The sequence below is a fragment of the Rhodofomes roseus genome (genome assembly GCF_022264815.1).
Source record: "Rhodofomes roseus strain CIRM-BRFM 1785 chromosome Unknown C8Q71scaffold_37, whole genome shotgun sequence".
Lineage (NCBI taxonomy): Eukaryota > Fungi > Basidiomycota > Agaricomycetes > Polyporales > Fomitopsidaceae > Rhodofomes > Rhodofomes roseus.
In genome coordinates this window covers 59,684-173,441 of record NW_025952993.1, presented here as the reverse complement: position 1 = coordinate 173,441, position 113,758 = coordinate 59,684, and the positions used below count along the sequence as shown (strand labels likewise).

The window sequence follows — 113,758 nt, the reverse complement described above, 5'->3', positions numbered from 1 at the left end:
AGACCATGTAAGAACACGGTTCGTCTACACGGTGTCAATATCAACAACATACAGTACAGCACTTACCAATTTGTAGACAGTATTGGTGTCATGCTCGACGATGTTGAGCACTAGACACCGCGTCGTCAAGCATTGCGTGACGTGTCACCAGTGTTGAAGAAAGAGGTTTTAGGCTTAGTAAGCCCAGTGGCAGTGAAGGACTAATGAGTGAGTGAACAGACCAGTCCCAAAGGGAAGATCCTATGCTGGCAGGCAGAGGAGAGGACGAAGGATCGTTATATTTACAGGGCAAACCAGCCCAGTATATATACACATTTGATACAGGTCACATGCTGTATCAGTGGTTCATCAGTAAGCACTAAGTCCGAGGTTTTGGGGATATGAGTAAGCTGGTAAGCAGCATGAGTAAGCCAAAACTCGGAGTTTGATGTGGAGAGATATATGAAACGTGATGGAACATCAGGAATAATATGAGACATGATGGAACATCAAAGAGTGATATAGTACGTGATGGGACATCAAGGAATGATATGGAACGTCATGGAACATCAAGGAATGTCGTGGAATATCATGGAATGATCCGGACTAAAGTCACATGACGTAATCTAGGCAAAGTCCATCAAAGAACGTATGTAATCTGACATCGCAGAACATAAGTCCATATCCGTACATAACTGATAAGATAAGAACACTGAAAACTCGGAAGTTCAACACTCCCACTTGTTCAAGATGTCGAGTATCTCATCATGCCAACCGAAGACCTGAATTTCTCGATTCCGCTGAAGGGAACATTCTTGGTCAAGGCATCAGCAAGTTGGTCTTCACTTGCGACAAAATAGATGTCCATCTCCCCACGTTCGTAGAACTCTCGAATGTAGTGATACCGGATTTCTATGTGCTTGGTGCGGCGATCCACGGCGGGGTTCACTGCAAGGAAAATGTTGCCTTGGTTGTCAAGACAAAGTGGAGTTGGATGAGACATGTTGTCTCCCAGTTCTTCTCCAAAATGACGCAGCCAAGCCATCTGACGACAGCAGTCGGAGCTGGCCTTATACTCTGCTTCGGTTGAAGACAAAGATACCGTTGGTTGGCGTCTTGACACCCAAGAAACGACACAATTGGCCATGAGGAAAACAAAGCCAGATGTAGAGTGCCTATCATCACGGTCTTCAGCCCAGTCTGAGTCTGAGTAGGCGATCAGACCAGAGTTTGAGCCTCCATCGTAGCAAAGTGCAAGTTCCTTTGTCCCTTGAAGATATCTCAGGACATAGTACGCAAACTTCATATGCTCTTTAGACGGATTTGAAGAAAACTTCGCCAGACGCGTGACCGCGAACGAGATGTCTGGGCGAGTACCAAGCATAGCATACATGATGCTGCCAATGATGCTCTGGTAACGGGTTCGGAAAATTTCAGATGCAGTGTCGGTGTTCTTCTCTAATACTGCTCCAGCGGGAAGAGGTGTCCTTGCAGACTTGCAGTTGGACATTTGGAACCTCTCCAAAACAGACTGAATATAGTCTTCCTGGTCAACGAAGATACGACGTGCAAGACGTTCTCGACGAATGTGTAGACCAAGGAAACGCTGGACAGCTCCCAGATCAGTCATCTGGTATTCCAAAGACAGTCTCTGCTTGATGTTGTCGATGAACAATTTCGAGTCGCCCATGAGGAGCAAGTCGTCGACATACAAAATGATTAAGCAGGTGTGTCCTTCAGATTCACGAGAGAAGACATAAATTCCGGCATCCGAATACGTCCGTTTAAACCCTAAGTCGAGGAGAGACTTGTGGATCTTAGCGTTCCATTGACGAGACGCTTGCTTCAAGCCATAAATGGCCTTCTTGAGCAGACAGACCCAGTTCTCCTTCCCAGGTACAGCCCATCCTTCGGGCTGTTCCATGTAGATTTCCTCGTCAAGGTCACCGTTAAGGAATGCCGTCTTGACATCCATAGACTCAATCTCCCAATCTTCAAGTGCTGCATGCGCCAATAGATAGCGTACGGATTCAAACCGTGCAACAGGAGAAAAAGTCTCGGTATAGTCTTGACCCCATACTTGGGTAAATCCCTTTGCAACAACACGCGCTTTGTAGCGACCATCGTGTTTAATCGCATAAACCCACCGGCACTTGATAACCTTTCGGTTTTTAGGCCGTGGAACTAGAACCCAAGTCTTGTTGTCCATAAGCGACTTGTATTCAGAACCTTCAGATGCATGCCATTTAGCCTTGTCTTGAGACTCCATAGCTTCCCTGTGACTCTGGGGAACGCCATGGTTTGCTTCTGCTAGCATCCGCACAAACATGAGAGTTTCAGCCTCAGATTGTTGACGGCCTTGAGCATCGGTACGACGATCAATATTCGCAGGTGGCTCGTCACCATAGGCATTGTCCTTGTTCCTCTTAGGATTTTGTCCAGCACCTTGACGACGTGGACGTTCGTACTGAGGTTGTGGAGGAGGTACAGGATCAGGTTGCGGTTGTGGAATGTCTCCCACTGGCTCTGGATGGTCTTCAGGTTCAGGTTCATGTTCCGGGATAGGAACGGGAATAGGTAAATCCTCAGAATCAGAATCCTCCGAGTTCGCATCCTCAGGAGGTTCATCAAACGGCTTATCCAGGGATTTCGGATTATTGCCTAAATCTTTACGTGCAGGAAATGTCTCTTCATCGAAGGTCACATCACGAGACACAACAATACTTCGAGTGGCCGGGTTCCAGAAACGATACCCTTTGGAACCTAACTCATAGCCAACAAAGATCATCTCGACAGCCTTCTTGTCGAGCTTCCCAGCTCTTTGTTCCTTCTGCACATGCACATATGCCTTGCACCCAAATACCCTAAAATACGAAATGTCCGGGACTGTGCTATCCCAGAGGGTAATGGGGCATTGCCAGTTAAGGCGTCGCATTGGTTGCCGATTATAAATGTGAACCGCAGCGTCAACAGCCAATTGCCAGAAACCATGGCTTAGTCCAGCATGATGAAGCATAGACATAGCCTTCTCGACAATGGTCCGATTCCAGCGCTCAGCTCTCCCGTTCTGTTGAGGAGAGTATGGCATCGTCTTCTGATGTTCAATGCCAAATTTGCGCAAATGTTCGGTAAATTCTGCAGAGGTATATTCTCCCCCTCGATCCGAGCGTACAGCTTTGATTTTCTCGTCAGTCTGGTTCTCAGCCCATGCCTTGAAATCATCGAACGCTTGGGTCGAATCATTCTTATGTTTGAGGAAATAGGCGCGGCCAAGACCGGAGTAGTCGTCGAGAAAGCTGATGAAGTAGCGCCATCCACCAATAGCGGTGGTACGCATAGGACCATCTTCGTCGGTATGAACAATTTCAAGAGGTTTTGAAGCTCTCTTGTCCGACGCGGGAAATGGAGCACGATGAGACTTGCCCCATTGACAACCTGCACAAGGAGACTTGTCCTTGTCACCGATAGAATCCACACCCTTGGTGTGCTTGGGTAGTTGACGGATAACTTCTTCAGATGAATGTCCGAAGCGTTGATGCCAAAGGCGAAAATTTGACTTGTCCGCAGACTTAGCCAATTGCGGTTTCATAATTTCCATGTGCAACATATAGAGATTGTTGAAGGGCGTGTGATGTGCCTCCATGATCTTGTTACCACGGATTCGGTCAGAACCATGCAAAATAGGTTGGTCAAAAATGACCATATGGCCTCCACCTTGAACAAGGGTGAAACCTGAACGTTCAATAACTCCAGTTGAAAATAGGCGACTAGACGCGGCAGGGATATATGCGACATTGGTGATAGTCGACACAATATGTTTCCCTTCAACATGCACAACGCCTTTGATAGTGCCTTCACCGTAAGCTGCAATCTTACTCTTGCCGGCTGTGCTAAAAATCATGGGCTCCTCGTAAGGAGTGTAATCCCAAAAATCAGCCATGTCATTGGTGATCGTCGTGGATGCACCAGAATCCATAATCCAATCAGTCGTTCTTCCTGACGCGGTGTTAGCCGCAGTATACCAAGAAGCAGTCATAGTATTCGCAGACGACGAGGAGGATTCTACAGTTACAACATTCGAAGAGTCCGACGCAGATGCAGTGTTAGAAGTACCAGAACTAGATTGACCATTTCCTCCGCTCTTTCCCTTTCCTTTGCCCTTGCCCTTGCCCTTGTTGTTCTTCCCCTTTCCGCCACCTTTATTCTGAGGGCGGAGATGCGGGTACTTGGTCCAACAATTCTCGCTACCATGGGCCCCACCGCAGTGATCGCAGGGGTCCTTGGATTTATGCTTGACCTGGGACGTCTTAGACGCAGACTGTCCCATACCGGACCGGCGAAGTGATTCCTCGGCGAGAATTTTGCTCTGGACCGAGTCGACCTTTAGATCTTTGAGGGTCTGCGTCGCCAAGAGCGCAGAGATCATCGACTGGTATGACTCTGGCAGCTTCGACAGAAGGAGAAGAGCCTGAGTCGAGTCACCGAGCGTAATTCCGCCACCACTAATCTCCTTAAGCCGGGTAACCAGCTTGTTGATCTGATCCTGCATTGGCTTGGAGTCAGACATTTCCGGAGATTTGATTAACGACTGGAAGAGAGACCAGACGTATGCCGTGTCGGGGGTGCCAAAAGCGGTTTTGAGCGAGTTCCACATGTCCTTCGCATCCTTGAGATCACCGGTGTCTTTCTCGAGCAGATGATGCATTGAGCGATCGGTTCTCATAAATAGAACACCCTGGGCACGGGCATTCTGAGTGGCAAAGTCCGCTGCGGGTGTGCCAGTTGCAGTAACGGCGGGCCAGGCTTGGATAAAAACCAAATAGCCGCGCATGGCGGCTGACCAATCAGCATATTGGGACGCTGAGGAAAGCTTGGGGACATTGTCAGGCTTGACGTCACCCATGGTTGCGGATAGGAGGATAAATTCGTCTTGTGAGACGGATGGTAGTTCTGGGGTAAAAACTTCGAAGGGTAATTCCTCGAAGAATGGAGATTGAGGTCTCGACTCAGGGAGCGGGACTAGGTGTTCAGGATATGGAGGTAACTCCGAAAATTCACTAGCAAATAGGAAATTCTCCTGCCAAGGAGCGACCGATATTCCAGTTGAAAATCCTTCTGGAACTGGACCTAGAGGTTGATCGTAGCGATGTGGACAACTAGCGTCGTCGCAGTTAATCCACTGATCTTCTTCGACGTCGAAATGATAATCGAAGTTCTCCTCGTAGTCGTAGAGATGATGATGGTCGGTGCAATCGTACGGTGGAATTACTCCGTTCGATGCTTCACTATTTGAGTCTCGGTCAAATGTCTCTTCTTGAGACGAAGCCACAGTGTGATGCTTAAATTCTAGGGACGAAGATATACAGAAAAAATGCGACTACAATCGCTTATCTACCCAGTACAAGTAGTTGTTCTTGTACAAGTCCCCTACGTCCTTGATAATGCGGCCGAAATTCTGGCTAAGATTTATGAAGGAAATCTTCGCAATCAGCTCGCAGACAGAACAGATGTCGTTCAATTCGACTGCAGACCACGTGGTTCCTTCCTCCTCGATATTCGTCAGCACCCAGTTGAAACGCCTGCCAAAATCGTCCAAGTTATCCAACAAGGGAAGACGGGCGTAGAGGCGGTTACGGTGGCGATAGAGGGGCTGAAGGCGCTTCTGGACGGCAAGGAGACGCTTGCACAGGATCTCGACTTTGTCAGCGGTTGACTTCTTGCGGAAGTCGGACAGGAAGATAGGCTTTAGAGCCGTAGGAACGATGGGAGTTTCTCCGCTAAGACGCTCAATGAGCGAAGCCTTGGTCTCGGCAGCAGCGGCGCTAGCGGCACGAGCAGCAGCGAGTTCGGCTCGGCGAGTCTCGGCGAGAGCTTCGGCAACGTCCGCTTTCTTCTGCAAATACAAGAGGTGCTGCTCCGGCGAGGTGCGGCAGGACTCCTTGGGAGGAATGGACGTGTCTACGCGGCCAGAGGCTTGGCGGCGGCGACGAGGGGTAGGAGCGAGGATGATGTCGATCTGGCGACGGACGGGTAGATGACCGTACAAATGCCGATGACGTACGGCGATGACGTTAGAGTCGTCTTCGTCAACGTTGTTTCTCTCACGACGAGACGGATGATAAATTTCGTAATTGCCTTTTCGGGCTGCCCTAGAGATGCGCTCAGACAAGGCCTTCGGCACTATGTCACGCAGCGACTTAAAAATAGTCCAACAAAGGACAAAAATTGCCAACTCACTCTTTCAAGAGTTGGGCTTTGGAGCGCGCAAAGAGGGGTGCAGGTGATTAAAGAATCAGAGCGCAGGGCTCATAACCTGTTGAAGAAAGAGGTTTTAGGCTTAGTAAGCCCAGTGGCAGTGAAGGACTAATGAGTGAGTGAACAGACCAGTCCCAAAGGGAAGATCCTATGCTGGCAGGCAGAGGAGAGGACGAAGGATCGTTATATTTACAGGGCAAACCAGCCCAGTATATATACACATTTGATACAGGTCACATGCTGTATCAGTGGTTCATCAGTAAGCACTAAGTCCGAGGTTTTGGGGATATGAGTAAGCTGGTAAGCAGCATGAGTAAGCCAAAACTCGGAGTTTGATGTGGAGAGATATATGAAACGTGATGGAACATCAGGAATAATATGAGACATGATGGAACATCAAAGAGTGATATAGTACGTGATGGGACATCAAGGAATGATATGGAACGTCATGGAACATCAAGGAATGTCGTGGAATATCATGGAATGATCCGGACTAAAGTCACATGACGTAATCTAGGCAAAGTCCATCAAAGAACGTATGTAATCTGACATCGCAGAACATAAGTCCATATCCGTACATAACTGATAAGATAAGAACACTGAAAACTCGGAAGTTCAACAACCAGGCAGTGGGACGAGACCATGATGTCGCCTGCCTCCCCCTCTCGCCTTTTGTACTCGAGGCGGAACGGGACCCGGGCCCAGTCTGCATCGGGTTCGCAGCCAGCTCACGGCCCGTGACCAATGCCGCGCTTGCTGCAGGGGCGTAGCTGATGGGGAGCGCGGTGGTCCGTCCTACGTGAAAGGCGGCATGTTCCGTCGAATGGAAACAGCCCATCGCGTAGTCCTCCTCGTCAAGCGAGTCACCAGGAGTCACCCTAGTCTTGCGAAGCGGCGGATGCACGAGCGCCGCCGCTCGATCACCCAGCGATCCGGCACCAGGGTCTTCGTTTCAGGGCAAGTGGCGTTTCCGCACACTGGGCTGAGCCTTGGGAACCGTTCCTACGCTTCGTTTCAGCGGCCCGTCTCGTCGTGCGAGTACAATCCAACCCAGGTGCCGCTGTGACTTCAAGGGCTCGTCATCGAGGGCTCGCTTGGGACTGCAAATTTGTGTCAGCCCAACGCGACCAGTTCGAGTACGTGAACCTCCACCCTCCCACTGTGCAGGGAGTTCTGCTCTGTGAATCCAAGATGGATTCCGACTGGTGTCGTCGCGCTCGGCGCAGCATTTGCTTGTGCAGGCACAATCATATCCGGCTTCCGTCTGGACTGTCCCATTGAACAGCCCGCGACAGCGTCGAGGCGGATTGGAACGCGGCCTCTGCTTGCTTGAGCCGATGACTGGTTGATGGGTCTACGGCAGTTGTTCCGTGGCTTGGCTAGTGCACCACCGTGGTGTTGCATCTTCCTGTATCGCCGAGACAGATGAGCGCAGGGCCAGGGCGGATGTTTGCACTGCCGTAACCGGAACTCACCAGATCTGTCTGTGCGGCATGCCATACGCGGCGGGCCGTACCCTTCGCCAATGACTGTGAGAGCCGACCCGAGCTAAGTATCATAGTTGAGTCTCAAATCGTAGTAACACGCAATGAGCAGATGCGTGCGGCGCTGCTCTCCACAGCCGCTGGCATGGCTCACGGATGAGCCTTGCATTCTCGACATCGCACAGGCATCAATGTCCCGGCGTAATTTTACTTACGTCCGGTCCGTATTCACCATGTATGAACTCGGAATCGAGCGCGTAACTGTGGGAGACGGAATATTGAGGGTCAGCTCCCCCTGAGGCAAAGGTGTCACTCGACTGCGAAGCCGCGCCGTCCCCATCTCCAGCGCCAGCGGTCTTCGTCGAGCCAACGATGTTCGTGGTGACCCTGGCCCTGGGTCCGCTTATAGGATGCGCCCGAGGGTTAGAGGTTCTGAGCATCACCGCTGATTGCAAGCTTCCCCTGTCGCCAAAATTGATCTGAGCATAGTGACAGGATGTACTTCTGTACTGCCGAACTCACCGCTTCTGTGCTTGCGGCACGCTGAACACCGTTTCGCCGGCGGTGACCCTGCTATCAGGTGCAGGATGGTCTGTTGGTCGTGTCCGCCCGCGCATGATCACGATACCTGTTCCTGAGACGTTCGCTCCGCCAGCGAGAATGGTAGCATTAATTGCTGTCAATATTAGTATTTGTGCTGCTCGTAGGATAGCCTTCGTTCCCGATAGCTCGTTTTCCGACACTGTAATATCATCAACAATGCGTTACTCGCATACTCAGTGTATGGCGGCCAGACCTGGTATTTACTCGTGTGCCACGTGCACTTCTACGGACTGCCGCTGGTGCGTGAAGGTATGCCGTTGAGCTTATGGTCATTGGTGAGTTGAAACCCGCGGGGAGCAGACCTGCGTATCAGACAGCGACAGCATTACACGCCGTCGCGCAGCACAGATGCCATGCTCGCTGTTGCGGCAATGTCGGCTCGCGTGAGCAAAGAACACGGTTGGTAATACCGAAGCATTTTGACAGTGTCAGTATTACCCGAGCAAGTCCCACCCTTGCTCAAACCTTCCTGTGTCACCGAGACGAATGAGCATACAGTCAAAGCGGACATATTTACTGCCGAGACGCACCGGATCTGTGACCTGTCTCAGCAGCGCCGGGCCGTATGCTTCGCCTGCAAGCCTGTAATTCTACCCTGACCTGATCGTGTCTCTGTTGAACTAGGAAGGCGCCTACCGGGCTGCCGGGTTCAATCACAGGCCGGACCGGTTCTATGGGAAGCTCCGGGTCCGTGATGTCATCTATGATGTCATCTGTGTGTTATCACATGGCTACGCCACTTACCTTGTATGTCGTGGGAACGTACTATACAGTAGCTTAGATAAGCGGTCTCCTCATGTATATAAGGACCCCAGTAGCGTAGCTCAATCCCCAGTACCTTCAGTCGAAGTACTTGCGTGTGCATCAAGCATCAGCAACCTTGCAGGTAAGTTGTGAGGGCGCACCACTGCGTGGAGCTGCCTGCTCAACAGGTTATGAGCCCTGGTCACTGCCTGAGTACTGCGCCTCACTGGCTGCGTCTCAGTGTGCGCACCAGCTTACCTGTGGCTTCGCCTTAGTGGCTTGAAGCCAGGGGGGGACTATGCGCGTACATCGCTGCAGGTCTTAGCGCAACTCTGTTGCTGCTATCCCCAGCACATGCACCATAGCGGTGGTTGCGCCTCTAAGGCTGCACTTGTCATTGAGTAGAGGGCTGACGACATTGTTGTCAGTATTCCCCATTTACCGAGTTTATCACTTCAAACCCTCTACCAATGGCCTCCAACACCCTCTTCACCGCTGTCCCCATCCTTGATGGCTCCAACTACCGCGCCTGGGCTGAATCCATGTCAGCCTTCCTCATGGCGCAGGAGGTCTGGATCATTGTCAATTCGACCTGGCCACAGCCTACTCTGGACACAGAGAATCCCTCAGTCTACTACGAGTGGCTGCAGCGTGATCAGAAGGCACAGGGGTCGATTCGTCTTCGCCTGACGTCGTCCGTCAAGGCGGCTGTCAAGAACAAGACGACCAGCAAGGCCCTCTGGGACGAGCTGAAGGCGCTTTATGACAAGCAGACCCCCTCCGGTGTTTACAAGGAGTTTAGGACAGCGATCAATGCTCGGATCCCTCCGAACGAGCACCCAAACCCGACGTTCGCTAACATCGCAGCTGCGTTTGACAAGCTTGCGGGCGAAGGGATCGACATCCCCGCTCCACTGCGGGCGATGATAGCGCTCAATGCGCTGCCCTCCCGGTACGACACCGTCGTCACCACGATCCTCCAAGCCAAAGAGCTTACGGAGATGAAGATCGACTACGTCCGGGAGTCTGTCGTCATTGCCTACGAGCAAGGCGGCAAGCAGGCGTCATCTTCGCAGAGCGCAAAGAAGATCTCCGCCGTTAAGCGTAAGCACGGCGAACCAAACTTCAACCAGCAGCAGCAGCGCCAGGATGGCAGCAGCAGCGGCGGTGCGAAGGAAGGTCAAGGCAAGGGCAAAGGCAAGCAGCGCGGTAAACGCAGCGGCAAGCAAGTTAAGTCCCGCGCCAACCAAGGAGATCATACGGACCATGCGCATCTCGCCTCGCAGGCGTCGATAGCGGGTCCTACCACCTCCAAAGTCGTCGAGATAGCGCCTTCGGGCAGCAAGTCTCACACCGTCACCACCCGTCCCGCCAAAACCGGCCACAGCAAGAATGCTCACCGGTGGCTCAAGAGTGCCCTTGAGCTCGCCAAAGACATCGACGTCTCTGGCACCTCACAGCGTCTCACGACGTTGTCTGAGGTCGTTGACAATTCCGCTCGGATTGAGGAGTACCTCTCCGACTCGGAGTCAGAGTCTCGGGCGTCCAAACGCTCTCGTCATGGTTCTGAAGTAGGCCATGCGATCGACGCGATCATGGACGGGACGTACAACTCGTACGACGAGGACGAAGGTCCTACGACTCAGGATCCACTTGATTGGGGATCAGACGGTCAGTATGACATCGACGACGAGCTGGCTAACGCCGCCGGCTTAGGAGAGGACTTTGATGCTGGGTCAGTCCTTTCAGCTTCTATTCCCAAGCGACCTACTAACCCTGCGCTTCATACAGCCGCATGTAGTAGTAGACGCACTAGGTCTACTTTAAAGAGACGTAGTATTCGCAGTCATAGTCGCAGTGTAACGAATGAATATATCAGTAGTTCGTTGCACAAATCAGTTGGTTGTCGGCATTCGCGCGATTTCGCTGCGTGCACCAAATGTAAGGGAAAAGCTAAGGCTTGGCATGAACCAGAGCCGGTTGAGTCGTCAGACTCCTGGATGTTGGACTCTGGAGCATCATTACATTTTTCCAACAATTTAGATGATTTTGCTGAGATTGAGGACCTCAGTGAGCCAATCGTCTTGTCGACCGCAAACGGCTCTGCCGTATGCACAAAGCGTGGGACAGTCTTCTTGAACTTTGAGAATGACGATGGTAGTCATACGACAACCAGATTGTTTCCCGTTTATTACTTCCAAGGTCTTCATCAACGTCTCCTATCCATGGGAACGTTCCTCCGTGAAGGAATGACAGTGCGCGGTGGTGCGCAGCACGTCGACCTCTATGAACAAGGAGTGCGTGAACCACTATATGTGTTCAAGCCGCGGCACCCTGGTTCAACGATATTCGAAATACAGTCCTTGCCTTCACAGGACGCAATGAATATCCATCAGACAGTTTATTCTGTCGATTACCACACTATGCATCGCCGCCTAGGACATCCTTCTAAGGACGTACTACGGCAAGCACAGAAACACACCGAGGGTTTCCCACCTTCGATAGAGTTCCCTAGGGAGGATCCTATATGCCCAGGATGTGCGGAAGGGAAAATGCATAACAAAGCATTTCCGCCATCTACGTTGAGAGCGACAGAGCCCTTCGAGCTCATTCACTCTGATGTGAAGTCGTTTCCCATCGACTCCTACCATAAGTATAGGTACTACATCCTGTACTATGACGACTACGCTTCCAATGCATGGACAGTGAATCTGCGCAACAAGAGTGCTGCGATCACGGCCACGCGCCAATTCTTAGCCATGGCCAAAAACCAGTACGGCAAGAAGGTTAAGAAGTGGATGTCAGATGCTGGGGGAGAATACAAGTCTGAAGCGTTCGACAAAATGCTGAAAGACGAGGGTATCCAGATCCTGCAAAGTTCGCCGCACACTCCTCAGGAGAATGGCAGAGCGGAGCGACTCAACAGGACGATAATGGACAAAGCTGAGGCCATGCGCCATGAAGCATGTCTACCTGAATCCTGGTGGGAATTTGCGGTTGAGCACGCTGTTCATCTCTATAACAGGACACCTGTCCGACGTCTCAAATGGCGTACCCCCTATGAGATGTTAAATGGCGAGGCTCCCAGCATCAAGCACCTAAGAATATTTGGGTGTGGCGCATATGTATTCATACCGAAAGACGTGCGTCAGAATACACTATCTCGGAAATCTGAGTTAATGGTGTACCTCGGGGTTGCCCCTGGTGGGCATGGGGCGCGATTCATGCGCAGCCCTAATAATGTGCTTTACACCTCATCGAACGCTCTGTTTGATGAACTCATGTTCCCAAAATGCCCGGACATGAAACGGCGAGGCAACACTAGGTTGCAATCTGCACCTAGACCTGACCAAGCGGGTCGCCAACCCACTTCTCAGGAGAATTATGATGACGATGACAACGATCATCCCTCTCATCACCTTCCAAAGGGAGCGGACAATGAGCGTGACGATGCTCAGGAGCAGCCTAGGGCGCCCAGTCCAGTTCCGCCGCCTCAACCTCCGGAAGAGCCAGCGCGCGATGATGCGCCGCGGCGCTCATGGAGAGAGCGGAAGCCAGTAACCCGCCCAGGGAATGTCTATGGGGAGAAACGGACCCCCGTAGAAATATACAAAGAGATCGAAAAGAAGGGGCAATGGAGAAAGATTGTCGGAGAAGAGCCGGGTAGCTCCCGCTCTCAACCACAGTCAAGGCAGCAACCGGTTCCCGGACCTAGTTCTGCGCCTGATCCACAGCCAGACCAACCTTCTGGATCCTCCTCGGGCTCTGACGACGACGAAGTCGAAGAGTTACTCATGGCACAACTATGCCGGGAAGGGGGAGTAGGATTGGTTAACATGCTGCTTGCAAAAGCGCTACCACTAGTTGACCAAGATTCTCCGAAGTCCAGCGTACGCGAATGGACATTCTGTGATATCTCGAAGCTACCTAAAGAGGAGCAAGAGAAGTGGAAAGCTGCGTGTCGCGAAGAGTTAGAGGCTCTGCGCAAGCGTGGTGTTTATGAGTTGGTTGACCGTCCTAAGGGACGTAGGGTTACCAAAAACCGCTGGGTCTTCGACGTCAAAACTGACGGTCGAAAGAAGGCTAGACTAGTCGCAAAAGGCTACTCCCAGATTGAAGGCCTCGATTACGATCAGGTTTTCTCTCCAGTCGTTCGCTTTGAGACCGTGCGCCTTATACTCGCGCTAGCTGCGCTCGAGGGCATGCACATCTCCGGACTCGATGTCCGTAATGCGTACCTCTATGGTAAACTCGACGAGGAGATTTACATGGAGCAGCCTGAAGGCTTTAAAGTCAAAGGCCAAGAGCACAGAGTCCTCCGGCTATTGCGTGCTCTCTATGGACTCAAACAGGCAGGGTTAGCGTGGTGGCGCACCCTTAATGAGTCTCTCAAGGAACTCGGCTTTACACGCCTTGTATCCGACGCCGGAATTTTCATCTATAAGACGAAAGACGGACGTTTCGTCCTAGTCATAGTCTATGTGGATGATGCCCTATTTTGTGGCAAAGACAAGGCCCTTGTAGCCAAACTCAAGAACCGCTTCATGAAGAAGTGGGAGTGTCGCGACCTAGGCGACGTCAAGGAGTTCCTGCGTATGCGCATTACTCGGAAAGGCGACGAGATTCATCTCGACCAAACTGCCTACCTTGAGACTGTGCTGCAGCGCTGTGGCATGCAGAATGCAAAATCTGCGCCTACTCCACTCCCTGCGGGTTACAAACCTGAGCCGCACACTGGCCCGGTTGATCCTGCGCTTCGAAGCCGGTATCAGACCGTCATCGGCTCCTTGCTATATATCATGCTCGGAACTCGACCTGACATCTGCTTTGCCGTGACTAAACTTGCGCAACAAGCTGCGAATCCGTCACAGGACCACTTGGATAAAGCGCTATATATCTGCCGCTACCTCGTGGGTACCAAGTCCTATGCGCTTGTATACAGCGGCAAATCTGGACAAGGTGTCTCGGCATGCACAGACTCTGACTGGGCCAATGACCCAGAGATGAGACGGTCTCAGAGTGGCTACTTTATGAAGTTGGCGAACGGAGTGTTCAGTTGGCTGTCTCGACGGCAAAAGACGGTTGCACTGTCTTCAACTGAGGCTGAATACATGTCACTCAGTGACTGTAGCCGCCAAGTCGTCTGGGTTAAGATGCTCCTCAAGGAGATCGGTTACCTACTTGGCGCACTCCCTATCTGCTCGGATAACCAAGGAGCAATATTCATCGGCTCCAACCCTGTAACTGAGAGGCGGTCGAAGCACATCGACATACGCTACCATTACATCAGGGAACTGATTGAGGAGAAGCAAGTCGAGCTCTTCTACATCAGTACGGATGAAAATCCAGCAGACCTGTTCACCAAGAACTTAGGCCGTGTCAAATTCCTTAAGTTTAGAGGAATGCTCGGACTTAGATTCTATGAATCGTCCTAGAGCACCATTGGCAGCGTTATGCGCCTAGTACGCTTATGTGAGTCTACGACGCACTAAGCGAGGGGGAGTGTTGAACTAGGAAGGCGCCTACCGGGCTGCCGGGTTCAATCACAGGCCGGACCGGTTCTATGGGAAGCTCCGGGTCCGTGATGTCATCTATGATGTCATCTGTGTGTTATCACATGGCTACGCCACTTACCTTGTATGTCGTGGGAACGTACTATACAGTAGCTTAGATAAGCGGTCTCCTCATGTATATAAGGACCCCAGTAGCGTAGCTCAATCCCCAGTACCTTCAGTCGAAGTACTTGCGTGTGCATCAAGCATCAGCAACCTTGCAGGTAAGTTGTGAGGGCGCACCACTGCGTGGAGCTGCCTGCTCAACAGTCTCGAGCCGCAAGAACATGAGACGAGTAGATGAATATGACGCTGCCCGGCCACAGCGTCACTGTGCATCACACTCCGAACGTCGCGAGGCTGGCGGTGACCTCAATGGGACCCGAGTCGTTCTGTTCAGCAGGCCTCCCAATCGCGCGGGACAGTTAGCTGTGCTGCTGCTCCGCTGAGCCGCGCGCGTCAAGTATGTGTTCAGCATGCAATAGCTCGGAATTGACTGAGATCCCATGTGTGGTAGACTGTTCAACGGACAATGTCCCGCTGAAATCTGACACGAAGCCACGCCGGCCCCATCTCCCGTACAAGTCGTCTTCCTTGATACGAGCCGACAGTGTTTGACGCAGCGCTAGCCGCGAGCCTTCTCGCCGCACGAGACCACGGGATAAGCAGTCTCTGCCGTCCCGGGTGTGCGAATGACAAACGGCGGCGAGGCCAGATCGCGCGAACGACAAGCACAGCTGCTAGTATGCAGCGTCGGCGCATCAGCCAGGGTCATGCCCGGGCAGGTTGGACCCTTGCTCGAGATGCCCCTGAACCGCGTCTGACTACCTTCGCCTCGCTGTATGCGCCGTGGACACTCGCACACACCGACGCGGGACAAATGAGCGTTTAAAATGACACTCGGTCTGCCCGTCTACTCCCCAAGTCCATTCGTTTCCTGGCTATCGTCTCGTCATGGCTCGACACCTCGTTCTCGTGTGCCCAATCGATCCTGCTCTTCGTAAGCCCCGCTACTCGTCCTCGCTAGCAAAGCGGAGGGGCCTCTTGCGCTCCGTCCTCACCGAGGGACTGCGTAAGTACTGAACTGTTTGCCCTGCCACTCACTTGACTAACCATGGATTTCTAGGCGAAATAACCAAAAATCCTGCCGTGCGGATGCGCTACAACGAACACGACTTCTGGTCGAACGTCGTGCGCCGGCTCGGCTACAAGCTCGTCGGCTGGCCCGAGTCGATCCCGTTCACGAACCTCAGCAATCTCAAGGGTGGGCGGCGCCCGATCGAGGAGCTACTACACCTCTGGAACAACGGCACGCTCACCTTCGTTCCCATCAACTCGCCGGCCGAGATCGCGACGCTGAGGCCACGGACCGTTCGAAAGCGGGCAGCCCGCTGTGACCTCAAGAGCCACCGGAAGCACTTGACGGCCTCTGGCAAGCCGCGCTGTTGCCATCACCGAGGCGCAATCACGCCGCTGACGGTTGGCGAAGACATCGACCAGCAGCTGGACGCGGAGATCGAGGCGGGCTTGGAGGCGGGAGGCAGGCGGTTGGCGTGCGGCGAGTTGGCGGAGGACCCGATTGAGGATGCTTGAATGTAGATGCCGTTGCCGCTTAGATCACAATATCATTTGTCGAGGTTGCGGAAGGTCGAGGATGGCAGCAGAGCGGTGTCGCCGGTCGCGCTAGTGCACTTCAAGGCCATGGTCGCGTCGTAAGTCGTACCGGAGCGCTCATCGCAGCGGCGCCACTTGGGCGCCTGCACTTGCCCAATCCGGCCAGGTCAATGCTCCTCCTCCGCCGTCTGCGCTATCTCTACACTTTCTCTTACCCATCATCGTACATCGACTTGCCCTTCGAGTGTACGCCATGCAAGAGACCGATGTCTTGCTGTTGTAAGGTTTTCTGACATCAATCATCCGACTGTAAGTACTAGACTGATACATGGATGAAAGTGGCAAATATCTAGATTCGGTTCAGGTTGATATCAGGCTTTCTGACTGGAATGGTGCTCAAGACGGCTCATTGTCCCTGAAGTGCACAGGATATAGGTCCGATCAAGACCATTATGTAACAAAGTCTTGGCATACAGTGTGTAGAATATGTATACTCTGGAGACATGGTCTATATGGGACAGGCTATGCTCTGGACAGTATTGGCTGTCTGGAGTATAACCTGTCTTGTATAGGACAAGTCTCCGATGCTGGACAGCTACGGAATTGAGGAGACAGACCCAAGGAACGTGTTCAAGCGAGCAGATCTGAGATTAAGATGAGCCACAGAAACTAGCGACAGAAGCCTGAGATTTGTCAGAAACATCCTCGGAGTTTGGCAGACTCCGAGACATGATATATTGACTGAGTTTGAAATCTTTTAGTCAATCGGCAGATGAGTATCTTGAGCTGACGCCACACAAGTTCTGAGCAACAATCGCCCACTGGATAGCTCCTTTCTCATACACTGCTCACCAACGTCTCAGCAACCTCATTCCTCAGTGCACAGACAACTCATTCACGACCACCTCTATCTAGCTTGAAAACCGTCCAGAGCATGTTGTGTGGAGGTTGGACTGCCATAGTACGTGCATAGGTACACCGCTCTCCACGATTTGTAGCTTGCACATGCACTGACTTATGCAATGAAGCCTACCAGATCGGCTGAACAGCTTGTGGTCCGCCCCGGAAGCACTGTTTGATGTTCATGTCACGCCTGCACGGACTGCCTGAGACGGCCTGACACCACACGGCACACCTCTCGTACACTCCGAGTCGCTAGAGCACGGACAGCACACTTGTCAGTACAGTATCCACGTACTAGCGGCAGGTGATGCTCGTCATAGGCCACCGTCAACCTTCACGGCGTGAACACCTTGCCACTTCGACGTTCACGTCGTGCCTGCACCGACTGTCTGGGATGACCTGACACCACATGGCGCGCCTCTCGCTGCCCTCGCTACATTGTCTGGTATCGGCTCGCGAACTCGCAGATGCGGACGCCGGACACGCTTCGCGTTCTGGGAGCACGCGGTCAGGTGGCAATGTGCTTCGACTACCACCTTCGCTGTTGCGCACCCCAATTTCGTACATGCCCATGCCGCGGGCGAAGCATCGTGACCGGACGCGCTTCGCGTGCTGAAGACGGCTTGCCACCCATGCTGTTGCGGATCCCAGCCTCGGGACTACGCGTGGAGCTCAACGGACACGTGAAGGTGCCAGAGTCTCGCCTCAGTGCACCACCACTGGACTCGCAAAGATCAACGCCGGACGCGCGCTGCGCAAACGCACTCTGCGCGGTGGACACGTCGGCCGGGTTCGATACGCCGGCGGTCATGAATGCCATCGCGCATTCCTGCGTCTGTCTGGTATCCATTTGTGAAGGCCGAGCGTACTGTGGACGCACCTGACGTGCTGCGATGCGGAGGGCGGTCAGGCACGCCGAGCCTCACAGAGCTCAGCCGCAATCCGAGGTCACTCGTCCCCTGGCACGCAGCTCGGCGCAACAGTGCAGAGTCCGAGGGCAGACTCGAGGTATTGGTCTCTGCTGAGCTGCTGGAGAGAGAGGAGGCGAAGCCGGGATGCGTCGGTTGGTGCGCGTCGCTGTGGGTTCGCTCCGCGAACGGAAGTAGTCAGCAATAGTGCGACTTGGAGAATCGCGCCGTCTGCAGGCAGCTCCTCCCGGTACGACATCGGCTGGCCAGGAGTACAGTACCGGCGCGACAGCACTGTCGCGCGTCCCGGATTCGCCGCGCACTAGCCGCGCGCAAACATCGACACGGGCGGCGGCACCGCACGGTCGCGTCTCCGAGTCCGTGGAGGCGCATCGAAGTACGTGAGGCGGATGCACAGTACGCTCAGTGCTGGCCGCGGCGTGGGTTAGCGCACGGACATGGACGCTGTACGGATGCGTCTTGGGGCACAAAGGTTGCTCACGGACAGGCGTGACACGTGCGGCCCGTCGTGACGTGCGGACATGGCCGAGGGACGAGGACGGGAATGGGATCGTGCAAACGAGTGCGTTGGCGTCCGGCAGGCGGGCGAGCTCTCTGCAAAGGCGCAGCACGAGGACGGTGGGGACAACGTGTGCACATTGCAAACAGATGTGGGCGCACGAAGACAGCAAATATGCGACAGGACGAGGGAGGATGAGGCGGATGGGGCGAGGGCAGAATCTACGACTCAGTCTAAGGAGACCAGAAGACTCGGGGCGAGCGCGAGGCGAGAGCAGCGGAGGGTGTACCAGATGTGTTCGCGCGGACAGCACGAGGGCGGAGGACGAGTGCGGTAGTAGCTTGTGTACTGTACAGTAGGATGCGGGACGGACGTACCTTGCGTGCAGTTGCGGCAAGTCAAAGTCCGAGACGAACCGCAGTGCACGTGCCAGACTCTCTCGCGTGCCCCCGCGTCGCGGAAGTGCGAGTTCCTCTGTGTCGTGAGCATGAGCCCCTGTGAGTCCTATACGCCGTGAAACTGGGCCTATCTCTTGGATTTCGCTCGGACAGTCTGCGCACGCTGCACTTGCTGTGGGCCGTCGACGACGTCGTGGAGCCCGTTGGCGCCCATGACGCACGCCCCGCTTGCGATCGGGCGCTGACAGCAAGCATGTTCGCTCGCGTTCGAACGACCTCATCCACGCATTCGCGGGCTCCCTATGCTAGAGACACTCTGGTCGGTGGCTTGGAGCCTCTGCCCGCGATGAGAGCGGTCGTGACGTCAGGTTCACTGGCAGTGCCCCACGCCCTTCGACCTTAAAAAGTCTGGCCTTCCAAGTCGTTTCGCAAATCTACTCCAGGTACTCCGGCGACTTCCAAGTTAACGACTGTCATCTCCAGTAATCTCGCGACTATGGCGATGGTGAGCCCCCGGTGTATGCTCCAAGTACGTAGAAGAAGCTAATGAGTCGACATGTAGGCTATTCAGATGTGAGTGACCATGTACAAGGTCGTGTTCAGTGAGGCTGAAAGAGGTCCCAAAGTGCGACTTTCCTACACCAATGGTACCCTTGACTTGCCTCTTGCTGAGGAGTTCGTGATGCATATTTCGACAGGTGGTATGGACAAAATTCCGTGCCGACCAAGACCTCGGATCCACTGCGAATCGGGATCCTCTCGTCCGCGATGATCAACGCGGCAGGCATTATCCGCCCGGCCCAGACCCACGGCGAGGTCGTGCTCTCCGCCATCGCCTCGCGCGACCTCAAGACTGCGCAATCGCAGGCGAAGAAGTACAACATCGCGCACGCGTTTGGGTCGTACGACGAGCTGCTCGACAGCCCGCTCGTCGACTTCGTCTACATCTCGCTCCCGAACGGGCAGCACGGCGAGTGGGCGATCAAGGCGCTCGAGAAGGGCAAGCACGTCCTCCTCGAGAAGGCCTTCACCGCGAACGAGGCGGAGGCACGGCGCGTCGTCGAGACCGCGCAGCGCACGGGCAAGGTCGTCATGGAGGCGTTCCACTGGCAGTGCCACCCCGCCGCGCACGCGTTCAAGGACGTCGTGTCAAAGGTGCGTCCGCCCTCCCTCTGCTCTCCCTCATGCTCACCGGCCCGCAGCACGGCAAGATCCTGCGGACTCACGCGATCATGACTTCGCCCGTCGGCTCGATCCCCGCGTCCGACATCCGCTGGCAGTTCGACCTCGCGGGCGGCGCGCTGATGGACATGACGTACGTCCTTTCGAGCACGCGCTTCGCGCTCGACGCGGGTGCGCCCGTGCGCGTCAATTCCGCACATGCACGGCCGTCGCCTTGGGATGCGCGTGTCGACGAGGCGATGGACGCGACGCTCGTGTACCGCAAGGGCTCCGCAGAGGGCGCGGAGGGCGAGTACGACGTGGAGGCGACGGTGTACGCGGACATGCGCCGCGCGAACGTCGCCGGCCTCGTCCCGCGCGTGTGGGAACTCCCCACCATCGAGGTCGAGACGGAGCGCGCGGTCGTGACGCTGTACAACTTCATGATGCCCCACGTACGTCCCCCGCTCGTCCGAGGTGGTCCCGGCGCTGACGGCTATGGCACGGGCAGCTGTACCACTACATTGCGATAAAGGACAAGGCGACGGGCGAGACGCGCTACGAGAAGCACTACAAGTACTCCGGGAAGACGGGCGCGCACGGTGAGGAGTACTGGAGCACGTACCGCTGGCAGCTCGAGGTCTTCGTCGACAGGCTCCGCGGGCGCAAGCCTGCGCACTGGGTCACGAACCAGAGCTCTATCGACCAGGTGCGCATTTTTCTAGCCTGTGTTTCTGCGGACGATGGCGGACTGACGATTGTGGCGACTGTAGATGAAGTCGATCGATATGGTGTATCAGGCGGCGGGGCTGCCTCTGCGGCCCGCGACGAGGGATGTGGTCAAGCAGTGATGATGTCGATTCTGAAAATACAAAGTAACGTACATGTACGATTAGTTGTCAATAGTTACAGCTTCACTGCCTACGTGGTCGCGTTGACCGGGGCGAAGCCATCCTGTAAAAGCAGTAGACCTATAGCATACACTTGTAGTAGTGGATACCGCAGTAGCTGAGTACCTCGCGGCGCCGTTGATATCCAATGCATTCAGCGATGATTGACTCTCCTCTGCACCCTAAGCCTTCAATCCATTGTGTACGCCGGAGGTAGGTCGACAAGACTTCGCCGTGAGTCGAAGTCCGGGTTGAAGCGTAGACCAGAGTCGACGTGCCGGGTGAAAGACGTCCGGAAATCTAGTGAGCTTATGTCTGTCTGGAAGCTAGGCGGAGGGGAGACGGAGGCACGTCGTCCATGCGGAGCGGGAGCTCTCCCTACGCTGCGCAGCGGGCCCCGCGAATCGTCCACTTGGGTAGTGAGCACTGTGGCATCCGCGTCATAATCATCGACTTCGGTGTCATGATCCTCAGGAGCGACACTGACTCGGACGCCTTCGAGCTCCTCTTCTATATCGTTCTCCGTAACGGGAGACGGGGCCCGATTCGTATCCGCTAGTAGTGATCGAGCCTTGGTATACGGCACTGCGTGTACCCGTCAAATCAGGACCACGCGCAAAGCGAAAAGACTGTCACGCACCGATTCTGTACGGTACAAACACGCCCGAGTCATCCGCTGCATCTCCGAGCACTGCTCGTTTCCGTCTCCGGCGCCAGCACCACAGCGAGAATCCGAGGACTAGGATGCATAGACTTCCCAGTGCGAGTGCGGCTGCTATCCGGAGAGTGTTGCGATTTGGCGTGGCGGGCTTTGGTTCGATTGAGGTGCCTGACTGCGACGGTGCAAAAGTGGTGCGGGTACCGGTAGAGCTGGACGTCTGTCTTGACAGCGGCGAGGAGACGGTTGGTATAGTTACACTGCGGACGTGAAACCGTAATCATTATCAGCTCGTGGCGAGTAGATTTCTATATTACGTACCGTTGCAGCGAGGTGGCTGTTATCACCTCTCCAGACGCGGACACAGTCTCGGTAACGCTGGAGAAGACTTTTGCGGTACTATACACGGTATGACCGCTGAGGTAAGAATCGTACACCACGACGGATTCGTTGATTATTGTCTCGACACTGGCCGACTGGGCGCTGGAGGAAGCTTGAGAAGGCGCGGAGGGAACACGGGCGAAGGAGGTAGTGCTGGTAGCGGAGAGAGTACCAGCTGTGGAGGCAGTGCCGGTGATGGGACCAGCGTTGTCAACGTTGGTAGGAGACTTGGAAACACTGGTGGCTGAGGTAGTGCTGATGACAGAGGAAGCGCGGGATAGAGACTCTGCGGGTGTGTCGGCGGCGGAGAGGCGAGCTTGTTGCCCGGAGGCAGCAGCAGCAACCTCAGAGGAAGTCGCACAGGCTGGAGAGGACCGTGCTACTGGCGATTTGCGACGAGCCAGACAAATGGGTAGCAGCAACAATAGAGCTGCTACTGTGACTAAGAACGGAGTTCGTCGCAGGAGCTGCTGAGACAGCATTCGCCATTGCAATGTGCTCGTCCCGTTACCACAATGAGGCTGCCAGTGGACGGTCAGAATTTGAGGATCAAGGTACGCTGGTCGATGAAATACCTGCTGCAGACTACTATGTACCAAAGTGCGGGACAACGTGTGGCTTGTAGTAGACCACTGGCAGTCACATGCACGTGTGCAAGAATTCGGAGGCGTATCTTGCTGGCATGAGGGGCGGGCGGCGACCACAGAGGACAACGACAAAAGATAGTTGAAGCCGCAAGAGGTCAATGGCGCGACTTTAATCTCTGATCAACACCGGTGAGCTCAGCTTGTTGTCATCATACAGCGTCTCAGCCGTCGCATGGTGGTCGCAGTATACCAGTGGCCTGCGTATGGGAACAGTGGGCACGCGAAGATAATATCCCTCCACGGTGTGCTTCCATTCCAGATGCAAGTGGCCGTTGCATTTTTTCTCTTTCATGTGGCCTGCCAAGGCCGAAAACACAAGACTCACGGTGGAGCTCCGGATGATGACTCTTGAGGACACTAATAATCTGCCAGTCGCGCAATGGAAGACTATTCACTTGGGAACAAGGAGGTGGATGAGTGCTGACTGTGCCGGAGTACAGTTCAAGAGGGACTTACCGGTACTGGCGCAATTCACATAACGCAATGACAGTGCACCTTCATTGGTGCTTGCCGGAGGTAAGTGTCCGCCTCGGTCAGATCCTACATGTGTCCTGCCAATACCGCCTGAGGGACGCATGCTGGGATCGTCGAAGCGTCGATAAGAGTGGCAAAGTGGTGTCCTCTGCTGCGATTAATGCCGCAAAATGAAGTGAAACGGTGTCCTAGTCTTCCATTCATCTCCGAGGCAGGCTCGTCGCGCGATAGCACTCGATTCGTGTACCATATTACCACGGATAACTGTTGTCAATAGTGATCACTGCCTCGACGTAACGCCAAAGGATATGCCAAGTTGTATATGCAATCATCGACATACTACTTACTGTATGAAGTTTGCGGGTACGTCGTCGGTAGCAGTGAACACGATTATTCCGGCCGCCGCCGCAGTCATGCTGCGACTGCCAGTGAGTGGAGGTTTGTACCAAGGAAATACAGGATTTCTACGGATATGTCGATTTCGGTTCGGATTGTGGAGGAGGCTAGCGCAGACGGGCAGTGCAATGAATCTCTGGTACATTCCTGTTCAGTTCCTGTTGAAACTGTGACGTTGCCAAAGGAAGGCCTGCGACCAGCGGACCGGGATCACAGGCATAGGCAGGGTGGCTGAGATCTGATATCGCTGCCCGATACGATGAGGGCTTGTCCACGTGATTCACTGTCCGGTCGCGTCCTTGAATTTGAATTTGAAAGGCCTTGAGTCAAAGCTTCACTAATGGCTTCACTCCTTGAAGTCTTTCGACGAGGAGACTTCCATCATACATTTCACTCCGCTGGAGCGATGCTCAATCCTCCGCATGATGACCTTCCTGGTCGGTTCTCAACGGCTAAGAAAGTGAAGGTGAGGGACCAAGGCTGGTCACGGCTCTTAGGGCCTAGATCAGGGGCCGCCCAAGTTCCACAGTGACACAGGACGGTGACTGGACCCCCGCGAATAGTGAGTATGCTTGAGTTATGCCTCTTATCATAACGTGAGCTTGGTGAGCTTGTGCTGTGCTTTAGGTTGTGGACGAGGACTGTGGAACATCCATCTCGCGTCCATCTCGACCCTACACAAAGGCGGCAGCAGCGTCACGTCATAACTGCCCATCTCTCCATGCCTCGCATATGAACGCACTTCGCTTCCATTTTCAGCTGTTCCTGAGGTATATTTCGTTGCCTCATTGATCACTACGTCGCTGGTAAGTAAGCCTTGCTGACAGAATATACGCGTGGATCGTCTTGAGCTGACCAGCCCAAAACAGGTACTACAAGCCGCGCATTGTAGGATTTGTCTCCGCTTCTACAGTTCCTAGATGCGTTCAGAGACGTTTGACATACCGTGGAAACCGTTTACTGCGCACTGAGCGTGCTTCTCCACTCCACTGAGTCTTCTTTCTCCGATGAAGATAGACTTTCACCTATCCCGTTGGCTGGAACATAGGTACACTGACATCGCGGGAGCAGGGGTGCCCTCACCCTCCGTCCACGCTCTCCCGCATCCGCTTCTCCTCCTCCTGCCGGCTCGGCAGTGATGCAAACACCTAATCATGTCCGAGTCGAAATCCTTTAACGCGAGTTTTATAAGATCATGTCGCACGAAGCGCCGGTACACGAGAAGTAATCTGGTGAGTTTCCAATTGCCTCCGCATCTTAGGCGTCACTGATGAACTGGGATGAGCCTCTCTTTCCCTCAGAATCTACGTGCATCCGCGATTCATAGGACACGAATTCACGTCAGACATCAATAGTTCCTAGGCCTGCGTGCTTGTGCCATGAGGGTGATCGTCATCGAGCGAGGCCTTGACGGGATGCTACGCCGAGCGTCACAACGCCAACACGTCAAAGCGCTCACTTATCTGGCGGTTCACGCGACTCATCAACTCCAACAGCGTACTTCTATCTTGTTCAGCCAGGGAATAGCATTGGGGAATGGAAGAGTGCAATGGGAACCCTATTCGACAACCATAAAGGTAGGCACTCGAGTCGCATGTCGGCAGGCAGTCCTGTACCGCACTGACTACCATGAGCGCAACGGCGTACCTCAAGCGACTTGTTCGCAAGCTGGAAGTCAAGCAAGTTGAGTCAGACGGAGAGTTGTCGTATTCCGAAGGGTTTTTGAAGGTGATTACAATACCCCCAGTTGTGAATGCATCTGACGCTCCTTCTCGATCACAGAATGAGGATCTCTATCCTGTCCCGCCCGAGCGACGAACTTGGGCCATGTTGAACTATGTTTCATTGTAAGCCTGCCTTCTCTGCTCGCGATACATTGCTTAATCTTTGTATTCAGCTGGGTCACTGACGGTTTCAATATGAATACGTATGTAGCGTAACCCGAAGCCGTGACCCAACTCACCATAAGCCCAGATGGGAGATTGCTGCTTCCATGATCGACTCCGGTCTATCTTGGTGGCAGGCCTGGCTTTGCGTTTGGTTGGGATTCGGCGTGGCTGCACCATTTGTTGTGCTCAACGCTCGTCCGGGGGCGATCTTCCATATCACCTTCCCCGTGGTTTCTCGCGCTAGCTTCGGTATCTGGGGGAGCCTCTGGTGCGTCTTCAACCGAGCGGCGATGGCGTGGTGAGTTTTCCAACACATCACACTCGCGGATAGGCACTGACGACTGTCATGCCTGCAGCATTTGGTATGGCGTACAGGCAAGCCTGGGTGGATCGTGCGTGCTCGTCATGTTGCGAGCGATTTGGCCGAGCATCGAAAACATCCGTACGCAATCCTATCACCATTCTTGTCCGCGTCCTGTCTCAACGACTCGCAGCGAATTCGATGCCGGCCTCGTCTGGCACGAACACGCGGGACTTCATGTGTTTCTTCCTCTTCTGGCTCATCTCCCTGCCGGCGATCTGGCTGCCCCTCCACAAAGTCCGGCATCTCTTCACCGTCAAGGCCATCATCGTCCCGATTGCTGCCGTTACCTTCTTCATATGGTGTATCGTCAAGGCGCATGGCGTCGGCCCGATCGTGCGGCAGCCGGGAACACTGCACGGCTCGACTCTGGCGTGGACGATGATCTCGAGCATGATGTCGTGCATTAGTAATATGTCGACGCTCATAACGTATGCATGGTCCCCCGCTTTCTCAGTTATATGGGAAGATGCTCATGTGTATCTATTCAGGAATGCCCCGGATTTTGCGTCGAGGGCACGAAGGCCGCGGGATGCTTTGTGGCCCCAGCTCATATCCATTCCCATCGGCTTTGGTATTGTCTGTTTCCTCGGCCTCATCGTCAGCTCGTCGTCTCAGACGATATACGGTGAAGCCATCTGGTCGCCAGTGACTTTACTTGGAATGTTCCTCGATAATGATCCGTCACATGCAACTCGGTTTGCGGTACGTTGTGTTCGCCGCCTGCCCTCCGCGTCGTCTAACAATGACTTCGGTATAGGTATGGTTCATCTCCGCTGCGTTCATTATCGCACAGGTTCGGGTTGTCATCGTGTCGGAGTGTACAAGCCTGATGCTTCTTATCTGTATTCCGATCCATCTTTTAGCTTGGGTGAGTGTCGATGAATTCTATGAGCCACATTACAGTGCTCATGTAAGAATTCAGCACAAACATCGCCGCGAACTCGATTAGCGCTGGCTGTGATTTGACCGCCCTGTTTCCGCGCTTCATCGTAAGTAGCTTACCTTTTGCGTTGACCATAACTTCTGAACCTGTGTGCAGAATATCCGTCGCGGAGGCTACATCGCTGCGATAGTCGGATTGTGCATGCTCCCATGGAACCTTCTGAAGAGTAGCAGCAACTTCACCACGTATCTTTCCGCGTACTCCGTGTTCCTGAGCTCAATCGCAGGAGTGATGGTGAGTACTGGTCTTCTTTCGCGCGTTGTGCGGCTTTCTCAACTCGCGCTTAGGTCACAGATTACTACCTTATACATAAGGGGCACTACCGTATCAACGACCTCTACCGCACCGATAAAGGTGGCTGGTACAGTTACACGTATGGGATCAACCTACGGTGAGCATCGGACAACCTCTCGATCTGCTCCTTGTGGTGCTGACTTCACCGCACAGAGCATACGCTGCGTATGTCTCGGGCATAGTCATCAATGTCGTAGGTTTTGCTGGCGCCAGTACGTTGTCTTGAGCTTCGCTCTGTCTTCATACTCACGCTGTCATTCTGCAGCTGGCCGACCAGTGCCGAAGGCCGCCATCCATATCTATGACCTATCGTTCTTCACCGGTTTCGCTGTATCGGCGACTATCTATTGGGTACTCAATCGAATCTTCCCCGCGGCCGGTGCGGCGAAGACATTCCAGGAAGTCGACCATTCGGGTATGATAGCCCGCATCGAGGGCATACACGAGCCCGAGGAGCCGGAGAAGACGCAAAGTGCGGATGAAACGGAGAGCGATTCGAAGGATGGCATCTCGGAGATCGTTCTAGCAGTCTGAAGACACATTCGCTTAGAAGAGTCCACGTAACCTTGGCCGAGTACTGTGAGATTCCAATCATGAGTGTCAATGTACAAGTTCCTGCTAATGCTTCACTCGAACTACAGAGAGCCCGTGTTACAGAGTATTCCGTGAATAGAATGGCAGTCATTGCGGACACAGATGCAGGCGCATGCGGCGACAAGGAAACTTCTTCCACTTGCCACGAGCATCATGAACATGGGATACGAAGTACGTCCTCGAGCCGCTACGTGGATACACGGCTCTGGTGCTCGCGTACAACTTGAAGGTAGGCTACGCCGGGCTCTATTTAGAACTTCTGTTGCCGTTTGTATACACTGACTCAGGTCAAGCTCACGGTAAACAGGGCGTCGCGTCTCACTCACTCCCTCCCAGGACTTTGCGGCAAATACCCCGCGAAGTGATAGAACAGATCATTGCCGATCTGTGAGGCTACTGTGGAACCCTGCTGAACTGCGCCTTGACCCACAGCTCATGGTATCCACGAGCCAGAACAGTCATGTATACGGCGATCTACCTACGGGACCGTACAGCACATGACGTTTCTCGGAGACTCCAATTCAACGTTGAGACGCAAGTTCTACTCTGGCGCACGGAGGAACTGGAGTTCGATGAATGGGTGCGCCGACCTTATGTGGATGAGGCGCTGGTGACGCTCGCAGGCGTTGCTCTTCCGCCCCTCCGCTCGTCGGTACTGGGCAGAAATGTTGCTGCAGTGGCCTGCATCCCTCTCAACATGTCCGGGTTGTTGTCCAGGAGGTTGTAGCCGCCAAGCTTCAAGACTCTAGTCTTGACTCGATGTGCGTTACGCACCCTCCACGACTTCATTCGCTTCGTTTCCGCGTTTCTACAGCTAGTGACTACTGGTACGTGTCAGCGAACGTGATATTGGTATACCAAACTGACCTACTCCGGATACTCGCAGGGTGAAGCAAGTCTAAAGGCGACGAGGACGTGAGGCTTGGGATGAGTCAGCGTCAGAGGGGGTTACACCAGTGTCACGATGCAATTGACAGCGGCACACATCTTCCTTTGTCGCGCTGTTTTGATTTCTGGAGAGCTGCCTTGCAGTACGAGCGCTGCATCACCCTGCCTGGCACCGTGACGGTGGATCGGCGCGCAGCACGTCTCAACCCTGTTACAGATCGACAATCAAGTCGTCAGCTCAGATACTTACTGCAACGTGAACAGCCGAGTTTTATTGAAGTTGATGGGTAGCTGAACGCATGTTAGAGTGTACCTGTTCAAGAAGTCGACTGCCAACCAGTGAGAGCCTAGAGGACATGGGTCGCAGAACGGTCGACGACATACGCGATCACGTGCACGTGTGCGCCAGCGCATCGACTCCGAACTCGAACTTTCTTTCACAGCGAAACTCGTCAACTCTGGACTCCACCCGTACATCGAGTAAGTATGTAGCGTTTGCATCGACTCCAACTACAGTAACGTTTGGTCTTATTCTCCCTCACTAGACAGCAGCGTTGCCTTGACAATGAGTTCGTCGTCGTCTGGTGCAGACACAAAAACCTCACAATCCAGCCGGAAACGACCTCGCACAGAGCCTGACTCTGTCGATGATGCGAACGAATCGTTCCGCCGCGACGAAACGTACTGGTATGACGATGGCAACATTATTTTCGTCGCGCAGAACGTCGGCTTCCGCGTCTACAAGGGCATACTCGCAGCCAAGTGTGAAGTCTTCCGCAATATGTTCAGTCTACCTCAGCCTGCCCAAGACTCAGGACCGGGCGGGTCGCGTGACACCGTCTTGTATGGTTGCCCGGTCGTCCACGTCACCGATACGGCGGGCGAGTTTCGCATGCTACTCGACAGCCTGCTCAACGGCATGGAGTAAGTGCAATTAAGTATTCAGGTTGCTATGTACTGATGCCGTGGTTTCTTGCCACCGCGTCCTCAGGATTATACGAGGCGGAGGATGCCGCTTCGACGATGTTGCAAACGCCGTCCGAGTCGCACACAAGTATGATGTCAGGCAGCTTTACGCGGACTCTATGAAGAGATTGCAAGAATGCTACCCAACTAAGCTCAATGATTGGGACGACCTCGGAAGCTTCTCGCCACTGCGGTTTGGTTCCACGGACGACGAGGACGAGGTGGACGCCCGTGGGACGCAAGCAATCGTCGCTGTCACATTGGCGCGCCTTACCGAGACACATTCGCTGCTGCCAGCAGCGCTGTACGAGTGCTGCCAGCTAGACAGCAGAGTGTTAATCAAGGGTCGCATCCGCCCAGATGGGACGGCGATTACCTTGAGCCCGGAGGACCTCGCGCAGTGCATTGACGCGAAGGCAAATCTTTGCTCTCGTGTTTCGGAGGTTGACTATCAGCTTTTTGATATCACTCCCTCCGCAGCGTCCGCAGCGTCCCATCCCAGATGTGACGACATATTTAAACAAGTATGTGACCGAGCTTTCGTCGAGGTCAACGGGGCCCGTGGCAGATGTGATGTGTTGCGGCGACGGAAATCTATGATTACTCAGCTAGTCCACGACATGGGGCTCTGCAGATTGTGTCTTATGCTCCTCCGCGGAAGAAGTGCTCGTTTGCGCGGGGAGTCCTGGGGGCTGCTGCCAAAACTAGTTGGAGTAGATGACTTGCCGAACTGGGGTGAGGGCCATTGAGAAAAGTCGTGTAAAGGTTAGTCTCACCGTAGTCACTGCTGCTCTGTATCTCTCACAAGTTGGGCTTTATTCAGGATGCTGTAACTAGAGATGAGTGACTGTGGCGTGCGTGGCTTAGGCCGCTAGGTGGAAACGCGCCGGAAATACTAGTCAATGATTCTATGCGGTCTTTGCGATATCGTTATACCCTCACCAACAGCTTCGATGCTTATGTATCATTGGTACAGAGATGGTTATGATAAGGTCACCTGAATACGCTGTCCGCCGCATGCAGTCAGTAATCGACCTGGACGCAGCCAAGACGCGGCAAATGCGATGGACATTGGGCGAACGCGCGCTGCACTTGTATGGCACGTGACCGCGTGTTCATGGCGACCTCGCGCGACGGGTGCGATGTCTTGCTTGCAGCTTGTCTCCAGCCTCTGTTGCTGCCGCCCACTCCCTGGTCAGAACTCGAATCCAGTCCTCATAATTTTTGTCCTTCCTTTTACACACCCTCCTTCAGGTCGCCTCAAAAGATCCCATCTCCGTATCGGCTCCACTGGCTTTGGACTGCACTATCTATTCCGGTATCTCTGACGGATTTCATCCTCGACCATCATGTTCTCGTTCGCGGCTGCGGCTCTCCTCGTCTTCGTGGCCTGTCTAACAACGGCTTCAGCGAGTATCTACGTGAGCGAACATGTCATATAGCGCTCGGGGCATACTGCCAACGACTCAGTTCTATGCTACCTAGGTCAACAACCCTACATCGACCGCAGTATGCTACGGCGGGCAGCCATGCACTGTGACGTGGTTGGACGACGGTCAGACACCGCTGTTGAGCGAGATTGGGGCATGTTATGTGGGATTGTACAACGGCAACAGGGTACGTGCTCTTTCCTCTGCACTCGGATCAGGGAGAACTCTCTGTTCGAAATGCGACCGTGTATGTCAATGCTACGCCCTGGGGGAATGCCGTTGGGCCTTCGTCTCCGTTGGTCTGGACTGAAAGGACGAAGGAAACGCTGCGGATGTGCGGATGCACTGCCATCTCTGATGGTTGTACGCAGCGGCGATGGACGGCGCGGTGACCGATGAGCTTCCCATCGCATAACTGCACGGTTCCATGATAGATCTCGGATGGCCCATCGTGCTGAGAACGGCCTAACGTGTGCGCAGAAACGTTCTCTAAAGCACCCCAGAACCCTGTGATGTATGCCGTGTTCCAACTTCCCCTGTACTGTGATGTTAGGTACAAACGCGGTCTCCGAATGGTCGAATCGCGGCTCTGTTCGGTTAGTGGTGGATATGAACCTGCCGGCGTCATGGCGCGATGTTATCATCCTTCAGACAAGGCTCTATAGATATGGATATAGCTGCCCTAGGCACGTTAAAGTGCCAACCCGAGCGTTCGAACTTTCCGTGATGCTCTCACAATAACCGCATCTGTACTCATATTGTACGACTTTCTAGGACCTCATTCAGCAAATAGACCCCGTGAATGTCGCTAGCCAGCACTCGTTCACGTTCACAGTGAGTGACACCCGATACCTCTACTTGCGCGACGATTGATTGAGCTACGCATACACAGCCTGATGCCACTGCTGGGCCTGACTCTAGCAGCTAGTACGTCATAATCGTCCCTTATGAGCGTGACGCGGACTGGACTCAAATGTGCTTGCATAGCTATGTCAACTTCACGTCAGTAGAGCTCATGGTCAATTCCACATCACACTATGCCCAATACTCGGCAGACTTCACGTAGGCCTACTTATCATTGTGCCTTTCGCCTATCTAACCACCGTCTTCTGTAGCCTCGCGAACATGAGTGGAGACCTCGCATCGCCCGTTGCAAGCGATACCGCTGCCATCGCGGTGCCCTCGAGCATCCTCAGCCTGTCATCCAATCCTATCGGGTCGACATCGACGATCACATACTCGTATACTGGGTCGTACAGCAGCCTCGCTGTGCCCTCAATATCCACGAGCACCGGAGCAACCTCGCGACTGTCCACTTCGCGTACGCCGAGCTCGACGTCCGCATCATCATCCTCAAGCGCAACCTCCGCGTCGTCCGCAGCATCATTGCGACACGTACCCTCCTGCGGCGTCTCCGCAGCGTTTGCGCTTGCGGCGAGCGTGCTTCTCTCCGTTATCTATATCTAGCACGGGCGTGCTGGGGTTTTGTTTTGTCCCTTGGCGGCTCCACGCGACACACCCTGCTATGCTGCGCTCCCGTTCCCTTTGCTCCGTCGGCCGACCTACGGGTCCTCACTCTGTACGCGCACCCCGCCTCCCACCCACCTCCCGACCATCATCGCTATCGCCGACCCCAAACGTCGGCACAGACTTTTTGCATTACCTCGGACACCTCGATTCGCAGCAATCGCACTTTGTATTCGGTAGAATAGTACATAGATGCCCCGCGCTGCGGGCAGCGATACCTTCTTCTGCACATACCCCGGTCTGAAGCTATGATATGCCCATATGCGATCTGACCTCTCCTCACGTTCAGAACCATGCCCTCCTGAGTGACGGGAAGACTTGGAGCAACAAACCGGTAACAAACTGCGCCGAGTTGCCTTCGTCACGATCGACGGTGTGTATCTCCGTGGTGCGTGATCCTCAGAATCCCAACACTGTGCCACCCCAATTTCCTGATACCTGCTTCTGTTTCCCGCTGCAGGTGTGAGATCTCCGCTTGCGGGATAGCATGAGAGATGTACCGATGCGAGACGTGTCGTATTCTGGCAGTGTCACTTGCAAATTCGAGCGTCAGGCTTTATGAGGCGTAGCAGCCCGGCGTATGCCTTGCTGTCGCGGAGAATCCTGGTAAACAACAACGTTTGTGCACGGTCTCTCCACGTTCATTGAACCAGAGAGCTTGCAGCCAGTGCCGCGTGATTGTCGTGAAGGCAATCGAAGACCTCGTCCGTGAACTCCTGCGGCAGCACGGCGTTGGCGGCGGTGTCCGTTTCGAGGGGGAACCATAGGCTCATCCACGCGGAGGACCAACGTTGTCAACAGTTTGTCAAAGAGTCCGGCATAGTACATATGCAGTGACCAATGCAATTGGTGGCAGCGTACATCTGCCCACTTGTTTGTTTGTTCCGTCCCTTTAGGGTCACTGAGGGCGTAGCCCTATGTAGACCTAGTGACATCCGGAAATCGTCTGTCCTGCCCTTCCCCTATCTCTCCTTCCCTGTGCATGTCTGATCTGCCCACTGAGGAGTCAGTGCAGCAATCTGGACCCAGTCAGACTGGCACTATCAGCTTATACTAAAATGCATCTGATCGACATGGTATGGACAATCCTCGATTGGTACACAAATCCGCTCAATTTTGGCCCAGCACGCTGCCACTCATTCTAATATCCCGTCCGCCGCTAGCATCAGTTCCGCTGCCTTCGCGGATCTAGGGCGGATATCACATGCGAATGGTTTTGGGTGTCTGTGACGGCAGTGAGTGCCCTTCAGCTTCGCCTCAATGTGTACTCACTTTACTACTCCACTTGTGAATGATGGCACAAGAGGGATCTCCTGCCCATCCCGCGTTCTGGGTGTGCATACATCGAACACGGCAATGATGTTGGCCGCTGCAAGGAAGATACTCGAGTCAGCAAGGAGGCGTCCGGGGCAGAGGCTGTACAACCGAGCGGGGCTCCATCCGTGAGTATCGATGCGCTTTGGATGGCTCGAGATCTACCGACCGTCTACCGAACCCGAACACGATCCTGCGTGGATCCGTTTCCTCGGATTTGGCCTCGCTCAGCCCCGTGAAGCGTTCGGGATCGAACGTATCGGGATCTGCATATAGCTCCTCATCGCGTAACATCGCCCTTCGCATGCCATGCATCAGCACGATTACTTTCACGCTCAAGTGCTCTTGCGGAGGACTGCTTACCAGATGTTCGTAAACACCATAGATTCTATGGGCATCTTGTACCCTTCATAAATGTCTTCTTCCGTCAGCTGGTGGGGAATACCTGGTAGTCCACCCGTCATCACACAAGTTCATATGCTGTCGCAAGATCGGCTTACCTAACGGAACCGGCGCGAGCCAGCTTTCAGATAGTAAGTACCATGCTACACGAGTCGTCGATCGATGTCCATGAGTGACTGAACATACCGGTACACTTCCTTCAAAACGGCCTCTAGATATGGAAGTGCTGGCCGGTCGCTGAAGTTTGGAAGACGGGAGTCGCCGATCGCACTGTCAAGCTCCCTCTGAGCTTTCTGCAACACTTCCGGATGGATGACCATCATGAGGATGAACGTCGTGAGCACCGTCGTTGTCTTCGTTGGTCATTGAGCAAGCCGTGAAGCAACACCTTGTATGACAGCGCACGTACCGTATCCGTACCCGCTAGTGCAATCGTTCGCTGAGCAACGACGTACATGCGCGCCTTGAATCTCCACGTACCAGCGTACATGACCCCCAGCACAGACCGGATCTCCCTCTCCTCAGCTTCATCGAGCGTCCCTGTATTTTTCGCCTCTTCCAGCAGCACAGTGGCAACAGATGGTCGGGCCGTGCCTTCTGCCTACGAGTATATCACTCTGCCATTCCACGCCGCTCACCACTACATCGGCGACTCACCATCTCGCGCTTCACACGCTCCAACGGGATGCTCTCCATGTCCCTGATGAGGTGTCGCGCACGGAGACCCCTACGCTTCATCTCCATGCCGGGCATCCACGACGGCAAGTACTTCACTGCACGCAACCGTATGACAAACATGGTGAGTCCGCATCCGTGTGCTCGCGCGGGCCAAGAAAAGTTGTATGACGCACTGATTGGGATAAAGTCCACGAGCATAGTAGACGGCCCGCCCGACTCCGTGATAATCTGCAACGCATCCTCCACCATCGCGAGAAAATCGTCGTCCATCGAGGACAGCGAGTACCCATACGCCACGCCGAGCATCAGCGCCGCGACATACCTGTAAACCCAATGCAAACTCCATGTCAGAAACATCTCCGGGTCACGCTCGTCCTGACCGAATACTCGACGCACCGTTTGACGTGCCTCACCGCCCCTTCCGGCTCGCGCAGCAGGTCCAGCAGGAGGTTCTGCACTTCGGCGTACTGCAGCGGCTCGTAGGCATTCAGGGCGTTCCGCGCCTGCAGTGCAGTCTGGAACCACCGGCGGTGGCGCCGCCACTGGTCCGTGTAGGGCATGTTCACCAGTTGAGTCCACCCCACGCTGAACACGGTACAGGTTGCATGTGACGCAATGTATGATCGGCGCACTTCAGCACGGTCAGAGCATCCACGGAGGAGGCAGCGGCGCACATATCTGTCACGAACGTCGTATGTGGTCTCCCCGAGTACTTCGCGCCGCGCTTCTCGAGCAGCGTACGCGCGGTAGAAGCGCGATTGAGGATGAGTGTGGCTTTGTTCAAGACGCGTGCGTAGACGACTTCACCTGCCATACAAATCGGTGTCACTGATTATGAGCTTCCGGCCGGAACTGACGTTTACTGCGTACCGTAGCGCTTTCCCCACTGCGCGAACCTGTGTTCTTGGTGGGACGTCGGCAGTTGGTGGAGGTTCCCGATGATCGGAAGAGCGGGCGGTCCTGGCGGAAGACAACGGCGGGCCAGTTTGGAGCGCAAGTAGTTGGCAGCTATGAACATACATACGAATGCAGCTGCACCGAGTTGCAAGGAGAACATCGCAGACTGTGCGTGCACTGGCAGTAAATTCATGGGTATCACCTGATCTGTCATGATGGACTTAGCGAGGGGAGGGACGATAGGTAGTGTCAGTCTCCGAGTTGATTGTCGTTGAGATCACCTTTATGAGTGGGAGCGATGTCGCTGTGCGGGAGAAGCAGCGTTCAAGGATCTCCGTTCTGCGAATTGCACCCTCCTCTCACACGGAAATAGAAACCAAGGTTCTTCGTGATCCGCCATACTAGGCAAAGAATCCACCGTGAGTAGCAAGTGAACCGTTATCCGGTGCATCCTCACGACCATGGCACTCCTGGGAGAGGAGAAGACACCGTGACATAAGACGCGTAGCGTACAAGTCCGACTATGATTCCGCGAAGGAAGGTGTCAGAATTGAGCGGAGCTACTGCGACGTACGGCTAGTTCAAGTATCGCGGCCTCAGTGCAAGGCTAATGACGTTAGTCATTATCCAACCTTGTCCCGGCTGCGAGTGCTACCTTACTGAAGATTGACCCACTACTAAAGAATGCCTGGCGGGAATCCTTTCCGACCAGCATTTGGACCGGTGGCTTGATATCAATGATGCTGGCGGCCGCAAGGAATAGTACATAGCAGACCTGTATAGGACTATGTTCGGTGAATCCGGTATCTAGATGTGGTACAAAGCTTACCGGTATACATGCCGTCGCTGAGAGTGCTTGACGGAGGCTTGTAGGGTAGACAACAGGTATGAGTCGCCAGTGTTAGTACGTAGGTATTGGTTCGGCGTACTGGTCGCGTGGTGACGTGGGACGCCCCATAAAATGGAGGACCGGTTGTGCGGCTGTTGCATGCTGTACACACACATCCCCATTGAATTGCCTAAGGCTACAGCCTCAACAGTCTGTGTTTCTACGAGAAAGAACACCGAATAACGCTGTTGACGTCTTACTGATAAGTAAGTATGGGTTAGGATCGCGTTGATTTCGTTTCACCAATGATTCCGAACGTACCACCAATCATACAAGCGAGGTTATTGTTTCTATGTAACTGTTGGAGGAGGAGACACATCATAGAAAATAGTACGCCATGACTCTGGAATTACCTGAGCCTCCTCCTCCTCCTCTTCCTCCTCCTCCTAACTTAAGGCGGCGAGTGTGACATCAATCACGTGCCGTGACGTCCCGCGAATGCACTGGCAGCTGAGCGCGCGCGATTCAGCTCTTTGTCCTCTGCTCGCTCATCTTCTACTTTCGCCATCGAGTTAATTCTACTACACATTCTCTGCTGCGGAAGGGACATACGACACTGGAAAGAGGAGTTTGGACCGAGAGCAGACTAGACACCAACGATCGTCACGGTCCTAGCGCTTTGAGTGGGACGCTGAGGCCGAGGGATGTTCCGCAGATGACTGCGAATCAGAGCCGCGTAATGGAACTGGAAGAAAAGGTGCGTTTGCAACCAGTAATTGGGAGTGCGTAGAGCGAGTCTATCTTTGAGAGCTCGAAAGTACCTTTGCCTTTCCTTGTGTGCTCTTCCCTTTTACACGCCCTTCATCCCTTCGTATAACGTGCCCTCACACTAGACATATCCTCAGATCAGGAAATTCGGTTACGTCAACGATGATCTTCGCAGCCAACTTTTCACGGTATCCCAGCGACCCAACCATCTCGCGGAAAGCATGGGGTTCAGCACTGCTGAGGAACTACAAGCTGCCATTGCCCGACGACCGCACGCATTCAACAAGAAATCGATAGAGGAGGCGGGTCGTATCATTGATGAGCTCGAGGCACGGGTTGTCGACCACATCCGTATCGAGAAGGCCGCTCAAGAAGGACTGGCGGATGCTGCACAGGAGATTGATCGAATGACCGGGGAGAACTCCCGGCTACTTCGGCATCTGGAGGAGGTGATTCAGGAGAAGGACGAACTGGCGAAACACGTGGAGGAGCTCGAACGCGAGTCGGGGAGACGACATCCACAAGGTGTGTATAACACAGGACTTCCGACTCCGGCAACTACTACAAAGAAGCGGTAGGGTTGTTTGATTTTTCAGAATGAGCGCATCACTCAATCTGCCGCCCAGCACACTGCCCTCCGCGGACGCCACTCCACACAATGCAGCGAGCTCGACGCCGCACAGGCCTGAAGCGGCGCCCGGGATGCTCACGGTGACGCCTGCTACGCCGAGTCTGCCCCCTCTCACGCTCTCCGCCGACACCCAGACAGACACGACGATCCTCCGCGCAGAACTACGCGCTCTACACGCACAGTACGAGGCCCTGCGCCTGGTGAAGGACCGCGCGGAGAATAAGTACCGTGAGGACTATCTGAAGTGGCGCGGCTTCAAGCGGTGGATGTTCGACGAGAGCAAGGCGACACTCTCGGACGTCATGGTCGACGGTCGCACGCCGAACCTCAAGCACGTCGTGAAGGTCCGGAAGCGATACATGAAGACGGGTCCGCAGACGGACTCGCCTGGGCTCGGGACGGAGGACGCGCGGGCGGAGGAAGTGCGTGAGGCGGTGAAGAACAACGCGGAAGTAAGGGAGATGGTCGCGGCGCTGCCTGATGAGTTTGAGCAGGGGATGTCGACGGCACCGCAGAGCTCGCTTACGGCGCGGTTGTTGGAGGCGAGGCGTCCACATCCACCAGATACTCCGCCTGTGCAAGATTTGTCAGTGTCGCCGAAGCGAGGCGGAGGCGAGTCTGTTGCGTCCACCTCCGTTTCGCAAGGAAAGAAACGGGCTATTGAAGAGACGACGGAAACCATCGTGTCCGCCGCTGTTAGCTCTCCGCTGACACCTCGGAGGAAACGACAAAGGTACGACGACTCGTCAGAGACCGAAGAGGAATCTCAGGGTGAGTATCATGTACACACCATCCATCTCCATCCGCTTACTATTATCAATGCCTAGCGCTTCCACCGGTGCTGGGTACGCAGCCCGGGGTACACCGTCTTGTGCCCATGCCGGATGGAACGTACGTCCGCCGGGGTTACGGACCGTACCCAACAGACGCAGCACAGAACACGAGCGCTGCTGTCCCTCAGTCACCGGCCACCCCACGTAAGCCCAGTACGCCGGGCTCGCGTCGGTCCAAGCGAAGTTCAACGAGGTCCTCACCTTCGTCGCGCAACTCGACGCCGCGCAAGCGCAAGGAGCGCTTGTTGGGAACGCCGACGAGGAGGACGCCCGGGACGCGGGAACGCTTAGGCAAGGAGAACCCCAGCACGTCAAAGGGGCGCCCGCAGGACTATTCCGAGTACAAGGGCCGCGGGCGGTATGCAGTTAGTGCCAGGTGAATAGTTTGTTGATGCATTCTGCATTTGTGCTTATCGGTTGGTTCGTAGGCCTGATGAGGATTCTATCAACGCCCAGTACGAGATCGATGCAGCCCGAAACAACGGGGTGGGCCATCAGTTCGAGGAGGTGGTGCGCGACAAGGAGCAGAGGAAGCGCTTGCACGGGGCGGATTGCGAGTGTTGTCGGGAGGTAAGCCATGTATTGGGCTTCGATCTATTCTTGGCCCAGGCTCAATGCACCGCAGTACTACAAGGCGGTGGGCAAGCTGCCGCCTCGCCCACAAGCACCGCTCTGGCGCTCGCCCCATGCCACGCCTACGAAGGCGACGTCCTCCAACCGCAGGCACCTGACGGACGCCTCGGGCGTTCCGAACTCGCCACGCAAGAACAGACACCGGCATGGCTCGGACGTGGATGAGGGCGACCCGGAGGAAGAGGTGGCCATCCGAGAACATGTGCAGCAGATCTCGCGTCATCGCCAGCAGTGGGAACGCCCGAAGACCCCACCGGGTTACTGGGAGATCGCGTTCCCAGACACGCAAGAGGCTACGGCGATCAATAAGCGTGCGAAGGAGATGCATGAGGAGAAGAAAGCGAGGATTGAGCTTGAGGCAAAGTGAGTGGGGCCGGGCGTTCTTGGTGACGAATGTTTACTGATCGTCTTCGCTAGTCGCGGTGGCCGGTATAAGAAGCGGAAGAGTTGATAATGCGCACCAAGGACTTGCAATTTCCTCGGTACCATAGCGGACGTAGTATTTCTGGGCTCCCTTACTGTACATCCGGCTCAGCGCAGATTCGTGGCAGGACTATGTATCATATTATGACCATGTTATGTATGCTATAGGTATTCATGTCTTCTCAGTCCTTGCCGAGGACACGCTTTGCGCAGACTGAGAGGGAATCATGCTGAACCGTATCGCGGAGCGCGGTATCAGGGTGAGGATTCGTCCGGACATGAGCAAGCCGAGCAGCCTGAGAGGGTGATAATGGGACGACAGCCTCGACCAGAGTTGTCCTTCGCGAAGTATGCCAGCATGAGCAAACCTTAGTACATTACACTGTGCCTCGTACTCACCGTAGTGCGCGAAGACCGAGGATAGCGAGGCAGGTTGATTCTGGATGCTTCCAAATGAGCTTGAGTTCCTTCCGACGATTGCAGACGTACCTCGAGGACCAGAGAGCCGGACGGTAGTCTCCTGAATACTATGTGCCCTGCGAGATGCTGTCATTGAGCCGTTCTGAGCGGCAGGCGAGCTATGATGCTACCTGGTAAACGCATTGGGTCTTTGATGCGGAGCATAAGGGCGAACAGAGGGAAGTGGTTCAAGAGTGCAGATATCGTATCCAGCAAGCCGTGTAGCATGATGCCCGCCAAGTGAGTCTGTAAATGGATGAGAGAGTGGTCGAGATAGTTTTCCACTTAGACTTACAGTAGCGAAGAGGGCGTAATACGTCAGGACCGTTGGAGATAGGAAGGCGACCAGCGTGAAGAGGATGGTGCCCAGCAAGAGTTGGTCGATGTCGTAGTCCCACGAGTCAAGTCGATTACGGAGCACGTTGAACCGTTTCCCTAGGATCACAAAGCAGATTATTCAGTGACATCCCAATTTATGGTGCCAACACGTACCGCGGAACAGGTTCCAGAGAGACCCCGCAAGGCCGAGTACCTGGCGGAATACCGTGGCGGAGAGGACATAGCACACGTATACATGTACGGTGAGCAGACTGATGATGTCCGACAGGAGGGATACGATCATCGTCATGCCGCAGCAGCCAGCAGCGCCTACCATCCAGAGCAATGCTGGGTAGTACGGGCCCACGTTCCGCAGAACACCTGGAAGTACATCGAAGTAAGCGGTGTATCAAGCGACAAGTTGGAGCTATACGCACGGCCCCATATTGTGATCGCGGCTAACAGAGAATGACAGTAGAACTGGCTGAGCTCCGTGTTGAGCTTCAATCCTGCTGGCCAGCTGTTTAGCCAGATGAGGGCTCGCTGCATAGACTCGACGAGGTAAATCTAGGTGACATGTCAGAAGTATCCCAGCACACTCACAGTGTATCACAACATACCTGCGTGAACGAATCGAGTAGGTTACCCAGTACGAGACAGTTCTCGCACAGGAAAGAGCCGAAGGCGACCCCGATGATCATGTCGTTAAGCATCAACCATATGCAATTGTAGAACCTGGAAGAGGTTAACGACACTCGAATTTGGGACTGAACTCCACGCACTTGACGTATCGAGAGATTCTGTCTGCCGATTGGGCCTGGCAACGTCCGGTGATGAAGGGCGCTTGAGTGATGAGGAATGTCACTTGCTCAGAGCGGACGTCGAGCTGCTCGACTATTCGTTTGTCAGTGCGTGAAAGGTTCAAAAGCAGGATTGCGCACTCGTCGTTGAGAAATCCCTCAGAAAGGACATCATATATCGTACAACCCTACCGGCTGCTATGACTTGCTGGAAAGGCTGGGTCGACGCAGACCGTTCCGGTACCGGCCCTACACTAGGTGGTCGCGATGTCTGTTTCCCCTGTCGCCTGGACAAGGCTGTTTCAAGGAAGTCGGCCAAGGTTTGTGATGCATTAGCCTGCAGGAGCCCAACAGTCTCAATAGGCGCAATGTACGCCGATGCATGTTGAAATGCGTACAAAACGGATAACCGTATCATCTAATCTTGACAGCGATGCGAACGAAGGGCGGCTGAAATCATGGCTTAATATCAATGACGCTGGCGGTGGTCTCCGAGAGGCAGTGTTCTTGGTGACCTGCGACGGGACAATGTCGAGTTCTCGATATTCAGAGGAGTAGAACTGCATGGCCGATTGGTTTGGTCGCTTGTAGCGTATGATTTCTGAGGCGGTGACTGTGAAACCGAGTGGCATCGAATAAATGTAGGACGCAGAGAACGCTTTCGCTGACCTTCAAACATTGTGTCTTGGCTACACAGTTCTAGTCGGGGTCCAGAGAAGCTTGTCACACTGAGCGTCGTCCCAGCAATGGTATCCTGAGGCATACTAAATCGTCCAAGGACAGACGGAAAGTCGATAGCGATGTCTCCCCGTAGACCGGACCATCTGTCGCTGTGCGAGATCTCTGAGAGCAAGGCTATCGCCTCCTCCAACTGTCGCATACAGGTCACTTTATAATATGGCGCAAATACACCAAAGATACACACCGAATCGGCTTGTAGGATGCCCGCTACGCAGATTAAAGGGCCGTCCCAGCCGTAGCAATAGCCATCAACCGGCTTGAGATCTACAGGCCAGAGGATGGACAATCGACTAGTACGTCCTGCCGTATCGTTTAGACTATACATATTCATCAGTACTTCAGGGTTTCATGATGCCTGGGTATCGATCTGAGTTGCGACGGAGGTATAGACGTCGTGGTAGAGGATGAGTTGCGGTACGCCACCGTGGCCTTAGCGCTCATGCACATGCGATACTTTGATGTTAAGCTGAGCATGATTAAGCGCTCATTCGCTTACTACCGTCTGCGGCTTGCATCTCATCCTCCTCCAATCCTCCTCTCAATGTAGTACCAAAAGGCGGTCCTTGTTTCCGCTGCGTACAGGTCCGATGAAAGTACTGATTCAGATGAAAACAAAGTTGCGAGCCGTCGGCCTCGTGACCAGCTTGAACAATGAAAACGCGACAGACTAGTACTAGTGCTCTCAAAATATCCGTGTGGCGACTTGCCGGCTGAGTACTCTAGTATGCATGCGCACCTACATAACAATGGAAGCGTCAACATCAGGTACATCAATCCAGTATGCACAGTAAGTGCGGTATTTTGGGCATTGACATGCTGCTCACACGACTCTTCCGTTGGCGCACAAGAAGCAACCTGATAGAAATCTGAAGGGGCGTGCTTCTATGAACCTATGTAGGTGAAGATCCAGCCTCAACGGCGAGCTGATATCAGCCTAGCGTCTTCGTGGATGCGCTGACCACCTCATCCCGCCGTCCAGATGCATCCCTCCAGCGAAGCCCTGCCGCCCGAGACGACAGACGAGATTATAGGGTGCCTTCACGACAGCCCTGCTGCTCTGGCTGCGTGCTCGCTTGTTCACTCCGAATGGAAACATCGCGCGCAAATTCTGCTGTTCACCAGAGTAGTCCTCCGTGATAGTCAGGCGTATGCCGCGCTGCTACACCTCATGCGGTCCGACGCTCGGATCGCCGAACGGCATTGCCAAAACACGAAGCATCTGGAGATCCTCGATGACCGGAGCCACCCGTACGCACACCAGCTCCCGTTGACCTTGTGCAGAAAATTCCCCGCACTCCGGTCCATCGCATGCCACAATGCTCAATGGCACGAGAAGACGCACTTACCCCCGAGGTTCTTCATCCCTCTGTCGACATTTTCGGGCGTCGTATCCCTAGAGCTGCACGCCTGTGAATCTCGCGCCTTCCGAGACTTCGTCCGTTTCGTCTGCGCTTTCGGGGGTCTCCGCGACCTGACTTTGGTCCGGGCAAACTTGGGAAAGCGGTCCCCGATCGACATCGCGCCCACGGTGAAGCCACGGGGCAGCGACCTGCAGCTACGCAATCTTCGTACGGAACACTTGGTCTCGGAAGACAGTGCGCTTGCTGAGCTGTTGTCTTGGCTCAAGCGCACTCCGAGCGGACAGGAGGAGACCAGGACCATTCGGGACCTTCGTGTCAACCCGCAGGAAACGATGCTGCAGACGTCTTTTCACGCACCGATGGAGGGCCTATTGTCAACTCTCGGTTCCTCTCTCATAGATCTAGACATGCCAGTACTACTCCATGGTAAGTATGCCGCTACAAATGGTATTGATTGTATTGAATGTTGTGCGCAGACATAGGCACGGGCCTAGAATCCAACAATCAACTCCGGACACTCGTTCTACGACACACATTTCGCGAGGAGTGGGGGATAGCATGGACGAAGATAGGTTTGATGCTCCAAACCATGAAATCCGTCCATCTGCGGAGCTTCGAGCTGGTCTTCACCATCTTCCGAGGCACCGGTCCCGCAGGCGGACGGTCCATGGACCTCGCGGACTTCAACATCAACTGGGGCCCGATCAACGAGATGATAAGCAACAAGGAGTTCGGTGCGCTGGAGAAGGCCACGGTGACATTGGAGTGGCACCTAATGGACACTTTGCCGCCTGGGTCCGCTGAGCACATGCAAAGTATGATCGAGGAGGGGATGAAGCAACTGGACTGGTACAAGCGCGGAATACTGACCATCACTCATAACAAGCATCCCTTTACCCTTCCTCCAGAACCCAAGCACCCCTCGGCTCAGTAAACCGTGTCCTTTTAGAAACTCTCGCAAGTGTGATCTTTCGGGCCTGCAGAACATGTAGTAACGGAGTATCTTTCTCATCGCATTGCTATACGATTCCATTAGTTCTTGTCGTTTCGGCGCTCAGCGAGAGGATAGCTCGACTGGATAGGCAGCATTTGTACGTATCTGTGGCTAGCCTCATGGTACTGAATGATTTGTTATCTACCATAGACTCGTCGAAGCCGTCAACAACAGAACACGCGTCTTGCTCACCGCATCCTCATGGCGGTGGTTCGAAATCAATGCTCCCGCACGCCCTTCTTATGAGGTTGGCACCCGGACCATGTCCCTTCCTCCTATCATACCCAGGCCTGTATCATATAACCCGCGGTCCACGACTGCCAGGCCATGCGGTGCACTGCGATCCATCACCGCTCTCCACGATCATGGCGACGAGTATCCTGCCGATCGAAGTCATCGAACACGTCTTTGATTTTCTTCACGACGACGGGCAGACGCTATACCGCTGTGTCCTCACCCACCGGAGCTGGTATCCTCGCGCGCGCACTCTCCTCTACTCCCGCATCGAGATTCGTAGCCGCAAATCGTACGACGCTATCCGGACCCATGCAAGCCGGACCGATCCCTCTCTCGGAACGCCGTGCGAGCGTACGTTGGAGCTCGTAGTCGTGAACGGATCGATACGCCAGGATTACACGCACGAGATAGCCTTCGCATTCGCTGGCCTATTCCCCGCCCTCCGCTCCGTCACCTTCGTCCATGGTGTCTACCAGAACACGCGTCACCTGCCCGCTTTTAGGATCACACCACTCGTATTAGCTTCCGTCCAGCAGCTCACTCTACGATGCTGCGAGTTCCAGACGTTCGACCACCTCCGCCGCACGATACTGGCGTTCCCACAGCTTCGTGATCTCAGCCTACACTTCCCGCTGTCCTTAGGGGGCTTCAAGCACGGTCATTCCCAGAGTGCAATATTCTCGCCGCAGACAGTGAATGCCCTTAGGCTTCACCGTCTTGTGCTCAGTCAGCTGAAGAATATCAAAGAGGAAGTCCAACTGCTGAGGCTACTAGTACTCGAGTGGGTAGACTGTACGCCTTGCGTGACGGAGGGGACACTTGTAGAATTTGGCGTACGGCTCGCCCTCACTTATCCGGCGGACTTCCTGAAGAATGAACGTACCATGAATGCATTGCAGAAGATGTGCCGACAACTTGCCTCTTCCTTAGTACATCTGGACCTACCTGGACCGCTATTCACCGAACGGCAACCCTACAGTGCTAGTATTAACCGGGTGGGGCGCCTTTGTATGTACCATCCATACACGAGCACAGCAGGCCCACTACTGACAAACATCGCGTCATTCTTCCTGTGACTTAGGCTTCATTAAATTCGTCAATCTGCGATCCCTGTCGATCAGGCTGCTCGCTGTCGCCTGTCGTAGGGCACATCACCTCCGCCGACTCGCCATATCTATCGAAATGAATGTGGAGGATGTGGAAGCGGACCTGCACGCAGACTTCCATCTCCGTGAAGAATGTTGCCTGAACCGATTGATGAACTCGAAGCTGATATGTGCTAAGAAGATGTACCTCTTCGTCACCCTCCTTTGGACGGTACCACCGCCAGCAACGGAAGATACCCGAGGGAGAGTCGTCGCGGGTGTGGACAAATGGCTCAGGGAAACACCGGCGTACAAGGACGGTACTGTGTCCTTCTCCCACATAGTCACGAAGACATACCCTAGTCGGAGACCGTAACCGGCCACCGGAATTCTTCCGTCAACGCCTACCGTATGGGGCGCAGGGAGACGAGCCGATGAGGCGTACTTCAAGCGAGGCCGCCGAACATTGACGCCACTCAAGCTAGACGGCGAACGCTTTTACAAGGACACCAGAGGTAATTACAGTGTACATCATCGTATGTTATTTCACGCTCGCTGACTATGCAACCATAGATGCCCATTTTGCGTCGATTTGAGGGCTAATCTGAGCACTGTAGAGGCCCCTTCTCTCTTCGACCGGGATTTGGAGCATGGCATCCGGCAGTGCCGAGCATGTTAGGTGCGGTCCGAGCTCTAGAATTTGAAGCCTGTAACTGAGAAAATCATCAGATAAGACAGTGTATACTTCCAGAATTTATTTGAAGTCATTATATGCACCCGCTCATCTTTCGACCGAGATAGCTATTGCCGTAGCAAGATGCGCATAATAGGTAGCGACGCCGAGCGGTGGAAGTTCTGGCGGCTAGCCAAGCCTACAGAGTCCGGGTCCGAGTCAAAGAGCAGAGGTTACAAACGAAGTGAGATAGCATGCGTATAGTCGAGTGAGTGTACGTGACATGACATCTGCCCTAGCAGAATATTCAGAACCTCGGAGTCCGAGTCCGCCTGCGAGGGCAGCCATAGCGCTTTGGGAGCCAGGTAACGCTCATTTCAACGTCCCGGACGGCGATCCGGCGAGGACGATCCACCAATTCCCCGAGAGGCTGTAATACATTGAGAAGGGTGGGACGGGATCCTTGAAACGATACACTGAATGAGATTGGAGTTCGGTATTCGAATGATCACTAGGGTAGCCCTCGGCATTACAACTAGCTTCTACGTCTAGATAAACAAATATTACAAGCATAAACAAGGATTGGATGAGTGTACGAGTTGGCGCGTGTCTAGATCAATGAGTTGTACATAGCATATCGAGGATGGGATGTAAAGCCTGTCCGAATGTCAGCCGCCGCAAGTGAAAAGGAGCGTCTGGAGATCACAACCTTAATCGTACTCATCGCGCTTGGGGTACAGTTCGACAACGCGAGTACGCTTGATTTCTTCCCGTTGAACACCGAAGTAGCGCTGCGTCTCGAAGCTCCACTCGCAGTTACCGACCACCCAGGTCTCCATGGCCATCACGAACTTCGCAACGACAGCGTCGATTTGAGGGCCCCATGACGGTAGACGAGCCTTGTCGGCTTGGAAGTCGTCCATGAGCTGCTTGAAATGCTCTCCGACATGATCGGCGGCAGTCTGGAGGTCGCAGTTCTTTGACTTCATCAGCACCGTCATGACGTTGTTTCCCGTATGTCCCATCGCTTGCTCCATGTTATAGGAGTAGAGGTCCTGAGAGTGGGTCAACGGACAATTTCACATACGCTTGGCGCTGAACTCACATTCGACCAACACACCATGTCGACGGCGGCGAGGTGGAGCCGCATCATGACAGGATGCTCGAATATCTCGTCTGGGAGGTCAAGCCCCAAGACGAAACCGAACATCCCGAAGCAGAAGCGAACGGCGCTGTTTTCTCTGCGCAAGACGATGTATGCCTCGGGGTCAAGGACCTCGTTCCGCTCCCGCAGCTCCGCTTCGACAGCGAACGCATTCACGTAGTCTTCGCAGTGCTTGAGAAGGCGGCGGTAGCACGCGGGTACGTTAAATTGTAAGAGCCGCTTGCGAAACCTGTGATGAATGCATTGGTGAATGATCCGGGACAGTATAGCACATGCGCTTACTCCTTCGTCATTTGCGCGAGCGCCGAGCCGTCGTGCCAATCAGGGTCACGAAGGGCATTCAGGAAGATGCGTCCAGTCTTGTATGCATCCTTCCCGTTCTGTTCGTCGCTCACTTCGTCAACGGTGAATAGAACGTTGACCAAGTCCATAGTCGCCCGCAGCTCTTCGTAGCCGGCGTAGGAGTAGGCGTAAGCGCAGAGCAGCTCGCTGCCTCCTTGCTGGAAGAAGGCGCGCTTGCGGTCGGATACGATTCTGTAGCTGTTGACCCAGGCGGAGGACGCCTTGGCTGCCCGCTCGAAGTGAGAGTTGTAAGAGCCCTTGAAGGGCAAGAGGGGCATCAGGTCGGGAAGGACAAAGGATTCTGGGCTGGAGGGCATATTGCAGTTAAATCTACGAGTGTCAATGTAGTCGAAGAGCTGGAGACTGTAGAAGAGTGAAGTGATGAGTTCTGCTCGGAGAGACTTTACTTAAATACCGTGCACAGACGCCTCCGGTATTTTTGTCTTCGACACCGCGGCAAACCAGGTCTCTCTGACTCCGTAAAGGTTCGCATGCGGGTCCTTGAATGTTCGTAAAGGATTTCGCCTATAGGATTTCGGAGCTTGCCAAAACCGGTGTGCCCGCGGTGCGACGATCGCAGCGCACGTTAAAGTGTTCACCGGCTGGCTGAGATAATTCGGAGTGGACATTGCTAACCAATTGCGACCACAACACTGCTTACCTTCTCGGGTTCATGTCCGATCATAGGTGGACGTCTTCACGAGAGTCAAGTTATGCAAGTGACGCCCAGGGCGTCAGTATGCAGTCGGAACGCTGGTAGCGTGCGCCACAATGCACCACCGTAGATCTAGTACAGGTTGACCGCAGTGGCTTGTGGTCAAGAGCTTCCCAGCTCTACCTAAGAAGACACTGACATTCTGGCCACTTGGAAGCCTGCGTAGTGATCAATTGAAGCCGAGATCTAAGGAAAATAGACAAACGTTTCCACGTCAGGACCGGCGAAGATCGAGGCGGAAACGGAGCGCTGAATGTTCGCGGTACCAATCGGGGCGCGCGGCTCGTGAAACAATACTTGTGTGGTCCAAAAGCTCGTGATGTCCGGACGTATCGGCTGCGAAGCGTTGTGGTAATACCGTGGTTAGTGGCCCCCGATCCTTGCGGTGGGTCCTCGAGCCCTCTTGCTGGTCTTGACACCATGTAAGAACTCGATGTGACTGAGAAGGAACCACAAAACCGCAGGCCGTACACCCAGATCCCTTCCGACGACGACGGGACAACGGAGAACCGCCAGGTGATGTGAGAGTGGAGATTCGGAGTCAGCATTGATTCACAGAAGATAATCGGAGCGCATACCCGGAGATACTGAATCTCATCTGCGCACCGCGAGATTCACCTTTGAGACGGATCTTGCGTGTATCATAGAGCGCCTATGACAGAAACTGATATGTGTGTTTGCCGCACTATAGGAGGTCGGGGGACATAGCTTTGATAGATTCAGGGCACTCAGCAGTGGAAGCGCGCGATATCCAGAGGGGGATAGATGTCCAGGATAATTTCTTGACTGCGCGTTGCTGAAGCAAGAATGTGAAATGGTTTACCAGACGCTGCAATGACTACTCATTACACTGCACCCAACCCCTGGGCCCTCAGCTCGACGGCCACAATGGTAGGACCAGATCCCAGCTGAAGTTTGACGAAGTGAAATCAGATTGTAACCATTCAACTTTGATTGCGCACAGAGAGCAGAGACAACTTATCGGCGTCCTGTAAGCTGCAATGGCGACACTGAATCAGCGCCATTCCCGCGAAGTCCACGGAGTGGACATCATGGCAGGATCTAAAGACAGTATCAACCAAGCCTGTCTTTAGAGACAGTCTTGATAAATCATATACGCCGACACAAATGATCAGATGACGCGCTGAGGCTAGCCGCCGCTTTCGCGAGGCCATAGAGCAACGGGTATTCCGATGCTTGAATCTGCTTCGCCAATACTCCAAGCCGCGGAGCGCTGTACAACATAGCAGACCTAATGAGCGCTTAGTACAAACAGGTCAGCCTGAGACGCGCCGTGTAAAGCGAGTAATTGGCGCGGACGCGAAGTCGGGCGCATTTTGTGTGCTTGGGCATGATGATTCCGAGACCGGTATATCGAGTACGTACAAGTTGATGGGCTTGGATGACCGAGCATCGTATTTCACCGTGACCACAGCCCTTTACCCGCATACTACTGGCAGCGCTCGCACCTACTGGTATTGTGGGCGAAAGAGTGCATGAGCGACCGCTACGGAAGAGCCAATACGGATTTACATATTTCTGTCCAAAGATTTCTCATCCGTTCCGTTCGGCCTGAGACGGCTTCCGACGTGTCGTCCACGAAGACCGAACGTTGAACGCGTCAGTACCCACTGGCAGACTTCCGTCGCAAGCAGACGCACCGAGTATTGCGTACTACAGACGTGTCTCAATAAGTGGTAACAATCAGACTGCGCTCTCAGTGTGTCCATTCATGTAAGCACTCGACTGAGAATGACGGTAGGTTCACCCGCTGCGTGGCAGGCTCAAGCTACTTTACCGCCGGAACTCGTCCATTCCCACGGTACATACAATACCCCTCCATATAATCACATACCCTTTTCGTTGAGTATATGGATTCAACGCCCTTCCATCGTTGCCATTCATCCGGCACTATGGCTGTGCGACGGTGGATGGGCCGCATCAAACTCTCTAATGGAATCGCTTGGAGTAGATGATGAGCGCAATCTATGCGGCTCTTAGACAATTCGCTGCCACTCGCGTGGAACCCCACTCAGGCTGGCATGCTGTTGCCAACTGTGAATCAAGGGCTGGTTTGTGGCAACCCTTGGGCGACGAAAGGAGCCACGGGATGCCGGAATGGAGCTGTAGGTGTGGCCGGTTGGTCGTGATCCTACAGTACAACAGCAGCATTCTTTCCTCTTGAGAGAACCTATGACGAAAGGGGGGCGCAACTGACAACGGTCCACATGCCTCAATGGGCAAAACCTTCAATTCCATTTTTTGGCTGAGGAGAGGATGGTTACGCTGTAGTGCTACAAGCTGCTACAAGTGCCGCGGATCATCACGACGAGGCCTGTTGACAGATTGCCGCGACCCACGGCCAGGAGAATCTATCCTATAACATGCGTAGCGCTGCTTCGCGGGTGCGAACAGTGTCTCACAGTGTACAGTACCGGCCGACGTTCGACACGCCGCACCGGCGGCTGAAACTTCCGTCGTATCAATGGCTTGACCAGTGTGTCTGGGCACGATGTGGCACTGTCGTGGACACTGAAACCTTGAAGTCACTGACAAAGGACTATATCACTGGGGGTTCGGCCTAGAAGAATGGAAGAGCGGTGAATACGGCAGTCGCACCATGATCTGATCTCATACACATGGGTCATCATTCGCTGTCAAGCGTGCAGTTCCCCGCTACCAATATGATATGAACACATTGGCCGACGCCCACACACAACGTCATCAGCTGTCATCAGTCCATTTCAAATCAACAACAGAAGTACAACGGCTTCTAGCTGCCGTCGACGGACGTCCCATTCTCGGAAGAACATTGGTAATAGACGGCACAGAGGGGCAAGATACCAGCAGGTTCGTCCCCAGCATCTTGGAGCAATAACGCAACGACGCCATGAGGAGGCACAGCGGCCGCAGTGAAGTTGCGTACAGCAGTCCCATTGTCGGTGTGTGTCCACAAGTCCTTTGGAAGGAAAATTCGAGGAATGAGCTCTCCAGCTGGACGAGCTAGGATTGTTCACATACCCGGACCGAGTATTGTCTCCCCGCGCGGATCCACGGCGACTCGGTCAAGTTGAAAAACATGTTGGCGGGCTCGTCCAGCGTATTGAGCTATCAAAATCGATGCATCTCAAAATTGTATGTGATATGCTACTCCATTGACTCACGAGCATGAAGACCGTTCCGTTCTCTGAAGGCCCACTCCAATATTGCGCAGGGTAGGAGCTATTGCTCGTCCAGTCGGGCTGCAACCGACAATGTGATTCCTAGAGCACAGCATCAAACCACTGGTCCACGTACGTTGATACCCCAACGGAACGGTGAGATGCTCATTCCGACTGTCGGATCCTGGTTGATGGCGAGTATCTCCGTGTTCTTCAGGATCCCAATGATATCTGGCGAGGCCGCGGACAGCTGCGGAACACTACAGTGGGTTATCAGCCCTTCTGATATACGTCATCCACGCACATTAGTTCCGATCAGAAGGGGCGACTTGAGCAATGCCCAAGCCGTGAAGTGAGACTTGTTCTCGTCATAGGTCATGTTCCCATTACCGCTGTGTATACTCAGGCTCAGCGTCGTCCATATTCAGAGACTTGCGACGAACATACACTTCGAGCTGCGCATGTGCTCCGACATCAGTCCTGGGCACCATCATAGGGTATGACTGAGTACTCACAATGTCCAGGTCGTTCCTTCCGTAGTAATTGGTGTAGCCGGTGATGAACGTCGCGCTAGATGCAGCGATGAGTACGTAGGCCCGTGCCTGAGACTTCCTACTCACAGATTGATAATGTTCGCAAGCGCGTCCCAGTTGTCAGCGATGTCTCCATCGACCTGCGAACAGCATCGGACGCTAGCCGATAACATATCGAAATACCACACACCCGCCAACTATTGCCCACGGTGGTACCCCAGCTATCGCCGACATGGTCGGACACTTGTTGTGGAACGGTGAGAGTATTATGCTACTCACATCCAGACTTGACTCTGCGGTGATCATCAACACATGCACATCAAAAGGGGCGTGAAAAAAGCTAGTCGACCTACCCAGCCCCACTCGCACAGAGAATATATCAAAGGCGATTCTCCAGAGGAACTTGCAAGTTGAGCGATGGCATCTGCCATGCGCTGGTATTCTGCGGGCGTACAGTGTCAGCTCTCCGGCACAATCAATCACGTCGGTGAAACGCGACTTACTTCCGTACGTTCCTTGTCGAATGACATCGTCGAAGGGGACTAGTAGCCCGTGAAAAAAAAGCAAGATTTCCAGACGCGGAATTGCTTACTATAACAGTTGTCGTACCTACGCGCACAGGAATATGAGCGCATTTTGCAAGCGACAAGGATGTAGATGTGCGCACTTTAGATAGTCGAACCCCCAATTCTGGAACGTAGTCGCATCCAGGAGCTCGTTGCTGTAGCTCCCCGGATATCCTGCGCACGTCAACCAGCCTGAGTCTTCATACTACTAGGCCTTCATATACGTCTCCTAGAGTAGAAGGTAAGTGTATACGCACAATACCGGCTTGGCTGGACCATCCTTAGGTCAGTACTGGTCTGTATGTGGACATAGCGCGTTCGAGAACTCACAATCCCATATCATGGAGCTGACTCGTCAGGTTATTGAAGCCGCTCGGGAACCTTTCGGCATCTAAAGCAATCATTTACCGTTAGTAGGACAGTTCTAGACGCTGTAGACCATGACGTAGTACTTGGAGCAAGCAAACCATCCGCCGTACGGTTCTTCTCAGCCCAACAGTCGTCTAGGTTCACATGCGTGTATCCGACATCCTGGTGGTACGCGTGTCCAGTAAGCTCGAGTCACGAAGGATGGAAGTGTGTCTCTGACTTGCAACCCGAGTGACTGCATGAGCGATGCAGTTTCAAGGATGAGATTTTCGTCGATGTTGCACTAGTGACAATGATGAGTCTCTGTCTCAGCGACAGCCACCCTTTTGGACGACTTACAGCGTATGCGTTCCAGGCTAGTAAACAACAAGGCGTGACCAACTGAGATCGTCTTAACTGCTGAAGACTCACTGTTGTACCCCAGCACTTCCATGCCGATGAACCACAATCAGTTTCGACATCGAGTATGAGGGATGTCTGGCCTACCCGGCAAGCGAGCTACTCCATTCTCCAAGGCAAAGACTCCGGAAGATGTTGCTAACAGCACCGCGAGGACACCTAGTACAGTCAATATTCCAGCCATCTTCTCAAGCTCTCGAACCACCGAAGCAGCGAGAGTAAGGGCCTAGTGGCCACGACCACTCCGCTTTATACTTCCATGCAACGCTCGGTGCCCACGGAGCCCGTTATAAATTACACCCGGCCCGGTGGCAGCTGGTCCTCCCCAAGACTTGTGACGCACCTCGTGATCGAGGATTCAGCTTTCCCGAGCTCCTCCAGGGTCGGCAGCGCATGGTCCTCCTTCAGCAAACGAGGAACACGATTAGGCATGACCGCATAAACCGGACATAAACCGCGTCCCACCTGTTCACATCTCCACACAGACAGCATCTCGCCACCTTCGATTCCGATTCGCCGTCCTATACATTCAAGAGACTGTCCATTCCCATGCCGAGTCCGAGATCAAGTCCGAGCCCGCACTTTCATACGATCGACACACAGGCTTCCACGCCTACACGGCGACGCTAATACTCCGTCGTACAGCCACCATACACATACGTCCCATCTTCCGTGCCGCACTGGCAATAGACCGCACACGACGGCTCTATCCCATCCGGCTCGTCGCCTGCGTCCTGAAGCAGCACAGCAATCACGCCGTGCGCGGGAATGTCCGTCGCGGTGAAATTTCGGATGGCAGTCCCGTTGTCGGTGTGCGTCCACAGGTCCTTTGGGCACGTGTGCGTCAGCGAGTCCCGCATCGGAGAGGGGAAGAAAAGTGGTAGAGATGGGGCGACGTACGCGGACGGAGTACTCCCTGCCTGCGCGGATCCAGGGCGACTCGGTCAGGTTGAAGAACATGTCAGCGGGCTCGTTCAGTGTGTTGAGCTGCACCGACACAATGAATACTCAACTACATAGAATGATGAGGATTGTTACGACTGACCAGCATGAACACCGTCCCATTCTGGCTCGGCCCGCTCCAGTACTGTGCGGGGAACGTGCTGTTGCTCGTCCAATCCGGCTATCATCACACGCCGCACATACACACATCAGCTTCTCAGCTTCACAGCACGGAGACAGGTAAGGGTAATGGAAAGCAACGTACGTTCAAGCCCCACCGGAACGGCGATATGCTCGTGCCGACAACGGGGTCCTGGTTGATCGCAAGGATCTCGGGGTTGGAGAGGATATCAACGATCTCAGAGGACACAGCGGAGAGCTGGAAATATCAAAGTCAGGCTCAGTTCACGTGCTGCACCAGACGGCAGGAATCAGAGAGGAGGAAGGCTGACGTTCGTCCCGATGAGCAAGGGGGACTTGAAGAGTGCCCACGCGGTGAAGTGCGACTTGTTCTCTTCGTAGGTCAGGTCACCGTTTCCGCTACGCCTCAAATTCAACCGCTGCATCCTTCAGGAAGTATACAACACGTACACTTCGAGCTGAACCTTACATTTAGTATTCGGTGCGGTGGGACGGCAGTGAGGACTCACGATATCCACATCATTGCGACCATAGAAGTTTGTCGCCTGCGTGATGAATGATGCCCTAGTACACACATACTTCTTGTAAGTTCCTGAGACCGTGCCTACGATCGCAAGACAGCGGCAGCGCACGAGTTGATGATCCCCGCGATCGAGTCCCAGTTCGCTCCGATGTCGTTATCGACCTGTCCACATTAGTCGTGAGACGATAGCTCATCCCACAAGCATTGTAGCATGCACGTACACGCCAGCTGTTCGCCATCGACGCTCCCCAGCTGCCATCGTTTCACCTGTCGTCAGCTATGATCCTGGTGCTACTCGGGCATCACGCACAGCCAGACTTGACTCTATCAACGCCACCGTCGTCAGCCACCCTCGCTTGGGAACACGCATGAAACGTCGCTTACCCAACCCCATTCGCACAGCGAGTAGATCAGTGGCGGCTGCCCGGTTGTAGAGCTCAGGTTCGCGATCGCGTCCGCCATGCGCTGGAACCCTAACATCCCGCCGCGCCCCAATCAGTACCCGAGGAGCGGGAGGGTGAACCTAGACTGACTGCCGAGTGTGCCCTCGCGGATGATGTCGTCGAAGGGTACTAGACGCAGTCGCAAATTCAGGACACAATTACATGCGCACAGACGGGCAAGTGCTCACTATAGCAATTGTCGTACCTTCCCGCGACGCGTCTTCAGTCTGGTTCCACGAGCGAGCAGGGGAGGACTCACTTCAGGTAGTCGAACCCCCAGTTCTGGAACGTCTCCGCGTCGAGGGCCTCGTTGCTGTAGCTGCCAGGGTAGTCCTGGCACGTCCGCCAGCCCGAGTCGGAGTACTGCGTATTCACATAGAGTCAGCTCGCAGGAACTGAGAGGAGTAGCGGCGGCACGTACGATGCCTGCGTTGCTGTTCGCCGCGGTTACGTCAGGGCTCACGATAGAAGAAGGGGAGCACGCTACACGCACAAGCCCATGTCGTGCAATTGCGAGGTGAGGTTGTTGAATCCGCTGGGGAATCGTTCCGCATCTGGGATGTTCAGTGAAACCTGCTACCGCAGTACTAGGCAGCTACGTACTTGCTTGCAGGAGGCCCTCTGCGCTGCGATTTTTCTCCCCCCAACAGTCGTCGAGGTTCATTTGCGTATATCCAGCATCCTAGCGAGCGATGGTTGTCGTGCAACACATCTTCACGGGCAGGGGAGACGTACTTGCAATCCGAGAGACTGGATGAGGCTAGCGGTCTCTATGATGATGTTCTCATCGATGTTGCACTGCGTGATCAAGCACATGCGTTGACGATTGCAGAGAAAGAATGGAAAAGCTCCCGAAACTCACAACAAAGGCGTTCCACGCTGAGGGAAGGCAATACTAATGGTAAACGTTCACGTGCAGACAAGACATTACGTAGCTCTCACTGTTGTATCCAAGGACTAACGGAAGGAAACGTCACAGTTCACAGAAGCTTCACAGGTCACAGGACTCACTAGGCAGACGACCGACGCCATTGTCTAGCGCCAACGCGCCAGGAGCAACAAATACGAGACCAGCGAACGCGGCAGTCGTGAGCAGCATGTTGGCTAGCATCACCGTCCAGCGCGGGAGAGGGGTGCACACGCGAGTCGAAGCTTTGCAGGAGCTTATATACGTCCAACGTGCGCGAGCACCATGCCGACCACCGAGGATGACACGGCCACCGCTTCGGAAGCACATAAAGAACGACGGGAATGTCCAATTGAGGAGCCCGTGACGTACCCTGTGACTGGCGCCACAGATGCACCGCGTTGCTCGCAAGCACGAAGACCCGCGAACAGCGGCAATCCTGGCCAGTCGAGACATCAGAATCAAGAGGGTGAGCAAATTTGCAACAGGACCTGAACAGGACAGCGCTCGAGAATCACTGGAGCGAACACCCAGCCTGCGGCGTTGTGAATGATGAATGGCGGATTCATTATTGAATATTGAGGACTCACCTTGACATCACACGTCTGAGCCGTTACGTTACGCCCATCAGCGAACGCGTGCACGCTGGTCAGCAAGATAAGTCCTCAACAATCTGATACGCTCAAGGATCGTCCGTTGGTATAGTGCGATCACGGCAAGGACATGGTCCGTATAGCATGAGTACGCATCGTAGCGCTTCGCACCCGTATACGTGCCATGGCCTGAACAAATCCAACAATGTCAGTGTACTGTATCGCCTTCGAAGACATAGTAAAGTGATGCTGTGAAAAGGACATAGCGATTCCGAACTCTCACCCAGACATAGACAGGCCATGGCCGAGTGTGCGTATACAGGATGAATATAGGACCCCAATCCGGACAAAAGCCGGCCATTTGAGGGAGGGTATGCCTGATGTCATGCGGACAGAATCGACTTTCATGAGGGCGGAGGCCTACTCCGCGAGGCCAGATCCTGTCCGGACACCTGGACCGTCCGATGTAGCGTCGCATGACTCGCATCACAGCCTGAAGCTGACCTACACGTCCGCTGCATGCGCAAGGTCGGCGTCATGACTTCCCTGACGTCGAATGCCGAGCAGCCATAGCACGCTGTGCGCGACAAGGCCTAACGCAGTCCAGACAGCAGCGGACAATCCTCCCTGAGGCTGATTGAATCAGGACGTCTACGTCCGGACAAAAATGCCAAAACCTTGTGCGGGAGGATCAGGCCTCCCTACCAATAAATGGGGGTCCTGCCTAAGGCGATCTCCGTCAGCCGCGTCGTGTCCGCATGTTCCAGTCAATTTGAACTGAGAAAGAAAGGAGATAGACGGGGGATTCCTGAGGCCGCTGGCGGATATGGGTGACATGGACATGCATGAGCAGCCAGTCACACCCGAGCATCAGCCGTCCTGTATCCAACGTCGCACCCAGGCACGAGAAAGTCCAAGAATAAGTTAAAGCCTAGTGCAATGCGGGCGTACATGGCACACTCCCCATCGTGTGGCTATGTTGAGGGAAGGAATGTAGGAGTAGCACGCTGATATGGTACATGAGATGACCAGTACCCCAAACAATACGGTAGCCACGCACCAAAGCAGGCCTACAGCAGAATGCTGTCCCTCGCATCTCATGAGGACCTCCCTGCGGTCTCGCCGCCCTTTGCTGCGAGATGGCGAGCGTTTACCGCGACGAAGTGGTATGCCACGACTGTGAGCATCGCCATGCAGCCCAAAGAGTTGGCCAAGTTATAGAGCTCGCTGTGAGTGATCATCCTGTCTGAGTATGATATAAGTTCAGCTCAAAGTTCTAGCCACTGAAGGGGATTAGATTGAAACCTACGAGGAGGACGGGTCTGCGGTCGTGGTCGCCGCCAAGGTGGTATTTGGCTGTATTTGGCTGGGCCCGCCGGTTTCCTGCGGCACCCGAGTCCGCCAGCGGCTTGCCATTGACCTCCTCGTCCTCGACGGATTCCCTCTATTTCTCTATCTTAAAGTCAACTAGAACGCGCAGACAAGATGCGGGCGACTGAGATTCGTCGCAGCGACATGCCCGGACGTACGTACTCGCGGGACTCGAAGCATCGCACCGTGCTAATGCTCGAATTTATTATTACAGCTAAGGTCTACGTGAGTGTCACGGCCTGCTCGCTCGTCGCAGCCGGAGATGGCTCTGAACGGCTGCAAAGACACTGTTGAAAGGGTTCTAATATGCTGCGTATGTAGAACCTGTGGTGGGGCGACAAGGAGCTTCCCAAGCAGAAGGGCGTAATCCAGTACAGTGCGTGCACTAATCTGTTCTGAATCCACTATCACTGACCGTCTATATGTACCCTTACGCGGTGTCGGTCGACCACGACTCCTCGTAGGCATGTCCCCGATGAGGCAGCGCGCCACGCACCACATATTCCGCAACTGGATCTTCAACGGCTACCGCCGTCTGTCCGGTCAGGTTGGCTACTGGATCATTCCGGTCGCTATTGGTCAGTGTTCAATCCCCTCCCCTCCCTCTGTCGTCTCTGCGGGTCCAATGCACACACATGGGTGCACACATAAGCGCAATTCGGTTGTCCTGTCTGGGGCAACTGCGTTCGTTGTTGGTCACGATGTCTGCCCTTGGGCGTGTATCTGCGGGGAAGGTACTGGCATTCAGGCTTGCTGACTCCATTGCGCTCACGCAGGCTATGGCACCTACGCATGGGCGAAGCGCTACGACGCGTTCCACAACAGCAAGGCGGGACACCTCGCCGCGCACGGCGGTCACTAAGCTAGACTCCGTGTACCCGCAGAATACTAGACTTCGTGCTTCGGCGTTCATCCTTGCACTGAACCCCTGCTTGAGTGTGTCGATACCGCCGGAGGCGAGCATTGTGAGCACAGGTGCGCAACGCACCAGGTTCAAGTCGAGATTGGTGCCATACGTCTTTTGGATTATTCCTACTGCGTATGCGGGAGGTGGGCGTGTGGTTAGCAAATTTCGCTTCGATGCTAGTCCGTGCTCGTGTCTTCGGATAGTCGGGGGGCCTGGGCGGCAGGGTGCATTCCGTAGCAAGTCTGCGCGATCGCGCCAATGATTCCGGGGAATGTGAGACTCATTTGCAGTCACACTGTACTTGCTCAGTTGCGTTTGGAATCCTGACGACTGTGCCAGCCCGGCTTGGCTCCTCATTGCCGCGTAGGAATGTTGAGTCCCTCTCAAGCAGTACTGAGGCCGAATGTGACAGCGTATAATCATTGGCACGTATGACTTGGCCGTGAAGAACCACTATTACAATCGATCTCAACATCACTACCGCTCTCCTCCGCATCGTTGTCGTCTGCACTGTCCTCGTTCAAGCAGAGCAGTCCTGGCAGCTCCGACCACATCTTCTCGCGTGTCGACCTCTCCCCCTCGCACAGCGCCTTGACGCAGGAAGAACAGAACTGCCAGCGAGACTCCGATGCTGTCTTGCCGTCGTATGTCTGAATCTTGATGAGTTTGTCCGATGGGTCGAGTAGCCCGGCATCCCTGTGCGTAGAACACTCGACGATTTGTTCTTCGTGTATGTGGCTGAAAGTTGCAGTACACTGCTTGGCGGGTTTCCTACTTCCTGTAAGTAAGAGAATGGGCATGGGGCATCACTTAATATTCGAGCGACCCCTATTGGCTACGCCGCAGCATATTCCGTGATGCTGGATACCGTTGACTAACATTACTGTACCGGTACGTGTGCGGCGCCTTAACGGCTGCAGGAGCATTCTTGAACATTCCTACTCGTGTGATGATCAGCGGATGGTCTGGCAGTGACCCAACCAACTATGATACTGTAGAGGTATGCCGCTCATCTGCCACTACACTTGGCTTATTGAGCTGCGTCTGGGTGACGGCTTCGGAAGCACGTCTGGCGGCTGGGCTATCGTCAGTAATTGGGGGCTCCTCTCGAGCAGTACTGGAAGGGCAAAACAGCAGTAGAGATGTCGTGCGTGACACTGTGACCAGCAATATGATGAACATGAATGTTGCACCACAGTAACGACCGCCTGCTTTTTTGCTTACCTTCCAGTTGCACTGTGCAGGGCGTTGCTAAGGATTCGTGAAGTAGTCGGTCGGTCGACAATATGGGGATGCTTCTGAATGAGCGGCGGTATCGTGGAGTGCACGGGGATGTATGTACATCGGCTGACGGCAAATGAAGATTACAGAGGGTCGGATGCAGCAGTGGATGGTCATCTGCACGTATGGCCGCATGAGTCCCCCATTTCCCATTGTCTGGGAAACCGGAAACAATTTGTTCAGAAAAATCCTTCAAGTCCCCTGAAGCTTGTTGGGTCAGTGTTGTTTGGTTGAGGTTGAGGATGTATCCTAGTTACCTGTGCCCTCGCGTCTAAGCACAGAACGTGCACTATCTCAATCGGCTTCCACCTGACTGCCCTTCTCCGCGTCGCCTTCATCTTCATTGCCCTCCTCCGCGTTGTCTTCATCTGCGCTGTCCTCGTCCAAGCAGAGCAGTTGTGGCAGTTCCGACCACATCCGCTTGCGTACCGACTTCTCCTTTTTACACAGCGCCGAGACGCAGGAAGAGCAGAGCTTCCAGTCAGTATCTGGTTTTTTTTCGGGGTCGTACGCCTCAATGAATTGGTCCCATGGGTCAAATATATCGGCATCTCCACACCGAAGATCGTCGACCATTTGTTCCACGTGTATGTGGGCGACAGTTTTGGTACACTGTTTGTCGGACATTTTGCAATGTGTATTTTTGAAGAATCTCGGGAATATCTCGAAACACGCGCGCATCTGTCGAGTGCATAACTTCGCCTTGCCGTCGATGCAGCGCGCGAGGTCCTCCGAGCTCAGTGACTCCGTAACGCCGTCGCATACCCGCCCCTGAAGGAGTTCCTCGCCGTCTAATAGGCAGCAGCTGTACAAAGCAGCAGGGAGAATCGACGGCGTGTCAGTCAGGCGCGCGATGTTCACCACCGTGATCGCGTCTGCTGCCTGGTCACAGCTGAGCCGGTTTTCCCATGCGTCGAAATTATCGGGGAAGTAGGATTTCAGCTCTTCCAGGAAATCATCGAGTAAGTCCTGGATACCGTATTTATGCGCCATCCGGACGCAGTTCGTGATGTCATTGAGCTTCAATTTGAGGCGGCATATATACCTACGTCAGAGGGTAGTTAGTGTCTATGGCAAAGTAGCTTCACCTAGCAAATCTCAAGACGCACTGCCTGCCGCTGAAGAGGACGCCTAACAGCGAGCGGACCTCAGCCGCTGTGTCCGTGACATGGACAACGGGACAGCCGTCGACGACCTCTGACTCTTGCGAGAGGCCCGGGGCAGGCTTCGCGAGATTGAACATGTCGCGGAATACCTCCGACTGGGACGAGAGCCACCCTTTGTACACGCGAAAACCAACGCCCTGCGCGAGAAGGATAACGTTCCCGTCGTCGAGCCAGAATATCCCATCGCGGCTGAAAGCCTCCTTCGGTTCGGCCGGTGCTGGCTCAGAGGGAGGGGATCCGGTACGGAGGCGTTTACGTAGAGGTTCATCGGGAGACTGTGAACGAGGGTGCGTAGTCATGGCAGAGATGCGCAGAGCGCGGTTCTGTCCAAGTTCTGTCGAAAGCGATGAGTTGGAGCCTGGCGGTGACTCGCGCACGTGACTGCGTTGCGTTTCTTGATCTCATTTTGGCGCACTGCTCGAAGTATAGCGTTCACAACTTGCTTGTAGCGGTTGATAAATGCTGACTTCATCATCACCATAGCGTTCACAACTCAAAGGTATCATGTTTCCTATTACCTGGGAAGGATGGGAATGGCCCGAGTTGGCCGCACCGCAGCATATAACATTGGCAACACTGGATCGGATGACATTATTGCACACCGTCAATGCATACGTTACTGGCTGCTATCGCGCTCAACCGTACGCTCGTATCCTGGTGCTCAGGCAATCACTGGCAGTCCCAGATGCGGCGCCAGCTTGCTTCTCACGAAGTCGTCGATACCATGTAGTTGCACACCCAGCTTCAGAACGTTCTCGTCGGGTATCTCCTTTGTGCCGTACATGCCCAACTCGTTATAGAGCTGGAACATGATGTCACGGTCGGGAACGTTCGTGGTTGGTAGCGCAGTGTACACGCATTCCTTCCCAGTGACTGAGAGACTTGTTAACGCATGCTACCACAATGCTAGTCAGGCGACTTACTCTTCTTGACGCTCGCAGTGATGTCCAGTGGTGTTAACCTAGCGTTCGTGCAGTAGAGGTATTGGTGATTGAGCTCGTCCTTCCGGGATCCCCATTTATCGAAGATCGCTTTCGTGATACCGGAGAGATCCTTCTCGACATAGAGCATTGCCACTGTCCAATCATTAATGTATACCACGGCCATGTCGGATACGTGAAAGTGGAGACGTACATTGGGTAGTCTCCTTTACGATGGGTTGGCGGAACTCCACGAGATCCTTGTCAGGGTGGTACACCATGTGCGAGCGATAGACCATGTTCTCGTAGAAGTTACCGGTGTACAAGAAGACGGCCGGGAGCCCCGTTTCGCGGATGTAATCATCCACCTGGTATTTGCCTAGCAGAATGTCATCAGTCAGGGATGTCTGACAACGTTTCGCAATGCACCATACCTTCGTAGATCCGGGATACCAGCCGTCCACCGGATATCTTCCTCGAGCTAGGGAGCGTGCTCCACACAAAGCATTCAGCGCCGGCGGCCAATGCGGCGTCGACGAGGTTCTTGCCCTGCCTTTCCTCGCTGCCAGGATCATCTTTGATTTTCTGCACAGTATGAGTGAGCCATGAATTGACTCTCGCATGTTCACCGACGCTTACCGGGTCGTAGAAGTTGGTGACACCAAAGACACCCCAGCAGTCCTTGAGCGCCGCCTTGACGTCGGACGGGACGGTTAAGTCAGCGCGTACCACCTCCGCGCCCAACTTCGCCAAGTCCTGCGCGGTTGCTGACGCAGGATCTCTAGTGAGCGCGCGCACTTCATACTGATCTGGGTGCTGTAGTAGCAGTTTAGCAACCGAACCACCTGGATTGGCAAACGAATCGATGGTGAGGCACATCCGCATCATGACATGACGTTGGACGAACCTTGGTTTCCCGTTGCGCCGCAGACTGCAATTCGCTTGACCATCTTCGTTCGACGCTACGGAGTATCGTATTCCTTGACACCGTCAGACGACGGCGCTGTACTTATGTCGTCGCTGCCGCGAACTACGCTTGCTCATCCCCACACGTGCAAGCGGCGAAGTAGGAGCTCCTTCGTGCATCTGTTCCGTGGTGACCCCACTTCCAACGTCAAACGCGGGGGCATGACGCCCCATGAAGCCCGCATGAACGCTTCGTAGACCAGTATCTCTGTCAGCGACCAGGGGCCGGAGGATTCTATCACGTAGCGACGTCGCGAAATAGGCATATCAGGGCGGTCAGTAGGTCAGCGGTTTAAATAGACGGCCGCCTGGCGGGCGAATCGCCTGGAGGGCTTTAGAAGCGCATAATGCACGATGTAGAGGCCGTGTTGGCTCGGACACCATATACAAGAGAGTTTCAGCAGCGGTTGACTGGCCTGTCCAATTGCGCGCCCTCGCGTCCATAAAAGGCGGCCAAACTCCCACATTTCCCGCACCCGCGCCTCGCTCTTCGTCAGCGTCCGCGTCGCCCACATCATGAGACTCCATGCCGCGCTGTATGAGCGGCACGTACAGAACTGCGTATGGTTCAGAGTACGCTGCAGTGCCAACGAGAACAGGAGTCCTCTGCATCAAATGTATGGACGACAGCCTGTGAGATGGAGGTGGAGGTTGTCAGCAGGGTGTAATAACGATGACACGATATTGGTAACGATAAGTAGGAACAAACGCGCTCATGTCGACCAGCTTATCTTTTCCATTGCTCAAATCAATAGCGTGGCGATGATCTTGTTGATCGCGACCATGCTGTACCGAACACAACAGAAGGTGCTCTGCCAATCGCTGCCTCAAATTATGAAAGTCGAGAAGCCGTCTTAGCAAGCCGAACCTAGTTGACCGTAAGCTACGAACATTCCATCGTCATTGAACTTACCTTCTGCTTACAAATCAGGACCTCGCCATCGTATAAGTTCGCTGGTTTCCAGAAGGCCGGATACCCGATCCAGTCAACGTCTACTCAGCGCCCCACTCTCTACACGCATCCTCGACAACATGGTCTTGAAGTTGTACGGCTCCCCCCTCTCCACTTGCACTCGGCGCGTCGCCATCGTGCTCAAGGAGAAGAACGTCCCCTACGAGTTCTTCCCCGTCAACTTGGCCACCGGGGCGCACAAATCTCCGGAATACCTCGCGAAGCAGCCGTTCGGGCAGGTGCCCTACATCGAGGAGGAGGACGGCTTCCAGCTGTTCGAGAGCCGCGCTATCGGGCGGTACATTGCGGTCAAGTACGCCGGGCAGGGCAACAAGGTTCTGCCTGATCCCGCGGACCTCAGGGCTGTCGCGAAGTTCGAGCAGGCGGCGAGTATCGAGCTGACCAACTTCGACCCGTTCGCGAGCCAGATCGCGTTCGAGAAGGTGTTCAAGGGGTGGGTTTCTTACGCAGGCTACTCGTCAGCTGCAGAGAGTGGGAAGATAGCTGACTGGCGACGTACCTTTGTAGCGGGAAGGGTCTAGGCCCTGCGGACCCCAAGGTCGTCGAGAGCCTGACAAGGCAACTGCTCCTGAAGCTCGATGCCTACGAAATCATCCTGTCGAAGCAGAAGTACCTCGCAGGCGATGTTAGTATCACGTTCTTGCCTATCGAACGTTCGCTGACGACTCACCAACAGGAGGTGACGCTTGCGGATCTCTTCCACATCACCTACGGCGCGATGCTCGCTCCCCTCGGCGTCGACGCGCTTGAAGATGCCTCGAAGAGGCCGCACCTGGCACGGCGAGTACATGTTGGCCAACTGTTCTTATCGAAATACTGACGCTTTCGGCAGGTGGTGGAAGGACATCACTTCCCGGCCTTCCTGGCAGGCTGTAAAGGACGGAGCTTAAGTGTAGCGATGCTGCTTTCGAACGAACGAAATGTAGTGGTGTAAGAACGAATAGGTGCATAGCATGGGTTTACTTTGCACCTCATCTTCGCCCTGATAGTACTTCGCATTGAGGGGCGGTCTGCTAGTGACCGAAGCAGATGTCGCCCTTGAGTATAAGTTTGAGACCACACCGTAAGAGCCGTTGTCGCCCTTTATTTGCTGAGGGAAGAGGAAGATTGGTATATTTGTAAGTATAGGAAGAGTATGAGGAATCAGAGGATGACCGCGACAGACGCTCAATGCTACGCGCTCACGTGCATCGGCCAGCGCAATCACTGTCGTCCCACCTCGTCCAACGGCGTCGACGGCTCTCGACGGGTCGCCATACCTTGTTCAACTCGGCCGCTACAGCTACTATTGTCCTACCATGAGCATGCGACCCACTTCGCAAGTCTCCGACGAGCCGCAGCGAAAACGACCCCGCACCAAGTCAGACTCCGCTGGCCCTGGGTCGGATGAGCCACCGTTCGGCCGCGACGCGAAGTTCTGGTTCCCCGACGGCAACATCATTAACATACTTTTTCCGTGAAAAGGGGCTCGCTACAATCCGAGGGCGCAGTACAGTACGTCAGATTCATAGCGAGCCCCGTGTGGACACGTAAGTCTCCTGTGGGCAGAGTATCCAATTCATTCAACCTCCTAGAGGGACGCGACGCGGTGGCCGCTGCTGGTCGGTGAGCGCTTACTCGAACATCGCGCGCGCCACCTTTCTCAAGAGCACGACTGCGACATACTGCACGCGGAACCACAAAGGAGGCAAAATTTAGAGGGTCGTTCATGTGGATTGCTATACGCACTAGCCTGCACATGAAAAGCGAAAGGAATGGAGAGACACGACACGGTGGCCGCTGCTGGTCGATGAGCGCTTAAGTTGAACATCGCGCGCGCCACCATTTTCGAGAGCACGACTGCGAAGCATTGCCCGCAGAGCCACAAAGGAGGGCACTTCTAAGGGTAGTACTGCATTGCGCAAATTATGGGCATTTTTTCGAGAATACTAGGGCATGTTTGAATGCGCGGGACGGCAGTCTTTGCAGCATCGCAGGAAATAATGATCTGGGTTACGTGAAATTTGTAGTTGTTTGGCTCCGGGCTGCACCCCCTAGGCAATGTATGCTCGCTCCGCTCGCAATCATCGCCCAGAATGTGGGATTTTGCGTATACAAAGGCTTGCTCTCTGCGAGCTCCAAAGAGTTCGAGAACACGTTGACCCTTGCGAGGCCTTCGGAACACCCGGCGGACTGCCCCATGGTTCATGTCACCGATACGGCCGCTGAGATGCGGTCACTGCTCACGGTCCTCCTAGATGCCAGGCGGTGCGCTTCTGCCTATATGAACGAAATGTGCGTACTGATTCTCTCCGTATCAGGTATTTGCGTCGCGAACACCTCGGATTCGAAGACGTCGCGAACTGTGTCCGGCTCGCACACAAGTATGTGATCAAGGACCTCCTCGATGATTCACTGGAGGAGATCCAAAAGTACTTTCCTTCCACATTTTGGGCCTGGGAGCGCAGGAAAAAAACTCCGAAGCTGGGGCACGCGATCATCGCCGTCAACTTGGCGCGCCTTACAGACACAACGTCGATATTACCTGCCGCGCTCTACGTGTGCTGCCAGATGGGAGGCTCGCAAATTATCCGGGGTATGGTTCGCAGAGACGGCGTCGTGGAAACCCTAGCCTCGGACGACGTCGAGCGGTGCATCGACGGCAAAATACAGCTCAGCATCCGTGCATCTGGCTTTATTCACGAAGTCTTTTCCCGCTGGAAAACTGCTCACTTTGTCAATGGCTCCGTGGACAGTGGCGCCACTCGGTGCTGTAGATCTGCAACCTCCCTGCAGGCCCAGTGTTATCAGAACACTGTTGGTCTGTCCAACCTCCTCGGCTCACGAGGTAGCAGTATACGTGCTGCTGGTTCTGCTGGCGGCTCTACGCGCCTCTGCGCACGGTGCATCTCACTTATGTGTGAGAAGGAGGCGAATTTGCGCGAAGCTTTGTGGTCTGAGCTACCACGACTCTTCGGCCTAGTCAAGGGCGGAGACATAGGCCATGGCGAGGATGACACAAGCGAAGTAGACTCCGACTCGAGTTTAGATGACGAGTCGGATAGTGATTAACATTGCACACTTGCACACTGCTAGAGGCAAGTTTATGATGATCCTCCCGTCAGTCCGTAGGCTCTGACTGATATCTTCTGTGTAGCCAAACACAGTACTTACAGATACCTGAGTGCCGAAGCGCTTGAGTTCTGACGGTGTCAGATCGGGGCTCTGCATCCCTGGTTGTTTGTGATGTACTGGGATAGACGTTTATGGCATATGATCGTTGGTCTTTTGGGTCGCTCAGCGCTCGTGGTGCAATTCCTTTTGGTATGGATGTGAGGACTCCTGGTCTATTCTGTGTAGTGTAAGGCTGAAGGTACGCACTTCGACACGTCAGGTACGCATACTGTGCAGTCCATTGTATACATCACTGATTGCACAGTTTAATCAAGTCCTCCTCTGTATCTCTGCTGGTCAGCCTGTCATGCATCGTTGCATACTCCTCCTGAATCTTCATAGGTCGTCGACCGGACTCCGGATTCCACGGAGTCTGCCCCGTCCGGTCGTGCCTCTGCGCAGGGAAAGTCACCGAGCCTTCTCCTCCCGTTCTTGCGGTGACAGCATCATACACAAACGTTCTAGTATGTGCCGACGACATCGTGAGCGTTGCTGCTAACCTGCACTAGGCCCATAGGTTGTCCTAGGGTCAACATCGACGTAGCCGACCGTGTCCAACTCACGCACAAACAAGCGATCGAGAGCCTTCTATACGACTTCGCGAGAGCTTGAACGAATCTGGGTGGTGGAATGATAGGCCGCGGACAAGCACGCACCCGAAGACTATGCGATCGTGGCCGCGGACCTCGCGTCTCACGGAAATCCAGTCGTTACTCCCTGCTTCGTCACAGTTATCATCCTGCTGTCAATTGGATGTGCGGTAGCTGCCAGATGCAGGTAAATGTGTGTCCCGACGGCGCGGTAGAGGATTTGAGGCCAGAGAATCTGGAGTCCTGCATTGACGGTATACCGGTAAGTCTTCGCTGCTCTGCACGCCGCGCTATGTGTAGGCGGTCTGTGAGTTTGGGGGCCGGACAATGAGTGAACTAAACGAGGCACTGAAGCGTACGATCTACTACTGAGGTCAGGACGCTTGGGACTGTGGGCGGACCTGTGGACTCGGACAAGTCCCCGCGGCCACTGCCAAAGGCGCTTACAGGCCTCGCGGTCACGTGCATCCTTGCCGCCAGCGCATTCAATTTCCTGTCGCTCAGCGAGTTGTGACTTGTCCAACGGCGTTGACTCGACGCATCGCCAAACCCTAGGTGCTTGCTCGCCACTGGTATACCGTCCAGTCATGAGCCAGCGAACTACCTTGCAGGATCCCGACGAGCCGCAGCGCAAACGACCCCGCACCGTGCCAGACTCCGGCACTGGGTCGGACGAGCCGCCTTTCAGCCGCGATGCGAAGTTCTGGTACCCCGACGGCAGCATTATCATCCTCGCGCAGAACGTCGGATTTCGCGTCTTCAAGAGCTTGCTTGCTGCGAGCTCTGATGTGTTCCGCGACATGTTCGCCCTCGCGCAGCCTTCGGACCACTTACAAGATGCCTCGGACGATTACCCCGTCGTACACGTTAGCGACACGGCGGCCGAGATGCGCTCGTTACTCACAGTGCTCCTGGATGCCAGACAGTATGTGTTCATTGTCATTGGCTCTTGGTACTGACTGATGTTGTCAGGTACATGTGGGCCCGCCGCACGTTCGCGTTCGAGGACATAGCCAATTGCGTCCGGCTCGCGCACAAGTACGGGATCAAGGACCTACTCAAGGACTCTTTGGCGGAGATTGAGAGATACTACCCTGCCAAGTTCGAGTCGTGGGACACCCGAGCTATCCCCTGCGCGGATGGACACGCGATTATCGCTGTCAACCTGGCGCGCCTCACGGGCACGACGTCGTTGCTACCAGCCGCCCTATACTGCTGCTGTCAGATGAACGCACGGGAGCTAATGGACGGGTACGAACGCTCAGACGGTACGGTTGACCGTCTGAGCAAGGAGGACCTCGAGCGGTGCATCGATGGCAAGAGCCATCTCTCCCTCCACTGCATGCGTGCGGTATACCAGATGTTCCGGCCCTTGGAGCTGGCTGAAAGTGCCAAATGTAGACAGGCCAATCCCTCATGTGCATCCTCACTTGCCGCTATACAATCCTATAGCTTAACACTCCCTCCTTCACGTAGATATACTTATAACGCTTTGACATCTTGGCGGGAACGCGTACTAGATGTGCTTACTGATAAGACTCAGCAGCATCATGTCTGTTCAATGTGTATCAAGGTCCTACTGAAACGGGACATAGACGTACGCATGTTTATTTGGGAGGACTTGCCAAAGCTGTTCGAGTTGACAGGTACTACGTAATTGCTATGAAGACATGCTCCTTACGCTTGAAGCAATACTGATTCCGACGAACAACATGGTGACTGGAGCTTGAACTTATCGATCTACTATGCTACAGTATGTATGATACCGTCCATACAACTTGATCAGAAGCCATACTGCGTCCCCAGTGTGTACTGGGACGACATACGCGACAGTGGGAAAGCTCTAGACAATGGACCGTGACTGAAGATATTAGTGGTCCTGGGCACTCTCAGCGTCATCCTCCTCAGACTCGTCCTCGTCCAGAGCCTGCAATGCCGACACATCCAACCATACTTTATCCAACCATATTTCCCTGCGCAGCATCCTCTCCCTTATGCACAGCGCTGTGATGCACGAGGCACACAGAGGCATGTCCCTCTCCGCACTCGTCCTGCGGCCGCTGCCACACTTCCTGATCTTCCCCTCCCATGAGGCGAGAAGGTCGCAGCCGTCGCTGACGTTAACGCGGGAGCTCCGTAGATTCTGTAGAGAGGTGAGGGATTTTCGGCATTGATCGCTCGAGGTACAGCTCGTGTTGTTGGTAAGCCCGAACAGCTTGTGGATGAACGGTACCGCACGGACGCAAAGCTCCGCCTTTCCATTGATGCAGAGCGCGAGGTCTTCCCGGCTCAGAGAGTCCACCGCGCCGTCTTCGCGCTTGTGTCCGTCCACCATCTCCATTGCGTCGAGTTGGCAGCAGGCGTAGATAGCAGAGGGGAATAGCGATTGTGCACCGGGGCACACGAGGCGCGCCAGGTTGACTGCCACAATCGCGTGTGTCGGCTCCGCGCTCTCGACCCTGGAGTCCCATGCGTCGAAGTCGTCTGAATAGTACCGTCTGAGCTCCTTCAACGAGTCCTCGAGGAGGTCCTCGATCTCGTACTTGTACGCGAGTTGAATGCAATTCGCCATGTCTTCGAACGTAAACTCCAGGCGTCGTTGCATGTAGCTATTTTGAATAAACCAGTGAATCAACGGGACACTCTCAGATACAGATCGACTACATACTGCCGCCCTTCTAAGAGAACCATCAGCAGTGAACGCATCTCCGCGGCCGTGTCGGTGACGTGAACAACGGTGCAGTTGTCCCCGCTCTCAGGCTGGTCTCGCGATTGACTCGGAGGAAGCTGCGCAGCATTAACCATGTAGCCAAGCACCCTGGATGATTTGGACAGCAGGCCTTTGTAGACACGGAAGCCTACATTCTGTGCGACGATGATGACGTTGCCGTCATCGTACCAGAACTGCGTGTTGCGGACAAACGGAGCCGGTAGAGGCGACATGGAGCTAGAGTCTGTACGTGGACGCTTTGGAGTGCGAACTCGGGAGTCTGGGGTCTCTGAACTCGATGGACGGCTCATGGTACATGGACAGCAACGAAGTGCGCTTTCTGATCTGCCACCGGACACGCTGGCAGCCATATAGCACGTGATCGCGTCCTGGCAATAATGATCTTGTCGGACCTGAGCTGTATGTACTAGCGTAGTCTGCTGATATAATCTCGTATCTCGTATATATGTCGTCGCTGTACAGACCCTTACCTTTCATCTCCTCGGTCCGACTCGGTCACTCACTTTAGGACTCGCCCTCATCCGCTCATTATGAGCGAGCAGTCACGCACTCACTCTGATGAGCCACCGACGCGCAAGCGGCCGCGAACCGACTCGGAGTCCAGCGCTGCCAGCGTGGGCTCGGATTCGTCGAAGGAGCCCTTCAGCCGAGACGGAAGGTTCTGGTACGAGGACGGAAACATCGTAGTCATCGCGGGGAACGTTGGATTTCGCGTCTACAAAGGCCTGCTCTCCGCGCACTCCGACGTCTTCCGCGACATGTTCAGCCTTCCTCAACCGGGTCCGGACCCAGTGGGCGACTGTCCCGTAGTCCATGTCACAGATACGGCAGCGGAGCTTCGTTCACTGCTATCGGTACTTCTTCCTACGCAGTACGTGCTCTGCATTGTCTCGCTACACCTCTTCGACCCATCGATGGTATCTTCACAGGTTCCTACCAGAACATCGCTTCTCTACTTTCGAAGATCTCGCTAATTGCACTCGACTCGCGCACAAGTATGGCATGAAGCAGCTCCTTGAAGATTCTCTGAAAGGGCTCGAATACTACTTCCCATCTACACTGGCTTCGTGGGACCGCCGAAATAAGCTCGCCATTGACACGCAAGCTATCGTGGGGGTCAACGTTGCACGTCTCACAAACACGCTGTCATTGCTTCCCGCCGCCCTCTACCTCTGCTGCCAGTTAACTGCCGAGGAGCTCATAGAGGGGCATCCTCACTCAGACAACACCGAAGATACTCTGAGCCCAGAAGACCTGAGGCTGTGTCTCAACAAGAGGGCTGAGCTCTGCACTCTGTTTATGACCAGTACACTCAGAGACACATTCAGTCCTATCGGCGAAGATGGCGAATGTTCGACAAACTCGCGTTGCAACAACTCTATCCACTCCATTCTGTCAGCTCATGTTACCCTCACCTGCAGCGGGTACAGCAATGCCCTATACTCATCGTTCAAATCCTTACGCAACTATTTCTACAAGGCGACGCCAAAACCCGCGTACCCCCTTTGTTCGTCATGCATCAAAATATTGGTAGAAAGAGAGGGGAATAGGCGCAAGCAAATCTGGGCGGAACTTCCGAAGTTGTTTGGGTTGGAGACTGATGAGAAGGAGCGGGAGGAGTAGCGCATTCAGCTGGTGAAACAATTGGGGCTGTCATGGTATGCTAGAGCCACGCACTCGCGTAGTCAGCTGCGCATGGACACTAACTACTGTGATCATAGGTTGTATGTACGATTACAAAAACACGCCACATACATGCGCCGCAACCACGAAGTGCCGCTGCAACCCACTGCGCATCACTCTTTCAAGTTCCGCTAGCCTATCATCAAATGCCTCGTCGTCCGGCTCCGAGCCGAGACGTTCAGAGTGCAGGATCCTCCATCCGTCAGCGTTCGTCAACGACTGCATTCTCTGTATCATCTCCCGGACATCCTACTAAGCCGTCTTTGCGGTGATGCCTTTGTCCGGATCTGAGCCGTCCCCGAACGAGACCTCTGCTCCTCCACCCGCGGCTCATCTTCACGTAGGCCAAATTCCAGACAGCGTCGAGCACGAGGATATCCGGGTCGCCGACAACGATGAGGAGCGTTCGTAGCCCGGGTGATAGCACATCGTAAGACAGCAGTCGGGACGATGCGTGTTCAGAACAGCATGCACCGTTGAGGGTCACCTACGACGCCCAACCGCTGGCGAACGTTTCGGAGTGCACGAACGGGGTTGCTCCGGACGATCGAGATGGTGATAACGCGACGTTCCTACATAACAGGCTCGACACTCCAGAGGTTCGTCGCCGCGGGTAGGGATCCGTACCTGCCCGTGTAATTCCTCCGTGCTACCCGCCTTCACGCCCTCCAGCCTAGTCGAGCGCCTTCCTAGCAGCGCGCGCTGCACTGCGCACTATACGGCGCCGCTGGAGACGTCAGGGTCAGCGGCGTGCATGGGACCATTGAGAAGATCACATCGAGTAACGTGTAACGATGAGCGCGTCTACCTACCGGGGGACACTCGACAATCAGACGGGACATGAGCACAGCAGGCCGGCCTTGGATAGACCGCCCCGCCACCCACCCGTCAAGCAAGCGAGGGAGCTCTTCCGAACGGGATTTCGCCACACGCTGGTCACCGTACTCGCACGCAGCATGCTCCCGAGCTTTGATTCCAGCACGGGTGCGAGGTGAGGGTACAGGATCGCCGGCCGGGCAAGATTGGGAAAGCCGTAAAGCCAGACTGCCGAATCCGGCTCACCACCGTAGCGCACCATGAGAGTCGTTCCATCGCCGTTCCAGGCCCTGTGAGGTACTCAGGGGACGACGACATTCTGAATGCTGCAGATAGGTAGTTTTGGTGGAGGCTTGGTGCCATCGCGCAGGGTCAAGGTGAGTGTGAGGAGCCTGCACGCGTTGGTTTGTATGATATGAGATGAGCAATCGTAGTCGAGGATGACCACAGAAGACGCACATGAGAGAAAATCACATCCCCCGGTGGCCTCGAGCCAGTCGATCAGATGGGCCATGCCATATCGTCTGCCAAAACTCGTTCACTCACGCTTCGGTGACGTCAAAATGCATGAGAGCTTACCGTACCCGCCGGTATTTGGCTCTGCAGCTTGAATGCGGCGATTGGACCGCAGGCCAGGTTCTCTAGGACATACACCTGACACGCCATACTCAGTGTGCATGTACCGTCTTTGGAAATATCATCTGCGCACCTTGTCGTCCCAGCCTAGCGTAGCGAGGAATAGCCCGGTTGGATGCCATGCGACTGCACGTATACCAAAGCCAGGGTCCTTCATGTGCGAACGATCCAAGGAGCTCGCCTGGCAGGCTCAAACTACATCGAGGCGACTCAAGCGACTCATGAGCACGTAGTCCAACAGTTCACTCGATCCCCCATCGGCCGCCAGCACACCCGTAGCTTCCGCCTCGCGCAGAATCCTATTGTTGTACTCCTCTGCGCCTGACAGGTCAGCGGCCCGGGCGCAAGCCGCGTGAAGCCTGAAATAACGAGGGTCAGGCAACGGAAGATTCACCGTGTCGGTCGTCGTAAACTCGACACGTCTGTTCAGTAGACTCCGGAGATCATGTTCAGCTGAGGCTTTCACGACGTAAGTATACTTGGAACCCTGTAAGTGGGTGCGATGTGAACTAGCAGACGGCGAGTATGCGAACTCCATCGCTCACGTTCGGACGGTTCTCCAGCCAGAGTTGTAGCTGGTCGAATGCGTCGTGGTAAAATGAACCCAGGATAAGAATATTTTCAAGGCGATGTACTTTGGGGCCGTTGAGCTCTTCGATGGAGCTGACACCGCCGAAGCCGTCCAATATCGCGTGCACGGAGGCGGCATAAGCGTTCTGAAATGGGAATCAGACGAGAATGAACGTCAGATTCCTTTATATTGAACCTTGGCGGGATCACCGATATATCCGTTTGTGGACCTATCGAAGATGTGTGTGCAGCGGGTGTTTGCTGACTGGGTCACTCTATCATCCAAAGACGCATTTACTCAAAAGCTTCTAAGCCGAGTTGTTTGCTGAGCATACACCTATACCCATTGCGGAGAAGAACCTGAAAGAGCGAGCAGAATTACCGGGAAAATTACAGTATATTAGGAACTGCAGGGCGTACTTTGGCCTTGGCTACTTGGTGAATCGACGGAGTCGAGACCAACAGAGCTCTGATCTCTCGTTTCTCAGGGTCAAACGATGGCGCAACAGGACGTGACATAGGTTCGGGCGTGGGACCCTTTGCTTGACAAACTATGTGGACACCGTTTTCGCGTAAAAGCGCACGAGTGGGTACGAGGGGGAGGTGGCTTACAGCAACGAAGGAAATGGTTCTTGTAGAGGCTTGTTAGCTCCTGGAGCACCGCACTATCTGCGTGGCGACCTCGATGTGGCCCTTGTCCTCGGTGCCTCGAGCAGCCTCCTCCGCAGAAGGCGCGCATACTAGGGGAGGGGGTACCCAACTGCGACACCGGGATTGCTGACAAGTTTCGACTCGAGAGCAAGATAGACACCTTACGCAGAGTGTAACAAGATTTCAGAGTCGGTATTGAAGGGATCCGGTCGAGGAAGGGGTTGGGCCATGACCACGGAATATCTGATGGTTATTGTTTGTAATCAGCGGCATTGGTCGTGCAAGTGGTCATACATACCAGAAGTCAAGAGGTTCCACACACGGATGCAACAGGCATCAATTAAGAATGGTGAATCCGAAGGAGGTAGAAGTTGGGTAGACGTAGAACTGGGAACGCGTTGACGGTTGACGGTCCCTTGAGCGCTACTTACGGCCAGCGCTGAGCTGTTATGTACGCGGTCACGGGGCTTGTGCTCTGGTCAGCGCAGCGCGTCGCGACCTCACGTTGTCACAACTTCAACTTGGCCACACCCTCTCACCATGGACGCACCACCGAGCCCGCAGCCATTGGAGCCGACTCGAAAGCGACCTCGCTCGGAATCCGAGCCCACGGCCTCACTGCAGCATGCCTTCAGCCGGGACGAGCGGTTCTGGTACGAGGACGGGAATGTCATCATCATAGCGCAGGGCGTCGGCTTTCGCGTCTTCAAGGGTCTGCTTGCCGCAGACTCTGAAGTTTTCCGCGACATGCTGAGCCTCGCCAAACCTGCTCCGGATCTCTCGCGAGAATCTGGCCTGGACGACTGCCCCGTAGTCCACGTCACGGACACTGCGGCTGAGGTCCGCTCATTATTGGCCATTCTGCTGGGCGGAAGGCGGTACGTATACCAAACCATTCTCTCTATTTTTGGGGCCGTGACTAACAGCGCGTTTTACAGATACATGCGACGCCTGAAGTTTGAATTCGATGACGTCGCGAACTGCATCCGTCTCGCGCACAAGTACGGCATTCAGGACGTGCTCGAAGATTCCTTGGAGGAGTTGAAGAAATACTTCCCCGCCACGTTCGATGCGTTCGCGACCCGCCTCACTAGCGAGACATCGACCGACGCGATCGTCGCTGCGAATCTAGCACGCCTCACCAATACTTTATCGATCCTTCCCGCCGCTCTCTATGGGTGCTGTCAATTGGACGGGAAAGAGCTGCTGGAAGGCAAGGTGCGCAAGGACGGTGTTGTGGACACCTTGAACTTCGAGGATCTTGGACACTGCACGGACGGAATGAGAAGGCTCTGCACGCTCAACGTTCAACTTGCGTCGGATGTCTTCTCGCCCCTGGATAACGCAGAATGCGTGATCATCGATCGCTGTAACACATCTCTTGCAACTCTCCAACTGAAGTGGATCCATCGGATTCCACGGGGAAATGGCGATGTTCTCGCTCCCTGGGACCTCCGCGGCTACGATCGTAAAAAGAAGCCAAAACCAAGTTCGCCTCTCTGCGCATCGTGCATTGCACTGCTTGAAGCGAGGGCCACCACGCTGCGCCAGAGGATCTGGTCCGAACTGCCTGATGTATTCAATCTGAAGGAGGGAAGCGAGGAAGTGGTGTCTCAGGAGGATGCAGTTATGTCTCAGGGTGATAGCTGAGTATATCTCTGGTTGACATGGACTTAACATCGACTTGTTCCCTTCGTCCACATTTACAGATACAGTAGTACTGCGCTGCTCTACCCCAATCCAACTCCGTCTATACGCCGCCTCCAGGCTGGTTTCCTTCGTTCACATTATTGGGGACTACATGCCATTGTTCACTGGTCCACGGCACCTTCACCACCAGTCTCTCCTTCAAATCCTGCATTGCAACCATTGCCGTATGACCCCGAGACGAATTTTCCTCTCCAGCCGCCATTGGCCTTCACATACACCATGAACTCACGCCAAACATCGTCAAGTGCGAGGACATCTGGATCGCCGATGACGACGAGAAGAGACCGTGCTCGCGTTGTAGCGACTGAGCATCCCGTCAGCGATGCTTCCAGCGAACTCTCGGATTTTTGCAGGTTGTACGCACCGTTAAACCTGCGTGGATCTGCCACGAACCCGAGCCGCTGGCGAATGTCTCTGTCCGCGCGCTTCTGGTTGCTACGTACAGTCGATATGATGATGACACGGTAATCCTGCGCAGAAGGACTCGGTCAGAGTCAAGTAGCTTACTTGGGGACACGACACGTACCTGGCCCTGAAACTGTTCCGTCGAGCCGATACGCAGTGCGTCCGTATCCATGGGTGATTGTTTGAGGAGCGCGCGGATCTTGTGGCATTGCGCACTGTACGGGCTTATAATTCCAATTTCTTGCGCGGCTGGGTATGCCAGTCTCAAGGTCAGCCACTAAAAAGGTTATCTAATGAGACGTACTGATGGGACAGTTTGTATCGTTGATTAGCATCTCGCAGTATCTTGATACAAGCATCGCCTCCGGCATATTGAAGTAGGAGGGAGAGTGTCCTTTCTGGACCTCCCGGCCTTTGACAGCGTGAAAGACCACGGGGAATTTGGGGTTAAGACCATCCAGAACATCTGAGTCAAGCATGCTATGCGTGATTGCCTCGTCGCCACACAGCTTCAGTTCGTTGTCGTAAAAGTGCTGATTTGAGAATCCAATGATCGCGGGGTGTGATCTGAAATGGTTGAGTAGTTTGATGATCCTACGGTCATTGTCGTCAGCATTGGACTCTGATTCAGGTTTAGAAATGCACGAACGTCACTCCTCCGTAGTCCTTTAAGTCGTAAATAGGCAAGTCTGAGAGCCGTTCCATGTAACTGTGTTTGAGGCCGAAGTCGCTGGCGAGACTCGAGTGAATGACTGGGCCAAGCTGTTTGAAATCACCGGCGAGAATGATGTTCGTTTTTTGGTCTGCAAGGAGCTTGAGCGGGATCATTGTATCGGGCTCTGTACACTGGCTCGCTTCATCGACGAAGATGTGAGTGAACCAGCCACGTTCGATTTGGAGAAGATATGGGATGGCTGCAGATGCGCAGGTCGCAACGACCACCCTGTACGACTGCAGGCGGTCCAAGTCCGGGATGCCGTACTTGTCGTCCTTGGTAACACTGAAGTCTTTGAGTGCAGCCCTGAGCTTCGTGTCCGAGTCAACGGGACGGCCGGGCGCGTTGAGTCTGAACAGCTGCGTGGGTCCTAGCTCCATCATCTTGTATGCCAACAGATCAGCTGCTTCATTCGTCGGCGCGCACATGAGCAGTCGAACATCTGGTTTGCGCTTGAGAAGCTGGAGAGCAGCCTTGGCGACGGTCAGCGTCTTCCCGGTGCCAGGGCTATTCAACGGTAGAATGAGCCGATGGAGGAGGAGCACAGAGGAACACGCACGGGCCAAAGATAATGAACGGCACACTTCCTGGAGGTTCCGTCACAATTTTTGCGATGGTTTCCTTCTGTTCCCGATTACTGAGCAGGCTATTGTCTTCCTCGAGATCTATCGTGTCGATCTCGGCATCCGTAAGGCGACGCAAACCCAAGATATAGTTTATGTCGGGAAACAGGAGGCGACGCTGATGAGCAGCCTTACGCGTTAGGTTGTTTGCCCGATGGCGTCTTCTCCACGGCGTGCCGTCCAGCTCGAACATGACGTCGACTAGCTCGTGTGGCGGGTCGCACTCAAAACTCCCGTCGTGGAATCTCAATGCTACTGTATGAGGTATGCGGGCGCGGTTGAACGTAGCTCGATGCCAAACGTTGTCTCCGTCTCTCTTGCGCACGTGCAACGTGCCGTTGACTTTGACCCCCGGTACCTCCGTCTCCCAGACAGGTATACACAGACTGAAGGTGTAAACGATGTAAGGCGCTGACTCATCGGCAAGGGTGCAGACATAGTAGGATTGCACATACCTATAGTGATCGCGCTCGGGTGCTAGAGTGGTGCTACAGATAACGTTGCGTTGGAGATCAATCCTAATAGTCACAATCAAGGACAGCCCAATCAGAACATGAATAATTCGGGAACCTCTGTTGCCATTCCTCGAGGTGAAGTAGAGGGCGAAAGAAAGCATTATGCGTCTGAAAGGTGAGTTTTGATGGTAGGAGTCGCCTCCGAATCTCCTCTTCCTTAGCCTGTCGACTAGACTCCTCTCTGTCGAGGATACCCATCAACTTCTGGTTTTGTTTCTTCATGTCTAGATATTGGGGTAAATCACGTAACACGATTGCATTCCGCAAGGCCCTCTGGCATGTCGGGACGGTCCACTTCATAGCCTGAGTCTTTTGCAAGTGGGGATCTTGGTGCAGGAAGTGGTCTTCAATCCCCTCAGACTCGTTCAAACCACTCTGCGTGGGCCCAACGGGACGATGTCGACGTTCAAGTTAAGCAGTGCGACTAGTGGCACCGGTTAGTTTGAAATCGTCAATGTAACGCATGTTGCTTACACAATCACGTGGCTTCGTCGCGGTTGTGGCGCGAAATCGCGCTCTGAAGTTTGAAGTTTGAACGGACTCGGACTCAGATTTAACTCTGATCTTGCCTTCAGTTTACCGGGCTCCGGTTGATTCGTGTAACAACAAGACACAGACTCTAGCTGGTCCGCGAATATGCAGGACCAAACACAGGTGCGTAGCGAGTACAACGGCCTCGCAACGGGAAGACAGGCTAACCTCTGCAATACAAGCCATGCGTATATCTGTCCCCAGATGATGAGGAGCACGGTATGTTGGCTATCAAATCACAGTGATTGTCGACCAATCAGCGCAGACGACGGCCTACCTCCCGAACCGTTACACCCCTCCCAGTGGCGCGACCTCCCTAGTGGGTACGTCCAGCGCATGAAGGTCTACAAAACACTATGGGCGAGGTGTCTCTCCCGCATGCAGGTACGCCCAGTCGCTTAACGAGGCTCTTCACTGCTTGACACATGCCGTGTCAGACACTTGTTCATGCGATACACGCCCCGGTGGCCTGCGAAGTTGCCCTCGAAATCAAGTCAGCGTATGAAGACCAGCTACCAGGTTTACCCTATCACGAGATTCCCGTGATCGCACTCGCAGGTCTGTATCATACCATTACACCCTGCGCACGACACCGACAGTTCCTTGCAGCGGAGCCAGGCAGCCCCATCTATGCTGATGTAGTCTCTCAGCTTGAGAGCCCTTCAACGGTTCAGGGCCAAGAAAGACGCGATCTGTTAATTCACCTACACCCCTCTGAATGTCCAAACCTGCTCTCGATGATGAGAGCGGTCGTCACCGGCTTCACGGCACAGTCTGGTACCGAAAGTAGGTAAGACGGGTTTCTGCCGCGCGTACTCGACGTGACACGGTTGTGTATCTAGGGAGAACGCGGTCCGCTGTCTCTCTTGCGAACTATGATTTCGCGCGCCTCCAAGCGTGGTATCGCACCCTTGACAGCCACCCGAATCTTGTCGTTTTCGTCCACGATTTCGAGCAATTCGATGTCGGGGTGGTCCAAGACGCCCTGTATATCTGCAGGTACCCGTTTCACGTCGCACGATGCGCTTGGTTCTCATTCACCCAGCTTGCATGTACCACGTGTTCCTTTGGTCTTCGTCCTGGGCCTTACCTCGCCCTCGACGCCGACGCACCTCCACAAAGCTTATGCACGGTCGACGCTCGCGCTTCTCCGCATCCGAGCGTTCACCGCACCCTCAGGCCAGTCCGTCACGGAGGAAGTGCTCGCCAGGGTAAGCCGCGCATATTCTCGCCTCACCAGCGGAGCTGAGCGCATACGCATCAGACATACTTCGATCCCACTTTCGAACCGGACATAATGATCGGCCCAGCGACTCTCGACTTCCTCCACGACTTCGCGTCGCGACACACGTCCTCGCTGGACGCGCTCTACACCGTTCTGCAGGTGCGCATGTACTCGATTTCCGATACGACAGGACTTGACGGACTGGCAGCTCGCCCACATGAAACACTTCACCGAGCCGCTCACCGTACTCGCAGACGCGTCCTCCGACGCTCATCCCTCGCTCACCGACGAATCCGCCCGCCCGTTCGTCTCCGCGCTCGCACTACGCCTCCAGCGCTCCACCGACAGCGCCCCAGACGACCTGCTAGACGCGGTGCAGAGCGCGCGCGCGGCCTTCCACCGCAAGGCGCGCGAGCTGCGCGTCGCACTCGCCGCCGCGGAGGCCGCGCGCCGGATCGGGCAGATGGCGGGCGCACACTCCGTCGAGGAGGAGGACGCGCTCCAGTTCGCGCGTGCGGTGCTGCGAGGGCGCGTCGAGAAGGAGGTGCGGTACCTCGGGATGGTCGTGAGGTGCGTTCCGAGCTTGCGTCCGTTGTATGGTGCTGACGCGCGGCGCTCTAGGAAGCTACCGGCGGAACAGCTGGGGATGCTCCTTGCGGAGCTGCTGGCGCTGTTCGAGCAGGTTGGTGCGGGCGGAGATGGCTCGGAGGAAGGGACGCCGCACGCACAACTGCAGAACCTGTTTGCGCAGCTGCCGCGGAGCGAAGAAGGCGAGGATGGCAACCCCGATGCGGACGGCCCACCGCAAGAAGATGGCGCTCCCGGCGTGCGCGAGCTCTCGGACGCCCTGGGAGGCTGGCTCGTCGACTTCCTCGAGTGAGTCCGGCGCAGGAGCGCGATTCCGATCGGTGCCACTGACATCGCCGTGATCGTAGGCAGCGCTTCGTGAGGCTGGACGAAGGGCCCCTGTGGGACATGTGGTACATGGGGAACACGCCGTTCCCCGCAGAGGTGCGCAGCGCTTTCCCCTTCCACCCTGTTTCCGCTCACGTCGCGCCACCTCTAGCTCATCAACCCCGCCCCGCGCCTCGCCGTCGTCTCCGCGCTCACGCACCCCTCCGACTTCGCGCGTGCGCACTGCGAGCTCCTCGAGCCCGCGCCCTCTCCCTCCGCGTCTCCGTCCCCCGCGGACCCGCTCGACCTCGACGGAGACGAGGAGGACGAGGGCGAGGAGGCGCTGTGGGAGCTCCCGGACGCGAGCATCCTGTTCCGGCGGTACGTGGAGGCAGGCCGGATGGTGAACGTGTACGACTGGTTCCAGTCGTTCGCGGTCGTGCTCGAGGGCCAGCGGCGGCGGCTCCGCAAGCGCGAGCGCGAGGTGGCCGTCGCGAACGGCGGCGGTGCGAGACGGGTGAACGGCGTGCCGAAGGGGAAGGGGGCGCTGCAGCTGGAGGCGGAGGGCGAGGACGAAGAGGAGAGCGAGGAGGAAGGTGCGAGCGCCGAGGAGGAGAGCGAGGAGTGGGTGGAGGAGGTGCAGGCGCGATTCATGCGCGCGCTGCATACACTGGACTGGATGGGCTTCGTCCGCCATACGGGCAGGAAGGCGGACCATATCATCCGCACGGTTTATGACGTGCTCGATTAGCTCAGTTCGATAGCCGTCTTTGTCCAATGTCCCAATGGTCTGTCCGCGTCGGCTAGTAATGTTCCAAGTGCCCTATGCTACATCCAGATTACAGGTTAAAACATAGACAAGTCAATTGGAATAGAGAGCTATAGCATGTCCTTCTCAACCGCGACCCCTCAGCCACTTCAGCTCACAAAATCCACCCCACCAATAGCAATGCAGCCAACAGCGATGCACTCCCAACCGAAACGCCTGCAACGCGGCGCGCAGCGCCATTCGCAGACACGCCAGTTATCGTCGTGGGCACCGCGTCGGGCGGACGCGAGCTCGTCGCGACCCTGAAGCCCGTCGTGGCGGCCATCGCGCCCGCAGACTGCGTGCCCGCTGCCGCACTAGTCGCCGCCGTCGCCATCGAGCCGAGCTCGGGGTGCTCAGAGGCGTTGAACGAGCCCGTCATACCGGTCATCCTACGAGTGGGTGCGTCAGTGGGCGGGTGGGTAGAGAAGCGGGCGGGGAAGACGCACGTGAAGGTCGCGGAGAAGGCCTCCGCGGGGAAGGCGGAGTTGTTCGCGTCCTTGAGGCTGAGGGACTGAAAGCGGATGAAGCTGCAGACATGTGTGTTAGCCCGCCGGGCGGTGTGCGCGAGAGGTGTGCGTAGTGCGAACGCACTAGTAGTCGCCGTTGGCCCCCACGGTGGGATCTGGTGTGAAGACGATCGACTCTGTCGTGGCGACGTCGACGCTCGAGACAATGTTCTGGACTCGCGTCTAGAGCGGGAGGTACCGTCTCAACAACGCGGAGTGGGGTGACTAGTAGAGACGTGCCTGGACGGTCGCGCTCCCGACGTAGATACCAACGCTTGCCTTGCCGAACTTCGTGAGGGCGGGGTCGGATCCGTCGTCCTTCCAGGATATTGTCTGGTTCTGCCCTGCAGTCCAAGTCGTCCCGTCGACGGGTGCAGTGACCTGGGCAAACGTTCAGTGAGGTTGTTCATGTGTGCAAGGCAAGGAGTCTCACGTACATAGAGCTTTCCCAGAGCGGGGAGACCGAATGCGGCGACGAACAGCAGTCGTGCAACCCGCGAAGACGTCGACTTGGGCATACCGAAGCTACGAGGAGGACAGAGTCCACCGGCTCAGGCGCAGGAGCGCGAGTGCGTGTTGAAGAATAGAGAGAAGACGCAGCGGACGAGGCTGAGGCAACGCGGGCCAACCACGATCGTTTGACAGGTGGTCAACTGCGTGGCGATCGACCGTCTGCGTCTGAATCATCTCGGACTAGAGGATCCTCAGACTTTATACACACGGGGTTAATGCATGGGACTGGGAGTCAGATAATTGGGCCTTTTTTCGAGAGGATATTCTCGAAAGTCGGACTAGTAGTAGACTCGCACCGGTAGCGTACTAGTAGTACGTGACCCTTCGACGACGGCCGTGAGATGGGAGACAGATGGCGGCTGCCAGTAAATGACGACGAATTATTTGGTGTCCAAGGACATTCCCGTCAGATCATTGTACAACGAAGGTAGACCAGGCTTCACGCGCACGGTCAGCCTAGCGAGAAACACGAACTACGTTACAACAGCGGCAGTAGATGAGATCAAGATCTGGGTCGATCTCGCGGAGCTGGAATGTCAGCCACATCATCCACCTACGGTAAATCATACTCATGTTGTGATGCTGCGACCACGACAATGATCCACTGCCGTCTGAATATACTCGACGTATCAATGTCATCAAAATCTGTGGTCCTGTCAAATGTCCAAACAACAACGTTTCGTCAACGCGCGAGCTTGACGCAAACTTGAACGGCGGAGCGGTAAGCACCACGCCTTCAAGTTCTCATTTGCGTGTAGCTGGGCTTACATGTCTCTAAGCATGTGCTACAGATTTCTTCTCCTCAGGTCTAACATACGCATGAGAAACTTTGGAATATGGTCGGCCAGAGTGTCCCAGCGTCAGGTATCTGGGCGCCAATAGGGACTACTAGTATAGACGGACGCCGTCCGTCTGATTAGGTTCTCGCGGTTCCCATAGCGGCATATAAGGCTGAACTCGCGAGAAACGACGCGGACGCTACCCTCCTATCTCCCCTGTATCGCGTGTGGGATGTCCTTGGTTCGTTGCTCGTGCGGTCTCGATATCAGTGCCCGGCGTATGGATTCCCATGTCGCCGGGCGCAGGCATCAGCGACTCTCAGGGCAAGCGTCGGCGGCGACGCAGGGTCAGACAGGTCTGTATTTCTCATTGTGTGTGGCGAGGCGAGTGCAGTCTGACGTGCCCCGTGTTTATCTCAGACGCAGCACAGAGCAATGGAGGTGGTACAGCCCCGGATCCAGCTGTCACGCCCACCAGTGTGCCTGCATTGTCCACCACCGGAGTGATGTGCTCTTGTGGAGAGCTCATCAGGCTGCGCAACAACGAACAGAGGGAGCGCCATCTGCAGGGGAGGCGCCATCTAGATGGGCTACAGCGCATGGATTCCCATGTCGCCGGGAGCAGGCATGGGGCCGAACACAGCACGCAGGGCCAGACAGGTCTGTAGACCACATTGCGTGTTGCACGACGACCGACTGCAGGCTGAAGTGCCGCGTTCACTCAGACTCAGCACAGAGCAATCCGGGCAGCGCAGACCCCGATCCAGCTGCTACGCCCAGCAGTGTGCCTGCATTGTCCACCATCGGAGTGATGTGCTCTTGCGGCGAGTTCATCAGACTGCCCAATAACCAATACAGGGAGCGCCATCTGCAAGGGAGACGTCACCTGGATGGGCTACAGCGCATGCGTCACTCCCAAGGTTCTTCCATCGTCGTATACGCGTCAGTAATGCTCATGTATACGCGTACAGGTCCCTCCCAGGCCTCCGAGCCGGGCCCAGCACCGGCCCCGACTACCGACGAAAGAGGCAGGCGCGCGCACATACCCTCCACGACAGTCCGCTGCGACATTTGCAGCATCCTTCTGGACGACATGCCCGCGTACGAGGCGCACAAGCAGGGCGACGCGCACCGGCGCGCTCTAACAGAGCTCGCCTTCGCGTCTGCCTCTGCCACGAGCAGCTCTACTGCCGCGTACATCCGCTGCCCCGTCTGCGAGCGCGACCTACCCGCGGCGCGCTGGGAGGCGCACGTCGCGCGCGACGCGTACCACCGCTGGCGCGAGCAGTATGCGGACGTCACCGCACAGGTGCGGTCCGCGGAGATGAACCGCAACGGAGTGTCCGTGACGGGGGAGGCTGGCGGCATCGACTTTGGGACGCTCGAGGCGGATGCGGTGCAGGGGACCTCGGTTGAGCATACGGTGGAGGTGACGGTGTCGAACGACGAACCGGGGAGCCTGATCACACTCCAGTCGGCCAGGTTCACCTCGTCGTATAGAGACAGACCCGGAGGCTCCAGGTAAGTGCCCTATCGCACCCTCCCAGGTTGAATATACTAATGCGATTCCACCTAGCTTCTCTGCACTCCTCCGCGGCGCCTCGCGCTTCGTGAACTACGGCAAACCGCGTATGGTCGTCGTGACGTTCCACGCCTCGTACGCCGGGCGCTTCGACGACACGCTCGAGCTCGAGTTCCACGACGTGCGCCGACGCGAGCGCTTCCTGCTCCTGCGGCGGGTGCTCGCCGTCGTCGGGCCCGCCGCGGACTACGCCCTCCTCGCATCCATCGCGCGCGGCTCGTACCACCGCCCGCTCTTCGTCCCGCACGAGCCTACCCCGCACGCGGTCCCCACCCGCCGCCCGCCGACGTGGAGCAAGGTCCGCTGGGCGGTGAAGCTGCCGGAGTTCCCGGTGCCGAAGGCATTGATGAGGGTGTTGAACACGATGGATGGGAGGGGGAGCGTGGAGCAGATACGTGGGAGGCTTTTGCCGAGTGTGTTGAATATGGGGACATATGGCAAGTTCTTTAGCACACTCCTCCATTCGGAGGAGTGGCAACAGAGGTGCGCGTGCTGGATGCCTGTGGATAGTGTGCATGCTGACCGTTGTTTAGTGTTAACTTGTCTCGCTCCAACCTCTTCGATGCCCCTATCACTGCAGTGGGCAGTCGCTACAAGTAGGCATCCTTGCTACGTCATCTGTATGCTTTCATACTGACATATGGTCAGGCTACCGATCCCCGGCCTCATCGAGGGCAAGCCCACCCTGCGCGTTGGCGACACAATCCTCGTCTGCAAGTCTGACGGAAGCAACACCTGGCATGAAGCCGTCATCCACCAGGTCAACCTCGTCGACGTGATCTTGCGCATTAACCCGCAGTTCAAACTCTTTCCGGGTCGACGTGCAGGCAAGATAGACGTGAAGTTCCAGCTAAATCGCATGCCATGGCGCAGGCGCCAGCATGCGGTTCTGCTGGACAACAACCAGGCGCGGATCCTTTTCCCAACTCCTGAACACACCGAGGATCTGCGTCGCCCCACGGCAGAGGATATCGACGCCTTGAGTTTCGACGATGCCACGCTCATAGACAACTATGAGCAGAAGGAGGTTGTCGCTGCAATTGTCAATGCCCCTCCGGGCAGCGTCCCATTCGTGGTGTTCGGCCCGTACGTATCACTTTCTTCCTCGGCCGGTTCATGAAGCTCATGTCCATTAGGCCCGGCACCGGCAAGACTGTGACCCTCGTGGAGGCCGCGTTACAGATCCTCATCAACAATCCCAACGCGCGGCTGCTCCTGTGTGCGCCGACCAACGAAGCAGCCGACCTGATAGCATCCAAGCTGATGATTCTCGGGCCCAGCCAGCTTTTCAGGCTCAACGCCCTCTGGCGACCTATGAAAGGCGGGTTACAAATGATGCTCAAGGACTTCTGCTTGATCAACGGGAACAAGGTGTACGCCATTCCTGAGGTAGAGATTCTGAAGAAGGTCAGAGCCGTTGTGACGACGTGCGTATCCGCGGGCGTCCCGAATGGCCTGGGCATCGAGCGCGGGTGGTTCACGCATGTGTTCGTCGACGAGGCGGGCCAGTGCATGGAGCCCGACATTATGGTCCCGCTCAAGCTGCTAGCGGACGCGGAGACGAACATTGTTCTTGCGGGAGACATCAAGCAGCTCGGCCCCGTCATCCACTCGAGCATTGGTCGCGAGCTCGGCCTCGGGTACCCCTACATGGAGCGGCTGTTGAAAATACCCGTCTATGACTTGAACCTCTATGGTGGCATTACGTGAGTGGATATCCCTTTTCGCAGCTAGTCACAAATAATCGCGATGTCTGCGGTCATAGGATTACGAAGTTGGTCAAGCATTTCAGGTCACACCCCGCGATCATCGGGATTTCGAACAGGCTGTTCTACGCGAACGAGTTGCAGCCCCTCGGCGACAAGGCAATCACTCACAGCATGCTTCGGTCGACATGTCTGGATGGCTTGAACCCCCAGTTCCCTGTCGTGTTCCACGCCATCAGCGGGACGGACGAACAGGAGGCGGGTTCGCCGTCGTACTTCAACAAAGCGGAGGCGTCGCTTGTTGCGAGATATTGTGAGGAGCTCGTCGCTGACCTGAAGGTCCCTCTCAGTACGCTATATCCCTATGAGAACGCGACCTCTCTGCTGACGCTGACATCTCCAGGTGCGAAGGATATCGGAGTCATCAGCCCCTATAGTGCGCAGTGCAGCAAAATTCGCGCGCTGCTGGGAAGGCGCTCGACTCAGCTGGAGGGTGTGAAGGTGGGTACCACGGAGGAGTTCCAGGGCCAGGTGAGTTCCTTCTATTTTGCCGTCGACATGTGTCTGGAATGACTTGGATTGTAGGAACGCCGAGTCATCATCATCTCGACCGTGCGCAGCAACCCCGCCCACGCACTCAGAGACGTGCGACATCGGTTGGGCTTCGTAGGCGATCCTCAGAGGTTCAACGGTGCGTGTTGTGCTGAATGATGCGTCGTCTCGACTGCTGTTTAATGATGCGGATCAGTTGCTATCACCCGGGCACGAGCACTCCTCATCGTTGTTGGCGACCCGAATATCCTCGCGCTCGACCCTGTCTGGAAGGAATTCCTGGCTTATGTGAAGAGGAACCGCGGGTGGAGAGGAGTGGATGTCTCATTCGGGGACGGATCGGATTCAGACGAAGGCATCTCTGCACAGACCGCGGCTCAGCAAGATGTCCAGGAGTTGATACAGAGACTGCGGTCCTTGACGATGGAAAATGCTGACAGATGGAGGGTCCCGGAACCAGACTCTTCCGACTCGGAGCCGGACGATGAGGCGTATGATGATAGGCCTGCGGACTTGGAGGAGTGATGCTCAGTTAGTCGTCGCAACAGCACTTCGTGGTCACGGCGCATGTATGTGGTGTATCCGTATCTACAACCTATGATCACAGTATTATGCATGTGCAGCTGACTACACGACTCTAGCATACCATGACAACTTCGGTTGTTTCACCAGCTGTATGCGCTCCCCCCCCACTACTTCTCACCGGGCTACAACCCAAACAACTTCGGAAGTCCCGCCCAAATTCGCTGGCGCCTATTTCCCTCTCTTTCTACCAATGTTTTGATACACGCCGAACAGAGGGGATACGCGGGTTTCGGCGTCTTCTTGGAGGAATACTTGCGTATGGTTGTGATCCACGAACGTAGGGCATCGCCTTCCCCCCCGTCAATGCAGGCTGCAATATCAACTGACAGAATGGAGTGGATAGAGGTGTTGCAGCGCGATTTTGTTGCGCATTCGCCATCTGTGCCGATAGGATTGAACGTGTCTCTGAGCGTAGTGATCATAAACAGAGTGCAGAGCTTGGCCCTCGCGTTGAGACACCGCTCTAAGTCTTCTGGACTCAGAGAATCCTGAGTACCGTCCAAGCGAGCGTGCCCCTCCTGGAGCTCCTTAGCAGTCAACTGGCAGCAGAGGTAGAGGGCGGCGGGAAGTACCGACAGCGTGTTGGTGAGACGTGCGAGGTTGACCGCCACGATGGGATGGGTGTCATCATCTTTGAATCCCTCACGGATGTCCCATGAAATCAATGTGGATGGGAAGTGGTCCTTGAGGTCTTCCAGGGAATCCCAAAGGAGTTGCTTCATGCCATACTTGTGCGCGAGTCGAGTGCAATTAGCGAGGTCTTCGAAAGCAGACAAGGGAAGTTCCAGAAACCTGTGATCATACTATTGGTGGGTCAAAGAGGTGTAGCGAGACAATGTAGAGCACGAACTGCGTAGGAAGAAGTACCGATAGCAGTGAACGAAGCTCCGCTGCCGTATCTGTGACATGAACTACGGGACAGTCGTCCACGGCGTCCAGACCCGGTTGAGGCAGGCTGAACATGTCACGGAAGACGTCGGAGTGCGTGGAGAGCAGGCCTTTGTAGACGCGAAACCCAACGTTCTCCGCAATGACCACGATGTTTCCATCCTCTAACCAGAATTCTCCGTCGCGGCTGAAGGGCTCCTTCGACAAACCTGAGTCCACGCTGGCAGCGCCGGACTCCTCGTCGATTCGCGGCCGCTTGCGTAGCCGTGGTTTATCGGAGTGAGTACGTGACTTACTGCTCATAATGAGCAGATGAGAATGAGTTCTGGGGTGAGTGGCCGGGTACCGAGGAGGTGAAAGGCAAGGTCTGTGAGTCGTCGACGCGTCGACGCGTGCGCGGGCGTAGCACGTGATCACGGGGTCGGGCGGTACAACATGGTCAATCTTGTCGATTTGTTGTCGACACTAGAGAGACTCACTGGGCTTCGCAGTCACGGCGCATGTATGCAACGTATGGTAGTTTACAAGCACAGCTGAAGCTGAGTATGCGAATGCATGGGTTTCGCATAAGTACCGTATACATCAGTTACCCTGATTCACCAGCTCTCGAGTCTCCGAGTCCGCTACTCCTCCTCCTCCTCCTCCTCATCATCATCATCACTGGTCTCTAACCCGAACAACTGCGGAAGTCCGGCCCAGAGTCGCTCGCGCCTATCTTCCTCTCTTTGTACCAATTGCTTGATGCATGCAGAACAGAGGGGATGCGCGGGCTTCGGTCTCCTCTTGTAGGAATGGGCGTGTATGGCGCTGATCCATGAGTGTAGGGCTTCGCTATCACCCGCATCGAGTACGAGATAATCTGACAGAATGGAGTGGATAACGGTGTTGCAGCGTGAGTGTGTCGAGCATTTGTCGTTTTTGCGGATATGATTGAACGTCTCTCCGAGCGTAGATGTCACAAACAGCGTGCACAGCTTGGCCCTCGCATCAAGACATCGCCGTAGGTCCTCTGGGCTCAGAGTATCTTTGGTGCCGTCCGAGCGAGTGTGCCCCTCCATGAGCTCCTCGGCAGTCAACTGGCAGCAGAGGTAGAAGGCGGCGGGAAGCATTGACGGCGTGTTTGTGAGACGTGCGAGGTTGACCCCCGCGATGGCTCGCCACATGTCAGCATAGCGATATTGATCTCGGCAGTCCCGTGAAGCCAGTGTGGATGGGAAGTAGTCTTCGAGCTCTGTCAGAGACTCTTCAAGGAGCTGCTTCATGCCATACTTGTGCGCGAGTCGAGTGCAATTAGCGAGGTCGTCGAAAGCAGACAAGGGAAGTTTCCGGAACCTGTGAAGATACCATCGATGGGTCTAAGAGGTGTAGCAAGGTGACAATGTGTAGCACGTACTGCGTAGGAAGAAGTACCGATAGCATTGAGGATATCTCCGCTGCAGTGTCTGTGACATGAACTACGGGACAGTCCTCCACAGCGTCCAGACCCGGCTGAGGGAGGCTGAACATGTCGCGGAAGACGTCGGAGTGCGTGGCGAGCAGACCTTTGTAGACACGGAATCCAACATTCTCCGCAATGACTACGATGTCTCCGTCCGCGTACCAGAACCTATCGTCTCGGCTGAAGGGCTCCTTCGACGAATCCGAGCGCGAACTGGCAGCGCTGGACTGCGAGTCGGTTCGCGGCCGCTTGCGTGTCGGTGGCTCATCGCTCATGGTTGTAGTGACCGAGTTGAGCAAGGTATGGCGAGTCGTCGACGCCTTTGTACAAGCTCGCCCGGCAGAAGCAAATACACTGACGGCCTGAATTTACGTGATAGCGTAGCTCTAGCGCCTTTGGCGGTGGCCGGCGCGGGGACTTTCAAGCTGTCATTCGAATGCATGCCCGAAACCTTGTAGACGTACCAGAAGATGGCTAACTCACCTCGCGTCCAACATTCTATCTCACTTTCTCAGAATGAAAGCGGAGGGAACCACACTGATCCAGCAGATCCAAAGTTGTAAGGATGAGGGAGGTCGTTGAAGTACGGTACAAGCGCCGGTGGCCTGCCATCAGCGGCCACGGTGGCGCGGTCTGTCATTGTGGCTGCGACAAGCATGCGCCAGTGTATGAGCCCAAAAGGGTTCCTGAGTCGATTCCGATTCACTGTCATATTTTACAGGTACAGGTTACAACACGACGCGCAAACGTATAGTACACATACAATACACAGAACAAATCAATCCCGAACCCTCATGACAACCGCTGTTTCTTCTTCTTCCTGCCGCCTTTGCTCTGGCTCTTCTCCTTCTTCGCGCGTTTCTTGTCCTTCTTCTGCTTCACGGTCGACAGACACCTTAGAAATGCCTCCTTCACTTGGTCATTGTGTCCGACCAGCTGGAACCCGTAACATCGCACGAGTAAGTGCCCATCCTGATACGCATCGCGCAGCGTCTGCATGATCGATGACATCGTCTGCATGCTCGACCGCTGGATCGCTCCACCGAGGACTCGCGGCGTCTGCTGCACGAGGCTGTTGAACATCGTCTTCTACATCACTGTCAGGACCACGCAAAAGGGGGATCATCGCTTGACACGGTACTCACGCTCTTCGACTTGTCGAGCTTGCACAGTTCGTCAAGCCGCATGATGGACATGCCCGTGCACTGGTAGGTCCCGCAGTAGTGCCAGGCGCCGCCCGCGGAGAAGCACATGTCGCGCGTCTCGCGGACGCGCGGCCACGCCTTGCATGTCTTGCGCTCCGCGGGCTCAGCCCTGGACGTGCCAAAGTTCCAGCGCTGGGCGGGGTACAGCACGACGCAGCGACTGAGGTCTTCGTACGGCGTCCAGATGGTCATGTCCGACATGCACTTCAGTACCTTCCCGGAGTAGCTGCAACAGTCGAATCAGCTCGAAGCTTGCCTGAGAAGAGAACGAGATGCGTACGATACGCTGGATAGGGCCTAGTCATGATCAGTGATTGGTACTGAGATGTGATAACGAGGCTTACCAGTGTAAGTGCCTGCCATACCGCCTTCCCAGACACACTGACGAAGAGTTGTTCGAATTCCACAGGTGGGTCCGGTACGATCTTGTAGGGATCGGTCTGAAGGAACTCATTGATCTCGAACTGACAACCATCACAACGTGCGTCAGCCACTGCAGTCGTGCTCGTTGGACATACGGCACTCACGTCGCGGATCGACATGTTAGCCATCGAGGGCATATCAAGGTCATCGCCGTCTTCTGCGGGGCCACTCTCGGGGAGCTCGTCATCGGACTTGGCATCTTCGGATCCGGATCCGTCTTCAGACTCTGAGTCGGACAACGTCTGGGCTTGTGTGGATGTGCGGGCCTGAGTGTAATCCTGGCGGCGGGATCAGACGCGTCGTCTTCTTGTATGTAGACAACTTACCGGTAGACGTGGAAGTCTGGCAGCCGGTGCCTTTCTCTTTGCCGGAAGCCTGGCTAGTTTGCGGACTTGCGTCGATGGAGGCGGCAATACGGGGTTTGACTGCCACGAGACGGATGTGTCAGATCTTGTAAGTGACTTTATTGTAACGAGACTTGCCGTTCGTGCTGCATTCGGGTCGATATTGTCTCGGATGCTTAGACGTTCGAGACCCTTTTGCGCTTCGTCATAGTTCTGCATGAGCGCGACTCAAAATCAGTCTCAGGAAGTCGACTAGTCCACGCGCGCACTCGCCGTACATGTTGAACATCAAGCTTCCGTTTCCTGCCTCTGTCTGGCATGACGGTACAGTCAAGATACCTAGATAGTGTAGAGTTTCATGGGTGTGGTCAAGGCGCGAAATGTTGATAGAGCAGACTGGCAGGAGAGCTATACGTACCGGCGATTCCAATTAGTGTGACTGGTAGGGCAAGGCTGGGGTAAGTTACAATGATAAGGCTAGTCGTACGCTGACAAGGCGTACCAATCTGCTCAGAACGTCGCGCAACCTCAGGTTCGCATCCGCCTGAGCCTGTGAACAGTTGGTCGTGCTCGCTCAGGCAAACAAAGACAATGATCGCCAGTGAATCGCATTAGCAGTGTAATAGCAGTGATCCACGTCCAGTCATAGTCTCACCACACTCGTGCGAGGGGTTTGTGTCGAACCTACGTTCAGTCAAGCCTTCGGCCGCCAACGTTCGAGCGAGTGGACCGAGATCGATTACGTCAGCCGTAGTGCCGGGAGCCATTCTAATTGGCAGCGCGCTCTTGCTCAAACCAGTTCGAGTTCAGACCAACTTCTCGTTCATCATCGCGTCCCACCTCGAACCCGGCAGGGCAGCTACGAGGATGTTTTCTTGGTGACTGTACGGCAGCGCGCTCTTGTCGATCCGCCCGTCCGGCCACTGCTCTACGCCCGTGCGCACGACCAAGACGAGTCGCTCCCTCAGCTGACCATCTCCGCAACCTCAATCCCTGCCTCCGTGCCAGTCCAACGCCGAACGATAGTCAAACAATGTATCCTGCTGCAACAGCTTTCTCGTACCGCAGCGGTGCACCCGACGGCGCGCTATGCCGCCATCTCGGTGCGTACGCGTTTCACTCGCAGTCTGCTCACAGTGCCTCACACCGCACCCTCCTCTCCCGCCCTCCTGTCCCGCCACCCTCCTCTCCCGCCCTCCTGTACCTCGCCCTCCATCGACATAGCTGTATCCGCGCGACCGAGACGAGTCGATTGATGCCACTCATGCCCCATATCTCGCCCTTCGCGGTCTCGCAATTCCCCGTCTTCTCAGTCTTGCACCCGCCTTGCTCCTGCCCTCCCCCACACCGAGCCCTTTGTTTCTACTGCCCAAACACTGCACCAGAACACGTCCAGCCTTCGTACGCCGTGCCTCCCTCTTCGCAGATGCGATTCTATGCATAGGTTCGCTCACTGTGCGCCGTTCTCCCTGACCCGCCCAAGGCCGCGCCCGCGTCTGCTGCTCACTCCCTTCGCTGCCTACCGCCTTTTCCACAACACCAGAACACGCACCGCTGTCGTACGTCGTGCCTCCAACTTCGTCGATACTGATCCATGCATCGGTTCGCTCGCCATGCGCCGTTCTATCCGACGCCCTCATGGCCATCCACGACCCTCTTCTGTGTCCCTTCCTCGCTACCCAGCACCTTTTTCGCAACACCAGGGCATGCGCAGCCATCGTACGTCGTGCCTCCCTCTTCGCCCATGCGACTTCATGCACCGGATCGCTCGCTGTGCGCCATTTTACCCGACGCGCGCAACGCCGCCTGCGCGCCTCTGCTGCTCACTTCCTTCGCCGCCCACCGCCTTCCTCACATCACCACACCACGCGCAGCCGTCGTACGTCGTGCTAACGACTTGCCCGATACCAATCTATGCATCCAACCGCTCGCTATGCGCCGTTCTCTCGGGCGCGCCCAAGGTCGCCCGCAGTCGTCTGCTGCTTACGACTTCCTTCGCCGCCCACTGCCTTTCTCGACGCGGCGCAGCATTTGCCATGTGGATCCCGTCGTGCTCTGCGTCCCGCTCATCCTTTGGGTCAACCGACAGCCTGTGCCTGCCCTCCATCATGCGCAACAGCGGCGATGTGCGAACAGCACGTACATGTGCCCCCGGTGCGTACGTGTCACGTTCAACGCTTCTGCATTCATCTCAAGCGATACTACAGGCCACCCGATGCGCTGGACGCGCTGACGCGAATGCACATGGCTCGACATCGAGAGGTCATGCATCAGCGCCGCCCACTACACCACTCGCACGGCGCGGAAACGACCACGAACCTGACCATGTTGCGTGGTGCACGCACGTTGGACAGTGCGCGATTCGGACGGCGGTCATGCAAACAAGACGTCCAAGCCCTCGACTGACGCTCCGGAGCAGTCACGATCAGTCTATCCCAGCCTCTTACGGCGATCTGTGCCGCGCGTCCGAGCACGCACATCAGCAGCTTCCGTACACAACGTTCAACACGACGTCCGTCTGGGCGACTCTACCTACACACCCGTGATCGCGCGGGCTCCCCGACACACTTCCATCTCGACCTGCACCCATCTCTCGACCCCTTATACGCTGCAAGCAGAGCGGGGGCGGTCCGCTCGCAGCCGCCGTACGCCGTCGTGCCGTGCTCGAAGACGGTCGTCCATGATCCGTGCGCGAACGCGACAGTGCGTGCACACAAGAGCATGCGCCCGCGCCCGCCAGCGTTCTCGAACGTGCTCGCCCGCAAGGCCATCGAACGGCCTGGGACGACCTGCGGCGAGTCACCTCTGGTCAGCGACGTCGACTTCAAGGGCAGATCGACAACGCTCACCTGTACGCGTCCTCGCGGAAACAGCCTACGCCCGCCGGCGCCGTCGCCACAGGGCACGTCGTCGTGGCCAGTCCACTATGAAGTTCGGTTAGTACTCTTGCATTCGACACGATCCCAGACTCGACTCACCGATGCTCCCCTCTGCGTCCCCACCCTCGTACTTATACCTCACTCGCGTCAGCACGGTGACTCCCCGTCGCCTTTCTGGGCACTCGTGCGCGATGTCCACGGAATCGAAGCTGAAGGCGGCGGCGGCGGCGGCGGCGTGCACGGCGGGTTTCATGCACGACAGCTCGGTCGCTGGCACGCAGCACCGGGGGCCGACACGGTGCGTACCAGTGCGTGCGTGTTGATCGGTGTGGCCTCAGCCACATCGTCGCGGCGCTGACTGGAATCGAAGCGTGTGTACATACGCTCGAAGTCACCCGAGGGCGCGGACAATGACCCGGCAACAGCGCAAGGGCATGCACGTCGGGGCGGACCATGGTTGTAGTGTGTCGCGGAGGGACACAATTCAGACGGTGCAGGTATCACAGGATGAGACGGTGCGTGTTTCTCCATGCTCGCCAGCCGTCTGACAAGCTCGTTCCATGCAGTCTCGCCCCAAAAGTCCATCGCGCATGCTCGCGCCACGTCTCGGGAGCACAGCTTAACCCTTCCATTCGCAAACATGCTCGCGCAACATCGCCTTCAAGTTCTTGCGCCGTACGAGCCTGAGTCCCAGTGGTGCGCTCTGGTAGGACGTTGAACGGCTGCGAGCAGGATTCGGAGGCGGTGAGTGGCCGTGCGGCGTCTTCTGATACTGACCTTCGGATAGGTCGGCGGCGGGCAGGAGGCGAGCTGTGGGCTGCGATCCTAGACGATGGCGGACGCAGGTACGGGGAGCTCAAGCGACGGCGTGGTCATTGGCAGGGCTCCCTCTCGTCCTCGCATAGCGCGTGCGTAGCGTCTGGGGACGCGAGGTCACGGACGGGAGTGAAGGACGGGCATTGTGTGGTTGAAAGGAGATGGATGCCACGGGGGACGACGGGCACAACGTAAGTCGTCGCCCTCGGTGCCGCCTCATGTATGTAGAAACCGCATGTACATAGCGTTGCAGCAATAGATATATTGAACTGTACTACGACGGGCGTGGCGGGATGAAAGTATCATTGCGAGGGTAATGCATCTTTCGAACAGGTCTATCGCAAGCTCTTGGCCTGCGATGCCTTCCGCAAAGCCGCAGCCGGCGGGTTGGACGCAACATCGCGGGCTACGTCCCGGCGCGATGTGAACGCGCACAGCGTTCCAGCGACCAACGCCGCAACCGGGTCTCGGGGAAACAACGTACCACTATCCGTTATCCAACTGCGTGTCGTCTCCGCCTCCCATCGAGCCACTGCACCTGTCCAGTGGCATCCAGCGTCGTCAAGTGTTCGCGAGTGTTCAGCCTTGGAAGTACCGGCGCGTACGTAGTAGCACGGTCGACCATTGGAAGGAACTCCGCCACCTGCACGTTGCGGTTCAATGCGTCCGCGAGCCAAAGGCGGTGGTACGGACCTACTCGAGAGCGACCGCGCATCGTACCATTGGTAAACACGATTCTTGGCCCCACTGTCTGGTGGAGGAAAGGCTTTGGCATCGCCTGAGCGATGTGTGCAGTCTCTTGCCGAAAGATCTGAGAGAGCGAGCTTCCAAACAGCGAATGACTGGAGCTGCTAAGCGTAAGACGAGAGACTCACCCTGTGGTAGGGATCTGGTTACCGTAGCTGTGTGCCGGAGATCGGCCAGAGACGACCCTGCTCATCTGGCTGAGTTAAGACGAACACGGACGTACCGTTGGGTGATTACAGGGTCTCCGTATACTCGCAATATTGTTGTCCATGTATGTCGCGACGTAGAGCTGCGGCGTCCAGACGTCAGCCACGGCATGGGCATATCAGGTCAAACAGGATCATCCATTCCGGGCGAGAGTAATCTGCCCACTGGCATGGACCTGGTACATGGTGGCCGATTGTTCGGATGCATCGATTGAACTTCTGTCGTATAGATCTTTAGTTTCCTTTCCTTGCGCTGCACGAAGAGCCAAGGCCTTCTTACCGAATCAGCAGCTGGTCTCCCTCACATGGAGCGGAAGGACGTATCAGCGTTGAGTACTACCGCAGCGCGCGGGTATCAGCTTCTCCATCTGTGTCGAGAGATGTCTAGGCAATATGCCATAGTTGCAACGGTGCATACCCCTTGGTTCGGCACTCCAAACGACTTCGCCGATCACCCGGATCGCAAAGATCCAGTCATAGATGGCGAGGTCGACAGTGAGGGAAGAGGTCACCACCATAGTAGTCACCCGCTGATGGGTGTCTCTCCTCCAACTCCTGAGGATGACTTCTGCGTCTGCGTCGCAAACTTCAGGATATCGACACCGAGTCTGGATTCTGCTGTTATCTTCTTGCGGTACAGCTGTCCAGGTAAGACCTCACAGAGCTCCGCGGGAGTTGAAGGTACAGTCAGGACGATGTCAGACCTGTGGCGCATCGGAGGCATCGTGCACATGAGCGAGCAAGAGGGCCCCCGCCACCGTAATGGATTCTTCGTAACCGAACTCAGGCTATTGACGATCAACCGCTCACTGATATATCACTCACGGTTCCACGACGAATCCTGGAGGGCTGTTAAAGACATAGGGTGCAGATGAGATCTGGCGGCGTACCTAGATGAAAGACGAGTCTCACCGGCCCGGGGGCAATCGAAATGCCTACTAGGACGGCCCCTCTCCGTGCGGCGGGCCCTGCAATACCCGGCGTACAGCTTGAGATCTGTTGGTCTAGCTGGATTGTGTGTTGTCTCACTGAAGCATGAACATGTCGGTCTCGTTGGGAGGATAGTAAACTCACACATAAGTCGTCGCTGCGGCCGCGGAATACATGGCTTGATCGGAGGCTGGCGCAGCCAGATATGAAAGGAGCGGGCTATTGTGACGCACGGCGTCCAAGATACGCACCAGGCCATCCCGCGCGGGCGCGAGGGCATGCTTTCAACATGGTGTCGTCACTGCCTATCAATGCTGCAATTGTCAGCCTTCTCGAGATCGTATAAAGGTCAACGTTGACATTGTACTCACTTATCACCGAATACACATGTTTCGCCCACACTCGCCGGCTCAAGTTGCTGCAAAATGGCTTTGACGTCTCGATTGCACATCACCTTGTCTCGTGTAAGAACCTCAGCCTCTGTGCTCATGTATGTTCGGCAGAACGGCTCGTACGGCTTAGCAGTTATTTGTGATTGGAGTATCGTGGCGAAAGGACAGGTGAGACCCTTCGAGTCTGTTCATATTCCAGTGCGCGCAGACCGTGTATTCAATCCCTCGGGCCATGAATGTACGCCGCACTTACTACACAAACCGAGAGAGCCCACGGCGGCGCAGCATCGGTGTTGTTCTCTCGAGCTATCGTAGCATTGGGTATTGCAACAACCCTGCACACCAGGTCAATGAGACCATTGCAATCAACTGCCCGCCGAAAACCCTTGTGCGCCTCGTTCAGAGACTGCAGGCACATGCCGCAAGTTCCTCGTTAGACGACTTCCTGGCGGACCGAAGAGCGGGCGGTCCAGACGCCGCCTGACCGTCCTGACGATCATGGACGTATCTACACAGAATCAATGTATGATTCAACCGAGTGCAAACCTGTCTTGCATGCGCTGTCCAGGTCGCGCGTCATGGACTGACAGAGCATCGGGTGATCTGTATCTCGTACCACCCCTCACGTTGGCAGCGACGCTCTGCAAGAAACACCGTTTGACGAGCGAGATCCCCACGGAGAGATCCCTTCAGTAAATCGAGGGTAGTACGCGCCTGTACGGATACATCCTCACAGATGCCATACACCGCGCTTGAAGTTGATGTGCCTGCGTGCACCAGGCCCGCGGTGGTGAGATTGCGCGCGCACTGCGAGTCCGTGACACGCAAACAACAGCCATCAATGTGTCGGACAAAGTAGAAAACGGGTCAGAGGCGAGCAGAGGCACAGCGCCACCAGACAATCTCTCGTCTCCATTCCTCCACACGCTCAGCGGGGAAGATGACGCACGGTGTCTTGGGGCCGCGACCGTCTCGCTAATATGATAATAAATGAGATACATAACACGAGACAAGACGTCTCCGGCCACTGAGTTCGAGGTGCCAGGAAAAACGCGCCGAAGGACCGGCTACTGATCAGGATTAGGACAGACGGCGAGATGCCCGTCCGCCGCACCTAGTATACGAGCATTGACTCGGACACCGCCGGTTGACGTGCGGGATGGATGTGAGGCACGCCTGTGGCGCAACCAAGCGTACAATAAGCGAGTCTTGCTCATTGTACGTACCCCGCAGACGGTTCCTGTGCCCTGAAAGCGAACTGCGGGGCCATAGATCCAGGCAAAGGGTGCCTGAATCAGGTTTGCGACCACCGCGTCGGGACGCAGACATGACAGGTGAATAGACACACCTGTGTTGCTCCCTGGTCGATGTACCCTGTCTGTGCGCCCTGATCGAGCCACGCCGTCGTATTTCGCTTGACAGAACCTATCGAGCCCGCGCGCTCTGCCCGAGTGAACATCGTAGGCCGCCGACTGCGCTGGGTGTCTGCGGTAACCAGGTTGAAAGCACCGGTGATCCGCGAGCATGCGAGATGAGCACTAACAGAGACATATCAGTGAATAGTATTGTCGAGTACGATACCTCACGAGCTGGCCCGCGCAGAGTGCCGCATTGCACACCTCTCGAGCCAGCCTTCTCAGCACGTCCTGTAAAGTCAGTTGATCGATCCACTGTGGCACATGCCGTCCGACGAGTCAAATGTGGATCTCGGAACAGCCACCAAAATTCTTTCACAAATGCTCGACATACGATCTATGCGCCCACACGCGCCGGGCCCCCGGTGATACGGGCGCAGGCCCTCAGTGCGTGACAATCACTCAACGACGACAGACACGGTAAGGTGGGAAGCAGACGAACCATACGCGGTGGCGCGTTATTGTCTCGCCTTCTCGTCGCTGTCACTACATGCACGCGCAAGGCGAGGACGAGGCAATTGCTCCTCCTCCGCCGGAAAGCCTATAAGCCTTTGCTGCTACAGCTACATCCAGGTTTGGGTCTCGGCGACGACACGGCAAACGGTGAAATATCCGTTTGCTGTGTTCGGTGCGGCGACTTGAGCAGCCAACATGACGTTCCGAACAGTGTTGGATCGGACAGCTGCGTGTATGCAGACAAGTGTACACGGACCCGCGGCGCACGGACACTGGCCCGCCGAACAATATTCTCTGTTCGGGCCCAGCACCGCACCCGCGGAACGGACACGACGCCTGCTGCGACGCCCTCCACACTCAGACGGGAACCAGAACAATGGGACACAAGTCCCCCATCGAATTTGTGTGTGTGACGCATATAGCTAGAGATATGCATGAAGGACGCGGCCACTCACCGGTGCTGCAGCTCCGAGTCCGGGTCAATGACCCGCTCTATGCGCCCCTGGATCAATTGCGGCTTGTTTGGCAGAACCTGTCGAGCTCGGACAGAGCCCGAATGCGAATGGTAGATTGCGTTGAGAGTGTCAAAGGCCCGGAGACTGTGAGCTACACAGTGTGGGGTCGGGGCCAAGGACACGAGTGCACAGAACGATGGACATTTCAGTAGGCCATGTATCCGAGAGTGATATCGCTTGTATTCGAAGAGACTAGCCGTCGGAATGAGCGATTCTTGCAAGACCTGCACAGCGAACAGCAAGTCGACTAGTACTAGTACACCGCCGTCGCGTGCGATCCGAGTTGGCAGTGAATACAACGCCACCGCTGGAGGGAAGAGATGACTATTGCTGTAGTTGATTCGTTCGGCGTTGCTACACGAGGAGGAGGAGACAAAGACCCGAGATACGCAAGCGCAGAGGTGAAGGGACACGAGAAAGCCGCAACTGTGGCTGAGACTCAACTCGCGCGATGCGACTCGCGCTGAGCTTGGACTCTTGTGACCGCGCACGTCTCTGCACCACCGAATCTAACGTCGCCCGCGACCCTCTCCTGCGCACCTTCCTTGCTGCTCACTGCGTCTCTCACAAAACCAGAACACGCGCAACCCTCATACGTCGTGCCTACAACTTGGCCGATGTCATTGGATGCTTTGGATCGCTCGCTGTGCGCTGTTCTATCCGACGTGCCCAAGGTCACCTCTCTGCTACTCACTTCCTTCGCTGCCCACTCCAGTCAATGCCGAGCAGCATCTAGGATGGATTATCTGACTTGCTCTGTGTTGCACTCCATCTTGGGCGATACCGTTTTATGCGCCGGATTGCTCGCTGTGCTCTGTTCTGTCTGACGCACCCGGCGACACTCGTGATCATCTCCTGCGCGCCGCCTTCGCTGCGCACCGCCTTCCTCGCCTCGAATCGACGCAGGAAGCGTCTCGGATGCGCTTGTCGACGTCCTGGCGTCGCGCTCTTCGTTTGACTCAACCGACGGCCTGTGCTTGATCATGCCCCGTGCCATCATGCTCACTGACTGCGACGTCTCTGGTGCAGCGCCGGTGTATGACCAACCGGTACGTAGCTCGAGTATAATTTGTCTTGATTCATCTCATTCCATACTACAGGCCGCGTGATCGCGTGCGCGAAGGCGAATGCGCAACGAGTTGAACAACGCTATCATGACTCAGCTCCGCTCGCACACACGGCGACTTGACCACTCGCGCGACGTGTATTCAATCCCAGATGGGCTGGCCCGCCATGTGTGAGAGACGCTGGTTTCGTCAGCTCGCACTGGTAGGGAACGGGCTGTCTAAGCGAGGAGAACGTTGGTGGTCGCGACGCGACCGAGTCGTGAGAGGTCGTGAGGTCGTTCGCAGGCGAGGAGCCGGCGAGGAGCTGAGAGGACTAGAGAGGGCGAGGAGCCGTCGAGTCGCTCTAGCGGACGTGCGTGGGCGAGGAGCCCACGAGAAGCGGGTAGCCGAGCCTTGGCGAGGAGCCGGCGCGGGTTACGCTAACGTGCGTCGGCGAGGAGCCAACGAGAGGCTGGTCGTCAGTCTAAGGCGAGGAGCCGTTCAGACGAGCAAGCCGACGTGCGAGGGCGAGGAGCCCGCGAGATACAGTCGATCGAGCCTTGGCGAGGAGCCGGCGCGAGGATTGTGGACGTGCGCTGGCGAGGAGCCAACGAGTCGAGCGTGCTCGCGGCGAGGAGCCCGAGAGACGAGACAGCGAGGAGCTGCTCGGTTTGTCGAGGAGCGAGGAGCACTTTCGACGACAGCGAACTCCAGTTCGGACGGTGCGGGTATCACACGCGGACGAAGTGGTAGGAGTGTAAGAAGCTTAGCGTCTATTCGTTGCGCGTGCGCGAAGTGGCTGCACGCGCGCGCTTACAGTAATTACAGAGTAGAATACAGGAGTTAAATGTCCAGTAATTATGTACGTGCTACGAAGACGTGCGGCTCGCGATTACCGAAGGTGTTCTTGTAGATAGTAGTGTACGCGGACTTGACGCGTTCTACTGCATCCGTAACAGTGCCCCCCATCGCGAGTTGCAAGTCTTGCGCGATGTCGTCCCTCACGTTCCACTCGATCATCAGTCGTCCTAACGCGAACCAGTACCTCATCCGGACCAGGTCGTCATCACTGTCCAGGTAGCGCGGCTCTCCGACTGCTGGGTAGTGCGATGTTCCCTGACCCCAAACTCGGCGTATGCGATCCCGGAGGCCGGCCCATATGGCGCCCTTGGCTGCGTCGGTCGTGGCTGCTTTCAGGCTGGGCAACTGCGCCGCCGCCAGCCGCTCGAAGTTGAGTCGAAATAGGAACGTGCGTAGCTCCCATACTTCGCCCTCCTTCTCCTTCGGGTTGGGGTTGCGGTGGGGAGCGATGGCAGCGTCGGGCAAGGGACGAGTAGCATTGTCCTTGAACGCTCTTACCAGCGTGGGGGAAGATCGGAGACGTGACCTCCACTGACGTTGGTTTCTCGTCTCCCATTCCTTGGGCTCCTTCCTCAATGTCTCGACGCAGTCGTTGCACATCTTGAGCCAAATGAGAGTGGCCAGGTAGCCTTCATCGCCCTCTGCGAGGAGGTGCGAGGGAGAAGGGATGGGGAGCTGGGTTTCCGGGGGAAACATCGGGGCTGGACCAAGCTCCGTTTCCCAGGTCCGTCTGAAAGCGGGCTCACTCCCGTCGCGCTCGAAAGGGTGGTGCAAGTAGGCTTCCGCTTCGGCAGCGGTGAAGATGGCCAGTCTCGTGCGCAGCGTGATTCCGGAGGCCAGCTTAACGTCGCGTAGCTCGCTCGGGCTCGGAGCCGGCGGGCTATCGGAGGAGGAGCCGGAAGGGGACGCATCGGACAGCCGGCTCTCCAGTGGTAGTTTCAACCGTTCGAGTAAGGAGGACTTAGCCGCCCCCCGGCCATCTCTCACGCTAGAACTGGCGGCAGGTTGTTGCGGAGTGTTGAGACGAGACAAGAGACTGGCGGGTTGTACCCGCTCCACCAGCGACTTGGTATTAGAAGCCGACGGGGCAGGGCCCAGTCGACGCTCCAGCGGGATCGCGTTTGTCGCAAGGAGGGGGGGGGGAAGGGCTGGTTGCGCAGAGCCGGTGGCACTTGTCGCAGCCGATCGTCCGGTCGACGGCGCGGGAGATCGCGAGCGTCGACGGACGGCGGGGCTGTGGTTCCTGGCTCGAATCAACGAACGGAGATGACTCTCCTCGTGGTCCAGCGGTCGCGCTTGGTGGTGACTCCTCCGGCTGGGGGAGGCCGAGCGACGCAGGAGACGTGGCTCGTAACGAGCGGGAGAACGGCGCGGACGTGGTGAGGAGCGTCGTCGATCCGGGGAGCGTTCTCGAGGCCTCATGTTTCGAGGAGAAGGGGGCCGGGATACCCGTCTCGGAAGGGGTCGAGTTTGTACTGGGGAACGGCCGCGACTGGGGGGATCCGGATAGACGACTCGTCGTATCGGGGACGGGCTCGGCCGACGAGCTGGGGGCGAAGGGACACGTCGAGGCGGGGATCGCGCTCGCTGCTTCCCTTTGTCCAGCCGGTGGGAGGCCGCCGGAGACGTAACCATTGGTTCGTCGCGCGCTGGGGTGATTGGGCGCGGAGGCGGAGGGGGAGTCGAGACGCGCATAGGAGAATCCGCTCGGCGAGGCGGGGTTGTCGGCCTTGGTGATGATGGAGGAGAAACGGGGTCTGGAGCCGGACGATTGTTCCACCCCTCGTCGTCGCTGCAGGTCCTGGTGATCCTAGTGGCGGTCAAGGCTGACGATGATGGAGGGGGATGTGAGGAAGGAGGAGGCTTGATCACTGGGGTCTCCTTTGCTGGCGGAGGACGACGAAACTTGGTGAACTCGGGGTCTGAGTCATCCGAGTCATCGTCCAAAGCCGCGGCGATAGCCCGCAGTCGCTTCCTCGTTCGCTTGCCCACCTCGATGGGGATCCCATGGTCCTCCTCTATCCATGGTTCGTCCGACAGCCGAGTGTTGAGGGCTAGCACCGGGGATAGAGGGTGAGGAGGAGGGGAATCGGCCTGACGGATGTACCAGACCGGTACTCCGAACCATACGAGTTTCTTGAGTAACTCGTCGTCTTTGTCTTTGAGCCAACACCCCACCCCTGCTTGGTCCGGGCACGGCGTCCAGAGTCGACCCTGGTCGTAAGCGACCTGGAGGTAAGAGCGGTACGAGTACGCTCGTAGCTCCAGAAGGTGGCGTTGGATGACGGCCGTGTCGTTCCGTAACGACTGCAGGGAGGCTTCTACGTTTTTGAAACGATACAGGGAGTCCTGCACCGCGACTGGCCGAAGGTAAAGTGACATGGGACGCTCGCGGTCCACCGAGAAGAACGCCTCCGCTCTCTGGAGCTCCGCTTCGTAGAGGCTCAGCAAAGCCTGAGCGAATCGGCGAGCGGGAGCTCCCCTGCCCGCGTTTCGGTTAACGATACGGAACGTACCGTACCTTCCGTCCCTTTCGCAATCCATCATGATATACGCTGGGTCCACCCCCTCCTCGCTCTCGGGAACTTCGTGGATGAACGGGAGATGCCCGTTCGAACGGTTCCAGAATTGAGGGTGGTAGCCGGGCTCAAAGGAGCCTCTGCGCCCGTCCGAGTAGATCTCTTCGCGCTCCTGTTGGCTTGGAGGAGGAGAAGGGATGAACTCCGCGTTCGGGGAGATAGCGTAATTACCGTTCCCCAGCGCTGCTACAGTGCGCACGGCTCTGTGCGCGACGTAGAGCTTCCAGCCGCTATCGCGCATCGCTGGGTTGGCAGGCAGGGCTTGGTAGTTCCGCGGGAACCAAGGGGTCGAACGGAAGGAAGGGGCGCTGGACGAGGAAGGAGCGTTAGGCATGATGGTTGCCAGCGAGGTTCGAATTCGAACGCTTGCACGGTTAGACGGGAGGATGCAGCGAAGTTCGGGGATCGAACGTTTGCTGAGACGATGAGCAGAGGTTCGGGGGTCGAACGCTCGCAGATGGTCGGAGGGAGAAAGAGAAAGAGGCGCGCGACGAACACGGACTTCACAGTTCCGTGACGCGGTCACGTGTCGACTAGGTTGCGCGTACGCGAGACGCGCTTTTGGCCTGCAGCCGATTACTACTTACAAAGGATGAGAGACCTAATCTACATACTGTACCCAAACGATATTTTACTCTAGGTGTTAGCGTACTGAAGAACCGTGGGTGTGTCTCTCTAACGGGACAATTTGTGGGTAGCCTTGTACTCGCGTAGTATTTCATAGGCGTTCTGCAGATGCGACGCTGGTTCCCAAGTGTCGAAAATGGGGCTGTACCCTTTCCACCTGACCAGGAATTCGAGGCGGTTACTCCGGGATTTGTTCCTTCGCCAGGCGACGATCTGTTCGACCTCGTATTCTTCTGAAGCCAGTAGCTCGGAGTTGCGAGGGTCCGGGAGGATCGGACGCCTCACCTCTCGCGAGGACAGGATCGGTTCATGGTATTTTCGCAGGTGCTCTATGTTGATAACCGGATTCATAGGGTAGGTATCGGGCATAGCCAACCGGTAGACCAAGGGGTTAACTTGCTCTAGTACCGTGAACGGTCCGAGCATTCGTTGCACAAGCTTCTTGCCAGTGCCCTTCACATCGACGAGTTCAAGGGAATGGGGATTAACGAGCACTCGCGACCCGGCGGGGAAGGTCTCCGGACGTCGTCCCTCATTGTACTGTCTCGCAGCTTGCTCTTGCGCCATAGCGAGGGCATCGCGGGCCCGCTGCCGGTGTAATTCCATGTTCATTACGAATTCCGTGGCTCTTTCGCTAACGAGCAACGGGCGTTGCTCGTAGCGGTTGGTCCCTCCGAGGAAGTCCGTCGTGCCTTTCGGGTCGAAACCGTACAGCAGGAAGTACGGGGAATAACCGGTAGCGGAGTGTATTGAGGAATTATACGCGTGCGCTAGCGCGGGAAGCCACCGAGCCCACCCTTGCCGATCGCCCTGTACATAGGCCCTGAGCATAGTTTCCAGGCGTTGATTGACGATCTCCGTCTGGCCGTCGTGTTGAGGGTGGTGAGAGGAGGAGAGACATAGATGTACGTTGAGCTCTGCGGCCACCGATCTCCAGAATTCTGAGGTCCATCGTCCATCCCTGTCGCTGATGATGTGGTCGGGTATGCCGAACCGGAAGATTACTTGGAGGATGAATAAATGAGCGAATTCGACGGTGTTCATAGTTCCTTTGCAAGGGATGAAAAGTCCGAATTTGGAGCAACGGTCAACCACCACGAATGCAGCGTCGAATCCGTCAGAAGGTGGAAGTCCGGTGATGAGATCGAACGAGATCCATTCGAATGGCCGGTCAGGCACAGGGTTAGGACGAAGGAATCCCGCTTTAGCTCGGTGATCTGACTTAGTCTTCTGACAGACATCGCACGACATCACGTAGTCCTTGACATCTCGACGCAGGGATGGCCAGAAGAATCTGGAGTTGATACGTAAGGCTAGTTTCGCTGGGCCCTCGTGAGCGGCCTCGTACGGCGTGTCGTGGATTCGAGCGATGAGCGGGAAGACCTCTGAGCGGGGCACGCAGAGCCTGACTGGATCCGAACCCGTTCGCATGTACAGTAGTCCTGATTGATCGGTGAAGAAGCATTGCCCTGCGAATTTCTTCAGACCTGGCTCCGACGCTTTCCTCCATTTAGTCTTAAAGAAAGCATCCTTGGAGTACCCCTTGACGAATTTGTCGCGATATTCGCTGCTGAGCTCTATCAGCACAGCCGGTGGCGTCGGGTTGCCTTCATGCTCGTAGAGGGTGCTGGGGTCCACGCCGGGGACGTCTGGAGACTCCTTAACTTGTTCTTCCGCGGCTGAACCTTTACGAACTTTGGTCTTGGGAGCTACTGGAGGACGTCGCTGATCTTTGAACCTGGTGGATACCGGAGCTGCCTGCTTATTCGCAAGCTCCAGAGAGGGTTCCTCTCCCTCGTCTGGATTGGCTTGGGCTTCATCGTGACTTAGGTTCCTCGAGCAGATCGGGGTGTCGATCGTGCTCTGGGTATCCTTGTCGTTCCGACTGCACGCGCCCCCCACGATGAGGCCGGAGTCATCGTTCGGTTGGACGCCGAAGAGTCCCCATGCGGGCGACCCGTCCAATATGTCTTCCCAGCTTGCAATTGTGGAGACTGTCGCTGCCAATTTCCGTGCTGGAGCGCGTTCCGCTGCTTGTTCTACGGCCGCGGGTTTGACTTGATCCGTGACGATGGGAACGGAGGGGTCTGAGATGGGTGAATCATGAGCCGGGGGTTCCCTTGGAAGCCGTGACAGTGGGTCGACGTTCGAATGCACTCGGCCCGCTCTGTGGACTATGTCCAGGTTGGGTAAGTAAGCCGCAAATACTGCCCCCCATGCCGCAAGGCGACGGTTCGTGTTTTCGTAGGTGCGCGCCCACTGGAGAGCAGCGTGGTCGGTTACGAGGGTGACGCGTTCACCTTCTATGAAAGGCTGGAAACGGACCAAGCCGTCCTTGGCTGCTAACGCTTCTCGTTCCGTGGTGGAATAATTGCGCTCCGCTGGTTTGCACGACCGGCTCCAGTACGCTATGACTCTTTCCACATAGACGGTGGTTTCGTCCAATGTGGAAGACCATTGACCGGGAGTTGGAGTGTCATCGAACTTGTGAGAGACCTTGGTGATTAGATTCGGAATGGGGGCGTCTTCTGCGTGCGCTTTGCTGAGGCGGTCGTACGCTCTGGTACCCTTGAGGTCACCAGCCTTGATGGGTTGAACTTGTTGGAGGCACGCTCCCAGTGCGATATCTGAAGCGTCGGTATACAAGCGGTACGGAAGCCCAGCCATCGCATGGGCAAGGACAGGTGCGGACTGTAATACGTCTTTCGCACGCCGCCAAGCTGACTCGCATTCGGCCGTCCAGCTCCATTTATGGTCCTTCTTCAGTAACTCGAACAGAGGTGAGACGATGAAGGAGTAGTAGGGAATGTAGGATGAGAAGTAGACCGTCATCCCCAGGAAGGTTTGCAAGTCCGAAACGCGATGAGGACGCGCTAGTTCCGTTACCGCGCGGACTTTCTCGTGGTGCGTCGAGAATCCTAGTCGAGATACCTTCTGTCCTAATAGCAAGATGGAGGTATAGCCGAAATGACATTTGGTGGGTGACAGGGTGATGCCGGAGACAATGATCGCTTTGAGTACTTTATCCAGGTGCTCGACGTGTTCGTCCCAGGATCGAGAATAGACCACGATATCGTCGATGTAGACGAGTGAGAAGATCCATAGATAGGGTGCCAGGACTCCTTGCATGACACGCTGAAACGCAGAGGGTCCGTTGCGCAGACCGAAGGGCAGGCGCTTGAACTGGTATAGACCGCGGTGCGTTCGAAAGGCCGTCTTCTCTCGATCCGAGTCAGCCACCATTAACTGGGTGAAACCGGAGAGCGCGTCGAGGGAAGTGAGAACTTGCGCCCCTGATAGGGCTTGGAGGATCTCATTTTGTCGCGGTATCGGAAATTCATCGGGGATGGTGACTGCGTTTAGGCGGCGGTAGTCTACGCACAACCTAGGTTTCCCATTTCGATACGCTATGAGTACCGGTGCCCCCCAGGGACTGTTCGAAGGTTCGATCACGTCGAGGTTGAGCCAAGCTTCATGCTGCTTATCGATGACTTCCCTTTTTGCTGGCGAAGCGGAGTACATGGGGAGGGATATAGGCTTGGAGTCGGCTTGCAGCTTGATCTCTACTTCAGTGGGATTCTGGCCTAATCGTCCGTCGAAGGCGAACGCGGCTTGGTTGGATTGTAGCATGCTGACTAGGCGTTCGCGTTGTTCTGGGGGCCATTCTGGACCGATGTCGAGCAACTTTTCCATCTCGCTCGAGGGGTAATTTTCCCAGTCCGGAAGCTCGGCAGTCTTGGGGCCCCATTGGTCCTCCGTGCTGGTCTCTTTGGTCGTACTGCTCTCTTCAGATGGTCGGGATTCGACCGATCCTCGGATGAGCGTTTGCACGGTCTGGGCGTGAGCAAAAAGATCCGGGTCGGAGGCGGCAAAGTAGGTCTCCGGAGTATGAAGAGGGCCCAGAACCTCACCCTCGCGTATCATGTAGGGCCGGTCTGTAGGGTTGGTGACCGGGACGTAGAGGTGTGACGAGTCGACCAATGTAGGAGTAGTCAACAGGAATGTTCCATCTGACTGACCAAGGACGGTTTTCTCCACAAACCACTGAGATTGGGTCCCTAGAGGAGGTCGAATAGGCACAGGACGACAGGAGTGCGGGGCTATTCGCACGTCCTGCGCCGCCAGTGCGGAAGGACGTTTGGATTTAAGGAGTTCTCGGTAGCGGTTAGCTCGATGCCGCCGGTGCGTTTTGGCTCGGACGAACTTGGAATCGGCGGCCTTCACGATGACTTTGAGACCAGGTCGATCCCTTTTTACTGACGACGAAGCCGGTATCGTGTATCCGGTGTCTCCTACTCGTATGGCTGACCCTTCGGCTACACTGCGCGTCACGCTGAGTTCGTAGTTTACGTGGAAATCCTCTCCCAGGAGGAGGGGAGCAGACATCCCTGGGACCACGTAGCATTCCGCCGTCATCTTGAGGACGTGACCTTGTTCGGATTCTATGTAGACTTGCGTCTGTATATAACCTGAAATGCGAAATCCTCCTGTTAATTGGAAGAGGTTCATCTTGAGTCCCTGCTTGACCTTGGGTCGAGAAGCAGCAGGGAGAGACTCCAGATACTCTTGGGAAATCAGGGATATGTCTGCTCCGGAATCGGCTCGGCAATCGACGGTAGGATGCGATAGGCTACCAAGACGGAGGGTGAAGGATAATGCGGAAACTCCTACGGTCGAATGCCCCGCCGGGGGATCTCGTATCCGGGCGAGAGGGACTACTAAAGGGTCGCGCGATTGAAGAGGAACGTGCGGGGTAGGGACGTGAGTATCGTCCGCTACTGCCGCCGTGCTCGCGAAGCGTTTCTGAGGGCCATCATAATGGGAAGAGCCGTCTACAGATAGGGCTTCCGCTAGCATGTCGGAGAGGAAATCGACGTGGACTGGCGAGTCCGGCTCAATACGTTCCATTACGTGAGGCAGATCGGGGGAAAGTGGGTGCAAGGGACGCGACGGGGTTTCGTCGACGTCCTCGCATTCCACCTTTGATGCTCGTTGCTGATTCATCTTGGCTTGTAGTTCCTCTCCTTCGGCTCTGAGGGCGTTAACCCGTGAAGCGCTCGACAATCTCGCATTGCTCAGGTTACTACAGATGTACGCGACGAAAGCTTCCTCATACTCCTCGTTCTCCAGTTCGTCGCAGTCATATTCAGGACCTATGAGAAGGGCTCTTCTACTTACGTCATATTCATTCCAATGCGGGCAATCCCGATCCCAGTGGTAAGGGCTGCCGCAGACGCGACAATCACCCGGCGGCGCTTTCTTACTCTTGACGGAGTCGTTGCGAGGGAATCTGTAGCCGGCCGCGGGGGGTTTACGTCCCGCTCCTCTAGGAGGACGGGTAGAAGACTTCCTAGGCTGCGAATTAAGGGCTAGGGCCTCCCTCGCGGACTGATCGGACGAGAGAGCAGGAGCGGTATGTTCGCTCGCTGCTAGGGGCTCAGGAGTCGAATTAACATCATCGTCGTGATCGAAGTTTGCTCCCGTCCAAACGCCATCTGCGCATCTTTGTCAGTTTAAGTGCATCTACTTTCATTCATTAATGAATTAAACCCTGGATCTGATTTACACACTTTTGTACCCCTGTTAATCTAATCCTAATTCAATGCAGTCTTAATCCATTGCTCAGCTCATATGCCTAATCCTGGTGTATTACAGAGGTCTTTTGATGCATTCTTAATGCACTACTGATCCACTTATAATGCACTGACTTAAGACATGCTTGATCTCAGTGTATCACAGGGGTACCTTGATACACTATTGATCCACTAAAGATGCATTGTCCAAGTCAGTGTATTACATGTTTAAGGCATACATGTATGCAGTTCTAAGCTGCTGGATTAGTTTTAGATCAAGGCAAAAAAAGGGGACATTGGGGGTTTGAACCACAGACATCAGAAAGCATTACATAATCACATCATCAAGTCGGACCACAGGAACACTAACCACTACACCACAGGTCTGTTAGAAATGTTGTAACACAATGTTATATGTCACATTACTGGGATGCTGGACTTAGACATATTTTGGATGCTGGCACAGGGTGCCCTGCATTAGTGGTGGATCAATAGGTGTGTTAGCAGTGAATTGACACAGTGTGGTAACAGTGAATTAGCAGTGACTTGACACAGTGTGTTGACAGTGGATTAGCAGTGAATTGACAAAGTGTATTAGTGCTAGCCCAACATGTGAATCAGTGATGAATCAACATAGTGCATTAATGTTAGCCAGACAGGTGACTCAATAGTGACTCAACTGACAATGGATGCTAGATGTCAAATTTGTTAGGTCAAAGGTTAAAGTCACTTTTGAGTCACATGTTGGGCTAGCACTAATACACTTTGTCAATTCACTGCTAATCCACTGTCAACACACTGTGTCAAGTCACTGCTAATTCACTGTTACCACACTGTGTCAATTCACTGCTAACACACCTATTGATCCACCACTAATGCAGGGCACCCTGTGCCAGCATCCAAAATATGTCTAAGTCCAGCATCCCAGTAATGTGACATATAACATTGTGTTACAACATTTCTAACAGACCTGTGGTGTAGTGGTTAGTGTTCCTGTGGTCCGACTTGATGATGT

General features: G+C 55.4%; 33 protein-coding genes across 33 annotated transcripts; 17 read left to right on the top strand and 16 right to left on the bottom strand.

Annotated features, from left to right (window-relative positions):
- Window positions 1-15,628: 15,628 nt before the first annotated feature.
- On the top strand, window positions 15,629-15,967 carry C8Q71DRAFT_695878 (uncharacterized protein; the record flags this gene model as incomplete). The annotated part of the gene is made up of 2 exons (XM_047919915.1): window positions 15,629-15,689; window positions 15,744-15,967. Coding segments are annotated over 2 exons (285 nt in total), but the record flags the coding sequence as incomplete, so codon positions are not given.
- A 3,489-nt stretch (window positions 15,968-19,456) lies between these two features.
- On the top strand, window positions 19,457-21,064 carry C8Q71DRAFT_851666 (NAD binding Rossmann fold oxidoreductase; the record flags this gene model as incomplete). Its single annotated transcript, XM_047926768.1, has 6 exons — window positions 19,457-19,489; window positions 19,523-19,533; window positions 19,659-20,115; window positions 20,163-20,576; window positions 20,633-20,830; window positions 20,895-21,064. 6 exons carry the CDS (start codon window positions 19,457-19,459, stop codon window positions 20,970-20,972), a joined length of 1,191 nt encoding a protein of 396 aa, XP_047773038.1. The 3' UTR covers window positions 20,973-21,064.
- Window positions 21,065-21,389: 325 nt separating this feature from the next.
- C8Q71DRAFT_728009 (uncharacterized protein) lies at window positions 21,390-23,586 on the bottom strand (the record flags this gene model as incomplete). The annotated part of the gene is made up of 6 exons (XM_047921912.1): window positions 21,390-21,437; window positions 21,499-21,596; window positions 21,652-21,929; window positions 21,991-22,571; window positions 23,023-23,062; window positions 23,519-23,586. 6 exons carry the CDS (start codon window positions 23,584-23,586, stop codon window positions 21,390-21,392), a joined length of 1,113 nt encoding a protein of 370 aa, XP_047773037.1.
- A 1,610-nt stretch (window positions 23,587-25,196) lies between these two features.
- C8Q71DRAFT_718032 (permease for cytosine/purines, uracil, thiamine, allantoin-domain-containing protein) lies at window positions 25,197-27,591 on the top strand (the record flags this gene model as incomplete). Its single annotated transcript, XM_047921208.1, has 12 exons — window positions 25,197-25,414; window positions 25,465-25,494; window positions 25,542-25,754; window positions 25,813-25,898; window positions 25,951-26,248; window positions 26,309-26,522; window positions 26,578-26,630; window positions 26,743-26,809; window positions 26,860-26,997; window positions 27,051-27,154; window positions 27,211-27,269; window positions 27,323-27,591. 12 exons carry the CDS (start codon window positions 25,197-25,199, stop codon window positions 27,589-27,591), a joined length of 1,749 nt encoding a protein of 582 aa, XP_047773036.1.
- Window positions 27,592-28,989: 1,398 nt separating this feature from the next.
- On the top strand, window positions 28,990-30,559 carry C8Q71DRAFT_843674 (uncharacterized protein). The gene is made up of 4 exons (XM_047926572.1): window positions 28,990-29,019; window positions 29,085-29,463; window positions 29,531-30,270; window positions 30,329-30,559. Exons 2-3 carry the CDS (start codon window positions 29,105-29,107, stop codon window positions 30,252-30,254), a joined length of 1,083 nt encoding a protein of 360 aa, XP_047773035.1. The 5' UTR covers window positions 28,990-29,019; window positions 29,085-29,104; the 3' UTR covers window positions 30,255-30,270; window positions 30,329-30,559.
- An 85-nt stretch (window positions 30,560-30,644) lies between these two features.
- Window positions 30,645-32,737, top strand: C8Q71DRAFT_789964 (uncharacterized protein). Its single transcript, XM_047925285.1, has 6 exons — window positions 30,645-30,926; window positions 30,991-31,122; window positions 31,710-31,769; window positions 31,828-31,862; window positions 31,923-31,997; window positions 32,051-32,737. Exons 1-6 carry the CDS (start codon window positions 30,855-30,857, stop codon window positions 32,400-32,402), a joined length of 726 nt encoding a protein of 241 aa, XP_047773034.1. The 5' UTR covers window positions 30,645-30,854; the 3' UTR covers window positions 32,403-32,737.
- A 703-nt stretch (window positions 32,738-33,440) lies between these two features.
- C8Q71DRAFT_789957 (cytochrome P450 monooxygenase) lies at window positions 33,441-36,177 on the bottom strand. The gene is made up of 13 exons (XM_047925284.1): window positions 35,727-36,177; window positions 35,531-35,663; window positions 35,253-35,441; window positions 35,030-35,178; window positions 34,836-34,951; window positions 34,659-34,779; window positions 34,588-34,601; window positions 34,365-34,531; window positions 34,277-34,299; window positions 34,140-34,221; window positions 33,946-34,074; window positions 33,735-33,878; window positions 33,441-33,686 (listed from the first exon to the last, which is right to left on the bottom strand). Exons 1-13 carry the CDS (start codon window positions 35,965-35,967, stop codon window positions 33,599-33,601), a joined length of 1,596 nt encoding a protein of 531 aa, XP_047773033.1. The 5' UTR covers window positions 35,968-36,177; the 3' UTR covers window positions 33,441-33,598.
- An 861-nt stretch (window positions 36,178-37,038) lies between these two features.
- C8Q71DRAFT_402322 (uncharacterized protein) lies at window positions 37,039-38,967 on the top strand. The gene is made up of 3 exons (XM_047918334.1): window positions 37,039-37,339; window positions 37,488-37,924; window positions 37,977-38,967. The coding sequence occupies exons 1-3, from the start codon at window positions 37,298-37,300 to the stop codon at window positions 38,806-38,808; spliced, it is 1,311 nt and encodes a 436-aa protein (XP_047773032.1). The 5' UTR covers window positions 37,039-37,297; the 3' UTR covers window positions 38,809-38,967.
- Window positions 38,968-40,386: 1,419 nt separating this feature from the next.
- On the bottom strand, window positions 40,387-42,607 carry C8Q71DRAFT_789941 (Gpi1-domain-containing protein). The gene is made up of 10 exons (XM_047925283.1): window positions 42,373-42,607; window positions 42,117-42,318; window positions 41,846-42,060; window positions 41,589-41,784; window positions 41,430-41,541; window positions 41,268-41,382; window positions 41,085-41,214; window positions 40,822-41,028; window positions 40,625-40,764; window positions 40,387-40,575 (listed from the first exon to the last, which is right to left on the bottom strand). Exons 1-10 carry the CDS (start codon window positions 42,517-42,519, stop codon window positions 40,420-40,422), a joined length of 1,620 nt encoding a protein of 539 aa, XP_047773031.1. The 5' UTR covers window positions 42,520-42,607; the 3' UTR covers window positions 40,387-40,419.
- A 437-nt stretch (window positions 42,608-43,044) lies between these two features.
- C8Q71DRAFT_402212 (uncharacterized protein) lies at window positions 43,045-44,597 on the top strand. Its single transcript, XM_047918332.1, has 2 exons — window positions 43,045-43,975; window positions 44,026-44,597. Exons 1-2 carry the CDS (start codon window positions 43,168-43,170, stop codon window positions 44,481-44,483), a joined length of 1,266 nt encoding a protein of 421 aa, XP_047773030.1. The 5' UTR covers window positions 43,045-43,167; the 3' UTR covers window positions 44,484-44,597.
- Window positions 44,598-44,908: 311 nt separating this feature from the next.
- On the top strand, window positions 44,909-46,241 carry C8Q71DRAFT_863145 (uncharacterized protein; the record flags this gene model as incomplete). Its single annotated transcript, XM_047928127.1, has 2 exons — window positions 44,909-45,788; window positions 45,862-46,241. The coding sequence occupies 2 exons, from the start codon at window positions 44,909-44,911 to the stop codon at window positions 46,239-46,241; spliced, it is 1,260 nt and encodes a 419-aa protein (XP_047773029.1).
- Window positions 46,242-46,999: 758 nt separating this feature from the next.
- Window positions 47,000-48,615, bottom strand: C8Q71DRAFT_402217 (terpenoid synthase). The gene is made up of 4 exons (XM_047918333.1): window positions 47,986-48,615; window positions 47,644-47,932; window positions 47,248-47,593; window positions 47,000-47,195 (listed from the first exon to the last, which is right to left on the bottom strand). Exons 1-3 carry the CDS (start codon window positions 48,360-48,362, stop codon window positions 47,249-47,251), a joined length of 1,011 nt encoding a protein of 336 aa, XP_047773028.1. The 5' UTR covers window positions 48,363-48,615; the 3' UTR covers window positions 47,000-47,195; window position 47,248.
- Window positions 48,616-51,439: 2,824 nt separating this feature from the next.
- Window positions 51,440-54,295, bottom strand: C8Q71DRAFT_400946 (glycoside hydrolase superfamily). The gene is made up of 22 exons (XM_047918330.1): window positions 54,254-54,295; window positions 53,876-54,190; window positions 53,801-53,815; window positions 53,729-53,745; window positions 53,610-53,672; window positions 53,473-53,551; window positions 53,351-53,411; window positions 53,278-53,290; window positions 53,122-53,225; window positions 53,047-53,063; window positions 52,958-52,996; window positions 52,808-52,896; window positions 52,734-52,747; window positions 52,645-52,675; window positions 52,542-52,594; window positions 52,437-52,491; window positions 52,369-52,376; window positions 52,226-52,313; window positions 52,058-52,171; window positions 51,925-52,002; window positions 51,782-51,868; window positions 51,440-51,719 (listed from the first exon to the last, which is right to left on the bottom strand). The coding sequence occupies exons 2-22, from the start codon at window positions 53,970-53,972 to the stop codon at window positions 51,534-51,536; spliced, it is 1,308 nt and encodes a 435-aa protein (XP_047773027.1). The 5' UTR covers window positions 53,973-54,190; window positions 54,254-54,295; the 3' UTR covers window positions 51,440-51,533.
- Window positions 54,296-54,414: 119 nt separating this feature from the next.
- On the bottom strand, window positions 54,415-56,936 carry C8Q71DRAFT_863142 (glycoside hydrolase superfamily; the record flags this gene model as incomplete). Its single annotated transcript, XM_047928126.1, has 21 exons — window positions 54,415-54,615; window positions 54,689-54,775; window positions 54,834-54,911; window positions 54,996-55,109; window positions 55,183-55,270; window positions 55,322-55,329; window positions 55,381-55,435; window positions 55,504-55,556; window positions 55,616-55,646; window positions 55,705-55,718; window positions 55,779-55,867; window positions 55,928-55,966; window positions 56,026-56,042; window positions 56,097-56,200; window positions 56,259-56,271; window positions 56,325-56,391; window positions 56,441-56,519; window positions 56,573-56,635; window positions 56,700-56,716; window positions 56,780-56,794; window positions 56,849-56,936. 21 exons carry the CDS (start codon window positions 56,934-56,936, stop codon window positions 54,415-54,417), a joined length of 1,320 nt encoding a protein of 439 aa, XP_047773026.1.
- Window positions 56,937-58,822: 1,886 nt separating this feature from the next.
- Window positions 58,823-59,570, top strand: C8Q71DRAFT_728000 (cytochrome b-c1 complex subunit 8; the record flags this gene model as incomplete). Its single annotated transcript, XM_047921911.1, has 5 exons — window positions 58,823-58,862; window positions 58,923-58,933; window positions 59,030-59,084; window positions 59,173-59,286; window positions 59,485-59,570. 5 exons carry the CDS (start codon window positions 58,823-58,825, stop codon window positions 59,568-59,570), a joined length of 306 nt encoding a protein of 101 aa, XP_047773025.1.
- A 1,270-nt stretch (window positions 59,571-60,840) lies between these two features.
- C8Q71DRAFT_789897 (uncharacterized protein) lies at window positions 60,841-62,664 on the bottom strand. Its single transcript, XM_047925282.1, has 3 exons — window positions 62,006-62,664; window positions 61,154-61,941; window positions 60,841-61,097 (listed from the first exon to the last, which is right to left on the bottom strand). The coding sequence occupies exons 1-2, from the start codon at window positions 62,359-62,361 to the stop codon at window positions 61,191-61,193; spliced, it is 1,107 nt and encodes a 368-aa protein (XP_047773024.1). The 5' UTR covers window positions 62,362-62,664; the 3' UTR covers window positions 60,841-61,097; window positions 61,154-61,190.
- Window positions 62,543-64,198, bottom strand: C8Q71DRAFT_400911 (NAD(P)-binding protein). Its single transcript, XM_047918329.1, has 6 exons — window positions 63,890-64,198; window positions 63,622-63,827; window positions 63,417-63,567; window positions 63,197-63,361; window positions 62,986-63,138; window positions 62,543-62,935 (listed from the first exon to the last, which is right to left on the bottom strand). Exons 1-6 carry the CDS (start codon window positions 63,930-63,932, stop codon window positions 62,724-62,726), a joined length of 930 nt encoding a protein of 309 aa, XP_047773023.1. The 5' UTR covers window positions 63,933-64,198; the 3' UTR covers window positions 62,543-62,723.
- Window positions 64,199-64,980: 782 nt separating this feature from the next.
- Window positions 64,981-65,811, top strand: C8Q71DRAFT_799673 (glutathione transferase; the record flags this gene model as incomplete). The annotated part of the gene is made up of 4 exons (XM_047925904.1): window positions 64,981-65,354; window positions 65,429-65,546; window positions 65,598-65,701; window positions 65,754-65,811. 4 exons carry the CDS (start codon window positions 64,981-64,983, stop codon window positions 65,809-65,811), a joined length of 654 nt encoding a protein of 217 aa, XP_047773022.1.
- A 1,154-nt stretch (window positions 65,812-66,965) lies between these two features.
- C8Q71DRAFT_911796 (uncharacterized protein) lies at window positions 66,966-68,316 on the top strand (the record flags this gene model as incomplete). The annotated part of the gene is made up of 2 exons (XM_047929148.1): window positions 66,966-67,168; window positions 67,222-68,316. 2 exons carry the CDS (start codon window positions 66,966-66,968, stop codon window positions 67,970-67,972), a joined length of 954 nt encoding a protein of 317 aa, XP_047773021.1. The 3' UTR covers window positions 67,973-68,316.
- A 935-nt stretch (window positions 68,317-69,251) lies between these two features.
- Window positions 69,252-70,121, top strand: C8Q71DRAFT_863137 (uncharacterized protein; the record flags this gene model as incomplete). The annotated part of the gene is made up of 3 exons (XM_047928125.1): window positions 69,252-69,589; window positions 69,637-70,010; window positions 70,066-70,121. 3 exons carry the CDS (start codon window positions 69,252-69,254, stop codon window positions 70,119-70,121), a joined length of 768 nt encoding a protein of 255 aa, XP_047773020.1.
- Window positions 70,122-70,427: 306 nt separating this feature from the next.
- C8Q71DRAFT_400844 (uncharacterized protein) lies at window positions 70,428-71,697 on the bottom strand. The gene is made up of 2 exons (XM_047918328.1): window positions 71,333-71,697; window positions 70,428-71,273 (listed from the first exon to the last, which is right to left on the bottom strand). Exons 1-2 carry the CDS (start codon window positions 71,683-71,685, stop codon window positions 70,535-70,537), a joined length of 1,092 nt encoding a protein of 363 aa, XP_047773019.1. The 5' UTR covers window positions 71,686-71,697; the 3' UTR covers window positions 70,428-70,534.
- Window positions 71,698-71,925: 228 nt separating this feature from the next.
- On the top strand, window positions 71,926-73,018 carry C8Q71DRAFT_727995 (uncharacterized protein; the record flags this gene model as incomplete). Its single annotated transcript, XM_047921910.1, has 2 exons — window positions 71,926-72,266; window positions 72,325-73,018. The coding sequence occupies 2 exons, from the start codon at window positions 71,926-71,928 to the stop codon at window positions 73,016-73,018; spliced, it is 1,035 nt and encodes a 344-aa protein (XP_047773018.1).
- Window positions 73,019-74,741: 1,723 nt separating this feature from the next.
- C8Q71DRAFT_691789 (uncharacterized protein) lies at window positions 74,742-75,234 on the bottom strand (the record flags this gene model as incomplete). The annotated part of the gene is made up of 2 exons (XM_047919871.1): window positions 74,742-75,017; window positions 75,076-75,234. Coding segments are annotated over 2 exons (435 nt in total), but the record flags the coding sequence as incomplete, so codon positions are not given.
- A 203-nt stretch (window positions 75,235-75,437) lies between these two features.
- C8Q71DRAFT_789875 (uncharacterized protein) lies at window positions 75,438-75,860 on the bottom strand. Its single transcript, XM_047925281.1, has 2 exons — window positions 75,713-75,860; window positions 75,438-75,651 (listed from the first exon to the last, which is right to left on the bottom strand). The coding sequence occupies exons 1-2, from the start codon at window positions 75,837-75,839 to the stop codon at window positions 75,491-75,493; spliced, it is 288 nt and encodes a 95-aa protein (XP_047773016.1). The 5' UTR covers window positions 75,840-75,860; the 3' UTR covers window positions 75,438-75,490.
- A 379-nt stretch (window positions 75,861-76,239) lies between these two features.
- On the top strand, window positions 76,240-77,541 carry C8Q71DRAFT_400750 (uncharacterized protein). Its single transcript, XM_047918327.1, has 2 exons — window positions 76,240-76,629; window positions 76,690-77,541. Exons 1-2 carry the CDS (start codon window positions 76,292-76,294, stop codon window positions 77,399-77,401), a joined length of 1,050 nt encoding a protein of 349 aa, XP_047773015.1. The 5' UTR covers window positions 76,240-76,291; the 3' UTR covers window positions 77,402-77,541.
- A 21-nt stretch (window positions 77,542-77,562) lies between these two features.
- Window positions 77,563-79,397, bottom strand: C8Q71DRAFT_863132 (P-loop containing nucleoside triphosphate hydrolase protein; the record flags this gene model as incomplete). Its single annotated transcript, XM_047928124.1, has 6 exons — window positions 77,563-77,765; window positions 77,826-77,931; window positions 77,988-78,115; window positions 78,171-78,460; window positions 78,516-79,088; window positions 79,141-79,397. The coding sequence occupies 6 exons, from the start codon at window positions 79,395-79,397 to the stop codon at window positions 77,563-77,565; spliced, it is 1,557 nt and encodes a 518-aa protein (XP_047773014.1).
- An 862-nt stretch (window positions 79,398-80,259) lies between these two features.
- Window positions 80,260-83,431, top strand: C8Q71DRAFT_843637 (origin recognition complex subunit 3 N-terminus-domain-containing protein). The gene is made up of 13 exons (XM_047926571.1): window positions 80,260-80,373; window positions 80,433-80,469; window positions 80,516-80,634; window positions 80,688-80,808; window positions 80,860-81,036; window positions 81,093-81,249; window positions 81,296-81,461; window positions 81,515-81,634; window positions 81,684-82,045; window positions 82,097-82,351; window positions 82,411-82,486; window positions 82,542-82,853; window positions 82,929-83,431. The coding sequence occupies exons 1-13, from the start codon at window positions 80,356-80,358 to the stop codon at window positions 83,118-83,120; spliced, it is 2,112 nt and encodes a 703-aa protein (XP_047773013.1). The 5' UTR covers window positions 80,260-80,355; the 3' UTR covers window positions 83,121-83,431.
- C8Q71DRAFT_843635 (uncharacterized protein) lies at window positions 82,951-84,655 on the bottom strand. Its single transcript, XM_047926570.1, has 5 exons — window positions 84,124-84,655; window positions 83,927-84,067; window positions 83,772-83,869; window positions 83,627-83,707; window positions 82,951-83,569 (listed from the first exon to the last, which is right to left on the bottom strand). The coding sequence occupies exons 1-5, from the start codon at window positions 84,202-84,204 to the stop codon at window positions 83,293-83,295; spliced, it is 678 nt and encodes a 225-aa protein (XP_047773012.1). The 5' UTR covers window positions 84,205-84,655; the 3' UTR covers window positions 82,951-83,292.
- A 600-nt stretch (window positions 84,656-85,255) lies between these two features.
- On the top strand, window positions 85,256-89,470 carry C8Q71DRAFT_400680 (P-loop containing nucleoside triphosphate hydrolase protein). Its single transcript, XM_047918326.1, has 13 exons — window positions 85,256-85,334; window positions 85,399-85,638; window positions 85,688-85,898; window positions 85,950-86,499; window positions 86,555-87,043; window positions 87,094-87,156; window positions 87,209-87,646; window positions 87,697-88,266; window positions 88,326-88,615; window positions 88,670-88,797; window positions 88,852-88,957; window positions 89,015-89,387; window positions 89,460-89,470. The coding sequence occupies exons 2-12, from the start codon at window positions 85,564-85,566 to the stop codon at window positions 89,341-89,343; spliced, it is 3,249 nt and encodes a 1,082-aa protein (XP_047773011.1). The 5' UTR covers window positions 85,256-85,334; window positions 85,399-85,563; the 3' UTR covers window positions 89,344-89,387; window positions 89,460-89,470.
- A 55-nt stretch (window positions 89,471-89,525) lies between these two features.
- On the bottom strand, window positions 89,526-92,004 carry C8Q71DRAFT_718042 (uncharacterized protein; the record flags this gene model as incomplete). Its single annotated transcript, XM_047921209.1, has 4 exons — window positions 89,526-90,195; window positions 90,254-90,478; window positions 90,970-91,646; window positions 91,681-92,004. The coding sequence occupies 4 exons, from the start codon at window positions 92,002-92,004 to the stop codon at window positions 89,526-89,528; spliced, it is 1,896 nt and encodes a 631-aa protein (XP_047773010.1).
- Window positions 92,005-92,396: 392 nt separating this feature from the next.
- C8Q71DRAFT_789836 (uncharacterized protein) lies at window positions 92,397-94,483 on the bottom strand. Its single transcript, XM_047925280.1, has 10 exons — window positions 94,204-94,483; window positions 94,120-94,140; window positions 93,980-94,040; window positions 93,840-93,914; window positions 93,684-93,782; window positions 93,462-93,635; window positions 93,279-93,398; window positions 93,215-93,231; window positions 92,875-93,160; window positions 92,397-92,818 (listed from the first exon to the last, which is right to left on the bottom strand). The coding sequence occupies exons 3-10, from the start codon at window positions 94,019-94,021 to the stop codon at window positions 92,522-92,524; spliced, it is 1,110 nt and encodes a 369-aa protein (XP_047773009.1). The 5' UTR covers window positions 94,022-94,040; window positions 94,120-94,140; window positions 94,204-94,483; the 3' UTR covers window positions 92,397-92,521.
- A 648-nt stretch (window positions 94,484-95,131) lies between these two features.
- On the top strand, window positions 95,132-96,265 carry C8Q71DRAFT_400640 (uncharacterized protein). The gene is made up of 2 exons (XM_047918325.1): window positions 95,132-95,855; window positions 95,909-96,265. The coding sequence occupies exons 1-2, from the start codon at window positions 95,296-95,298 to the stop codon at window positions 96,105-96,107; spliced, it is 759 nt and encodes a 252-aa protein (XP_047773008.1). The 5' UTR covers window positions 95,132-95,295; the 3' UTR covers window positions 96,108-96,265.
- A 7,690-nt stretch (window positions 96,266-103,955) lies between these two features.
- On the bottom strand, window positions 103,956-106,877 carry C8Q71DRAFT_888162 (uncharacterized protein; the record flags this gene model as incomplete). Its single annotated transcript, XM_047928609.1, has 4 exons — window positions 103,956-105,112; window positions 105,192-105,774; window positions 105,837-106,396; window positions 106,481-106,877. 4 exons carry the CDS (start codon window positions 106,875-106,877, stop codon window positions 103,962-103,964), a joined length of 2,691 nt encoding a protein of 896 aa, XP_047773007.1. The 3' UTR covers window positions 103,956-103,961.
- Between the last annotated feature and the right edge of the window lie 6,881 nt (window positions 106,878-113,758).

Excerpts from the sequence above, each read along its gene's own strand:
- C8Q71DRAFT_789875 (XM_047925281.1), bottom strand. The coding sequence starts at position 75,839 with ATGCGCGCCTTCTGCGGAGGAGGCTGCTCGAGGCACCGAGGACAAGGG. Across the intron at positions 75,652-75,712 it reads GAACCATTTCCTTCGTTGCT|TTTGTCAAGCAAAGGGTCCC; the intron begins GTAAGCCACCTC and ends GTGTCCACATAG.
- C8Q71DRAFT_789941 (XM_047925283.1), bottom strand. The coding sequence starts at position 42,519 with ATGAATATGTATAGTCTAAACGATACGGCAGGACGTACTAGTCGATTG. Across the intron at positions 42,319-42,372 it reads GCATCCTACAAGCCGATTCG|TTGGAGGAGGCGATAGCCTT; the intron begins GTGTGTATCTTT and ends TGTATGCGACAG. Across the intron at positions 41,215-41,267 it reads TACTCGATTCGTTCACGCAG|ATTTACCTCGTCGAGTCTAT; the intron begins GTATGTTGTGAT and ends CATGTCACCTAG.
- C8Q71DRAFT_402322 (XM_047918334.1), top strand. The coding sequence starts at position 37,298 with ATGACTGCGAATCAGAGCCGCGTAATGGAACTGGAAGAAAAG. Across the intron at positions 37,340-37,487 it reads TAATGGAACTGGAAGAAAAG|ATCAGGAAATTCGGTTACGT; the intron begins GTGCGTTTGCAA and ends ACATATCCTCAG. Across the intron at positions 37,925-37,976 it reads GCAACTACTACAAAGAAGCG|CACACTGCCCTCCGCGGACG; the intron begins GTAGGGTTGTTT and ends TCTGCCGCCCAG.
- C8Q71DRAFT_402217 (XM_047918333.1), bottom strand. The coding sequence starts at position 48,362 with ATGCCCTCCAGCCCAGAATCCTTTGTCCTTCCCGACCTGATGCCCCTC. Across the intron at positions 47,933-47,985 it reads CTCGCGCAAATGACGAAGGA|GTTTCGCAAGCGGCTCTTAC; the intron begins GTAAGCGCATGT and ends CATTCATCACAG. Across the intron at positions 47,594-47,643 it reads ACATGGTGTGTTGGTCGAAT|GACCTCTACTCCTATAACAT; the intron begins GTGAGTTCAGCG and ends ACCCACTCTCAG.
- C8Q71DRAFT_402212 (XM_047918332.1), top strand. The coding sequence starts at position 43,168 with ATGCATCCCTCCAGCGAAGCCCTGCCGCCCGAGACGACAGACGAGATT. Across the intron at positions 43,976-44,025 it reads CATGCCAGTACTACTCCATG|ACATAGGCACGGGCCTAGAA; the intron begins GTAAGTATGCCG and ends TGTTGTGCGCAG.
- C8Q71DRAFT_789957 (XM_047925284.1), bottom strand. The coding sequence starts at position 35,967 with ATGACAGATCAGGTGATACCCATGAATTTACTGCCAGTGCACGCACAG. Across the intron at positions 35,664-35,726 it reads GCAGTGGGGAAAGCGCTACG|GTGAAGTCGTCTACGCACGC; the intron begins GTACGCAGTAAA and ends TTTGTATGGCAG. Across the intron at positions 34,300-34,364 it reads GTTTTGAAGGAAGTGTACCG|CTGGCTCGCGCCGGTTCCGT; the intron begins GTATGTTCAGTC and ends ACTATCTGAAAG.
- C8Q71DRAFT_400946 (XM_047918330.1), bottom strand. The coding sequence starts at position 53,972 with ATGGCTGGAATATTGACTGTACTAGGTGTCCTCGCGGTGCTGTTAGCA. Across the intron at positions 53,412-53,472 it reads GGATGGTTTGCTTGCTCCAA|ATGCCGAAAGGTTCCCGAGC; the intron begins GTACTACGTCAT and ends TGATTGCTTTAG. Across the intron at positions 52,897-52,957 it reads TCGACAAGGAACGTACGGAA|AATACCAGCGCATGGCAGAT; the intron begins GTAAGTCGCGTT and ends GTACGCCCGCAG.
- C8Q71DRAFT_400844 (XM_047918328.1), bottom strand. The coding sequence starts at position 71,685 with ATGAGCCGTCCATCGAGTTCAGAGACCCCAGACTCCCGAGTTCGCACT. Across the intron at positions 71,274-71,332 it reads GTTCTCTTAGAAGGGCGGCA|CTACATGCAACGACGCCTGG; the intron begins GTATGTAGTCGA and ends TATTCAAAATAG.
- C8Q71DRAFT_400911 (XM_047918329.1), bottom strand. The coding sequence starts at position 63,932 with ATGGTCAAGCGAATTGCAGTCTGCGGCGCAACGGGAAACCAAG. Across the intron at positions 63,828-63,889 it reads CGGCGCAACGGGAAACCAAG|GTGGTTCGGTTGCTAAACTG; the intron begins GTTCGTCCAACG and ends TTGCCAATCCAG. Across the intron at positions 63,568-63,621 it reads TCACCAACTTCTACGACCCG|AAAATCAAAGATGATCCTGG; the intron begins GTAAGCGTCGGT and ends CATACTGTGCAG.
- C8Q71DRAFT_789964 (XM_047925285.1), top strand. The coding sequence starts at position 30,855 with ATGTTCTCGTTCGCGGCTGCGGCTCTCCTCGTCTTCGTGGCCTGTCTA. Across the intron at positions 31,863-31,922 it reads GGGCCTGACTCTAGCAGCTA|CTATGTCAACTTCACGTCAG; the intron begins GTACGTCATAAT and ends GTGCTTGCATAG. Across the intron at positions 31,998-32,050 it reads CAATACTCGGCAGACTTCAC|CCTCGCGAACATGAGTGGAG; the intron begins GTAGGCCTACTT and ends CGTCTTCTGTAG.
- C8Q71DRAFT_400640 (XM_047918325.1), top strand. The coding sequence starts at position 95,296 with ATGCATCGGTTCGCTCGCCATGCGCCGTTCTATCCGACGCCCTCATGG. Across the intron at positions 95,856-95,908 it reads AGCACGTACATGTGCCCCCG|GCCACCCGATGCGCTGGACG; the intron begins GTGCGTACGTGT and ends GCGATACTACAG.
- C8Q71DRAFT_400680 (XM_047918326.1), top strand. The coding sequence starts at position 85,564 with ATGGGCTACAGCGCATGGATTCCCATGTCGCCGGGAGCAGGCATGGGG. Across the intron at positions 85,639-85,687 it reads CAGCACGCAGGGCCAGACAG|TGCCGCGTTCACTCAGACTC; the intron begins GTCTGTAGACCA and ends TGCAGGCTGAAG. Across the intron at positions 88,958-89,014 it reads CGATCCTCAGAGGTTCAACG|TTGCTATCACCCGGGCACGA; the intron begins GTGCGTGTTGTG and ends GATGCGGATCAG.
- C8Q71DRAFT_400750 (XM_047918327.1), top strand. The coding sequence starts at position 76,292 with ATGGACGCACCACCGAGCCCGCAGCCATTGGAGCCGACTCGAAAGCGA. Across the intron at positions 76,630-76,689 it reads ATTCTGCTGGGCGGAAGGCG|ATACATGCGACGCCTGAAGT; the intron begins GTACGTATACCA and ends CGCGTTTTACAG.
- C8Q71DRAFT_843674 (XM_047926572.1), top strand. The coding sequence starts at position 29,105 with ATGAGTTCGTCGTCGTCTGGTGCAGACACAAAAACCTCACAATCCAGC. Across the intron at positions 29,464-29,530 it reads AGCCTGCTCAACGGCATGGA|GATTATACGAGGCGGAGGAT; the intron begins GTAAGTGCAATT and ends CCGCGTCCTCAG.
- C8Q71DRAFT_789836 (XM_047925280.1), bottom strand. The coding sequence starts at position 94,021 with ATGCCAGACAGAGGCAGGAAACGGAAGCTTGATGTTCAACAT. Across the intron at positions 93,636-93,683 it reads CCAGACTTCCACGTCTACCG|GATTACACTCAGGCCCGCAC; the intron begins GTAAGTTGTCTA and ends TCCCGCCGCCAG. Across the intron at positions 93,399-93,461 it reads CTAACATGTCGATCCGCGAC|TTCGAGATCAATGAGTTCCT; the intron begins GTGAGTGCCGTA and ends GATGGTTGTCAG.
- C8Q71DRAFT_843635 (XM_047926570.1), bottom strand. The coding sequence starts at position 84,204 with ATGCCCAAGTCGACGTCTTCGCGGGTTGCACGACTGCTGTTCGTCGCC. Across the intron at positions 84,068-84,123 it reads CCGCTCTGGGAAAGCTCTAT|GTCACTGCACCCGTCGACGG; the intron begins GTACGTGAGACT and ends ACGTTTGCCCAG. Across the intron at positions 83,870-83,926 it reads TCGGGAGCGCGACCGTCCAG|ACGCGAGTCCAGAACATTGT; the intron begins GCACGTCTCTAC and ends CTCCCGCTCTAG.
- C8Q71DRAFT_843637 (XM_047926571.1), top strand. Across the intron at positions 80,470-80,515 it reads CCCAGATGATGAGGAGCACG|ACGACGGCCTACCTCCCGAA; the intron begins GTATGTTGGCTA and ends CAATCAGCGCAG. Across the intron at positions 81,462-81,514 it reads CGGAGGAAGTGCTCGCCAGG|ACATACTTCGATCCCACTTT; the intron begins GTAAGCCGCGCA and ends CATACGCATCAG.
- C8Q71DRAFT_789897 (XM_047925282.1), bottom strand. The coding sequence starts at position 62,361 with ATGACTACGCACCCTCGTTCACAGTCTCCCGATGAACCTCTACGTAAA. Across the intron at positions 61,942-62,005 it reads GTCCTCTTCAGCGGCAGGCA|GTATATATGCCGCCTCAAAT; the intron begins GTGCGTCTTGAG and ends CCTCTGACGTAG.